Source organism: Ictidomys tridecemlineatus (genome assembly GCF_052094955.1).
Source record: "Ictidomys tridecemlineatus isolate mIctTri1 chromosome 12 unlocalized genomic scaffold, mIctTri1.hap1 SUPER_12_unloc_5, whole genome shotgun sequence".
Taxonomy (NCBI): domain Eukaryota; kingdom Metazoa; phylum Chordata; class Mammalia; order Rodentia; family Sciuridae; genus Ictidomys; species Ictidomys tridecemlineatus.
Window position 1 is genome coordinate 606,133 of NW_027520963.1, and position 144,179 is coordinate 750,311.

The 144,179-nt window shown below is 44.0% G+C and overlaps 3 protein-coding genes and 1 long non-coding RNA gene across 16 annotated transcripts in view; all 4 read right to left on the bottom strand.

Moving 5' to 3' along the window:
• Positions 1-12,019: 12,019 nt before the first annotated feature.
• LOC144372337 (uncharacterized) lies at positions 12,020-26,060 on the bottom strand. 3 transcript variants are annotated; one of them, XM_078035714.1, is made up of 11 exons: positions 24,430-26,060; positions 22,741-22,949; positions 22,299-22,504; positions 21,110-21,224; positions 19,650-19,765; positions 19,253-19,483; positions 18,056-18,170; positions 15,656-15,753; positions 15,373-15,489; positions 14,286-14,400; positions 12,020-12,391 (listed from the first exon to the last, which is right to left on the bottom strand). In XM_078035714.1, exons 1-11 carry the CDS (start codon positions 24,720-24,722, stop codon positions 12,186-12,188), a joined length of 1,821 nt encoding a protein of 606 aa, XP_077891840.1. In that variant the 5' UTR covers positions 24,723-26,060; the 3' UTR covers positions 12,020-12,185. The 3 variants fall into 3 exon arrangements, with proteins under 3 accessions (XP_077891840.1, XP_077891841.1, XP_077891842.1); XM_078035715.1 differs by lacking the exon at positions 19,253-19,483 and having other exon boundaries at positions 24,430-26,058; XM_078035716.1 differs by lacking the exons at positions 22,299-22,504; positions 24,430-26,060 and having other exon boundaries at positions 22,741-23,751.
• A 2,823-nt stretch (positions 26,061-28,883) lies between these two features.
• Positions 28,884-111,665, bottom strand: LOC144372339 (mitoregulin-like). Of its 11 annotated transcripts, XM_078035718.1 has the most exons (12): positions 55,101-55,258; positions 54,768-54,925; positions 54,498-54,672; positions 53,088-53,216; positions 47,835-47,908; positions 46,062-46,167; positions 44,755-44,837; positions 42,506-42,664; positions 41,286-41,385; positions 32,575-32,788; positions 30,482-30,650; positions 28,884-29,837 (listed from the first exon to the last, which is right to left on the bottom strand). In XM_078035718.1, the coding sequence occupies exons 3-10, from the start codon at positions 54,600-54,602 to the stop codon at positions 32,636-32,638; spliced, it is 909 nt and encodes a 302-aa protein (XP_077891844.1). In that variant the 5' UTR covers positions 54,603-54,672; positions 54,768-54,925; positions 55,101-55,258; the 3' UTR covers positions 28,884-29,837; positions 30,482-30,650; positions 32,575-32,635. The 11 variants fall into 11 exon arrangements, with proteins under 11 accessions (XP_077891844.1, XP_077891849.1, XP_077891855.1 ...); XM_078035723.1 differs by lacking the exon at positions 47,835-47,908; XM_078035720.1 differs by lacking the exons at positions 28,884-29,837; positions 30,482-30,650; positions 32,575-32,788; ... (7 more) ...; positions 54,768-54,925; positions 55,101-55,258 and adding exons at positions 86,973-87,117; positions 90,047-90,175; positions 91,943-92,037; ... (6 more) ...; positions 108,246-108,319; positions 111,444-111,458.
• On the bottom strand, positions 63,913-78,741 carry LOC144372338 (mitotic checkpoint serine/threonine-protein kinase BUB1-like). The gene is made up of 10 exons (XM_078035717.1): positions 77,287-78,741; positions 75,918-76,046; positions 75,714-75,824; positions 74,860-74,956; positions 73,874-73,955; positions 69,646-69,820; positions 68,474-68,561; positions 65,601-65,839; positions 64,514-64,657; positions 63,913-63,977 (listed from the first exon to the last, which is right to left on the bottom strand). The coding sequence occupies exons 1-10, from the start codon at positions 77,381-77,383 to the stop codon at positions 63,928-63,930; spliced, it is 1,212 nt and encodes a 403-aa protein (XP_077891843.1). The 5' UTR covers positions 77,384-78,741; the 3' UTR covers positions 63,913-63,927.
• A 30,120-nt stretch (positions 111,666-141,785) lies between the features above and the next one.
• Positions 141,786-144,179, bottom strand: part of LOC144372345 (uncharacterized) — a 3,338-nt gene continuing 944 nt past the window's right edge. Inside the window, exons 2-3 of the long non-coding RNA XR_013432362.1 lie at positions 143,814-143,928; positions 141,786-141,831 (exon numbers count right to left, since the gene is read on the bottom strand). This is a non-coding gene — a long non-coding RNA (uncharacterized LOC144372345). The remainder of the gene's footprint in view (positions 141,832-143,813; positions 143,929-144,179) is intronic.

The window sequence follows — 144,179 nt, forward strand, 5'->3', positions numbered from 1 at the left end:
CTGCTGCACAGTGATTGGTTCCCACCTATTGAGAGGAGAAGCTTGACCCAGTGGGCACAGCTCCACCTACTGGAAGAGAAGTTAATCAAACTCTAAGACTGCATTTATTAATTTTTTTAAATTTTTTTAAAATTTTTTTAAAAATTTTTTAAAAATTTTTTAATTTAATTTAATTTTTTTTAATTTTCATTTTCATTTTTTATTACTATTATTATTTAAAAATTTTTTTCTTCTTTATTTTCTATTTTTTCTTTTGTCTTTTCATTTCTTTTCAATTTTCTTATTTCCCCTTCCTTGAATTCTACCTGCTTACTCTCATTCTCTTTAGTGACTTCTTCCCTTCCCTTCTAATACCTTTTCTCCCAAGCATCAAATAAATTTATAGGAGTAAACAGTAACTCAGCAGTCAAACAGAACAAGAAGTAACATGTACAGCATGAAAAAGCAAGGAAGAAAAGGAGTACAAACAATGCAGGACAGCCTAAATATTCAGGAGGACCTAGAGTCATCTGAAAAATGGTCATATAAAGAACTCAAGGAATACCTTAGACAGATGGAATGGAACCTTAAAGAGGATACGAGACAGCAAATTCAAACAGTGAAAGAACACATTGAAAATGAATTACATAAACAGATAAAAGAAGAAGTTAAGCATCTTTATCAGGCTATAGAGATTATAAAAAAATCAAACATTAATTCTAGAAATGAAGGAAATTATAAACCAAATTAAAAACTCAAATGAGAGTATCAACAACAGATTGGAGCAAGTAGAAGCCAGAACGTCAGATAACGAAGACAAAATATATCATCTTGAAAAGAGTCTAGCCAACTCAGAAAGGCTGGTAAAAAAATCACGAGTAAAACATCCAAGAGATATGGGATAACATAAAAAAAAAACAAATTTAAGAGTCATCGGGATAGAGGAAGGTATAGAGATTCAAACCAAGGGAATGAGTAACCTACTGAATGAAATAATTACAGAAAACTTTCCAGAAATAAAAAAGAAAATGGATATACAAATTGTAGATGCATACAGGACACCGAGCATACAAAATTACAGTAGACCAACGCCAAGACACATTGTTATGAAGATATCCAATATACAGAACAAAGAGAAAATATTAAAAGCTACAAGAGAAAGGAGGCATATTACATTCAGGGGTAAACCAATAGGGTTAACAACGGATTTTTCATCATAGACACTGAAAGCGAGAAGATCCTGGAACAACGTATTTCAAACACGGAAAGAGAATGGATGCCAATGAAGAATTCTATATCCAGCAAAATTAAGCTTCAGGTATGACAACGAAATAAAAATCTTTCATGATAAACAAAAGCTAAAAGAATTTGCAGCCAGAAAACCAGCATTGCAAAGTGTCTTGAGCAAAACACTACACGAGGAAGAAATGAAAAACAATAACCAAAACCATCAGTGGGAAGTCCCTCTGTAAAGACAGAGGGTGGGGGGAAAAGCTAATCATGGAGAAACAAACTAAAATTAAAAAAAAAGATAAATAATCAAACATGGCTGCAAGTACAAACCATATATCAATAGTAACTATAAACGTTAATGGCTTAAACTCTCCAATAAAGCGACATAGGCTGGTAACATGGATTAAAAAAACAAATCCAACAATATGCTGCCTCCAGGAGAGACATCTGATTGGAAAAGACACACACAGGGTGAAGGTGAAAGGTTGGGAAAAAATATATCAAGCACACGGTCCTTGTAAGCAAACAGGGGTGGCCATCTTCATATCGAATAAAATCAACTTCAAGACTAAGTTAATCAAAAGGGATGAGGAAGGACATTATATACTGTTAAAAGGAACCATTCACCAACAAGACATAACAATTATCAATATTTATGCAACAAATAATGGTGCTTCGACAGTCCTAAAACAAATTCTCCTCAAGTTCAAGAATTAAATAGACCACAACACAATAATTATGGGTGACTTCACACACCTCTCTCACCATTGGACAGATCCTCCAAACAAAAGTTGAATAAAGAAAGAATAGAACTCAATATCACAATCAATAACCTAGACTTAATTGACATATATAGAATATATCAACCATCATCAAATGGATATACTTTTTTCTCAGCAGCACATGGATCCTTCTCAAAAATAGACCATATATTATGTCATAAGGCAACCCTCAGTAAATATAAAGGGGTGGAGATAATATTGTGGTGAGCCGTTCCTGCGGACTGTGGTCGACATTACATGATGGCGCTGGCTCCGCTGTGGTCTGTGAAGGACAACTCCGTATCAGAGAGAGTTGGCGTGTTGTCAACTCCTTATCAGAGAGAGTTGGCGTGTTGTTTTCTAGCACCCTGTGAGAAGGGTCCACGTGGCAGCTTCGCATAGGGGTTCGCGGTGCTTTCTTAAGGCTGGGAGGGGCATCCGAGAATTATTAGGAGAATTATTAGAAAAATATCAAGGGCCTGAATAAACTGCTGAAAGAAGATTCCTGAGTCACGTCTTTCTGGCTGGCAAGGGGGTCGTGACATAATATCATACATTTTATCTGATCATAATGGAATGAAACTGGAAATCAATGATAAAAGAAGGAAGGAAAAATCCTACATCACATGGAAAATGAACAATATGTTACTGAATGATCAATGGGTTACAGAAGACATAAAGGAGGAAATCAAAAAATTCTTAGAGTTAAATGAAAATACAGACACAACATATCGGAATCTATGGGACACAATGAAAGCAGTTTTAAGAGGGAAATTCATTTCCTGGAGGTCATTCCTCAAAAAAAGGAAAAACCAACAAATAAATGAGCTCACACTTCATCTCAAAGCCCTAGAAATGGAAGAGCAAAACAACAGCAAATGTAGCAGAAGGCAAGAAATAATTAAAATCAGAGTGGAAATCAACGAAATTGAAAAATGAAACTATTGAAAAAATTAACAAAACTAAAAGTTGGTTCTTTGAAAAAATGAATAAGATCGACAGACCCTTAGCCATGCTAACAAAGACAAGAAGAGAGAGAACTCAAATTACTAACATACAGGATGAAAAAGGCAATATCACAACAGATGCTTCAGAAATACAGAAGACTATTAGAAATTATTTTGAAAACCTATATTCCAATAAAATAGAAGATAGTGAAGACGTCGATAAATTTCTTAAGTCATATGATTTGCCCAGACTGAGTCAGGAGGATACACACAATTTGAACAGACCAATATCAATCGATGAAATAGAAGAAGCAATCAAAAGACTACCAACCAAGAAAATCTCAGGACCGGATGGGTATACAGTGGAGTTTTACAAAACCTTTAAAGAAGAATTAATACCAACACTTTTCAAGTTATTTCAGGAAATAGAAAAAGAGGGAGCTCTTCCAAATTCATTCTATGAGGCCAACATCACCCTGATTCTGAAACCAGACAAAGACACCTCAAAGAAAGAAAACTACAGACCAATATCTCTGATGAACCTAGATACAAAAATCCTCAATAAAATTCTGGCGAATCAGAAACAAAGGCACATCAAAAAAATTGTGCACCATGATCAAGTAGGATTCATCCCTGGGATGCAAGGATGGTTCAATATACGGAAATCAATAAATGCTATTCACCACATCAATAGACTTAAAGATAAGAACCATATGATTATCTCGATAGACGCAGAAAAAGCATTCAACAAAGTACAGCATCCATTTATGTTCAAAACATTACAAAAACTAGGGATAACAGAAACTTACCTCGACATTGTAAAAGCTATCTATGCTAAACCTCAGGCTAGCATCATTCTGAATGGAGAAAAATTGAAGGCATTCCCTCTAAAATCTGGAACAAGACAGAGATGCCCTCTATCACCACTTCTATTCAATATAGTTCTCGAAACACTGGCCAGAGCAATTAGACAGACAGAAGAAATTAAAGGCATAAAAATAGGATAAGAAGAACTTAAATTATCACTATTTGCAGATGACATGATTCTATACCTAGAAGACCCAAAAGGGTCTACAAAAAAACTACTAGAACTAATAAATGAATTCAGCAAAGTGGCAGGATATAAAATCAACACGCATAAATCAAAGGCATTTCTGTATATCAGCGAAAAAACTTCTGAAACAGAAATGAGGAAAAACACTCCATTCACAATATCCTCAAAGAAAATAAAATACTTGGGAATCAACCTAACAAAAGAGGTGAAAGATTTATACAATGAAAACTACAGAACCCTAAAGAGAGAAGTAGAAGAAGATCTTAGAAGATGGAAAAATATACCCTGTTCATGGATAGGAGAACTAACATCATCAAAATGGCGATATTACCAAAAGTTCTCTATAGGTTTAATGCAATGCCAATCAAAATCCCAATGGCATTTCTTGTAGAAATAGATAAAGCAATCAAGAAATTCATATAGAAAAATAAAAGACCCAGAATAGCAAAAGCAATTCTAAGCAGGAAGTGTGAATCAGGTGGTATAGCGATACCAGATTTCAAACTGTACTACAGAGCAATAGTAACAAAAACAGCATGGTACTGGTACCAAAACAGGCAGGTGGACCAATGGTACAGAATAGAGGACACAGAGACTAATCCACAAAGTTACAGCTATCTTATATTTGATAAAAGGGCTAAAAGCATGCAATGGAGGAAGGATAGCATCTTCAATAACTGATATTGGGAAAACTGGAAATCCATATGCAACAAAATGAAACTGAATCCCCTCCTCTCGCCATGCACAAAAGTTAACTCAAAATGGATCAAGGAGCTTGATATCAAATCAGAGACTCTGTGTCTGATAGAAGAAAAAGTTGGCTCCAATCTACATATTGTGGGGTCGGGCTCCAAATTCCTTAATAGGACACCCGTAGCACAAGAGTTAATAACAAGAATCAACAAATGGGACTTACTCAAACTAAAAAGTTTTTTCTCAGCAAGAGAAACAATAAGAGAGGTAAATAGGGAGCCTACATCCTGGGAACAAATCTTTCTTCCTCACACTTCAGATAGAGCCCTAATATCCAGAGTATACAAAGAACTCAAAAAGTTAAGCGATAAGAAAACAAATAACCCAATCAACAAATGGGCCAAGGACCTGAATAGACACTTCTCAGAGGAGGACATACAATCAATCAACAAGTACATGAAAAAATGCTCACCATCGCTACCAGTCAGAGAAATGCAAATCAAAACCACCCTAAGATACCATCTCACTCCAGTAAGATTGGCAGCCATTATGAAGTCAAACAACAACAAGTGCTGGCGAGGATGTGGGGAAAAATGTACTCTTGTACATTGCTGGTGAGACTGCAAATTGGTGCGGCCAATTTGGAAAGCAGTACAGAGATTCCTGGGAAAGCTAGGAATAAAACCACCATTTGACCCAGCTAATGCCCTTCTCAGACTATGCCCCGAAGACCTTAAAAGAGTGTACTACAGGGATACTGCCACATAGATGTTCATAGCAGCACAATTCACAATAGCTAGACTGTGGAACCAACTTAGATGCCCTTCAATAGATGAATGGATTTTAAAAATGTGGCATTTATACACCATGGAGTATTACTCAGCACTAAAAAATGACAAAATCATGGAATTTGCAGGGAAACGGATGGCACTAGAGCAGATTATGCTTAGTGAAGCTAGCCAATCACTAAGAAACAAATACCAAATGTCTTCTTTGATATAATGAGAGCAACTAAGAACAGAGCAGGGAGGAAGAGAAGGAAGAAAAGATTAACATTAAACAGAGACATGAGGTGGGAGGGAAAGGGAGAGAAAAGGGAAATTGCATGGAAATGGAGGGAGACCCTCATTGTTATACAAAATTACATGTAAGAGGTTGTGAGGGGAATGAGAAAATAAACAAGGAGAGAAATGAATTACAGTAAATGGGGTAGAGAGAGAAGATGGGAGAGGAGGGGAGGGGGATAGTGGAGGATAGGAAAGGTAACAGAATACAACAGTTACTAATAGGGCATTATGTAAAAATGTGGATGTGTAACCGATGTGATTCTGCAATCTGTATATGGGGTAAAAATGGGAGTTCATAACCCACTTGAATCTAATGTATGAAATATGATATGTCAAGAGCTTTGTAAGGTTTTGAACAACCAATAAAAAAAAAAAAACTAGGGAGAGAGGGAGAGCACGCCAGGGAGTGAGCTTTTATTGGTGAATAAACAATTCAAGGGAAAATCCCATCCAGTGAAGGTTAAGGGGGAGCAGAATCCCAAGGTCAAGGACAATGATTGGGTCTTCAGGTCAGTGGCCAGGAGGCATCTGCAGGGACAAGCCCTGGGACCTTGGAAAGGGTGGGGAATGGCTCTGACACATCTGTGTTTGAGCGTCTCTCACCCTGCCAGGGAGGTAAGTCAAATCACGTAGGAGGATGGCCTCTCACAATTGTCGGTGTTTTTTCTTTTTGTTGTTGTTGTTGTTAGAATGAAATTCATAAGTTGGCATTCCATTTTTTTCAGATGTGTAACTAGATGCCATTTAAATTACCCACTCTTAAATGGTAGACATTTTGTACATGAGCACTGACTGTCTGCACCTTTTTGAACAGCCAGTCTGGGCTCAGGAGCCCAAATACCAATGGTTAGCTGGAACATGTTCTTTATTTGGCCTATCCGTCAGTATCCCCTGAGGTCATCTGTTCAATGAGCTTCATTACTCCTGCTCCCTCACTGGCTTTCATAGAAACCACATACTGTCTATGAATCAGGGACACCAATCCCACAACATTGTGTTCTTTGAGCATCCAAAGTCCCACTTTTCACTTCACCATGCCTGACATAGGCAGTAATATTTATCAGCAAATGTGAGGTTTTCAAAGATCCAATTCTGTGTGCTCCTTTCTCAAGGAGCATTAGGCAAGGATATAGCATACATAAATATTAAAAGGCTGTAGTTTTTAAAATGTCATCCATTGAATAGTTGATACATGTCTGAGATACTTTTTATTTTGGAGGAGGTATTATTTAATTATCCAACAGTTACATAATAGTGAAATGAGACACAAAGAATAAAATGCATCCATTTTATTCTTTGTGCCTGATGAATTTTATGAGTAAGGATAAGATACTTCCTTGTTCCAATGAAGATGTTGCCCACTTCTGTGAATGGATGTGGGGTGTCACCTGCTACTTGCATGTCTGCATGTTGTGCTTGACACTAATATCATACTTGGCAGGTGGCAGAAAGTCAATACTGAAGTTAAGCTCTTGTGTTCTACCAGTTGTGCTGCAGATCCTTGGTGTGCCACCTTCTGCAATCCATGCTGCTCTGTTCATGTTCCTATTGACTTCCTGGTGGTGAGTATCATGGTCTCCTGGTCTTGAGAATGGCCAAGCATTGCTCTGTGAATGTGGAAGATGGGCATGTGGAAGGCTCCAGGGAGGAGGGATGATCATGTACTCTAATCCATGTGCCTGTTTAATGACCTGTTTTTCTTCTTTGGTTTTAAGGGAGACAAGGCCCTCAGACACTTCTGTGCAGCTGGGAATGCAGGCTTCTGCTTCACCCTGAAGGAAGCGAAAATGCTCTCTAAGTGTACATCATGCTTAATTTTATGGAAGAATTCTATATCTAGCCAAACCACACGAGATTTCAAAAGCCAGCCCAATAACATTTAGAAGATTCATTCTCCAAAGCAGAGTCCTCCCTGTTGAGAGACTTCAATGTGGAGAAAGGAGAGCCCCTCTCTCCTCAGACTCCCTGCTTTGACAACAAGTGCACTGGAGAAGTTTGAATCAAGTGGGAGGCACATGGGCAGGCTTCCTGGATGAGGCCCTATTTAAGGGAGGATGGGATCTGAGGAGTGGACCAGAGAGAGGAAAGATGGGAAAGGGAGGGAAGCTGGCGAGGGCAGGGTGGCAGCATCACTGGAAAAGAGGCCCCAGGAGGAAATGCTACAGACTTTCAGCTGAAGACACCCGTGAGGGCTTGAGATGTTTTCAAGCACAGCCTTCCTTGCCAATATGTGAGCTTCGTGTTCTGCTGGACTTGGATGAGTTTAGTGATAAATGACATGCAGGGACCCACATGCAACAAACACATTTACTGATGGCACAAGGGCTTCAAAGTGAAACTGTGTCTGCCAGTTATTACACATCATTCTGTGGCACTCTAGTTCAAACAGGGACAGCCACAAATTGCTCACTGGGAACCCTCTTTGCTGCCGCAAGTGGACGCTGCTTGTATGAACCGCTTCACTTCTGAACTTCTAAAGTTCTCCTGAGCAAGCACATTCAGAACCCACTTCAGGCCCAATAGGAAAAGTGTACCTAGAAGAGAGCCCTTGTAGCTCTCATCACCAACTTTAAAGAGGAAAGCTGCCCTCTGAAGAAAATCCATTTGCCAATGTTTCACTGAAAGCAATGGTTCCTCCTTACTCAGAAAACAAAATAGAAACGCAGGAGCCTTCATGAGGGGAACCTGCATTTCTAATGGAACAGATACTTCAGAGAGAAAGTGAGAGTGCCGGCTCTGAGAAGCAGTTCTGCTTCATGCAGCTTCAACCAGAAACAAAACCCAATTTGCTTACAGAGAACAAGACCGTTCCTTCAATTGGAAGCTGCCTGCACAAAATGCTTCCATTCTGCACTTCCAAGCTTTTCTCAGCCAGCACGTTCAGTCAACACTTTACACCCAAAGTGCAAATTGTGCTACCCAGAGAGCCCTTGGACCTAACATCATCACCAGTATTCACATGGAAAGTTGGACGGTTGACAAGATCAATGGCCCAGAGTTTCATTGAAATCTTTTTCTCAATTTTTTTTGAAAACGCACTGGAAATGAAAGGCCCACAAGCAACAAACTCTGCTTTATACAAGACACAGAAACTTCTAAGTAAAGCCCGGGACTGCTGGCTCTAAGAAGGGGTTCCAAATCCTACTAGTTCAACCAAGCCCAAATCCCAATGTGCTCTCTAGGAACACTTTTACATCTTGCAATTGAAGCTGTTTGCATACCCTGCTTCTCTTCTGCACTTCACACTCTAGAGCTGTTTGCACACCCTGGTTCTCTTCTGCACTTCACACTCTTCTCACTGAGCACATTCAGAGAACAGTGCAGGCTCAATATCCAAAGTGCACTAGCTGGAGAGCCCTTGTACCTTGGAGCAGTTGCTCAGATAGGTCTGATGGGTGGTTCAATTCCTCCATGATTCTTTGGAATCCATTCCTCAAACGGATTATAAAAACTATCTTGAAATTGCATGAGCCTGACTACAATGACCTCTGCTTTATTGAGTGCATAGATGGTTCCAAGTGAAATGGTACCATCATCTCTGACAAGAGGTTCTGCTTCCTGCATGTTCAACCAGGGAAAAATCGCCACGTGTTCACTGACAACAAAGCTACTTGTGCACAAAATTTTTCTGTTTGCCCCCTACATATGCATCTCAGGATGCACATTCAGAACACATTTCCTGCAAAAAACATGAGAAAATATCCTTGCAAAAGTCCACTCTGGTCTAGCATCACCAACATTGATTAGGAAATGAATTGCACAGGTTTCATTGTATTCCCTTGGTCTCCTTTTTCTAAAAACTCATTGAAACTGCAGGTGCCTGACAGCAACCAACTTACCATTGACCAAGAGCACAGTTGTTTCCAATGAAAACTGTGCCTGTTAGCTCTCAGAAGCCATTGGATTTAAGGCTACTTCAGCCAGGATCAAAGCTCAATGGGCACGATGAGAAAAATGTCATTTCCTAATGTGGAAGCTGCTTGCCAAAATTCTTCTGTGCTGCACTTCCAAAATATTTTCAGGAAGCACACTCAGAGCACAGTTTCAGCCCATATGCAAAGAGTGCTAGCAAGAGTGCCCTTGGACCTAGGTCAGCAACTTGGAGAACTGTGGGCCCACTGGGAAGAGCAATTCCCCAAGGTGGATTGAAATCCATTTCTCAATTGTTTGTCACAGAATTCACTTGAAATCCAAGTGCCTGCCTGCATTGAACTCGCACTGACCAATTGTACAAACACTTCAAAGGGAAACTGCCACCTCTGAGAAGCGGTGGTTCTTCATGCTAGTTTAAGTAGTGACAAACCCCAATGTGCTCACTGAGAATAAAATGAGCTCCTGAATGTTGAAGCTGCTGAGAGACTGCTTTACTTTTGCACTCCCAAACTACTCTCAGCAAGCACATTCAAAACCGAGGTCAGGCCCAAAATACAATGTTGGCTGACAAGAGAGGCCTTGCACCCAGGATCACCAATTTTGAGAAGGCAACGAGGACTGCTGAAAAGATGAACTCCACAAAATTCCATGGAAACCCACTCATCGGACCTTTCTGAGAACACTTGAAATGCAGGTTTCTGCATGCAAGGAACTGTGTGTGACAGATGGCAAAGTTTGCCAAATGCAAACATGCCTACCAGCTCTGAGAAGCCATTCTCATTCACACTTCTTCAACCTGGGAAAAATCCCCATGTGCTCACTGAGAACAAGTTAGCTTGTGCTACTTGAAGCTGCTTCCACAAACAGTTTTACTTCTGCACTTCTAAGCTGTTCTCATCAAGCACATTCAGAGCACAGTTCAGGCATGAAACACAAAGTGCACCAGAAAGAGATCACCAACTTGCAGGAGGAAAGAGGACCAGCTGAGAAGATCAGTTCTCCAAAGTCTCACTGACATCCACTTATCACATTTGTTTACAATATACACTTGAAGTGCAGGTACCCAAATGAGTGAACTGTTTTTGATCAATGGCACAGAGGCTTCAATGTGAAAGCATGCCTGTCACCTGTAAGAAGCAGTTTTGCTTTCTTCTAGCTCACACAGAAGAAAACACCATGTGCCTACTTACAACAAAGTTAGTCTTGCAAGTTGAAACTGCTTGCAGCAAATGGCTTCCATTCCCCACTTGCAGCCATCAGTGGTTGACAGATGGCACAGAGGCTTCAATGTGAAACCGTGAATGCCAATCATTACAAGTGCTTCTGATACACTCTAATTGAACCAGGGAAAGCCCAAAGTGGTCAATGAGAACACACTTTGTTCCTGCAAGTGGAAGCAGCTTGCATAAACTGCTTCAGATAGAAAATTCCAAGCTCTTCTCAGCAAGCACATTCAGAAAACAGTTCTGGCCCAATGGAAAAAGGTACCTAGCAAGAGGATCCCATACATATGATTACCTTCATAAGGTAGCTTCCCAACTTCTGTGTGGAACTGTGTTTCTCCTTGGCCCTTATGCTGTTTTGGAGACCACTAGCTCAGCTTTGTGCAGGATCATCAGACCTGGACTTTTGGCAAGACCTGTACAGCCCTCACACATGCTCAGATGCTACAGGACTTTGCAGACCAGTCCAGACAACAGTAGGCATCCATTCATTGTCTGCAGTCTACAGATTCCTAGATGCATGGCATTCATTATCATCAAATGCAGAATTTTCATCAAAAACCATATATATATATATATGTATGTATATATATATATTTCCAATCTGAATCAAGAAAATCAGAAATATCCCCAAATCCAAAGAGTGGATCTCCTTTGTGATGCTACCAGTGGAAAATTCCACAGCTGACCTCATGGGATGGTACACAGTGAAAACACAGCTGCATGAAAAATATTACATGACATGACCTTCTGGTTATGTAGAAAGTGGCATGTGAAGTACACATGCATGTCTTCTTCAGACATGGGATTCATTTGCAAGACACCTTATCAATGGAAAATACTCCAAAATGGGAGAAATCAGAACCACATCTCCAAAGTATTTCAGAAGAGACCAACTCCATCTGTGTATCTATCGCTCAGTCAGTGTGTGTGCTCTAGTGTGTGTGTGTGTGTGTGTGTGTGTGTGTGTGTGTGTGTGTGTGCGCTCTAGTGTGTCTTTGTTTGTATTTGTACCAAGATAGCCGATACTTCATTGCCCCCATTGGAAAACTGACTCAGATAATGCCATCTGCCAAACTCCTAAAAACCAAACTTCTTGCTAATACAAGGAAACATTCCTTCCTGTTGGTTTGGATGTGTCCTTTAGGAATCACTGCTACATTTAGTATACTCAAATCATCACAGTAGATCAGGAAACAAAAACATATATATTTTAAAATAATAATATATTAATGGAAACAACAAATACAGGATAGAGTAACAACTGTGTTACTAAACAAGGTCAAGGACAATGGCAAACTATAGATACAAACTTTGAAGAAAATAATTATCAATGTAAATATTCCTGGGCTGCCTCAGCCCTGCCCAGGCACGCAGCAGCAGAATAGTTTTGCAAGCATCCTCAGGAGGGCTGGAGCCTTCTTTGTAGGACGAGAGGGAGGTTGAGGCTGGATCCACTCATCATTATTTTGGGGGAGGCTCCTTTTCCTCAGCACGAAGATGGGTTTTCTGTGAGGGTTCTTTGCGTAAAATACGTTGGCCTGCGCTGGAATCCTCAGCTCTGGAAAGAGAGGGGTATACAAAATAAGGTGGCTCAGAAGGTGCTCTCTGGGACACCCCAACATCTGAGAGCCTGTGCCAGAAAAGGCCAGAGCCACACACCTGAGAGCTCTCCAATTCAGCACCAATACCAACAAGACAGCCTCCACAGTCCTCCCTGAGGAAGAACTAGGCAGAGCACTTCCACAGACCTAATGTCGGTTCCTACCAAAAGCTTTGGACTCCAGAACATCCCAGGTCCTCTTACATCTGCCAAAGTACACCACTAGGGTTTGCATCTGAAATCTCCCACAAAAGGCTCCTGTGCCGAAGATTCAGTCCACACATGAGCCATCTTCATGAGTGGGTTTGGAGGGAAGCATTGGATGGTGAGTGCTCTGGTGTCAACATAAAATTCTCATTCAAGATGAATACACTACTGGGAGGTGGGAGGGACTGGAAGAAAGGTTGAGCGTGGTTGGAGGAAGACCTAAACAGGGGTGCGCCCTGGGCAATAATACCTTGTTCCTGTAGGCTCCACTGAATCCTCATTCTCCAAGTAGAGGTCCTCCTTCTCCATCTTTCTCTCTCTCCCTCTCTCCCAGCCTTGTTCTCTCTCTCCCAGTCTATGCCTGTTTGGCAAGGGCTGAGAAGCTCTCCACTGCCACACACTAGAGCTTTATAGACAGCCTCAGTACACAACCAAAGAGAAAGTTGTGAAAGCCAGAGAAAAGGCCTAGGATTCCTCAAGTATGGCCACAGTGAGGACAGGCTGACCAGCACAAATACCACATTAGAGCCATGCTTCTGCATTGGTGGAGCCCACCTCCATGTGAACCAGGCTTCTGAGAATGGAGGCCACATTCCAAATGCTGCCCTATTGAGAACAATGGTTCCAAAGGCCAGCAAAGGGAATGCTTCCCTCCAACATGGTGTATGGTCCAGTGGTGCCATGACCCCAAGTGGGAGAATACAACAGCCCACTTCTCCTTCCTCTGAACACGTGTTTCCTGTCACCCTCCTCTAACCTAGAGCCTGTTCTCCATCCCTTCTGGGTTGGATGTGAAGATCTCTGCTATGAATTTCTAAGGCTACCAAGGCCCCAGACAGACTTCCACTTCCATTGATTCTACTAACCTAACAGTAGGTTAAGATAGGAGACAAGTGATTCTAGAACTCATAGGGATGGTGGTCTTCAGCATACATAGGCTGGGATAATGGCTGCTGTGGTGTTTGGCTCACAAAAACCAACCAACCAACCAACGAAAAAGTGCTGGCATTATTATCAGATGAGCTTTGTGGCTACGTGCTCAGGAAGCCCTCATCTGACTCTAGTTAGGGATCATAACCTGGCTATTGTGATCACTCCTTGGCAAGTGAACTCAGGTACAGAAGACCATGGAATTTATGCAAAGACAGATGATTCAAGCTGTCTCCCAGGCTGTGTTTTCTTCCCAATTTCATCCTGTTACTGCTTGCTAGAATCCTGGCAATGCTCTGCCAAGGCAGAGGTTTTCTGGTCACACAGAAGGCTTTCAATCCTACTGCTTCAGTCCACAAAATGCCAGTTCCCTCTTTAGCCCATGCATTCCATGTTCCTCTGAAACCACTCCTATCCCAGACCATGAAAGCATACTGCTCCTGGAAAGAGGCTTTCCTCCTCACTCCTCAAAGATGTCAGCTTTGGATGCCTGTTCATGTACAGGGGAGGCACCTGGTGGGGAGCCACAATATCCACTGGGGTATACCATTGGACCTCGAGACCTTCCACCAGCAGAAGTGCAGTTGGCTTTGTGCACGAACCCAACACACCTATTGGAGTGTTCTTGGGGGTCAGAGACTACACTTTGGTGCTAAGAGTTGACCTGAGTCCACATCCTGACCCTTGCTCTCTGCCATCTGATTGTCCCACTTACTCTGACGGTGAGAGATGATTTGGCCCAGCTCATAATCCTCCGGCTTCTCCTGAGTACGCAAGTGTAGGTCGAGGGCCCTGCGGATGACGACAGGAGCCCGATCGTGGCAGGTCACCTGGAGCAGCATGGAAGACAGGCCTTCAGGAAATGGGCCTTGAAGTGACTACTCAAGGACAGTGGGCAGGGGCATTCTGGAAGCACCTCCACTCTAAATACAAGGGCAACATCCATGACCCTACTACCTGAGGCTGACCTCCTGCTCATCGCGTGGGCTCTTCCCATAGGCTACTAGCCCAATCCTTGTACATAACTTCCTGGACCTGCCATTGCTCTTTGTGCAGCTGCACTTCTCTCCAAGTGAAAGGACCCCACTACCTGCATACAGATGCAATCTCATCCCACAAGTTGAGAGGAATTGGACAATAGCCTCCAAGATCCCAGGTCAGCCTGAGGATGTAGGCGGCATTGGGAATGGCCTAGGCACAAAACCTACAGGCTTTGGTCTGGATTGCCAGGGCCCAAATCAGACCCAGGAACATGACCACACACAGGAGTGCTGAAACATAGCCATGAGAGCTCCTGGCCTCCAGAGGCTCAGTGCTGGCTGGGGTGTAGGAGGGCACCTCATCCAGCAAGGGTGGTCATTGGGTTACCTGGACATTTAGTGTGCTTGTTCCACATCCATACTGACTCTGCAGAGAGACCCTCTCAGCTCCTTGTTCAAGGAACATGCAGAACCTCACACTGCTGTCCTCCTCCATAGACGTCAGCATCCCATAGAGTGGAACCTGCAATCTAGGTCCTGGCCTGTTCTCATCTGTCACCTATACCTGCCTCTGCCCTTCTGGACTGCATGCTGCCACCTGACACACAGACTCCCTCAGACATGGTGGTGGACAAGCTTCTGCTCTCCCTCATCTCAGCTCCAGCCCTTCACACTGACCTCTCCCTTCTTGATTCCCATCTATCCTCCTGATCATCCAGAAGCTCCAAATTCAAGAGGGCATGAGTAGTCCATGGTATTGGACCAGTGTCTGCTCCCCACCCAGGTGTAAGCACCAGGGGACACCCCTGCTCCCAGGCTTACCAGGACCTTCTTGGCCGACTTTGGACTTTGTATTTCTAAGTGGACACGAATTAAGCAGGTGTCTCCCACCTGCTTGTGGGAATGCGGCCTGGAGGACTTGCAGGTTGATTCTGAGAACTGTGGGGGATGGAACATCAGCAAACCCAGAAACAGAAAGCCACCCCAGCCTGTCAGTTGGCTCTATGGGCTTCTAGCACATATGTCCAGGTGCTGAGGCTTCTTATTTCCCCAGGTGGGAGTGGAATGGCAACACAAGTACAGCTTGAATAAGGTAGGTGTTTACCTCCTTTCTCTTGACCTCGCGGCGTTTCCTCACGATGAAATATTTTATCCGCGGGGTCCTAGACTGATACATGGGTGAGTGGTCAGGGGCCTTGATTTCTGCAGAGCAAAGTGGAGAGAATTGTTAGATGGCACTCAAGGATTTTACCACAAAACACACACAACCCCTGAGAGTCTCCGCCAGGGCGAGCCTGCACCAGAATTGAGAGCCCTCCTATCCAGCTACAGTGCCACCAAAGACTCCCTCAGTGATTCTTCCCTGGAGAAGATGATGTACAGGATTCTAAACCAAAAGAGCACCAGGCAATGGAAACAGCACCTTGGGCCCAGAACTTCTCAGTGCAGGTTGGATCTGCCAAAGGGACACTGCTAGGCTCTGCATCAGGATTGGCAAAGGCTCCTGTGCTTAGGCCTTTCTCCCCAGGGCAGCCATGCTCACACATGGGCATTCAGGGAAGCGTTGGATGGTGGGCGAATTCATCCCCTTGCCCTGGATGAATCCACTCATGGATGACTACGTGGAGGGGAGGTGGTATCCATCAGAGGTGTGTTGGGCATGGACATGGGAGGACTTCAGCAGGGTGGTGCCCTGGAGAACTCTATTGTTTTCTAGGTTCGCTCTCCTTCCCCTTGTTTCTCATCATGAGCTGTCTGCTTGGTACTTTTATTCTGGTTTTTGTTCTACTTCTGGCTCTTCTTTCTGTCCTGCATCTTCTTGTAGTTCTTTCTGGGTCTTTTTCTTGTTCTTACATGGTTCCTTCTTGTTCTTCTTCTTGTGTATCTCCCTCCACCCTTCCTTCTGTTCACTTCCTTCTTTTTCTTCTTCTTCCTCCTGCTCTTCATCGTGTGATCCTCTCCCCACTCAGTTGTGTCTTCTTTCTCCTCCTCCTTCTCCTTATATCTCTGGCAATGGTGGGGCGTCCTGAGGAGTTCAAATCTATCACACTCTTCTGCCCAGATGCAGCCTCTGTTCAGTAGTCCAAGATGAAATCAGTTCTCAATCAATGGCCAGGAGTGAAACCAAGACCAAAGACAAGTGACTTCCTTTCTTTGTCATTGTCACAGTCAGGAAAGACTTCCTAACAGACACCGTATTCTGGATAGGCTTCTACCTATGGAAGTCTGCACCTCATCTGGACCAGGATTGCTAAAATAGATTCCACCTCCATAAAGTTTCCCCAATGAAAACAAGGTTTCCAAAATCTAGGAGAGGGCCAGCATCACTGCCACCCTCCTGCCATAAGGCATAGATGCCATCACACCTAGTGGGTTCCAGGCCCCCCGTAGTCCTCCCTTTTGACGTCTGTTACACACAAACCTCCCCTGGTCTGGAGCCTGCTCTCAACTGATGCTTGGGTTGAAAGTCTGTTTCTGAAATCATCTTCGTAGATTCTCAGTTTGGTAATTCCTTATTGACTGGCTTATTTTTGTACTAGGGATAAAACCAGAGGCAATTAAGCACTGAGACCATTCCCAGGCCTTTTTACTTGGGTACAGGGTCTCCCTAAGTTTCTGAGGTTGTTTGGAAATCCCCATCCTCCTGCACTGCCTCCCAAGTCCCTGAGATTCGCAGACACTGCCCCTTGCCCAGCTCCTTGCACCTCAGTCTTCCTCATGTGTGAGACAGAGCCAACCCAAATGAGGTGGTGTGGGAAAATTGGAAAACTCACTTACGTGCCCTACAGATGGTGGGTTCTACTGTGGACAGGCTGGGATGGTGGAGGCTAGGAGTGTCTGGCTCACAAGAAAGGAAAGAGCACTGGCATTGTGGACAGCTCAGCATTGTGGCCTCTGTTCTTCAGATGCCCTTCTTTGTTGCTGGAAGGAATAATAACCTGGCCATTCTGATATCTTCAGGAGATGGGCACCCAGGCACAGAGGACTTGGAATTGTTCCCAAAAGAACCCAAACAGGCTGTCCCCTAGCCTTGACTTCCTCTTCACTGAGTCCTGTTCCCAGTTGCTGCAATCCTGACATTCCTGTGAGTAGGCAGGACTTCTCATATCCTGGCCATGGATTGGGACCTGTGCTGCTTCTGTCCATAGCAATGCTGATCCAATCAGGACCCATGTTCTCCTCCTCTTCATTTGAAGGCATCCTTATCAGTGAGCCATAAACCAAACTGATGATGGATTGAGCCTCTCTCTGCCTTGCCCTCATGGATATTAGCTTCACATTGCCAGACCAGGTCCAGGGGAGAACACATTTAGGGAGGTTCAACAGCCCCCTTGGGCCTCATTGAGCACCTCCACATTGGACACGCCCATCACTGCACTTGGTCTCCTGCACCAGGCCCACCACACTTTGGTATTTTGTGGCCAAGGCCCACTTTCTCTTGGCTGTGAGTTATCCTGAGCCCACTGTGGATCATGTCTCCCCACTGTCTGATTGTCCTACTTACTCTCATGCAGAGGAATCATTCTCAGCATCTCAAAGTTGTCCACATCCTCATGCTGCAACAAATTTTGGTCCAAGGCCCTGCGGATGAGGCTCTTCACTGTATCCACACTGGTCACCTGGATCAGGGTGGAATAAATGTCATCAGAGAATGGCTTTTAGAGGAGCTACCCAGAAGACTGTGGTCAAACATTCAGGAGAAATCTCAGCTACATATACAAGGGCACAATCTTGTTATCCTGCTACCTGAGTGTAGCCTCCATATAACCCCTGGGTTCTTGCAACGTGCTACTAGAACAATCTTGGTACAAATATCTGCCTGTACCTGCCATCTCCCCTCCCCCTGGGGAGCCACATTCCACTCAGGTCAAAGGACCAAACTGCCTATGCACAGACATACTCTCATCTCACTGAGACGAGAGCAATGGGCCAGGGATCTGTGCACCAAGTGTGCTCTGGGGTGCAGGCTGCCTTTGTGCGTGGAAGAGGCAGACGCACTGAAAATTTTGGTCCTGACTGCCACTACACAAAATAGACTCAGATACAAGAGTGTGTACTTGAGTGCTTCATGATAGCCTTGAGAGGCCCTGGCCTCTGGAAGCTCGGTGGGGGTCTGGTTGTAATGATGTACTTGACTCAGCACTGGCAGTCACTGAACGTGTCTTCTCTGCAGCTGGACACCTGCAGCATTAGCGTGTCTACTGCACATCCATAGAAATTCTGCCAAGAACCCCTTTAGCTCCGCATTTACATACATGCAAAGGCTAACATTCCGAAGCTTTGGCATGACCCCCCAGGTGATCCCGACCCCAAATTCCCACACCTAGTCATGCTAAGGAGGTTCTCTTCCCTGCTACAAGGAACACATCCCCTCCTACACATGTGACAAGTCACTGCCACCTCCTCTGCTCCAACCTCACTCATTGAGAATACCAAGTTCTAGGCACTGCAGCCTGCACCCTGGACATATCTCTGACTTCATCTGTCCACAGAACTTCCGTCTGCACTTCTGGCCTGCAAAACCCACACTACAACACCCACTCACCACTGGAGCTGGGCATGCTGATGCTCTCCCTCCTCAGGTCAAGCCCTTAAGATGGACCTCTCTCTTCTTTATTTCCCACCACAGCCCCGGGGTTGGCTGTGTCTCCTGCCTTCCACTGTGTGGACACCCAGGAGGCAGCCCTACTGTCGGGCTTACCAGGATGCGCTTTGCCTCTCTCTCGCTCTGTCCCTCTAGGAGGATATAAATAAAGCGGTTGTCTTCCACCTGCTCGCTGGAGTGAAGCAGTGAGGAGCTGCTACTTGTGACTTTTCTCATGCAGCACTCATTGCTTTGGGTGGCCTGGGGCAATGATCCTGCAGCCACTGCAGAGCTGCTGCTCACAGCTGCTGGGGTCCTGGATGCCACTGCCACAGAAGGCTCCAAGAACTGTGGGGGATGACAACATCAGCAAAGCCCAGCACCTGCACCCCACCCAGCCTGGCAGTTGGCTCTGTGGGCATTCTACAACATCCATCCAGAACCTGAGGTTCTTGTCCCCTTGGAGGATGTGGAGTGGCACCAGGAGTAAAGAGTGAAGAAGGTGACTGTTTACCTCTTTTGGCTTGACCTTCAACGACTTGCTGGCATCTGTTTCCCGAAGAAGAAAGTCATAATGCACTCCTCCAATCAGGCCGTAATATACTTTTGCATCAGCAGGGACCCTCAGCTCTGGAGAGGCAGGGGCAGAGGCGTGGTAGGTGACACTCAAAAAATACACTACCCAACATCCCCCACAACTGAGAGCCTCTGCCAGCTCAGGTCTCACACACAGACCTGAGAGCCCCCGAATCCAGCTACTGTTCCACCAAAGACTCCCCACTGATTCCTCCCTGAGGACCCTCTATGCACAGGAGGTCCAGTACAGGAACACCTTTCAAGGAAATAGCCCCTTGTACCCCAGACTCTCTTAGTTCACGTTGGACCCAACAAAGAGAAACAGCTAGACTTTGTATCTGGATTGGTCACCAAAGACTCATGTGTTGAAGGTTTTCTCCCCACTGCAGCAATGATCACAGGTGGGTTTGGGGAAAAGCATTTGATGGTGGGTGCCTCCACCTTGCCAGTGGATTCATACACTCATACAGGGCTACACTAATTGGAGGGGTATGGTTTGGAGGTGTGTTGAGCATGGGTGGAGGATGTCCACAGCAGGGCTGTGCCATCCAGAGCAATATATTTCTCTTGAATTCCCCACTACTGCATTTCCTGCTCATGAGTATAATTCTCATTCACATTTTTAATCAATGTATTGTTATACTTCTTGTTCACCTTGTGTTTCTCCTTCTTGTTCTTGTTCTTCTTCATCTTCTCCTCATGCTTCTTCTTATAGTCATCTTGAACTTCTTATTCATGGTCTTCTCCTTCAACTTATTTTCATTTTTCTACTCCTCCTTCTCCTCCTCCTCCTCCTCCTCCTCCTCCTCCTCCTTCTCCTTCTTCTTCTTCTTTCTCTCTCTCTCTCTCTCTCTCTCTCTCTCTCTCTCTCTCTCTCTCTCCCTCCCTCCCTCCCTCCCTCCCTCCCTCTCTCTCTCCAAGAATAGTCTACAAGCTGTGAAGGGTTCTATTCTACTACATACTTCTCTCTAGAAATGGCCTCTGGTCCTAAGTGGACTCAGTTTGCAATGAATAAAAAGATTGGAAGCCAGAAATGATTCTTCATTGAACTGCTTTTCTCATGTACTCATCTAGGTCAGGAAAGGCTGCCAAAGTAGGCACCCTGTGGTTGTCTGTCTTCTTTGACACAAGACAAAGAAGCCTCTCTTCTTGGCCCTTTGTGGATAATAGCTTTGCAATGCCTCCTCAGGCCAAGGAAAGAACACGATAGGCAGGTCCACAGCCCCTGGGGAACATGAAGAACCTGCAGATTTATGCCCCATCATTACACTTTGTTTTGTGCACAAGTCCCACCATACTCTTCCTGGGCATTGGGCCAACGCACACTGTGTTTTGTCTCCCAGTTATCGTGAGCCCACTGTGACTCACTGCTCCCTACCCTCTGATGGTTCCACTTACTCTGATGGTTCCAGACAATATGCAGAAGCTCATAGTTTTTTGGATCCTTCTGCTGGAGCAAGTGTACATCTAAGGCCTTGCGGATTACGACTGGAGTCCTGTCCTGGGAGGTCACCTGAGCAGGGTTGGAGAAAGCTCATCAGAGAGGGAATTTGGGAGTAGCTACCCAGAGGACAGTGCTCGAGGACAATCAGAGACAAGAGAGCTCTCAACACAAGGGCAGCATCTTGATACCCTGCTACCTGAGGCCTTCATGTGATCATGTGGGGTCTTCCTATGAGCCTCTAGTCCAATCTTGGTACAAGAGTTTGCTTCAACCTGCTATGCCCTACAGGGACAAGGGAATAAGGACCAAAAGGCACACTCTAGTCCCCACAGATGGGAGGAATGGTCCAGTGGACTTCCATATCCCTGCTCTGGTCTGGGATGCAGCTGCATTTTTGTGTGGACCAGGCACAAACCCTAGGTGCTTTGGTCTTGACAGCCAGGGCACAACACACACTAGGACTCTTTAATGATAGGCATGGAAGCTGCTGGGCTCGAGAGTGTCAGTGCTTGCTGGGGTGTCAGGAGGTTTGGACCCAGCAGGTGCAGTGGTTCAACATGGCTCCCCTGGAGGTGGTCACCAGAGTCTCATGATGGATACTCCACACCCAGGAAGATCCTGCAGAGAGAGCCGCTAAATCTCTATTCACATACATGCAAACTAGGACACTAATGGGCCCCTCCAAGGCCCCCAGTTGTCTGTGACCCACACCTACCCACCCTAATCATTCTACAATGGCTCCCTTCCCTTCAACCAACAACATATCCCCTCCCACACACAAGAAAATGACTGCCAACTCCTCTGCTTCAATATACTCCTCCTCAATACCACGGTTCAATATACTCCTCCTCAATACCAAGGTCAGTAGAGGATGGCCTGTACCCTCGATATTTCTCTGACCTCCTCTGAACCCAGCACTCACTCCTGCACTTCTGACCTGCACACCCCCAAACACGCAGGCCCACTCGCACCCAGACCTGGCATGCTGCTGCTCTCCCGCCTCTCTCTTCCTCACTTTCTGCTCTCCTTCCTGACCTTCCAGAAGCTCCAGTTCAAGAACACAGGCCTAGTCCAAAGAGTTTGCTGTGGACTCGGTCTTCCCCACTGTGGGCTCCCAGGAGACTCCCCTGCTCGAAGACTCACCAGGATGCTCCTATACTGTGTTGTCCTTTCATTTTCCAGGTAGATGCGAATGACGCACCTGCCTCTCATCGGATTGGTATATTTGGGCCGTGGGGAGTACTGAGTGGAGACCCCTGATGTCCTGGACTCCGGCTCTGCCCCTTCCCTGGGAGAAGGCTCTGGCTCTGGGGTTGGCTGAGGAGCCGTGACAGGAACTGAGCTTGTAGCTAGAGGAGAAAAGATGCCAACATGACTGCCTTGCCCTGACCTTCGCACAGACAGACAATACCCCTTCTGCCAGGAAGAACTCAGGCCCTTAGCCCACACAGGACCTCTTTGCAAACTAGGGTCACTTCCTGAATGGACAAAGGCTTATCCTAATTTCCAACCCAACACCAGGCATACAGACTCCCTGCAGTGGAACAACAGTCAGACCTTTCCTCATATACCCTTAGGTACTCACCACAGTCCACCTGGCTCTCAGGCTCTGCCTGGCTTGATATGCCATCTTCAATTGGGGCCAGGAGGTGGTGTGCTTGGTGCTCCAGGTTAAAGCCACTCAGGAGGAGCCACACGTATGGCAGCAGCTGCTGCAGACTCAGAGAGCCTGGAGGCTGATGGGAAGCCTCGGTGTGGAAGTTCACCCAGGTCCCCAGGAAAGAAGATGAGGCACTGTGGGGAGGCAGGTGTGGAGTCAGCAAAACCCTGGCCTTGCCTTCGCCATGGCCTCCAGAGCAAACCTCTGACCCTACCCTCCTGAACCGTCCCTGGTTCTGAACACACCAGTCCACCTCAGGAAAGACACAGTGGCTGTACAGGCAGGGACAGGACAGGTCGCTAGGCAAAGAACCTTCAATGAAGGAGCGTTAGATTCATGGTATGACCAGCTCTCCCCTCCTCTGGGCAGGCCCGACACTCTTCTTCCTCTTGGCTACCTGCTCTCCAACCTGGAGTGCACCTTCCAGGAGTGTCTGTCCTCCTGCCCACTCTTCTCAGGGCTCAAGAGACACCTCCTCCCCTGGCGAGGGCTGCAATGCTACCTCATTCTCTGTGAGCTCTCACTGAGTCCCCCTGAGTAGCGGTGGACCTCTCTTTTCCCATGAGTGCAGACCACATCTCTGTGGCCCTGAGGGAGAACAGGGAGGTGTAGAGTAGGGGATCCATTATCCCAGGGTCTTCCCCAGAGGACCATGACTACCTACAACTCCCTGCCTTACCCCTCCTACTGTTGAAGCCCCACACCTTACACTGCAGGCAGAAAACTGAATTGGGGAGAGCAGTCTTTCCTCAGCCTTCCCAAGTCAAATCACCTTGCAGGTCCCTACTCTAGAAACAGGAGCCCACCCTCTTGACCCCAAGCCCATTCCATGTTGAAGTTGGTTCAAGGGTCCACCATAGTCACTGAAGAGGACAACGTGCAGTTATGCCCCATGGAGTCAGGGATGCAGTCACATGTAGGATATGTACTCATGGCACCTGCGGTTTGAGGCTGACCCCCATGAAAAGGGACACAATGGCAGTCATTTGCACCCCATTTTTCACTGAATTATGAAACGTGACTGGAAATGTGTCTTCACACAGTGGGTGCTTTCTCCATGTTCATCAGTGAATGAGCCCAAACTGCTGATTCCCACATATCTCTGGGTGTGGGAGCTGCCATGTCCAAAGCCCCTGTCCAGCTATGTCCCAGCTAGGATGCTCTGTCCCACTATGGAAACTAACATGTCTTTATTAACCCAAAAGTGCTTTTCCAAGGCCCGAGTTTTGAGACGCCTCTGGCACAGATCTACGTTCTTCACAAAGCCAACATCACACCAGAAAGACCACCTGGCCTTGCTGAGTCCACCTGGGAATGAGCTCAGTGCACACCATTGAGCTGTGGTGCCCAGTGTGTGGGGACTGCTCCACGGACCTCTGTGGATCAGCTGGAGTCAGAATGGTTTCTCTGCCTGAGAGGGGAAGTTCACTCCCCTTGCAAGGCTGTGGCAGGCACCTCCAGGACTCGTCCCATTCGGGGCTGACATTCCACTATGAGTGTGGTCCTCTATCTCGCTAGGTATCACAAACCTTTGGGTCCCTGAGAGGTACATGGCAGCCCCAAGACCCAGGCATGAGGGGGCTACACACTTGGGCTTGGTGGTCTGGTGCTTACCTTGGGAACAAGAGATCCAGCACCTGCTGGGTGGGGATGAAATCCCAGGAGATTAACCCCATGTTGCTGCTGAAATGTAGGTTTCTCCCACAAATGACAGGCAGGAGCTCATTCCTAAGCTGGTCCTGCCTGTAAGGTTCAAGGCTCTGTACCCTGAAGGGCTCCTCCGTGTTCTCATCATTTTCACCCTGGGTTGGGACCAAGAATGGTGGGTTCAAAATGGAAATGGTGACAAACAGAAAAATGACTTGTGCCAATACACTAGAGTCAAAGCACAATGGGACAGTTCCCATCAGTACAAACACACACACACACACACACACACACACACACAGAGTCAGAATAGGAGTCCTGGGCCATTCATCAGGGATTAGACTAGAGGGCCTGCTGGGCTCACCTGCCCTGTGCTACTCACTGTTACTCTTGAGCTCCTCTGCGACAATCTCCAGAGGCTCTGGCGTCTAAGATGAAGCCTCACCCAGTGCATCCACAAAAGGGCTAGTTGGCCCCCCTGAGATTCCTGGGAGCCTGAGGCTCGGCATTGTTTGCAACCACAGGAGAACATCCTTCTCACTCCAGTTTCTCCAACCAAATGAGCTCGGATGGCTTGGTCAGTGAAGTGGGTGCCTGGATACCAGGGTTCCATGTTCTGTTTGATCCATTGTCAAGGCAATGATGTCATTTCCTGTGTCCATACCTGAGCCTCTTTTCACATAAGACCACTTTCAAAAGCCCTATGGGCTGCTGATTTCTCCTCCATGCCTACCCATCTCAGGTGCGCAGGTGTTCACCAACAACTACCCAAACATCCCCACCAGCATCTGCCCTGCTTGGTGCCACTAGAGTTCCAGCTTGGAGCCTTCAAAAATGCATTCACAACTAGTCCTTCCCTCTCAGCAGCTTTTGGACCCTGGTCCCATTAATGTGCAACTCATGCTGTGCCCAGTCTTTTCTGGAAAGTAGGGTAGCATCTAATCTCTAGGGTTTATTGTGTCTATTAGCCCATAACACCCTCTATTCTCTCTGAAACCAGAGATGGGACTCACAGGTGGCTAAAGCACAAATGTAGAGATGGGACAATCACAAGAAGGGCAGAGACAAAGAATGCACCCCAACTCAATCAGGCCTGTGTCCCACACAGGAATGTGGCCAATGTCCGTCCCATCGTGGCTGCAGTTCCCTCTCTACACCATGGCAAGTTGGAGGGGACTGAGATGCAGAGGCTGCTCCCCTCTGCCATACAACTTCCCAAGGCTTCTCCTAAGATTTCAAAAGGGCCAAGTGTGTCTAGTGTTGGGGTCTCACAGAGACTCCGAGTTACCACAGCATCCTGCTGCCCAGAACCGGTTCACCCCTCACCTCAAGGGGGCTCAGCCTCTGGATTCATGGGAATTGAAGTGGGTACAGGTGATGGGATATCACCTCCAAGACTGAGTTATGCCAAGTCCATGACCCCTGTCTGCATCCCTGTCTCCAGCACCACTCCCCTCTCTCTCTTTCCTCCTCAGAGCAAACAAATCCATTTAGCAAGTGTGTCCTGTGATAAAGACATGACGGTCACCCATCCTCTCATTACAAAAACACTGAGGCTCAGCCAACATGGATCCTACCAGGAACACAGGCATAAACTCAGAGTCCGATCCTCCCAACCGAGCCTCAGTGGAGCCTGGACTCCCAGCCTCCTGAGTCAAGGAAACAGAGGTGCCTAGCCAAGCCACCTTGGATGCAGCCGCACAAAAACTGAACTCATCAATGCCCCTTGCTCTCAGTTTTGAGTAAGAGGGGAGGTGGTGTTTCACAACCCTGGACATCAAGTGCAGTCTCCAGGCTTTGGGGTGTACCCTGACCTCTCTATCTGCCCAAGCCCTCCAACTCACACTGGCCTTTTACCCAACCTCCTCCTAGGGCCAAACTCAATCCTGCCTCTCAATTTCTGCTGCCTTCGCCAACACACTGCTCCCCAAAATGAGCAGGGCTGGCTCTCTGTTATCATGCTGGTGCCAGCAGCAATGCCACCCCACTGACATAATTCTGAGTCCCAACCTAGGCACTCCAGCTGTCTTTGCCACACCTGGCCTGTTTGGGCTCTGGCTCTTGCTCTTTTCTTTCATGTGCATGTGTTTTGAGGTTTTGAGTTTCTCCCACTGCAGAACTGCAGCTGTAGCAGGGTAGAGCTCATGAGGGTGACATTCTGAGACACATCCAATCCCATCAGGACTGTGAACTGGGGTGATGCTGGAACACAGTGATGAGTGAACACATGGGAGGTGGTTGGACCCACCTTGCCTCTGAGTGGCTTCCTTTCAGGACAGGAATGTAGGGATGGGAGCCCCTGGCGTGGGATGCTTTGCACAAGGCGTGACCATGGGCTCTCTTTCCTGGCAAAAATGGCTCCAATCAGCATGGAGAGCACTGTCATTCCTGGTGGCTAACAACAGCCCTGGACCCCAGAAAGGAACCCACACTCAAGATTAACGTCCGAGAGTGCGTGTCCTCGAAAAAATGAGGTCTCCTGATCCCAGGTGCAAAGGGGTAAGTCCTCTAACTCCAGGGGCCATGAAGGGACATCTGAGTTTCCCTTGTCCTTCTTTCCCTCTCTGAACCCATGGTGTCCTCACACTAACCACAGTTAGGACCCTGGCCTCATTCCCCAGTTGGGATCATTAGACTCCATAAAGGACAGTCTCTAAGATGCTCAGTAAACCACCACCCTCTGCACAACCCATAACCCTATTCACCCAAGAGGCAAGAGGATTTCTATTCAGGAAAACCAGGAAAGGGAGAGCCTTTCTCAAGGACACAAGGACATTAGTGAGTGAGGGAGTGATTAATGGATGGAGAACTATTTCCACCACCAACTTCCAGGAGCATATATGGCCCTTTGGGCACAGGTACGGACCCTTTTTTTCCAATCAAGTTTTTCAGAGAAGTGAGGCTGCCTTCTAGATGGCACCTCCACACTAAGGGGGTCTCCTACTTCTTCCACATGTATATATTGCAACGGGCCTCCCACTGTGCATCTGAGAACACTCTGTGGGCATCTGTAGCCTTTCAAGACCCCAGAAACCATGCGGGCACCCCAGCACCAGCAGAGCATTTGTGCACATCACAACAATCACCCCGGGTGAGAACTCTCCATTCCACTCTGTACTAGGCCCTGCCATCTGTACTGATCAGTCCAACCCCTCTCCTTCCTGTTTCTTGATTATACTACCATGGTTCCCACACATGGATGCCAGGGTGCTTGTGGACCCCCAACCATTTGGGTTCCAGGAACAAATGCCACAGTGGAATGTGTTTGGGAACTTCTGGATGACGGGAAGTCCCACCCTCCAGGTTTTCATCTTCAATGTAATGAGTGCAGAGGGAGCCAGGAGGGCTCTGTCAGGTAGAGAGGTGGGAGCTGATGGAGCCTCAACTAAGTGCCCAGGACTCTGGGTTCAGAGCTGGTGTTATGTGGAATTGTTGAGAGATGTGACGAAAACCCAGCTCACTATATGCAGAGACAGCAGATGCCCTCACGTGGTCAGGCTGCTGTGCTTCTCAGAGCCCCAAGATGTTCCACAGGTGTGGAGGTGGGGAACCCACGTGCCAGCCCAGGCTGCTCCTGAGCACCTCTACCTGGATTCGAAGCACGTGACTCTGCATCAGAGTCATCACATCAATGTATCCAGGCCCCCCACCCCAAAAGTTCTCTCAGAGACACTGAAGTTCAACTGGCTCTGGATTTGACCTTTTCTCTGGGATTCTGGGGGCCCATTAATTAGGAGGTCACAACAATTCTCAGCACACAGGCTGAGCCTACTGAGATCCCAGGAGTATCCAGGCATTGCCTCTATTTATAGTCCATCATGACCCACGACACTGTGGACACGTATTGCACTCACTAAAGAAACCACCAGGCCCAGGGCCTTCGTGCCACTGGCCTGCAGAGATCTGGAGGAGCAGGCAACCTATAGGCTGCGTGGAACCAAAGACCCTAGATCCTGAGATCTGAGCTGGACACACAGGTCATGTGCACACAGTCACCACTGTCACTGAGAGTGCAATTGAAACACCCGCAGAGTTAGCAGTGGACCTGGTATGCCCACGAGTGAGGGTGATCTGCATTTCTTGAAAATGATCGTGTCCAGAGAAAGGCAAATTTTGTAGGATTTCACTTATCTCAGATTCTCAATTATCAGGTTCATAAAAAGTAAATACCATGTTCTTTTCCTAGGCCTCAAGGGCACTAGAATTCAGCATTGATGGCAAGAGTATGTCCACGTGAGTTCTGGAGATGCATGGTGGTGACGCCTATACACCAACATGAACATGCTTAATGCCACTCAACTGTGTACTCCAAAATGGTTTAATTACAAAACGGATGTTTGGTGTCAATTACCAAAATGTAAACACTTGGGAGACTGCTGATTGACTTATCTTAGCATAGTTTGTGTTGTATTGGCACTGGGTAATTCATAGCACAGATTTTATTTCTCAAACTTGGGAGGCTGGAAGACCAAGACCGGGGGCCAACTTGTAAGAACGTTCTTGTTGTGTCCTCCTGGGCAAGCAGGTGAAAGAGGGACAAGGGCTGATTTGAGAAGCCCTTTCCCAGGGAAGGAGAATCCATGGCCTAAGCACGTCTTCAAGTTCCCACCCACTAACACTTTATAATGCAGAGACAGAATAGAATGACAGCCCATGCTCCCCAGAACATCCCAACTTTTGGCATGAGTCCATTTCTGCAACATTTCACAAGTCATGATTTTGGATAAGACAAGAGTTAAGCTGAACACATGGGGAGCGGGCTCCCTTCTCGTCTGCTGCTTGCAGTGTTGCAGGTGGCCTTACAAGCCATCACTGAGGTTCTGCACAACAGCTCCGACTGCCCCCCATCACATCCCCATGAGGCTGACTCACACACAAGTCCTGAACACTCCCAAGGCCAGAAACCAGAAATGTTACAAGAAATCCAAGGGAGATTTGTTCAAAGTCAGCCCAAAACACCAGTCCACACAGGCTCAAGTCTCTTACAAAAGTGCCCGAGTATTTGCATTTAAACCCTGCATATCTTCTTCCTGTAGCACTTCCATTATCTCCAGATGACTTCTGACACCTAATACAATGAAAGGGCAGTGTGATTCTCTGTAACACTGTAAGATCCAGGAAACAATGAGGAGAGAAGTATCTGTCCAGAGAGACACAACTCCTTTCCTAATAGTTTGGATTTCCAGCTGGTGGGGATCATGGATGCAGAAGAATGGGTGCAGGGCCAACTGCACTTTCTTGCTTTGCATTGAGGGGAGGAAACACTGCAGCCAGGATGAGGGCTTCTAGGAGCTGATATCCTTCAATTCAACATCTGGACACATCTGACCTTCAGGCTGGAAGACTTTCTAGCAGGGGATCCAAGGACTTGCCTACTGTGGAAGGAATCCAAAAGAATAACTTACTTTAAAGGACATCAAAGAGGTTCAGGAGGGAGGGAGCCAACCCAATTGTCTAGACCACTTTTAGAGGTCAGGGGGTGGGTTCCAATGCAAAACACCGCAGTCCCATAGAGAATTCTGCAGTGTGTTGGTGATTAAGGAGAATGTGTGAATCCAGGGGTCACTAGGTCCTCTCAGCCATAAGGAGGGAACCTGCCATAAAGGAACTAGGACAAGGGTGCGAGGAATGCTCACTGGGGGGAGATCTGAAGGAAGGAAAGTGTACTCATTAGAAAAGTGTCCCCTGAAAATTCTTAGCCAGCCAAAAGTCGTGCGAACTTGTGTGGAAAAAGAGTCTTTGCACAGTGATGAAGCTAAGAGCTCACATGATGGAACACGGCATCAACTGGGACCAAATCCAATTTCTGAGATTCTTGTAGGAAGAGGAGAGTCTGGACCCAGAGACCAGGGAGACTTGGGGATACAGCCTAAGTGAGGATGGAGTCAGGAGGGGATGCCCATATGGGAACCACAGATCGTGGGCAGCAGTAGGAGAGTGGGAAGGGCTGGGAGAGTTGGGGGGACAGTCCCCTTGAAACTTGGGAGGAGTTATGGAACTGGGACAGCCCAACACCTACTGTGATGAGCCTCTGGAGCTCAACGGAAGACACATCCTCTGTTGTCGGCCAACCAGTTGACAGAGTTTGGTTGCAGCAGCCTAGGACCCAGCTGAAGGTCTGAGTTGTTGGCCATGCAGGTTGGATCTGGACCACAGACACCCTCATCAGAGACTGTAGGGTCTCAGCCCTGAGGCAAGACAAGCACCAAGTCAGGCCAGGTGGGGAAACGGCGAGGCACACACTCTGGGGGCTGGTGCCTGTGTTACTGGGAGCACTTCTGATCCCAATTCCCTGATCTGCTGCCAACACAGGCTACAGAGGAGGGTACAGGGACACAGACCACGGATCTGCCCCACTCAGTGGGCCCAGGCCAACACCACACCCAGCAGCCTCGTGCCATACCCAGTGAGTCTCGAAGCGGCCCCCTCTTCCCATCCTGAGAGCTCTTCCCTTCCTCATGTGCCACTAGCTCCCTACTGTCTCTGGCAATATCTACTCTGTGAGATGACAACATCCATGGGTACTGCTCTCTCATCCCAGGACAGTGTGGTCCCACACACCCTGGTGAAATGGGCCGCCTGGAAGCTGGACCTGGAGGTTGTTGAGGCTGAATGGCAGGTATGGTCCTCTGGCACTTTATTATTTAAGTTAAAAACACAAAAACAAAAACAAAAAACGGGTCTTGGTGCTCAAAAATGTTTGATTTGCATATTCTCATCCCCTAACCCCAATATTTTCATTATTTCCTCACATATGAAATCTTACTAGGAGAAAGTTAATTTCGTATTATACAAAGTTGATTGAAATAACATTGGTATAAATAATCAATCACCATACTTTCAATTTTTGTTCCGCTTTCCTCTTAGAAACCACATGGATACAAGAGAACAGAGGACAGACTCATGGAAATGCTTGAAATGACAAGAAGCTCCCACTCAAGCTCAGCATTTAGTCCTGGACAGGGTAAGACCAGGCCACTTTGACATCTGTTCCAAAGAGTCTACCAGACAGAATCCTCTGACTGATCCCTGACTGAGCCATAGGAACTGGCTAGAAAAGCCTTGACATCCTCAATACATTCTTCACTTCAGAATACTTGACAACCATTGATATCCATCTCTCGTTACCTTGTTCCCCAGCCAACCATTCTTCAACAAATTCAAAGGAGCAACTCATGCAAGCACACAGAGAGAGGTGTTCACTACACACATCCGTGTGTGAAAAAGACAACTGGTATTTCTTGTTTGGGCTATTTCAAATGAAATCCCTTCTGCATGACCTCCACAAACAAAAGGAAAATATTTGTGAAATTCCCACATAGAAGAGAAGATACACTTGCCAAGGAGGCAGTGCCAAGAATTTTGACACTGCAAATGTAGAGTGTGTGTTTAGGAAGCAGTCACAGTTTCCATGAGAGAGTCCCATGAAATCAATTGGGAAGATCCATGCTCTAGCCCTACCATGCACGTGATGTGACTTGAAAGAGTCATTTAGTCTTAGTAACCATCATCACTAACCAATAAGTCAATGAATAAAGGTCCTCAGGTGTCAAGCGACAAAATGTGGGATGAGCATGGATGAGGATGGGTGGGAGAATCCTCCCCCTCTAACACAATTAGGGAAGGATGTGCTGCCCTCAAGTGGCTGGGGGACCTGGGATCCTGCCACAGAGGGGGATTCCAAACCTCACATCCCCTGACCCAGGCCAGAAGACCAGGTAGAGTCCAAGGACCCTGGGGTGGCCCAATGGCAATAAAGGTCAAAAGGAACTAGGGATCTGCCTGGACCCTCAATCCCCTACTCTGAGCAGGGCTGCATGACGAGGCCAGAGGCCATCCACAGCAATCTGCCTTTATAGGAAAACAGGGACTGCAGGCTGCCTCTGGCTCACTGAATCAGGGTGGTATTTTCATAAAGCAAGACCACTTCCTCACATTTGACCAGCAGCTCATGCGCTGACAGCACAATGGCTGGCTTGACTCAGGCCCTGAGAAATAAAATAGAAAATTCATAGCAAACACATCTTTAGCTCTTCCACATCATCAGGGGGTGCGATTCATTTCCGTCAACAAAGGGGTCTGAAATGGTGTCTAAACATGCTGGGGACTCACCTCTGTGTGAAACTCTTCAGGAAAAAGGGGATCAAATCTCATGAAGCAACTCTTCTCCCTTCTAGCCCATGGGCAATGCAAGGAACCTGCATGATACCAGAGGCTCACTTCTCTCTCCTGATGTCTTCTGGAAATGAATCATTAATGCTTCCTTCAAGGTGAAGCAGAAGCCTGCATTCCCAGCTGCACAGAAGTGTCTGAGGGCACTGTCTCCCTTAAAACCGAAGAAGAAAAACAGGTCATTAAAGAGGCATATGGATTAGAGTACATGTTCAATGATCCATCCTCCCTGGAGCCTTCCACACGCCCATCTTCCACATTCACAGAGCAATGCTTGGCCATTCTCAAAGACCAGGAGACCATGATGCTCATCACCAGGAAGTCATTAAAGGACTCGAACAGAGCAGCATGGGTTGCAGAAGGTGGCACACCAAGGATCTTCAGCTCTGCTGCTACAACACAAGACCTTAACTTCAGTATTGACTTTCTGCCACCTACCAAGTACGATATTAGTGTCAAGCACAACATGCAGACATGCAAGTAGCAGGTGACACCCCACATCCATTTACAGAAGTGGGCAACATCTGCATTGGAACAAGAAAGTATCTTATCCTTACTGATAAAAATCATAAGAAACAAAGAATAAAATGGATGCAAGATTTCTCATTTCACTATTACGTAGCTGTTGGAATTCCCTATTAAAAAATACCTCCTCCAAAATAAAAAGTATCTCAGACATGTGTCAACTATTCAATGGATGACATTTTAAAACTATGGCCTTTACTTAATATTTATGTATGCTATAGCCCTGCCTAATGCTCTTTGAGAAAGGAGCACATAGAATTGGATCTTTGAAAACCTCACATTTGCTGATAAATATTACTGCTTATGTCAGGCATGGTGAAGTGAAAAGTGGGACTTTGGATGCTCAAAGAACACAATGTTGTGGGATTGGTGTCCCTGATTCATAGACAGTATGTGGTTTCTATGAAAGCCAGTGAGGGAGCAGGAGTAAGGAAGCTCATTGAACAGATGACCTCAGGGGATACTGGCAAGTAGGCCAAATTGAAGAACATGTTCCAGCTAACAATGGTATTTGGGCTCCTGAGCCCAGACTGGTTGTTAAAAAAGGTGCAGACAGGCAGTGTTCATGTACAAAATGTCTACCATTTAAAGGTGGGTAATTTAAATGGCATCTAGTTACACATCTGAAAAAATGGTCTGCCAACTTATGAATTTCATTTTAACAACAACAAGAAAAAAAAAAAACCAGACAATTGTGGGAGGCCATCCTCGCACGTGATTTGACTTACTTCCCTGGCTGGGTGAGAGGCGCTCAAACATAGTTGTGTCAGAGCCATTCCCCACCCTTTCCCAGGTCCGAGGGCTTGTCCATGCAGAGGCGTGCCTGGCCACTGACCTGAAGACCCAATCGTTGCCCTTGACCTTGGGATGCTGCCCCCCCTTAACGTTCACTGGATGGGATTTTCCCTTGAATGTTTTATTCCCCAATAAAAGCTTACTCCCTGCATGCTCTCCCTCTCTCCCTAGTCTCTTGTGTAAACCTCGCCACCACATTAGGTGGCTAGAAGTGGGAGCTAGAAGAAGCCGTCTCAGAGCTGTGTGAAAGGTAATGAGAGTCTTGTGTCTTTAATTTAAAACTCACTAGCAATTTCTTATGAACTGAACCTTCTTTAATGAAGCTCGAGCTGGTCGCAAGGCAGAAACAATGAGACATATAAAGATAAAACCTTGTCTTCACCAGGACGCCTAGAAATAGGTTTTATTTGGCTCATGCAAATAGCTTTCAATAGAAATTCTGATTTCTGAATGAACCCATTTAATTTTATAATGCACAGATCACAAGGCTTTCTTTACAGAATATTCTCTTCTTCCTCTTAAAGCCTCACATAGAAAATGTCTCACAGGACATCTGAGGGGAATGACCCAAAGGATGAGAGAATGGCTGGAACCGTTCTCAAATGTGCCCATATAGCCTAAAGTGTAAAGGCATCTAATTGTTATCTAAAACAATTATGAACCTATTTGATCCATTATTAATAAATATCACCACTTTATCACTTGAAGCAAATCACAGAAAATTGGAAACAGATGATCATTGGCTTTGATACCTTTACTTCCATTTCATTACCCAGAGATGATCAACTCTATACTTCAAATGATGCAAATTTATTACAGAATGCCTAAGATCCTGAGGATTTATTTTGGCTCAGCCCATGGTATTGCTTCATTATTTTATTATTTTGTAAGTAATAAAATGTAACTTCATGTTGGATAATATATTCAAGTCATGAAAATATCATCCAACATCATTCTTCCCATTAGCCCAATTTCTCTGCATGCTCACTTACTCTTTAGGAATTTTACTAATTATTTGAAGGTTCTAGAGGACCTGTTAGACTCGTAATGGACAAACAATCCAACATACTCCAGGGTATGTAAGGGTGCCATAAGAAAATAAGGTCAGCCTACAGCAACGGGCAGCTGCCTGCCCCAGGGTGGGAGGAGCCCTGGCCATGGCACCAGGGCTGCTGGGCAGCAGAAGCCTCCACAGCCCTGCAGGGAGCCTGGAGCACAGCTCTGCAGAACCATGCCTAGCCCTGGACAGATGCACATGAGTTCCCATCACAGGCTAGAGTGACAGTCCCAGGTGCATGCCTGTCATGCCAGCCACCAGGGAGGCTGAGGAAGAGGAACCTTCGAGGTCAGCCTTGGCAACTTGACCCCGTGGCAGAGGGGAAAAAGTTTACAGGGGTCTCTGAGGGTGTAGCTCAGGTAGGTCACTTGCCTAACAGGCTCAAGGACCTGAGTTCAATCCCCAGAACCACACATACACCAAAAAGTGACCTTGGAACATGGTTTAAAATGATGGGTCAGGTACACAGAAGGAACAGGAGAGGGTTTTTAAAGCGAGGACTTAAAACAAAATCCACAGGTGCGACAGGAAAACAAAAGGACACAGAGCCAGTGAGACCTGAAATACCTGGGCGGGTCTGTCTTTTAACCTGCCTCCTGCCCCCAGGTCACACTGGGCTCCTCCATTGGCCCTCCCCTCTCCAGGCGGCCTGCGGATGGATCAGGCCACCTCTTCTCCTCTGAGGTCCAAGGCGCAGGCCACACTGCTGAGGCCACCGCATCCTGAACAGGACCCTGCAAATCAAAACCCACCAGCTGTGACCAGCAGCTCCTCTGAGGAAAGCCCTTAGGTGAGAACCAGGACAGCGGGGTCGGGCGGTGGGCGCTGTGGGGACCGCCCTGGGCTCCAGGGGACAGGCAACCCGGGGCCGAGGTTCCAGGGCGGCGTCAGAGTCCTCCTGGGGTCCCAACCTCCTGTGGGCGTCTAGACCTGGGCTGCTCCAGGCCAGCTCACCTTCTCCGCTCCTGGATCCCAGGAGCTGGACCCACCACACCTGGAGCTGCAGCCCCGCCTCCAGGGCACTACTTCCGGGCTCCTCCCACACTGAGCTGTGGGGGACCAGGCTCCATGTTCCCGCCCTGGCATAGGCCCCGCCCCCGTCTCCCTGGGGAAGGTGGGGCCCTTGGAGCCCTGCCAGAGGAGCTGTCACCTCAGGTGGTGAGCTAAGGCAGGACAGCAACTAACTAGAGTCCTAACCTGTCCCCAGCTTCCTAGGAGTTAGGCCTGTGGCTGCAAAAAACGAGATCCAACTATATGCTTTCCTATAAGAGACTCACTTTTACACTCAGAAGTTATAAAAGAAATCTTAATTTTATAAATTAATCCTCTATCTTAATTAACTCCAGAGTTTTAGAACAATTATCCTAGGGGCCACATTCAGGCTTCCAGCTGGCTGGAAGGAAACGGTGATCGTGACCCTGGGCTGGCCTGAGCGAGGGGATCCCCGTTCCTGAGCTTCCTGGGAACTGGAGCAGCACCTTGCCCACTGTCCAGAAGCATCAAGGCATGGTGCAGGCCAGTTTCCCCCACTTCCAGGCGGGAGCAGCCTCAGCCCTCTTTGAAGCCACTCAGGTTCCCATGTCTACTCCTGACCTAGGAGCCGAAGACTGGCAGCCTCAGTGCCCCATGTGCACCCAGCAGTCATGCTGCGACTCCAGAGGCTGTTCTGCCCCAGGCCCCCATGGCCTGTGTTCCAGCTGCTGCTGAGTAACAGTGGTCGCTGTGCTGCGCAGGGGAAGGCTGAGCCCTCCTTCCTTCCTTCCTTCTCACCCCCTCCTTTGCTGTTTGCTGCCCACCTCCCTGTTCATCTGTCTGGCAGGCTGGGCACTCCCACAGTGGGCACGCCTTTCCTTCTGGCACCTTCCCACTCCATGAGGCAATGCTGCTTACCTGTTTTTTTTTTTTTTTTTTTTTTTAAATTCCTTTAGAGAAACCTCCTGACTTTTCCAAACCTAAGATGGCCAGAAAGTTCTGTGTCACCAAAGGTTAGCTGAGTTGAAGTAGTAAGAACATATCCTCTTGACCTCACACGGGGACCAGCAGTCTCTGGTGGCAGAGGTGCTGTGATTGGGGTGAATGGGCCTCAGGTAGGCCATATCCTATTTATTTTTAGCAATAATATAACAGCATTAAAAGAGAGGAAAAGAATGCATCAAGGAGAGTAACTAAGAACAGAGTAGGGACAAAGAGCATGAGAAGAAGATTAACATTAAACAGGGATGAGAGGTGGGAGGGAAAGGGAGAGAGAAGGGAAATTGCATGGAAATGGAAGGAGACCCTCAGGGTTATACAAAATTACATACAAGAGGAAGTGAGGGGAAAGGGAAAAATAATACAAGGGAGAGAAATGAATTACAGTAGAGGGGGTAGAGAGAGAAGAGGGGAGGGGAGGGGAGGGGAGGGGGGATAGTAGAGGATAGGAAAGGCAGCAGAATACAACAGACACGAGTATGGCAATATGTAAATCAATGGAAGTGTAACTGATGTGATTCTGCAATCTGTATACGGGGTAAAAATGGGAGTTCATAACCCACTTGAATCAAAGTGTGAAATATGATATATCAAGAACTATGTAATGTTTTGAACAACCAACAATAAAAATAAAAAAAAGAAAAAAGAATGCATCAAAAAGGCAAAGGGAAGTCCATTTCTAGCACCGCCACACACACGTGCACGTAGCTTCCTTCTACAGGCCAGCGCTTCTTGGTGCTCAGAACTCAGAGTTAAAATTCGGAGCTTCCCCTCCCCTAAGGGGCTGAGAACCTGATCACTGCAAATTGAACCCTTTGTACAAGAGCTCCAGAACGAGAGAGGTAATTCCTATTTAACCCTGAGAGAAGGCTAAACAATATAGAGCACTAAGTTAGATCTGAAACAGCTCCAGAGTCAGAAAGCCAAGCCTTGGGGAGCCTGAGACACCTGTGTGCTCCCTGCCACGATGACAGCGCCCCCTAGCCTGTCCCAGCCCAGCCAGCTCGCTGAACAGTCTGCTGGGCCCCTGTGCAGGACCCTGGAGCTCTCTCCAGGGAGCAGGGGTCTGCCCAGCTTCATCCGCATTTTCAAGGTCTCTTGACACCCACAGGCTACACTCATGTAAGGCTGTGGGCTGGGGCAGCTAGGGCCCTAGGGGACAAAGGGCTCTGAGACAAATAGGGCTTCCTGCTCTTGGCGCTGCTGCTCCACTGTTCTGTGCTCGCTGGCGTCCTGGAAAGACCCCTCTTGTCTCCTGGGAGCAGAGACATGGCTGAGCCAAGGTGGAGCTGGTAGGCAGGGCAGGTGGGGCTGGAGGTGGATGCTCCTTGGAAAGAGAGGAGAGGGCTGCAGGTGCCACACTCGCTCCCTTCTCTCTGTAGGTAGCAGGATGGGTGGCGAGGATGCCCAGTTGGGTCAGTCCTGCCTTTGCCCCTCCAGGTGCTCAGGCAGGGCAGCAACATCCTAAAGTTCACATCTGGCCCCTGACCTTGACCTATGTACACCGCAGCCCATGGTCCACGCTTTGGAAAGGCCTAGGGCCTCTGGTTTCACTGCCATGGCCTGCTGTCGGTGAGCCAGCCTGTCCCTGGGTCACAACAGCAGGGTGCCCAAACCCACCCTTAGCATCACCAGGGACGCACACGGCAGGATCTCGCCATGTGCAGAGGCAATGCCAGGACAGCCCAAGTCTGGGTAAGGGGCAGGGGCGGCAGCAGCAGGGCGCCTGAGAGGCATGCTCTGATACCAAAGGTCTGGGTGCCCGTGTGCACTACACTCAAGCGAGAGCCTCAGTCCCTGAGGTTGGGGACAAGGACCCAGGGCCCTTCTTAGTAAGCCAACACACAGAAGAGTGCTCCTAGTTTCATCCACCCCCTGCACCACAGTCAAACCTGACCTTGAGATGGTGAAGGGACTTAAAAGCTAGTATCTGGAGCCACAGAAACTGCCGGAAGCGCTGTGCTGACAGGGCAGCGGGGGTGCCCTGGGCTCCCGGAGGAGCGGCTGGCAGCAGCAGCAAGAGGGAGAACTAGGCCCCATGGGTCCGGCTGGCCCCTGACAAAGACCGCTACTGTGCTGCTTCTCCTCACACTGGGAAAAAAACACAATTTTCTGAGAAAAGATTTGCCAAAAAAAGGGCCACGAATATCCAGGAAAAGAAAAAAGAGGCGGGGCAGGTAAGGAGAGATTAATCCCCAGGAGCACATTATTAACAGTTACTGAAAGACTCAACACCCGTGTGTGATGACAAGCACCTGTCAGCTCTGGAGAAGGAACAGGGGATATTTAAAGCAAGGCCCTGACCCAGGGGCGGAAGCCACCACTCAGTCTGCTTCCCCTGCTGCTCCCCAACCTGCATCAGGCTCACCGTCTCCTGTCCCCTGTGTGACCTGGAGGAAGGCCCTCTCATCCCTCCAATCGGTTAACATCTGTTTTAAATTCCTCAGTCCTCTTCATTTGAACAAATTTCAGGAAATGGCAGCATGTATCTACCTGGTGTGCACTGACATTTATTTGGATATAAAATAATTAGGATATAGATAATTATAGCCAACACCACTGTGTTTCTGTATAGCCAGGGACTATAAATATGGACTAAGTGTTTTATATACTTGCTTTCAATTAAACCTCATTACAGCTGGAGGGAATTGACATTGCTATTATCCCCATTTTAAAGAGGCAGCTACTGAAACCCCGAGAGAAGGTTACATGACTACAGGGGATCCAGTGAGAACTGGAAGCTCTGGGATCTCCCCAGGAAAAGGCAAATGAAACCATGGTGAGAAACTGCTGTTCACTTTTTAAACTGGTCTAAACAGAAAAATCATACCACATGCTGCCAAGAACACGGAATCACTGAAACCCGTGCACAGAGAGGGGGAGAGGGTCAATGGCACAGGCGTTCAGGGAAGCAGCCAGACCAACACCAGATGTAACAACAAACCCTCTGCTAGGCAGTCCTACTTGAGATGTAGGTAGCCTCACATCCACACACGCAGAAACGTGTATGCAAATATTTAGAGCAGGTTTATTTATAGTTACCCAAACCTAGAAAAACCCAAATGACCACCAACTAGAGGATGATAAACACATGGTGGCATGTCCATCAAATGCAGCAGTAACCATTTAGAATGAACAGGAACAAATCACTAACAAAGGCAACAGCGTGGACGAGCCTCAGATGTATGATGGTCCAAGACGCCAGACTCAGAGGCTGCAGGCCGCAGGCCACATGAGTCCACCTACGGCATCTGGGAAAGGCCAAAGTGCTGGGGAAAAAAACTGAAGAGTGCTTCCCCAAGTCCAGAGCTGGGAGCTGACAACAGAGGGACACAAAAGAACCTTTGAGAGCAAAGGGAATATTCTTTGGATTGTGGTGATTGTCACGTGATCGGTACATTTGTCAAAACTCCAGGAACTGCAACCCCCAAATCATAAATTTTACTGCATGCAAGTAAAACCTAAATAAACCTAAGATTAAAAAAAAAAAAAAGTTCATACTGTAGTAACTTGGCCACATCAGTGTTTATAGCAGCTCAATTCACAGTAGCCAAGCTACGGAACCAACCTAGGTGCCCTTCAACAGATGAATGGATGAGGAAAATGCGGTATCTATACACACAAGAGAGCATTACTTAGCCTAAAGAAGAAGGAAACTATAGCATTTGCCAATAAATGGATGGAACTGGAGATTTTCATGCTAAGTGAAATATGCTAGTCAGTCCCCAAAAACCAAAGGCCAAATGTTCTCTCTGATATGCAGATGCTAAAGCACAATAAGGGGAGGGGAGGGAAGAAGAAAAGTTCATTGGATTAGACAAAGAGTGTGAGGGGGAGGGAGAGGGGCTGGAAATAGGAAAGACAGCAGAATGAGTGGGACGTCACTTTCCTGTGTTCACATATGAACCCACGACCAGTGGAACTCCACACTATGTACAACCACAAGAATGGGAAGTCGCACACCATGTATGTAGGATATGTCAAAATACATTCTCCTGTCCTATAAAACCAAAAAGAACAAGTAAAAAAAGATTTCCCTGAAGATAGGCCCAGGCATTGGTAAGTCTCATTTGTTCAAAAGTAGCTGAAGGATTTATTACCAAGTCTGTCACTTGAGCTTAGTGTTAAAGAAGAGTAAATGATGCTAAGCTTTATTATTTTTCTATTTCTCTTCTGCTCTTTGGCAAAAATAATTAATTAGGTAAAAAGTAAATGACAAGAGACAGCCAAGCAGGGGGGACCCAAGGCAGATGCGACCTGGGGCCGAGTGCCCCGCGGTCACTGCCCGGGAAGCGGGACGCACCTGAGCATGCTCCATGACCTTTGGGTGAGAGACCTCAGTTTCACCAGGAGTTGAGGCTGCCTCCGCATGGTCATCATCTGCTGGAAAACACTGCCTTGCGCTGTCAAACAGAAACAGACCCACAGCTGTCAGCGCTCGGAACGGGTAAGACTATTTGTTAAGACTATTAAGTGACAGGTCAGCACAACTGGTGGTTATAGCAGGCAGGAGGCGCCCACATCCCTCCGGCTGTCAGAAGAGACCTGGTGGTGACAGACACCTGCGGCCTCCCTACAGCACCCCTGGCCACTAGGGCAGATGGCCGCAGCAGCACGCAGGGAAAGGGGGAAGGGCACATGCGGCCCCAGGAAGAAGCACCTACACCCCAAACCCCAACTCCTTCCTGTTCCAAGGAGGAGAGAGCCTGCCACTGGGGCAGCAGCCAGGGTTGGTGTCCTGGACCACACAAGGACGGGAGGGCTGAGGCGTGCGAGGGGGCTCCAGCCATCAGCCCACAGCTTCCCGGGGGAGGGCCCATCTGTGCTGCCCTCCACTCCCTTCCCTGGTGTCCCCTGGCCAACAGACATACTGACGGGTGCTCCATCTTCCTGGAGGGTGAGGTGGCATGCATGTCACGATTTCAATGCCTACACGCCCTGACCCTGAAATGGGCCATCTCTGAGGAAGCCGGCTTCACTCACTCTGTACCTGCCACAGCATCAGCTCAGCGTTCAGCGACAGAACTAACGCAGGGCCCCATTTCTCACGATTTTCAACATTATAGTCTTACATGTGCTACCAAAATAACAATCACTGAGATAAAAATGACTAAGATCACATCACCAAATGGCACATCTTAAAACATGGGAATCCAAGTAGAAACTGTCATGCTTACTGGAATATGGCTGCCTTCTCTGAAGCCTCTGCCATTTGTTTCATCTTTAAGGAAAAGGAGGTGCCACGGTTTGGATCTGAGGTGTTCCCCAAAGGCCCACAAATTAAAGGCCTGGTCACCAGCCTGTGGCACTGAGGGAGAAGGTGTGGGACCTTTAAGAGATGGGGCCTTATGGGAGGAGGCTAGGACACTGGTCAGTTGAAGATACTGGACCCCAACCCTTCCTCTGAGTCCTGGCAACCATGAGATGAACAGGCCTCCTCTGCCATGTGCTCCCACCTTGATGTCACAGGCTCAAAGAAACGGCCAAGCAATCATGGACGGAAACCCGTGAAGCAAAATAAACCTCTTTCTTCTGAAGTTGATTATCTCAGGTACGTTGTCACAGTGACGGAAAGCTGACAGAAGGCAGCGCACCACTGCAGTACCTCTTCTGGACACTGAAGGGTCCACTTCAACACCTTTTTCATAAGGAGTGCCACCATTCAAGAAGAGCTCGTAAGTCCTGTGAAGGAATAACATACTATGATGGCTGCGCATGGCGGGCATTCCGGAGACACCCGAACCAGAAGTGAAACATTTTTAGCACAAATGTATTCATTCTAATTATGTCTCATTGATGGATGAGAATGACAGTGTTGACCCTTCCATGGGGTGTCATCTCAGCAAAGAGACTCTGCCCCAAGCATCAACACAGAAAATGTACTTATATGAAAATGAGAAAGATTTTTGTTATTAAGATGGGCCTGAGGCTGTAGCTCAGTGGTAGAGCACCTGCCTTGCACACGTGAGGCACTGGGTTCGGTCCTCAGCACCAATAAAAATAAACAAATAAAAATAAAGATGTTTTGACTTGAATGACTTGTTAATAGCAAGTAATTACTGTTTTTAAATGTGTTGAATCAATATTTAAAATTAAGCCATTATATGATTTTTATATGATTTTTAAAATAAAACAGTAACATAGATCGTTGTAAAATGTTGGAATGGGGGCTGGGGTTGTGGCTTGGAGGTAGAACACTTGCCTAGCATGCGTGAGGCACTGGGTTCGATCCTCAGCACCACATAAAATAAAAAATAAAAATATTGTGTCTACCGATAACTAGAAAATAAATATTTAAGAAAAATGTTGGAATGGCATAGACAGGACACGTAAAAAGTGAAAAATTCCTCTGTCCTTCCCCCTACTTCAGTAAGTCTCCTGCCCTGTCTGTCACCCACCCTGTGACTCCCTGTGCCTCACAATACACATCAGAATGCTTCCCTATCGACTGAGCTCCACCTTCTAGGAAATAACTGGGACCTCACTTTGCCAAGGTGGAATTTTGGATGTTTCCTTATTTTTTTCTTCTAAGTATAAGTGAAAACCCTGAACATATTTTTTAAAGAATCATAAGAAACTTGAGTTTCTGTATTCACTCCTGATAATGGGGCGCCCCTCCTGCTCCGGCTAGGATGAAATTAGAAACTAGGGTTCAGTGGTAAGGAGGCTGTGCAGGGCATGTTATCCAAGTTAATCCTCACCAGGAGCTTGTGGGGTAGAAATTATTTCCCCAGATTAAAGGTGGGGGGAATTTGGACACTATGGCGCATACCTCCTGTTATACAGGCAGTGTGGGACCCAGCACCCTGAGTTTCCGTAATGACAAATTTAGAATCTTGATCACCATCCTCCCTACTGCTTGTCCATCTGTAGCCCTCTGTGAATGTCCTGTTTATATCCTAGACTTAGATCTTTATTTTCCCCATTTAAAAATTCAGATGAGCTGGGTGAGGAGGCACATGCCTATGATCCCAGTGACTTGGGAGGCTGAGGCAGATGGATCACAAGTCAAAGACAGCCTCAGTAACTTAGTGAGGTCCTAACTAACTCAGCGAGACTCTGTCTCAAAATAAAAAATAAAAAGGACTGGAGATGTGGCTCAGTGGTTAAGCACCCCTGGGTTCAATCACTGGAACCAATAAATAAATAAATACAAATTCAGATGATCTTTTACTTATTAGTTTTCAAGTGCTCTTTTTACGTTAGGGCTAACAACATTCCAACTTTGTGGTATGCATGAGGATATTTGCTTCTAGCTTGCACTGTGCTTTTAAAGTTTAAATTTGCTTACAGGAGGGCTGGGGCTGAGGTAGAGCACTTGCCTAGCAAGTGCGGGGCCCTGGGTTCAGTCCTCAATAACACATAAAAAAAATAAATAAAGGTATTGTGTCCAACTACAACTAAAAAATAAATATTAAAAAAACTGCTATAATTTCAATGTCCTACACAGATTCACAGAGGACCTGGGGACCCTGGACTTAGCTTTTGCACTGTTTTCAGCATGGTGGAATGTGCCAGTACTTCAGGGAACAGTCCCAGCAGGCAGACAGTGCAAGCATATTCTAGAACATGTCCTATGTGTCCTTCTCCCTCTCTGGGGGAGGGTGTGTGTGTTGCTTTCATACACTACTTTATACAACAATAAAATCAACATTAAAAGCCCTCGCCCCAAAAGCTGTTGACATGCCAACAGAACAAACCTGAGTTCCTTGATCCTAAAAAAAGAACTTCTACAAAATCACACAACTGCTAGGAATTCGCAGAGCACTTACTTTGCTGGTATTGGAACGCCACTGGCATCGAAGAGCCTGAGAAACACCCAGCCGCAACTCAACTCTCCTCTCTCACCCGTTGACTAGGAAATAAAACAAGTCTGAGAAACAACATCTGAACGAGTCAAAATTATAAGCACATGCAAGCCCCTGAAAGGAACAAGGCCAGTATCCCCGCTTAGGGCTAAGCAGTTCTGCCCCAGAAAATCAAATGAAACGTGGTGGGTCCCACGGTACAGCAGAGGTGGCACTTTAAGTGATGCTCACCTTTTGTCAAAATTTCCCTTGAAAATCCCTGAAACTGTTGATGTGCCAACAGGTGCCTCAGGAGCTGAGCACTTCCTGTGGCATCACCCAGAGGCACATGGGTGCTCCTGAATCAGCAAGCTCTGTCTCCCTGCAGTGGACTGTGGGGATTCAGCATGCAAAGGCCTTGACACCTGGAAGTCTGCCCCACTGTCCACTGCCAGAGGCCACTGGGCCTGGCTCCGGGCTGCTCCTCTCCTCGCTCTGACTCATCTGCGACTCCCCTGGGTTTACTTGTCCTAAAGAAACCCGGGATGATGCAGTACACAGGGTACCTGTGGTGGCTCTGGGCTACGAGGGGCCGGGTTCCTATACTGCATTCAGATGCTGCTAGGGGGTGGGAGATGGAGGGCTGCTAGCATGGCCACGCCTCGGCTCCAGCAGTTCACATGACACCATGCTTCTGGTGTTCCCTGCACAGAACCGCCACTTGGCCAGGTCTCTCAATAAGAATTGCTGACTGCAGGGCCAGGTGCACTGGGTCCTGGGGTTGAAGTGCCACGGTGCTTCTGATCACTTTCTGAAAACCCCTTCTGTTCTGAATTTCCATTCTTTAGGAGCTCTGGCGTTCACTGGTGCTACACATGTAAGCAGGTCCTGTTCATCTTAAATGCCACTGAGAAAGCAGCACTGCATAAGAATCATGAGCACTGCCAGCTCGTTCCACCAGAGATGAAAATCCCACCTAGGGAAACCCTCCAGGACTTCACTCACAGACACACACACTCCAGCACTCCTTTTTTTTTGGGGGGGGGAACTGATCCCAGGGGTGCTTCACCACTGAGCCACATCCCCATCCCTTTGAATTTTTTATTTAGAGACAGGGTCTCACTAAGTTGCTTAGGTCCTCTCAAAGTTGCTGAGGCTGGCTTTGAACTTGCCATCTTCCTGCTCAGCCTCCTGAGTCGCTGAAATCACAGGCCTGAACCATGGCACCCAGCCTGCCAATTCCCTTTTAACTGGTATATTATAAAGTGACATTTATCTTGCGTCTGACATACATTGCGAAGAAATTCCAAGTTCAAATAATATTCCCAGGTCTGGAGATGAAGAATTGGACCTGATAAAACAGTCGCCATGGAGCAAGCATGGCAAGAAGCCAGTGACCTGGAACGATAAAGAAACATGGGTTACTGACCACAGTGCACAGTGGGAAGGGGCGTTCTGCCCCGTCCAAGGCACAAGGCTTGTGCCTCTGCATTACCACAAAGGTCTCTTAAGGAAAGTTAAGAGCAGACGGACTGACCCATCCACACCACTGACTTGGTAAACACACTCAGCTCCCTTGTTGAGGGAAACACCTTTCTCTTCACTTACTTTTCTCCGAGCAGGGCTAACATACAACCTGTGCAGCAAACCACCCCAAGGTGCTCAAGGCCCACTTGGCATATGCTGTAAGGTTTTTATGCCAATCGCTGTTCATTTTAAACAGAATTGAGTGGCTGGGCACACATGTCTGCTGGGCTTTCCTGATGCCTGCCTGGAACAGGCCCCCTCCCCTTGGGCTCCTCCCACCCCTCTCCCTACACAGCATCCATCCCCCCCTTCTTGCCTATAAAACCCTACCCCGTCTTTGAGGTCTAGTTTTCTTTTACAAAACCTCCTGAGGCTCAAGGGCTAGAATTAACTTCCCTCTCCTCTGTGTTTCCCAAAGCGCTTGGAGACCCATATCCTCACAGCCTGCCTGATCAGAGTAATCCATAGCGCCCGCCCCACAGGGCCACTCTAAGGATTGAATAAACCAGGGACCCAAGGGCCTGTGCGTGGCTAGAGCATCCTAAGTAGAGAGCATTCTTATTATTTGCACCTGTGTTTCTTCCCCACTGACATACAAGTAAACCCTCATGCACTAGGAAGAAGTGGGCACGTAACGGATACCTCAGTTCATTCAGGAAGGTGACAAGCACTTTGTTATTCCTCCCAAAGCTCACCTTTATATCCTGAGAAAGCATGACACACAGCTGTGCATCACAGAACTGTGAAATGACAGACCCAAAGATATGTGGTGTGTCTCCCTGGAGGCAGGGAGGTCAGGAGGTCAGGAGGCCACGCTCACTTTCAGGCATTGTGCTGTAGTCAAGCAAGGATGCCTGCGGCACCCAGCAAGCTGCGGGCCTCACTCACAGCCAGTGCCCTCTCAAGGAACCCCCATTTGTGTTAAGATCTTTATTAGGAGAAGGGTAATTAGGGTGCAGTAACAAAGGGAGTTAGTTGAGGGAGGGAAGTAAACACTCAAGTAATGAAACCTGGGGGTGGAAGTAGGTGAACTACAGACAATTTGTATTATTAAAAGAACAGAGAGACATCTTGGATTCACTAGCATCCATCCCTGCGAGACTGACTCAGTGGTAGAAACCTTAACCTCATCCCAGTTCTGACAGTCCGGAGTGTACTGGTTCCCTAGGCGGCACCTTTCATTTCATCAGAGGAAAACACAACTGTCATTAGTGCAGTTGTAAGACTCCATTTCTGAAAAACACTTCACTTCCTAAATTTTATCTTCTTGTCTGCATTTTTCATCAAATGGGCATTTCCTAAAATTGAAATCCAATGAATAGGATGATTCATTGGAATTATAACCTTGGTGAGTCAGAAACACAAATAACTTTAATCAAAGTCCTCCTAGAACAGTAAAGAATCTAAGGGTTCACATGTGGCTCCATGTGCTCTGTGCTGAATGTGATGCTTCCACAGCCTCATCTTAGGTCTTAACCGCTGGTCAACTAGGAGGAAAGCAGGGTGTTTCCTGTTCTGCTACTCAGCACATTTCTTACCTGGGGAGAAAGGTCCAGGTTTTGGGCTTTTTGGGTTGCCACGTGGCCCTCACAGTGTGAATGTTGCTCAGGACCTGAAAGATTTTCCGATTTCAGATCAGGCTGTAGGAAGTTCTTTGAAACATCACCCTCTTAGTCCCAGATAATTACCAGTGGCTATATTGGTCAGGGCAGAGGGAGAGGAGGGGCTTCCATTTTTTATTTCATGCAGTTCTGTAAGATCTGGGTTTCTTTCTTCATCCAATATAGTATGCATCTAACTTTTCAAACAGTGAAAACAATGGTCCCAATACTTATTAATAAAACAATGAAGGAGCTGATAAAATAGATTCACATTTGTGCCCTTGTGACAGTAATAAACCACATCAAGTGAATACTCAATATCTGAGATATGCTTACTAGAAGAGGAAGTGACACTTTAGGTAGAAACCTCAGAAGCCTAGAGGATTAAAACAGAAGATCTAACACTTGTGTCATCAGAGTCCCAGAGGAGAGGAGTTTAAAAGGTACTGTAGGAAATAATGGCTGAAAAATCCCCAATTTCAGCCAAAGACAGAAACCGACAGATTTAAGAAGCTGAGCAAATTCCAAACAGGGGAGATCCAAAAGGATTTGTGCCAGGTACACCACACTTCTAAAGTAAACAGGAAAAAAAAAATACACTGAAGGTAGCAAGAGAGAAAAACAGCCAGGTTAAGCCAGGGGAATGACTCAGATGGCAGTGGGTGTCTCGGCAGAAACCAGAGGCCAGGAAGAGGTGGCACCACGGTGTTTAAGTGGTAGACGAAAAGAACTGTCAATCCAGAGTCCCACATCTAGTGGAAAGGTCCTTTAGGAAGGAAGGGAGACAGATACTCAGATAAAGCTAGTTTAAGAGAATCTGTCACCCTGAAGGGATGGTTAAAGGACACTCTCTGTACAGAAGAGACAAGCTAAAGAAGCAATCTTGGAACATCAGGAAGGAGATCAATGGGAACAGTAAAGATCTGATTAAATACTACTAATTTCTCAGTTGATGGTTAAAGCAAAAATTGTAAGACTAGATGATGTGGTTTCAGTGTATGTAGAGGAAATGTGCAAGTCAGTTGTGAGTGAATGAGGACAAAGAGAATTAGAGAGAGGGACAGTCTCTGCCTCTCTCCAACCAGAACGCTGCCTGTGGTCACTGTGATTAGCTGGGTGTATAAAATGACACCTACAGCAAGCACCCAGGAAGCCACCCAGAGAGACCACTCAACACCACGGATAATTCAGAATGGAGTTCTAAGAAACGAATAAGCCACACGCAAGAAGGAGGAAAGAGAACAGAGGACAACAGGGAGAGAGAACAAAGCCGGGCTCCCTCCCAGCCCTAGAAAATAAAACAAAAAAGAAAAGCAGGCAGCAGACCCAGAGGCTTGAGGCTCCCCCCGACGCTGAAGGTGTGGGTGCACCTGCCCTGCGAGGATGGTGGGTGCTGGGAGGGCGTCCTGGATTGGCACTGCCCAGGCTCGACAACAGAGCTTTCCTTTGTAATAGGCTAGATTTGTTAAAGAAGCCTTCAAAGAGCAAATAATGCAATTTTCTAACTATTAAATGTGATGCAAAACTTCTCGATTTCGAACTCTGATAAAAATTAATTTCATAAATGAACTTCTAGGATCTGGATAAAAAATGAATCCCATATTTTCTGTTATTAAAGTGAAATTCTAGTTTTTGTTTTCGGTTCTCACGTGAGAACAGGAGAGTACAGCAGGTCCTCTCTTCTTGGTCACTGCTGACACCTCCTGGCCCGTTTGCGGTGGTGCTTTTGTGCACAGTAGCCCTGTGGTCACCCTTACTCCAAGTTCAGGTGGAAGAAAACCACCAGGGCAGCGCCACACGCAGTCCTCCCCGAGGCCTCCCTACCTGTGTGCGTGTGACCATGGTCTATCCAGGGGTGGATGTCTGAGACCTACTGCCCGCTCCACACCTGCTCTCCCTCCACCCTCCACACTCAGCCCACCACCAATCCCGTTGATTCCCGCCTCCTGCATCTCCCCCGACCTGATCTCCACCCAAGCTGTAATCGTCATCACTCTTTTGGTTGCACTTATTATGCTCCATGTGTTGTTCTCCATGCTTTACTTATAATAACCCAGTTTGCTCACACTGATCCCAGGAGGTACAAGAGGAGGAGCCTGAGAGCAAGGTCAAGGTCCCATGTTGTGCAAATGCCAGCGCCAGGGGCAATCCTAAGCAAGCTGGATCCAGATTTTTGCTTCTTCAAGATGATGCCTATTGTCCTCTGCCTGCCATGCCAGGGCCCTGCCCCCAGTGGTCCACTTGAGTCCCCTCTGGCTGCCCTCTCCTCCCTTTAACTTACCTTTTCTATTTATTCTTCGGAGAGGAGCCAGAGATCTTTCTAGAACATGAATCTCATCATGTCACCTCCTTCAGTGCCCTCTGCTGTTTTTAGGACAGACGCGCACTGCTTCTCACACTGCCTGCCTTCCAGACACTCCCTGTCAGGATTCCACACTGGCGGCCACCCTGCTCCCCCTGGAGTCCCCTCCCCAGAGGGCCTCTGCCTGCACATCCCATGGAGGCCTGGGGCTCCTCAGCTCAGGGGGTGAGGCTGTGAGGAGCTCTTCTGCGGCTCCCACCCACTCTGGGAACCCCTCTAACTAGGCTTTAGCTGACATCTACCAGACTGTCTGTTTCACTTCCACTTTGTGATTAGTACAAAATATTTTCTAATTTCCCTTTGACTCATTGATTATTTAGAAATCTGTTAATTTCCAAGCATTTGAAGACTTTGCCCACGGATCTTTCTGTTACTGATATCTAGCTTAATCTCATGTGCTCAAAGGCCATACGATACCTGGCTCTCAACTCTATTTTAGACTTGTTGGGGTTTATTTTCTGACCCAGGTCCACCTGTGTAGACTGGTGGATATTCCACATGCACTTACAACATGCTTCTTACTGTTTAGAGGTGAAGTGCTGCTCAATACTGATCCTACCTAGTTTGTCAATAGGTTAATCAATTCCTAATATCCTTTCTCATCTTCTGTCTGCTTGTTCTATATTCCTAAGAGAACAGTAGTGAAGTTTCCAATTATAATGGTGGCTTTTCCCATTTCTTTTTTCAGTTCCATCAATTTTTAGGTCATGTGTTTTGAAGCTCTAACATGGGGTGACTGGGTATGTATCTACTTTGTTTGACATTTTTTTTTTTAATGCACTGGGAGTTGAACCCAGGGCCTTGCAGATGCCAGGCAAGCACTCAACAACAGAGCCACATTCCCAGCCGGACATTAATATCTTGAATAGTGAACCCTCCTCCCTTTAACTTACCTTTTCTATTTAAGGTGGGCTTCTTGTATGGAGCATCTAAGTGGGTCTCTCACTGTAACTCTTACATTCCCCTAATAATGTATTACATGTTAGGTATATTTTTATATGCCTATTGGTTTCTCATGTTTTCTTTTTTGAAGGGCCTGTTCAAGTTTTTGCTCATTTAAAAAACTGAGTTATCTTTTTATTTCTTAGCATCCTTGACTTGTTCTTAATCTTAGACTAAAAAAAAAAAATTCTACATTTCACTGTCAATGAGAGAAATTCAGGTTTTTCTTGTTCTTTATAAATTTGAGGAAGTTCCCACCTGTTCCTAGTTTGTAGGGGATTTCTTAAAACTCGTGAATGGGCACTGGAATTTGTCAATGTTTTTTCTTTGTTTATTGAGATGTTCACATGATTTTTTCTTGTCTACTAATATGATGAAATAACATTACAATTTCCCATGTCCAATGCTGGATGCACAGGTGTGTACATCTGAACATGGGGAGAAATTCCAGCTGGTCGTGACCTACTGTCCTTTCTATAAATTGCTAGATTCAACTTGAGAATGTTGTTTAGGATTTTAGTTTCTATATCCATGAAGGATACTGGTCTTGTAATGTCATCGTTTGGTGTCATGTTTTTCCTAGATTTAGGAAATACATTAGGGAATGTTTTCTCCTATTCTTTGGAAGAGTTTGCATAAGATGGGTATTATTTCTTCCTTAAATGTTTGCGGGAAGTCACTAGAGTGAAGCCATAAGGACTTGGATTTTTCATTGTAGGAATTTTTTTAATTGAAGTTGTAATTTCTTTAAAACAGAAATTCAAATTTTCTATTTCTTCTTATGTCAGTTTCAGTAAATTATGGTTTTTTATAAAATTATCTATTTCATCAATGTTGTCAGATTTACTGGCATACAATTCCTTATAATATCCCTTATTGTCCTCAGTGTCTGCAGGATCAGTAATGATATTTCTATTTCAATAGGAGATATTGATAATTTGTTTTCTTTTCTTTTTTTTTTTTTTTGTACCAGGGATTGAACTCAACCACTGAGCTACATCCCCAGCCCTATTTTTTTTTTTTTTTTTTTTTTTTTAGAGACAGGGTCTCACTGTATGGTTTAGCACCTCACTGTTGCTGAGGCTGGCTTTGAACTTGCGATTCTCCTATCTCAGCCTCCAGAGCTGCTGGGATTACAGGTGTGCATGTGCCACCTCGCCCGGCTTTCTTTCACTCTTTTTAGTCAGTCTTTCTGGGCATCTTTCAATTTTATTAATCTCTTCAAAGAATCAACCTTCATCTCCACTGATTTTCTCTTCTGTCCATCTGTTTTCTATTTCATTAATTTCTACTCTTTGTTATTTCCTTTTTTCTACATTCTTAGGTTTAACTCACTCTTCAATTTCTAGTCTCTTAAGTTCCCAGCTTAGATCACTGATTTTAAACCTTCCCTCTTTCTAGTATATGCAATTAAAGCTACGAATTTCTACCTAAGCACCACTTAAGCTACATCTCATAAAAGATACATTATTTTTTTAGAAGTCATTCAGACTATCATTTGGTATTAGGTAAAAAATGGTCTTTTAGGAATCAGGGAAGAGTTGAGCAGAAAAGGATTCCAGGAGACCTCACGGGAAATGGCGATGCTCCATATCTTGCCTGGGGAGCTGGATATACATTGCATTTTCAAAAATGCAATGCTCTATACTTAGACCTGAACTGTACACAACACTAGAAGACAGGTACCAGTCCCTCTCATAAGTGAAGAAATCTAAGGCCCAGATGGGTTAACTGTGTGTGTACCAACATCACACACTGAAGAGCCAGGGTTAACCCACTGCGGTACCACACACTCACACACACAGCGCACTCCACATTTAATGTGTGGTACCACACAAGGGCTTCTCCATCATCCTGTGTGAGATGGTTCAACTCAGTGAGCTTACCTTACTGCCATCAAACAGACAGAGGCAAACATGTCTGCTGAGCACCTGGATGCTCGTTCCTGGGAGAGGAATCATCTTACAGCTCCACAGGGTGAGGATCAAGGAAACACGACTTGGCCTTGACTTAATCTGAAAGAAAAACATAAAAACCTATTAATAGTGGTACAAATCCATTTCCAATGCATCATTTGTAAAATACAGCTTAAGAAGATATACATAGAATACAAAAAGGAAAACTTTTACATGGATATACATACACAGAGTTTCAATAGTCTGTTCAAAATCAAACCCAGTTATTTCAGGTAAATATATTTGAAATATTTACATTTTTTTCTTAACTACTTAAAAACTTCAATGAAAGACTACTAGTACTAGCAGGTAAAATATATGACCTGACCCTCGAATCACTGTATTCTAGTCTCCAGGTCCATTCCCATACGATGTGTGGAATTGAAGACAGTTACCCTAGCATGACAACCAAGATACCTGGCATTAATGTCACCCAGCTACCTCCTCTTTGGCTTTGACATAGAATGTCATGTTTGGTCTGACTGTTCAAATCTATTTCACAGATAAAGGTCAGATTGTAAATACATAAGCTGGCATTCTGTATTTTTATTTTTAAAGAACAGCTTCAATCAGCTAAACTTTACATTCTGCTTTATGATCACAAGCCTTTTCATTTAAATAATTTATATTGTTGCAAAAGATAAGATAATATCAATAATCTGTCACCTTTTTATTTAAGTAATGAGAGCTGGGTTTTTAGTTCCCGGGCACAAGTTCACAGCATTAACTGTGATCTGCTCAAGCACTGGTGCACCAAGCAGCCCCTCTGCCCAATCGCAATACAGCACCTCCTACTAAGGTGCCAGTTGATGCTCAGGGTGAGAGGATTAGGGGCACCAAGTTCTGCACCCCCCTTCCTACCACCCCGGCCAACACTGAGGGGTAAAGTCAAGGTAAATGGGAAGAGAGTGACATACTCTAATGCAGTTTATATCTGTTACAGGCACATATAAAGTGGAATTGGCAGACTTTCGTTCTGAAGGGTTCACAGATCATTAAATACCTTTCCTAGGGTCAAACTCAGAACATATCTGCTTTCCTTCTTGTGAATAATAAGAAAAGTGTACTCTTCAGGAACAGAATTTCATCCCTCCCTTCCCCTGAGCCTTAAGTCCCATCTCTCCTTTACTACCTTCTCTCTCTTTGAATGCTACAGAGTCAACCCAGGACCTCATGCTTACTGGGCAAGTGCCCTACTTCTAAGCCACGTTCCTGGCCCCCATCTCTTCTTCAACTGTGTCCAAGAGACCAGTTCAAACTAACAAGATTCCAAATTCATTTGGAAAATCTGGTAGGTTCAACAGAGGAAAATTTTCCAAACCTCTTACTTTAGGTCCGTACCTGGTAGTTCCATGGTTTGTTACTGAGCATCTCAGTATACTGGAAGCCAGATGTTTGACATTTTGCTGTAAAGGCAGTTCCTTTTGGAAAAAGTTTCGTATCCATACTCTAACCCAGGTCAATAAGTGCCAAACCAGTAGACAAATCGCCATCTTCATTGTTCTGTTCCAAAAACCTAGATTAAATACAATTCAGGACAGGAAATGAGCACAAATGACAAAGGGCTGCTAGATGTTCAGGAAAGAACCCTGTTCAGAGGTCCACACTTGCCTGTTTCCCAGTATGAAATTGTCTGGCTTAATGTCTCCGTGAATGATCTCACAGCTGTGGACGTGTTCAATCATGTAGAGCATCCTGATAGCGAAAGAGATGACGAGAGCCTGGGGCATCACTTTTTTGTGGGTATTTTTGTAGAGGTTAATGGCATTCTAGAAACAATGCAAATGGTATCCTGAGTTGGATGAGGATTAATGAAATTTCAAGTCAAGGACTTTGCCCCTGTTTAGCACCCCAACTAAAGCTCTAACCAGAAAATATATGGGTAAGGCACAAACCAGAAATGCACTTAAATTCATATCCATATTATAAAAACAGAACACTTACTAATAGTGTCCCATAGCTGTAGAGATCTCCTACCAAGATGCTCCCATTCTGGAATAAGTGGGCAGAATAGAATTTGATAAACATGTGGTGCACAGCTGGCTTTAGTCTCTCCATCAGCTGGGTACCAATGTAGAATTCCCAGAGGTTGGCAGACTTCTAGACCTACAAGCAAAACCAGGTATGTGTTATTTATATCCAGAGTCACATTCTGGAAAATAGTATCCTAATAAGGGACATGAGAAAGCAATGACATTATGATTTGTTCTGCAGAAAGCAATTCCAGATCCTCATAGTATTGTTTTATTTCTTAATTGCTCAATAAAAACATCACTGTCTTAAAGGAAAAAAAAAAGAGGCTGAAAATCATTTCTCTACAGTTCAAAAATGTATTTGCACCATTTACCTTTAGGACACATTTCTGTTTATTTTTGGTCTCATTCACATCTCCCTGGGTAGCTTCATAGACTTAGGCGAAGGCCCCTTCTCCAACAAGGTGATTGATGTAGACCAGTGAAGAACCTGGGAAGAGATAAATGTGTCAAAATGACAAATGGGCTCAAAATATTAAGGACTTTATCCAAATGAAGAATTTGTAAAATTTTCTTTGTACTTGAATTGCTTTCATAAATAAAAATGGCCACAGTTGCTTGGGAAATGTTTTACAGGCTTAGATGAAAGGAAGTAAATACCTGCAACAAGAGCCCCCTTACCAAGTTCAGGGCAGCCTGCGGGGGTCACTAAGGTGCGTGGGTTTGGGCACTCAGTGCCTCCCCATCAAGGTTCTCGCATTTGAAAATGAGCAGCACCTGTGCTGCCCATCTTGCAGGCAGATGACAGGAGAAATCCTCCCTGAAGTGATACATAAAGCTTTTTGAAATAAACACATTTTACAATAGGATAAAAATAAAAAAGACATCTTGACCAGGCTCCAATAGCTGGTGCTGCTCTCCAGGCTTTGCAACGCTGCTCAAGGGTGACAAGAAGAAGAGAGATGCCGGAAGGTCGGCCAAGAAAGGCAAGGGCCCAGTGAATAAATCTGGAGCAACGCTGAAAAGAAGAAGTGGTCCGAAGGCAAAGATCAGGGCAAGCTCAACATCTAGTCTTGTCTGACAAAGCTACTTATGACAAACTCTGTAAGGACGTTCCCAACTCCGAGCTTCTAAGCACAGCTGGGGTCTTCGAGGGATAAGGACTTGCGGTTCCTTGGCCAGGGCAGCCCTTCAGGAGCTCCTCAGTAAAGGACTTTTCAAACTGGTGTCAAAACACAGAGCTCAAGTAATTTACACCAGAAATACTGAGATGGAGATGCCCCTGTTGCTGTGCAGATGCACTAGCAGGTCCAAGCAACTGTGCATTTGGAAAAATAAAACTTTATTAAAACAAAACAAAAAAATTAAAATAAAAAGGGCAAAATAAAATGATAGCAACATTTGTAATAGACAATTTAAAATACTTAATTCAACTTTTAATTTTACATAGTTTTTGATTGATAGAAAAGTGGCCAAGAAAGCGGAGTTTCTGCATCCCACATGGCTCTTATGTCATAGACAAGGAACCAACCGAGGAGTGCTGCTGCTGCTGACTGAAATCCACACTTGCAGACTCACTAGTTTTTCTGTGTTTCAGGATACATTATATTTAGTCATTCTATCTCCATGGCTACTCCTAGCCTGTGACATGTCTCAGACTTTTCTTGTCTTTTTTTTTTTTAATTGACCTTGATAGTTCCAAAGAATACTAGTCAGATGTCCTTCAAATTGGGCTTGTTTATATTTTCCTTGTGGTTACACTGGGGTTATTGATTTTGGAGAAAAAGACCATGGTGATGTTGCATTTGATTCTTAAAAATTCTAAAAATAATCCTCCCATTCAAAATCAAATATATATTTAAAAAAAAAAAAATCTGTGACTTCCAGTCTAGCACATAAGCAGCTTGAAAGCTGTCACTCCACTTTTATGGCAAGAAAGTAACTGGACAACTGAAATTCAACAGCTCTTCTTGAACTATTAAAAAACTGAGATCAGAGGGAAAACTGCTGCACCCAAAGTGGGGAGACGGAGAGGAAGACACAGAGATTCACAGCAGACACCATGCTGGAATTAGCAATGGGAAGGACAGTACTCCTCAGATTATCTAAGAAGATGACTCTCGGTTGTTTGGTGCACGTCTGCAATCTCAGCGACTAAGGAAGCAACTTAGTGAGACCCTGTCTCAAAATAAAAAATTAAAAGGACTGGGATGTGCTCAGTGATAAAATGCCCCTGAGTTTAATCCCTAGTATAAAAAGAAAGTCTCTAGGGAACCTTAAAGGCAACAGGGAAGACAACACAGCTTAACTTCTAGCCAGATAAAGGTTACACCAAAGCCTAACTATCTCAGTTCCACTTACACAGTCCATCAGGTCTGGCCAGCAACAAAATTGACAAGGCATATTAAAAGACAAAACACAGCTTGAGGAGGCAGAGCAAGCACTGGAAATGGGCAGAGATTTCAGCATTATCAGACCAGGATAGTTTTTAAAATTGTTATGAATGTGCTAAGGATTCTAACAGAAAAAGGAGACAATTTTCAAGAACAAATAGGTCAAATAAGCAGAAAGAAGCAAAAAGAAATGCTAGAAATAAAAAACCCACTCTGTGCCAGAAACCAAGAATGTCTTTTAGTAGACTGTACACGGCCAGGGAAAGAATCAGTGAGCTCCAGGACACCCTAAGAGAAAAACTGAAATGTAAATTGAAAAGAAAAAAGTATGAGTTTTCAAAAATTCAAGACCAACACCAAACCACAGATCCTGGAATCTCAGAGAATACCAGGCAGGACAGATAGAAAAACCTACACCTAGGCACATCACAAAGAAAATGCAGAAAATCAAAGACAAAGAAAATTTTGAAAAATGCTACAAAACAGAAATAGCTATAAAAAGAGCTTACTTCCGGAAGAACAAGGATAAGTACATCAGATTTCTCCTTAGAAACCACACAAGCAAGAGTGTGCAGTACAACATTTAAAGGGCTGAAAGAGAAAAACCACCAGCTAGAATGCTCTACTTCATGAAACTATCCTTCAAAAGTGAAGGATAAAGACTTTCTTACACAAAAATGGAGGGAATCTGTCACTGGTAAACGTGCACTGTTCTTCAGAGAGAAGGAAGATAATATAGGACAGAAACTTAGACTCAAAGAGTGTTAAGTAAAATACTTAATGTTTCTTATTCTAAATTATCTAACAAAAACCCATTTGTTCAAAACAATAGTGTCCACCTAGTGGTGGCATACCAGTGGATAAGTGAAACCAACAGCAGCAATGACAGAAGAGGTGGGCAGGAGGGAGGGAATGACACCCCTGACGCATGGTGTGGGCCGTGCTGTGAGGGGGTGACGTGCTATCGGAAAGTGGACTTGGACTGGCTCTGAGTGTATATATACTGCACACTCTGCAGAATCCACTTGCAAATGTGACAAAGATAATATTATTGATATGCTGAGAGAGGAGACGCAACAGAATATGAAATAATTCAAAGCCAAAGAAGGCAGAGAGTGGGGGGAAAAAACCCACAAAGAACAAGTGTAATGACTAGAAAACTAACAAATGAAATATGAGTCCAGCTATATCAATAATCACTCAGAACACCAATGATCTTCACCCACCAATGAAAACACACACATTGAAAGTATAACGACAAATGCAGATTAACAGTTAATAAGATATAGGATGCTAACAGTTATCTCAAGAAAACAGAAATAGCTGTATTAATTCCATACAGCAGATTTCAGATCAAGGAAAATTAACAGGCATAAAAGGGGCATTACAGAATGAAAAAGGGGTTAATTCTCCAACAGGACATGCTGTGTATACATCTCATGAAAAGAATGTGAAAATATATGAGGCATGCATTGATAGAAATGCAAGCAAATCACTATTACACTTGGAGATTCCTATATCCTTCCATCAGAAATGGACCATTAAGGGGCTCAGGATGTGGCTCAACTGGTAGAGGGCTCGCCTGGCATGTGTGAGGCACTGGGTTCAATCCTCAGCACCACATAAAAATAAAAAAATAAATATATTGTGTAAAATATAAATATATTGTCCACCTAAAACTAAAAAATAAACATTAAAAAAAAAAAGAAATGGACCATTAAACAGAAAATTGGATCTGAATGACATTTACAGAATATATGACATTCTCACACTGACTTGGAACATTCACCAAGACAGACCACATTCTGTGCTGTAATATACACCCTCACAAATTTAAAAGAATAGAAATCATATAATGTCTGCTCTCAGACCACAGTGGAATTAAACTGGGGATCCATTAACGCAGACAGCTGGAAAGCCCCTACATCTTGGGAGATTAAACACACTTCTGAATAACACATGGATTGAAGAAGTCTCATGAAGGACTTAGAAAAGAAGAAAGAGTATATAACTAAAAATAACACATTTTAAAAAAGAATTGTTTACAAAAAAGTAAGAATAAAAATAACAAAAAAAAAGATACAAAATTAATGATTTAAGGTTCCACCTTAGGAACTTAAGAAAAAAGAACTAATTAAATGTAAACAAAAGAAAATATTATGAAAGAAATCAATAGAGAAAAATAAGAAAACCCCAAAAATTGTGTTTTTGAGAAGATTAATAAAATTGATAAACATCAAGTCAGGTAAGCTAAGAAAAAAAAAGACACAAATAATGAGAAATGAAAGGCTCATGGACGCTGAAGACATAATAAGAGAGTATTCAGAACATAGTGTTCACAAGTGAGAAAAACTTAGATGAAATGAACCAATTCCTTGAAAGACAAAATCTATCAAAGCTCATAAAGAGAATTAGATAACTGGAATAGTTCTGCATCTATTAAGGAAATTGCATTAATAACTAATAACCTTCTAAAGCCGAAAGCACCAGGTTCAGATGCACTCACTGACAGATTCTATCAAATCTGTAAGGAAGAAATTATAGAAATTCTCTATAATCTCTACCAGAAAATAGTGGTAGAGTATACTTCCTAATTCATTCTATGAGGTCAGCATTTCCAGGTTACCAAAACCAGATAGAGATATTATAGGAAACACTACAGACAAATACTTCTCATGAATGTAAAAATCTTAACAAAACATTAGCAAGTAAAATCCAACAATGTATACAGTAAGTTATATACCACGACTGTCTTAGTCTGATTTCTGCTGCTATAACAGAATATTATGAACTGGATAAATTATAAAGAAAAGAGATTTATTTGGCTCATAGTTCCAAAAGCTGACAAGTCCAAGATTGAGGGGCTAGAACTGGTGAGGATCTTCATCGTCCATCCTAAGATGGTAGGAGCATCACATGGTGAGGGTGAGGCGGGAGATGGCCTGCCAGAACCCCCATTACAACTAACCCACCCAGCAACAATGGCCTCAGTTCAATCGTAAGGGTATGCCTTCATGGCTTAATCAACTCTTAAAGATCCTACCTCTTAAACTGTGACAATAGCAATTAAATTTAAACATGACATCTGAAGGGGACATTCAAACCATAGCAATGATCCAAGAAACACAAGGATAGCTCAACATCTGAAAATCAGTTAACCTGACCCATCATACCAACAGACTAAGAATAATCACATAATATAATCACATGATCATATTAACATATGCAGGAAAAACATTTGATAAAATCCAACACCCGTTCATAACAATTCTGAGCAAACTAGCAACAGAGAAACTTCAACTTGATAAAGAACATGTACAAAACCTATAGCCAGCATTAGACCTGATGGTGATACACTACATAGATGCAGCCCCAAGGTCAGGAATGAGGTGAGGATGTCTCTTATCATTTCTATTCAGCATTGTACTAGAATTCCCACCTAGTGTAATAAGACATTTATTTATTTAATTTTTTTAAAAAGAAAGAGTGTGAGAGTGAGAGACAGAGAGAGAATTTTTAATATTTATTTATTTATTTTTTTTAGTTTTTCGGTGGTCACAACATCTTTGTATGTGGTGCTGAGGATTGAACCCGGGTCACACGCATGCCAGGTGAGCACGCTACCGCTTGAGCCACATCCCCAGACCAGCAATAAGACATTTTTAAAAAATAAGTATACAGATTGGAAAAGGAAGAAATAAAACTATCTTTCTTTATAAATGACAGGACTATCTAAAGAATCAACACTAACAAAATCTCCTGGAACTATTAGTGGATACAGAAAGCTTATAGGACACAAAGCAGATATATAAAATACAATTACTTCCCTATGTTCCTGAAATACACAATTAGAATGAGAAATTAAAAAACAAAGAATACTTAGGTAATAATATATATTATGTACCAGATCTATATGAGAAAACCTAAACTCTGATGAAAGATCAAGGAGATTTAATTGGAGAGATTTCCATGTACAGGGATAAGATTCAATTTTGTCAAGATGTCATCTCTTCCCAATTTGACTAAATGCAATCTCAATAAAAATCTAGAAGTTATTTTGTGAACACCAACAAACTGATTCTAAAGTTTATATGGAAAGGCAAAAGACCCAGAAAGTCAACACAATATTGAGATGGAAGAAGGAAGTAAAGGGCTGACTTCATCCCACTCTGAGACTGACCATAACCCTGTGGTGCTGGCAAGAGACAAGCAAACCCATGGAAAAGAGCTGAGTCCAGAACAGAACCACACAGACTTAGAACTGCTCTTGGGCAAAGGATCAAACATGAGAAACAGTGTCTTCAGTAAGTGGTGCCAAGCATTCAGACATGCACAAGTGACAATGAACCTAGACACACACCTTATACCTTGCACAAAGGTTAACTCAAAATGGAGCATAGACCGAAACGGAAAAAATAAAACTATAAAACTTCTAGAAAAGATTACAGAAGACTATTTAAGTTTCCACTGGTGCAATGAGTTTTTCGATGTAACACCAAAAGCATGACCTGTAGGGGAAAAAAAAACCTGATAAACTGGACTTCATTAATATTAAAACTTCTGTGCTTTAAAAGACACAATTTAAAAAAAAAAATAGAAAGACAAACCAGACTGGGAGAAAATCTTTGCAAAACAAGTATCTAATAAAGAACTGCTATCTAAACTATTTGAGAAATTCTTGATATTTAACAATATGACAATTAAAGAATGGGCAAAAGATCTGAACACATAGCTCATTAAAAGTATGCAGACAGCAAGTAAACACATGAAAACATGTTCACTCTCACTGGTGAACATCACTGTTGTCACCCTGAAATAGTGAGACACTATTGCACACCTACCAGAAGGGTAAAAACAACAGCAAAAGCTGCGAGGGTGTAGCAGGGAGTTCTTGCTCACTGCTGATAAAGACACAGATGGTATGGCCACACTAGCAGAGCTTGGCACTTTCTCATATAAGCAAACACTCAGCCCTCTGTATATGAGGATCTAAACTTTTTTTTTTTTTTAAAGAGAGAGAGAGAGAGAATTTTTTTTAATATTTATTTTTTTAGTTTTTGGCGGACACAACATCTTTGTTTATATGTGGTGCTGAGGATTGAACCCGGGCCGCATGCGTGCCAGGCGAGCGCACTACCGCTTGAGCCACATCCCCAGTCCCCAAATCTATAAACTTAACCAACTATAGATTGAATATGTACAAATATTTTTAAATCATTATTCCTTAAATAATAGAGCATATCAACTACTTACTCTGTACAAAGTATTGTAAGTAACCTCAAAATTATTTAAAGTATATGTTAAGTTATATGCACGGCTACCCATTTTATATGAGAAACTTGAGCATCATGGACTTTGGCACCCACTGGGTTCCTAGAGCTAGCCTGTGCAGACCTGAGGGATGAGTGTATATTCATGCCTCGAAATCCAACAATCACACTCCTTGGTATTTACTTCAATGGGTTAAAAATACGTCCATAGAAAAACCTACATACAATGTTTAAAGCAACTTTATTCATAATTGCCAAAAGTTGGAAGCAATGAGGTGGCCTTTAGTAGGTAAATGGGTAAATGAGCTGTGGGGTACAGGGCCATCCAGACGGTGGGGACTATTCAGTGATTCAAAAAAAGCTAGCAACCCATGAAAAGGCAAAGAGGAGCCTTAAATTCTGTTGCTAAGTGTCAGGAAATGGCCTGATGGGCTACAAACTGTAATTTCAAACACATGACATTCTAGAAAAGGCCAACTGTGGAATAAAGGGCCCAGTCAGTGTCTGCCAGGGCTTCTGGGGTGCAGAGGAAGGGGAGAAGGGGAAAGCACAGGAGACTCAAGGCAGGCCAATTATTCTGAAGTGCCCTGCAGCGAGGAGATCTGCCAAGCGTTCCAAACCCCAGAACGCACAGTACAGGGAACCTCGAAGGAAATCGTGGACTTTGGCCACATACCGGTACTGGCTTATCACTGTCACAATCAGCAGGCACACTTATTCAAGACGCTAACAGAGGATCTGGGAGGGGCAGGGAGGTAGGCATGGGGAACTCTGATGGCCCCTCAATTGTTCTGAAGGCCTATTGCGGCTCTATGTGTGAAAAGCCTTGGTCTCGCCTTATCCACAACCACCCACTTTCCCACTCCCAGTAAGCCAACTATTTTAGTTTTGAGTATTCTTCAAGAGTTTTCCAGAAATATTATCAAATGAGTATATAATACTATCCCTCTTCTTAAGAAACATGTAACACACACTGTCCATACAGAATTAGTTTCCATTCTGCCAAGTGTGGTGGTGCATATTGTAATCCCAGCTACTTAGGAGGCTGAGGCAGGGGGATCACAAGTTTGACACTGGATTGAGCAATGTAGGGATACGTGTCTCAAGATAAAATAAAAAAGGCCAAAGATGTAGCTTAGTAGTCCTTGCATAGCACGTGTGAGGTCCTGGGTTCAAGCACCAGTACTTAAAAAAAAAAAAAAAAAAAAAAAAAAAACCAAGTTTCCATTTGGATGATAAAAACTTATAATAAGATGGTGGTGACAGTTGCACATGTGCTTATTATCAACGTCCTTAGTGCCTCAGTATATTGAAAAGTGGTCAGAATGGAAAAAAAAAATCCGCATTTTGTTATCAATGCCTGTTTTTGACTATAAAATCTGTAAGAAATTCTTAAATAGTCTAACTGCATTTTTAAAATTTTGCAGTTCTGGAGATCAAACCCGCAGCCTCACACATGCCAGGTTATTGCTCTGCTGCTGAGCTTCCCCAGCCTAAGCACGTGCATTTTTACTTTGATAGAGATCTCCGACTTAAATGGGTTCCAGTCCAACAGCACTCATGGTTCTATAGCCATGGATTAACAAGATTTCTCAATACTGTAGCTGTAACTCTTTACTGGGGCTGGGGGACAGGAGGAGAATCTCACATACACATGAATCACCATCAACGTTCCATGGATGAACAAGAATTCAAAGCTATATCACCCATAAAGTTCTTACCCAATTGAAATTCAGTCTTGGGCTTGATGGACGGAAGTTTACACTGCCACTCAAAAGTATTTGGATAGGAACTCACTGGTTTAGGAAGCCCAGACAGAAGTTTGAGAATCAACTTATCATCCCACGGATTCTCAATAGTGAAGTCTTAAAGGAACAGGAATAAGAAAAGAAACATGAGTTCAGTATTCAAAGATTTTACTTAATAAATTTTAGATAAAGCAAGTGGAGACATTCATTCATTAATTAAGCTTTCAAAAGTCTCATCCTTTAGAGAGCATTGATTCAAGTAATAGAGAATTGTTTCCAAAAGTCAGAACTGGGAGTTGTGCAGTTGACCATCTGCCATTTTGGATTTGAAAGTTTAAATCAACATTCAGGGTGACAAAGGGATATCATCTGCATCTCACTCCGCTCACCTAAAATGCTAGGTCCTGCCTTTAGCAGTGATGGCTGCACATTTAAGGCACAGATGGGGTTGGTTAGTGACCTCAAATGTGCTCAGACAGATACACGGTCTTTAACTGCTTGCCCACTCATACCCACAAAACACAATTTGCACATGAGTTGTACTTTGGTCTAAGATAGAAAACAATTTCTAAAGGGAAGATGAAGGTTTCTCTCCAACTTAGAATAATAACGTATTCTTATTAGTGGCAATTATGAAAGGACTGCTAGGGTAGAACCTAGCCTTGTCCCCTAGCCACTCTCTCTCTGGTCCATATTCTCTACCAGTAGGTGAGACTGTCTGGGTGACAAGGGGTAGTAGGAGGGATCTCTTTAATCTTGACCCTCTGTTGACTTTTCTGTAAAGTGGGGAAAACAGCATTAGATTAAATGCCTGACACACAGTAGGCCCTTGAATTCCAATTCCCTCTTCCAACAGTACTTAACTTGAAATCTAAAATTAAAATGGATCGATTTGCCCTTCAAGTACATTCCTGCTGGACTGCACTTCAGTACAGTGAGAAGTGTCTGACTGTAGGTTCTACTCAATGGCACACGGGTCCCCCTCTGAGTTCTTCCACAGAACAGCTCTTCCTATGCTGTGGTCCTAATGGCATGACTAAGCCTGAGCCTCTGTGCACACCTGGAGCACTGACATCCCCATGGGGACCCATCTGCATCCGGTCTTCTTGGGGCCTGGCACTGGCATCGGACAGGTCCTCCACAACGGCACGGTCAGTGTCTGTGAGTTTACAAGCTTCAAGGCCCCGTACAGCTTCCTGGGTAAGTGCAGCACCCGGGGCAGGCTGGCTGAAATGGTGCAAGGATGCCAAAGAGAGGTCTCTGGGGCATGTGCCTTCTGGGCTCTTCTCTTGAATTGAACTGGATGTGAAGAAAATTATAGAGAAAATCAAAACACCCTATTATTAGAAGCCTAATGGACTTGATCACACAAAAGTTCTACAACAGAGTTTCCTTTTCATTCTAGGAATGTCACTTCAAATATGCTGCACAGCTTGAGTTGATTAAATCATTTTCTTACACAACTATAGGCAAATACAAAGCTAGTCCAATATTAATAGAAATAAAAATCAAAGACATGATGATATACTAGATAAATGGGGGTGGTGATATGCTTGGTATTATTTAGCAGGGAATGTCGAGAGAAAGGGTATCTCAGCAGCACTGCTATGATCAAGACTGGATATCTAACTTCTTTCTAAAAATGACTTCTTTTATAACATTCAGACAACAAAAAAATGTCAACCACAATCTAACAAAATCCTACACATTTCCATACATATGGGTGTGTGTATATACATGCATACACAGCTGATTCCCATTCATAGGTTTCAGATTTGTGAATGCACCTATGTGTTAAAATTTACGTAAACATCCAGATCAACATTCTATAATTTTCAGTCATTTGCAGACTTTAGAGAAATGAAAAATCTGGGTGCGTGTTCCCAGGCCAGGTGGAGCAAGGTGAAGCCTACAGCTTATGCTCCTCACTGCCCTGCTTGGAGTCTAATGCCATGGTTTTTGCATTTCTGTGCTTTTTGTTGGGATTTCAGGTGTTTTGCTGAAGTGTGTCTATTGTTCCTAAACATAGAAGGCTCTGAGATGCCTTACAGAGAAAACAGGTAAGCCTCATCCAGGCACAAGTGCAATGTAAGTCATGAGTAATATGTGTTAAATAAGGTGACTTTAAACAAACATGGCAACAGGATAAGCATGTATTTCCCCTGGACAAGTGTCCAGTATACACTACAAGGAACAATGAGAATCAATCATGTATATCTCTACACCCACATTTAACCCTTACATCTATACATATACATCACAAATAAATATGTCCCTTTCTCAACTGCAACAATTTCTTAGTATTCCCTAGTTTCCCAAGACCATGATAGTTCAAATAGTACTGGCCACTATTTGGCTTCTCAAATAGACACTAGGGGTACCTTACCTGTACATTGAAAAATTGTTTCCATACCTTATACTACCGATACTGGTAACATGGGTATCCAAATTACTGTCAATGCATAAATGATTAACAAAATCTTTCTCTCTTGTCCATAAGAATCTGAGTCTGTTAACTGTTAGCTCTTTTTCCCTAAAAACTTACTCTGTCACCATTGGTTATGGTTAAAAATAACCCTCACTGGTTAACTGTATCTGGAGTAGAATTACAAATATCTGCTAGGAACCCATAGTTTCAGTTATTCATTTTTCAGAAAAAAAAATGAATTAGCATAAGCATGTAGAAAATGGTTAACTCACCAATAATAAAATAATGCAAATTCAATAAATTTTGGTTTTTAATTGAAATTGTGCCCAGTGGGTTTTCTCATGGGCACCCTGGGACCTGATGGAGGTGTTGCATAAGGCTCTTAAGCGAGGATCCTGCACTTGGTTCATGTGAGCCTTGCTTCCTTGCAACTGAACTGTCACATGGGGCCAAAGACAACAGTTCCTTGGGTAGGATGCACCCAGCCAGCAACTGGGATTTCTGCCCTATGTACTTCTAAGTTAATCTTACATCAAGGATGGCTTATGGCATTCTTGTGAGTCAAAGGTCTGGCTGGGCTTAGCCACTCCTGATGGCTCTTGTTATCAAAAACCTCATTCAACTGTGACCCAAATAAACAAATGATTGGATAAAAGATGTGAACAGAAATTACTTAAGAAAAAAAAATAAATGAACCTAAACATATAGAAAGTGATTAACATCAATAATAAAATTAATGCAAATTCAATATATTTTTGCTTTTTAATTGAACTTGTGCCTTGTGGGTTTCTAATAGGAGGCAGTGAGAAGAAGGGGTCAGCACTCAGACAAATACAGGTTCACACTCCAATTCTGTAAATTTGCAGCCTTATGACTTTAAGTCAATAATTTATCTGAGACTCACTTATCTATAATGGAAAAAGAAAGAATAGTCCCCACAACTCAGTTATTATAAGGGCTAACTGAGAGACAGAGTCCAGGAAAAGCGTAAGTACTGTGTCTAGAATAAAATAGTTACCCAGAAGATGGCAGCCTTGGTTAGGATCTCTGAGGTTTACAGCCTGCGCAGACATGGTGGGGTTTACGGTGCCGAGTCTACCTTTACTGCTTATTCCTTAGGAGGCTTAAGTACCTTCTCTTCTCTTTAAAGGAAGTCATCAATTTTCTCAATTTTACTGGGTATGAAAAGCAATTCTGTGTTTGCCCAGTTCTGCAACAGTCTTCACATGGCAGGGTCTCTTTTTGGTAAAAGGCTTTCCAGTTCTAATCCCCAAATGAGTACAAGTCAGTTGCAGACTCTGTCACCCTAGCTGCTTCTCTCACTGTCCTGATACCAAGAGGGGGGCTCATTACTGGGCTTAGAGGACCTTCTGACTACAAGCTGCCAATTGTTAAGCACTTTATGAGTTGTTTAGGATGGGATTAGGCATTCTCTTACATCTGGAAAAGGAAAGCTCATGGAAAGCTCAAGTGGAAATGCAGAGAAGGGCACAACTGCAAGTTACCTGAACTTTCTGTCTCTCAAGGGCTCCACCACATTCTCAACACAAGAACTCAACGGCACATGGGTGCACTGCGTTGCTATCATGCTTTCTGAAATACACAAAAACGAGAGACACAAACATTTCATGCATGTATATGCACGCGCATACCATTTGACATGGTTACAATTCTAGAATTCCTTTATATGATGACTTTCATTATAATTTCAAAATAGTGTTCCATGGCAAAGTGCGATAAGATGCGGAAAATCAAGATCACTCAACCCTCTCGTACAGGGGAGCACTTCAGTTTTGACATCTGATCTATAATGATCCTTCAAGAACAAAGAGTCCAGAGAGCAGCAGGTCCACTCCAGACAGGATGACCACACAGGTGGTCACTGGCATGGGTGACAGGTCACAGCCAGGTTCAGGAGATTAGTGAAGTGAAATTCCTTGGCAGTTATTTCATTATTGCTTTTAAGAAGTACCAGCAGTGACAGAGTTTGGCTGGTAAACTGGTAGTCACTGAAATGGTACCAAAGTCCCAGATCTCATAATATTTATACTGTAGGTTGGTAATAAAAAACTAATAATTATCTGTGCTCAATGTAATGCCACATATCAGGGTTCAATTCAGAGATATATATCTCTTTTATATAGGGTGCTATATTTGGGATGCAGTAGAAATAAAAGACTATTTGTGAGTTTTGTCATTATTCCCTTGAAGCAAAACACTAAAAAACAAAATTATTTTATGTGTAATGTATCCTTGGCTGCATGTCTGAAATAATAAAAATTTATAGAAATGTATCAAGGACCAAAATTGGCTATTTTTTTATTCATTAAAAACCATGTTTAGTATTTTTAGCATTCAAATAATTATCTGTAGTGCTCCCCTCTTGACTTTTGAAAAACATAATCATACTCCTGTACAAATGGTTTGGACTTTGTATATTTGCCTTTATATGCTTCTATAAGTTTCCCCCATTTCTACCTATGATCTGTTATTAAATTTTCAAAATATGTGGACTTTATGAAGTTAGTATGCCAAAGAAAAAAACAATTAATGGATTCCAAGCCCCTTTATGGTTTTCGAACGTCCCCCTTAGAATTTTCAAGAACACTATAATAGTAATGAACCAACTAATACTAATGTTTGTAGAAGACAGACACTGAAAAAGTATGTCGCATACCTTTATCTTCCAGATTGTTCACTGCGTCTGCTGGAAGTTTGTGGAAGGGGGTAGATGCAAGCTGGGCAGCAGAGGTGAAGTCCCCTGTGCTCTTAGGACTGGGTGCCAGGGTTCTGTTGCAGCGAATACCCCAGACGGTTGAATCATCCAAAAACTCTTCAGAATGAGGCACTTCCTACAACAAAGGAGGAGCTGAAAAATAATCGCCATCTTCTTGTTTTGTCTGTGAAATTTAGACATTAAGACTTCAAGCTGGGTGCAGTGGTACAGAATGTATCCCTGCCATTCAGGAGCCTGAAGTGAGAGGATCACGTGAAGTTTGAGACCAGTCTGAGCACCACAGCGAGATTTTGTCCCCAAAAAACATTTTACCCCTCATCTTTAATACATCTCAGTGGAACTACAACACAAGGGTCACATTTTTTATTTTAATTCTACATTTTTCTTTAAATTTGAAAAAAAAATTCCAGGTTTATAGAAAGATTACAAAGGTGGCACAGTCTCATATAACCTTCATTAAGCTCCCACTAGTGTCAATTTCTTCTAGATCCTGGCACATTTCAAAAAGTTAAACACCACTTGTAGCTATCAGTCCTTATCTGGATTTCACAAGTCCCCTCCAATATCCCTTGGCTGTCCCGGATCCAGTCCAGGATGGCATGTGGACTGTCCTGTTGACTTTGTCTCCTCTAGTTTATGACCATCTATCAGTCCTTCCTACTCTTTCCTTGCACTGAAATTTGTGAACACTAGTCAGGAACTGTGCAGAATGTCCCCCTAATTTGGGCTCGTTTTCTCACATGTAGACTAGAATTATAGGTTTTGGGGAAAACTTGGGGTAAAGGACCTTCTCATTATACAGTGGGGATGCATGCTAGCTAGCCACAAGGCTTGTTCCTGGTGAGGTTAAACCCAATCACTGAGAAGGCATTTGTGAGGTTTCCTCACGGGAAACCATTTTTCCCATTCTCTATTTGTTAGAGAATGGGAAAAATGTCTTACCCAAACTCAAGGGAGGTAAATTAAACTCCACCTTCTAGGATGTCATTAAAGCATTTGTGGACAAATGTTAAACCACCGCAGAATCAACAGTGGTGAGATATTTGGAAGCTCCAGAAGTGCCTGTTTCTTCCTGAAGTTTTACTCACCAATGTCTGTTCCTTAGTGGATCTTGCCTATAGCATTTATTTTATTGGGACTCTAATGATGCCTTCCACATCACTTGGAATTCTTCTCTAAGGAAGAATCATCCTTTGCTCCCTTTTATTTATATCAATATCTGTTTTATTTCTTGGGTGATAATTCAATATTACTTTATTCTACTTATTGTTCAAATTTTTCTAGGTTTAGCCATTGGCTCATTCAGGTTGGCATCTATATTCTTTTGATATGCCACATCTTTCTTGGTTTTCTTATAGGAAAAAACAAAACCCAAAATCCTTCCTTAATTTTCTAGCACAATATGCTCCAGACTTATCTTGTATTTTTCTTGCCCCAGCCCCTAGAATCAGGCACTTCTCCAAGAACAGAATTACGGGTCAAGTTTTTTAGAGTCTGTAGGGAAAGACAAATTGCTGAGTCAGGTCCATAGCTCATGACCCCCTTTGGTTGCCCTTACAATGCCACCCATGGTTTTTATTTTTTTAATTTGTTTAGATACGCATGACAGTAGACCGTATTTTGACATATTATACATACATGGTGTATAACGTAGGATTCTATTCCTGTGGTTGTTCATGATGTGGAGTTATACTGGTTGTGTATTCATATATGAACACAGAAAAGTTATATCGGATTCATTCTGTTGTCTTCTCTACTTCCATCCCTTCCCTTCATTACATCCCTTTCCTTCAATCCAATGAACTTCTGTTTGCCTCCCACCTTTATTGTGTATTAGCATCCACATATTGTAAGGGTCCGGCGAAACGTCGGAGTAAGAGACCGCAAGAGACTGTCTTATGCAAAAGCAGAAGGGTGGGTTTATTTGGAGACCAGCATGCTAGGGCTCTCTCTATAGCAAAGAGAGATAGAGCCCTGAGAACAGCTTGAGCAGAGCTTATATACTTTCCTTGGAGAGGGCAGCAAGAGAAGTTACATTTTGTAGTTTGGCAGTTGGGGACAGCTCATTCTGGGAACAAGATTAGCAGACAGTCCACAGTTAGGGACAGCACATTCTGAGAACAAGATTAGCAAACAGTCCTTAAAATTTCAACACTGTTTTGTTAAGCATACAGAGAAACGGAATGACAAGTACCTTTTTTATTAACCTTTCAATATCAGAGAGAATATTTGGCCTTGTTTTTTTGGGATCGGCTTATTTCACTTAACATGATAGCTTCTAGTTCCATCCATTTACCAGCAAATGCCATAATTTCATTCTTCTTTATACCTGAGTAATGTTCCATTGTGTAAATATACCACATTTTCTTTATCCATTCACCCGTTGAAGGGCACTTAGGTTGGTTCCATAGCCTAGCTATTGTGAACTGATGTGGCTGTGTCACTGTAGTACTGTTTTTAAGTCCTTTGGGTATAAACTAAGGAATGGGATAACTGGGCCAAATGGTAGTTTAATTCAAAGTTTTCTAAGGGATCTCCACATTGCTTTCCAGAGTGGTTGCACCAATTTGCAGTCCCATAAGGAATGGATGTAGACCTTTTCCCTCACATCCTTGTCAACATTTATTGTTACTTGTATTCTTGATAATTGCTATTCTGACTAAAGTGAGATGGAATCTCAGTGTAGTTTTAATTTGCATTTCTCTAATTGCTGCAGATGTTGAGTGTTTTTCCATATATGATTTGACCTTTCGTATTTCTTCTTCAGTGAAGTGCCTGTTGTGTTCCTTTAACTATTTACTGTTGGGTTATTTCATTTTTTGGTGTTATGTTTTTTGGGTTTTCTTTGCATATGCTGGAGAAATGCTCTACCTGAGTGGCAGATGAAGAAGATTTTCTCTTATTCTGTAGGGGAGAGAATTCTCCCTCTCTCCATGTTTTCAATTGTTTACTTTGCTAAACTTCTTAGTTTGGCACCATCTCATTTATTGATTCTTGATTTTGCTTCATGCATTTTAGTTGGTTCCTAAGTGAACATGATGAAGAGTTGGGCCTACATTTTCTTCTAGTAGATATGAGTTCAATTTCATTCTGCTCTAGATGGATTTCCAGTTTTATTCTAGTAGATATGAGTTCAATTTCATTCTGCTCTAGATGGATTTCCAGTTTTCCCAGCACCATTTGTTAAGAGGCTATCTTTTCTTCAATGTATGCTTATGGTGCCTTTATCTAGTATGAGATAACTGTACTTATGTGGGTTTGGTTCTCACACATAATTTTTATATCTTCTGCATTGTCTTCATAAAATCCACCATCTCTTCCAATGGAGGCGAAACTGGCAGATTGCTTCTTCAGATGATATAAGATAAAGTACTGGCTTATGTTTAGCATCAGGATATATGGAAAATGCATTGTGGGTTTGGTAAAAGTAATAGTTCAACAAAATGTACCTTTAAAGTGATGGCACTATGTCTGCAATTCACTTCATTATTTGTGAAAATTTTAAGCTCAATAGATCATCAGAGGGATTAGGGAGCCAGGCAATAGTTCATCCAAACAACCCCCCAAGGGACTACAAATAGGAGCCAGGACTTGGTGTCCTAGTGAGGTGCTTGGTGAGCCAGTGGCTCTCAATGGTGCCTCACTGCCATGGGGTCAGGCAGGGGCTGGGGATCGAGCACACTGTGGGTATACTTAGGACCAGGGTGGAAGTCAATGAGGACGGACACAAAGGCCACCGTAGTGGAATGCAGTGGGCTACTGGGCAGTGAAGGGTGCCTGCTGAGCTGTGCTGAGGATGGTCCATCTCAGTTGGATTCAGATTTGTTGGGTTTCTCACTGATATTCCACTTAGGCCTCACTTCCTCCGTCTAGGAAAAACAAATATCCCCAGGTGGCTTGTTCTTACTAGAGGGAAGGCTCTTTGAGGGCAAGGATCATATCAAATACATTTTTATTTCCTATACATATTAGATATCTGGCACATCACAGGTATTCAAATAATTGTCAAACAATATTCTAGCAATATTAGAACAATAACAAGTATTCTAATAAGTAGAATAACGATTTTCTACTTCGCACAATATATTGTGGTTTTATACACATCACACCATTTGAGTGGCATAATCACTTGGCAGATCTGTGTCAGATGAAGTAGAGATTGGCTTACGTTTGGTTTTGAAGGAAGTCTGTTGCTAGAGCGTTCTCCAAAGGTCCTGGCTCCTGTGGGCTTGTTTTTAGGCTGTGGTAACCTAAAGAAAAGATTTATAAAATCAAAAACAGCAAAATATGGTGATGAAATAAATGCTACCACTTGATCTAATGTTAGAAAGATTCTCCCCTCATTTATTAAGGGGTTTCTTACTATTGCACTTCCAGAAAAAGTGAACTGACTATGTAAATATAAGTTGACTAACAGTTACCAAAGAGAGGGTAGAAAATGCAATTTTTGTTAGTTTTTAAATTGTTACAATTTTTTTTTTAGGAACAAAATAACAATTAGAAGCATGGCCAATAAAATACCTTGGATGCCTTGAAACACCTTAGCTCTTTTCCCAGTGCCTGGCTGAGATAGGGAACTTCTCTCTGCATGCTGGTCATGCTTTCTCCATTCTGCCTCGGTGTGAATTTCCTCCATACCAAGACACTTGTAATTCACCCAGATACCTCTTTTTCCATAGTTTAAACTATTAACCACTCTCTAGTATCATGTGCCTCTGCCTTAAAACATTCTCTCTGCAGCGTTACCCAGTGTAAGCTGCCTCCTTTCCCACTTATCAATCCTGCAAATGTAAACAGCACAGTACGGACAGCTGCACTGATTCCTCTACATTCTGAAACAATTTCAAACCAGAGAATCCTGTTCTTTGACAAATTCTAATGCTTTCCTTTTTCTACTGTGCTTTCACTTGGAGCTCTGCCCTCCTGGAACCCATGCACAGCACTGTGGCTCTGCAGAACACTGGCAACAAGCTCCCAGCTGTTGGTAGAAAGGCTTATCAGTGCAGAGCTGGGCCAGAACCAGACCACCCTGGCAGACAGTCCATATTCCTTCCCTGCTGCCTCACCATCTTGAGTCCTGCAGGCACCTCCAGGCATCCTGTGGCAGTATGACATGTGTCCCCCCAGTGATATATTAACTTGATGTTTCTTTACCCATAATTTTCTTTGTTTCCATCTTCAAAAATAGGAAAAGCAGATGTCAAAGTGACAACTTTATTGACTCCCCAAGCCCCAGAAGAATTTGCATTTTCTGCAAGAGAATAAAAAATGTATTTCATGACTGTTCTAGGAAAAACATGACCCTTTACACTAAAACTTCAACTACAAATGAAATGGGAGGTAGAGGGGAAAAGCTTATAGAAAAGAACTGGCAACAGTTTTTAAATACTAGGTGGTAAGGCAAATCACTTTGAAGTGGGATGAAGTGATTTAACTATAATCACTGGGCAGCCTCAGGTCCCAAATGACTGCCACACATCAAGAACACAGTTCATCATTCTCCTATGCCACTTCTATTATTACCTGACTCATTCAATAAAAGCTCTCAGTGGTTTTAGTTTTCATTTGCTTTAAGAAAAATCTCTTCTCCCAACTCCAAATGGATCCTACTGATCTTTATTACAATCTCTGGCTCCCAGCACATGAATCCCCTGGCCCTAGGTAAGAGGGCTAGTTGCTGGCCTCCAACCACCATCTGGCCACTTTTCTACCAAGAAGGCCTCAAATCACTCCTGGACTACTCAGCTCTTCCTGATGTACCTCCCCATGGGGATTTTATCCTCCTTTAGATATCACTGTTATAGCAACCCAACCCACCTAACCCAACCCAACATAATGCAAACCCCAACTCTACCACACGCATGAAAACCTTGTCCAACTCTGCCACACTTCTATTTCATGCACTTTCTGTGATGACCAAGGCAAGGCCACATCTTAGGTAATCCCTGACAATGCCTGGGCTCCACCCACAGTACAATGCATCAATTAGCTTTCAAATAAATTATTACTTTGAAACTGGGCTTCAAATGCATCTTCATTTTGGTCTAGAGATGGCCATTCATCTTTGTCATCAGAAACATCAGGAAGTGTAGGAGCCTGGAACATATTCATGATGAAACCTAAAAACCAGAAAGAATATCCATCAACAGATTGCAAAAGAGTTTAAATTTTTTATAGTTTAAGGTGCTACACATTCAAACAAAATGGTTTACCCAGTGCTTCCTTGGTGTGCACCGTGGGCGAGGGCTGGGCTCTGGAGGGTGTTGCCTGAACCATTCCCAGTGACGTGTTTGGAGTCGCATGGAAAGAACTTGCGCTGGCCACCTTGTGCGTTTCATACACTGGCAAAGGAACAGGACCAAGAGCAGGATCATCAGGTCATTTAAAACGTGTTAGAAGGCACACAATAACTTACTACAATTAGACCAGGTTACCGTGGTAACCGTAATTGTCAATAATCATCACTCCAGACCCACATACTTATCTTTGTAAGAATACATAAAGTAGGTGAGGCAAGAATCATAGTTTCACACAAAATAAAGCGAAGGCTCAAAGACACCGGGTGTTTGGCCTAAGATCAAACCAATTAGAGTTTTGTCACAGGTAGCATCCTGAGCTCCACCATGTCTCAAGTACTGTCTGCTTGTGGTCAGAGTGTAACCCCCACCCCCCCACTGTCAGTCCTAGACCACTTTCCATCCCACTCAGCTTGAGCCAGTGGTGTACAAGGCCCGCACAGCCTGGGCCCTGCTTGCCCAGGTTTCAGTGTATTCCTCTTTGCCCTGCTCGCCCTGAAGCTCTGGCCTCTTTACTGTGCTTAGAACACCAGGGATAGTCCTGCCTGGGGGCTCTGCATCTGCAGTTCCTCTGCTTGAAAACTGGTTCTCCGAGGTGGCTGCATGAGTAGCTCCCTCCCTATTCCTCTATGCAGGCATTACCCTCACCAGCATCTTCCCTGTTCACCTTCTCTGAAATCTAACCCCTTACTTCAATATTAGCCCTTTCATTCCTGGGGGGATTTTCATTGTTTTGTCAAGATTCCATCTCTAACGATGTAGAATGGTTGGTGCCCAGCATCCAGCAAGCAGGCACCAAGTCTCAGTTGAATAGAATGAGTCTCCAGCTGTTTCAGAGGGCCCACCCTCATTAATAGTCAATGGAAAGAATGCCACAGCCACCTGCAGGGGGAAGGGAACACCCACACTGTCCCAGGTAATTTAATAAACTATGCACACACTTCCAGTGTGGTGCCAGACAGGAGAACAGTATTCGTAGTTAAACTTTGAATCACCTTTCTTACTCGACCCAACTAACATGACTCATTTTAGATTAATGTACTGAGAAAGTTAATAGAAAAACTTGCATAAATTAATCTTTCAAAGAACTCTGAACTGATAAGATATTTACAATTAATACCATTGTTTTCAATAGTCTGGGGCTGAAATAACCCCTGGATTCTAAGAAGAGGATTCCTAACGCTTAGGTTTAGTAAGGTCAGAAGGCTTCCTGTCCCATAGCCCCAGTACAGCCCAAGGAGTGTGCCCCAGCAGGCCAGGATGAAGAGACCCCCATGAAGCTCACCTTCTTTGGTCTCTGCTCCACTCTGTGGCTGGAATCCATGAGCACTCTGACTCATACATCTGGAAGAGAAAACCCTGAGACACACAAGAATCAACATGTCTTACAAGAGAGTTTCTCATTAACTCTCAAGAAATAATAGTAAAAGAAGCTGGTCAACAATCACAGCCTGTTGCTGAAACACAGATGAAGCTGCTTAGATCCACGGTGTAAATAAATGAAATGTTTTTTCTCTTCAGTTCTTTTTGAGGAAAACACTCTTACAGATAAAGGCCAGGCATGGAACACTAGTATGTCGTGTCACTTCTGTGTCTCGGCACCACAACAACCAGCCCTCCTTGTGGCATGACAGGACAATGGCTTCCTAGTTCCAATGGGCTCATTTGCTGTACAGCATAAGGGGCTGACTGGGCACTGATGCCCAACAAGGTGGAGGCACCGATGTGCCTCAGCTGAGCGAATACCTTTCTGATGAGCCCACAGCCTCAGGCTAACATCCAGATTTTAAAACAATAGCTACCAACAAAGATAAGAAAGCTATGCAAACCACTTGCATTAAAGCTGTGGTTAGTACACTAGGGGCAGGGGCCTCACCTCATACTGCCCAGGATTCCCTTAAGGAATGTCATTAAAATGTGAAGTAAAAAGCACAAAGCACTTTTAATTAAACAATATCATATCAAATCACAAGTTGCAAGACAGTCACAGTGACTGAAGATAAAAACAAACAACAAGTGATGTGACATTAATTCTAATATCTGAAACCCAGAAAACTCTCAAAATTGGGGAAAAAAACTTTCACAATAGTGTGGACGTGGCTTGTGACATGGAGTCACAAACATGGATCCCATACTGCTCCGTGGGAGGACAAAAGGAGTACGAGGGCATGCCAGCCACTGCCTGGAGTAATGTCCCCTGCAGGCCTTGGCCACAGCCAGGAGGCAAAAGGCAATTCCAACTATAGGTGTTTATTCTTCAAATACAGAGCGACTTGCGTTTCAGGAAATTTTAATTTATAATTCAGAAGAAAAGTATGAAGACAAACAAATCTAAAATCTAGAAGAGGGATAGATCCCTCTAAAGAGGTATAAAATACACATGTTTGAAAGTTTTGGGCTCAATTTTTTTGATAATTTTTTTCAACAACATATTCATGTAAATCATTTTAGCTGGGTATGGTGGCACACACCTGTAATCCCAGCTACTCAAGAGGCTGAGCCAAGAGAAGCCCAAGTTTGAGGCCAGCCTCAGCAGCTTAGTACATACTCTCAGGAACAACAAAACCAAAAAAGAGATGAGGATGTTGCTCAGCGATAAAGCACCCTCAGGTTCAATTTCCAGTACTGCAAGAAAAACATTTTTTAATAGAGATACCCCATCTCTTACATAATGCTCTTGATACTGCAGGTCATAAAAAAGAACCTGACAGATGCCATTTACACCACTCTCATCTCCAGGACTGGCTTTGACTTACCTGGACTCTGTCACTGGCTGGGCTGTCAAAGGAGTAGGAGGAGCTATGCTCTGGCACACTGCTGGGGACACCAAAGCAGGAGGAACAGCATCTGCCGCAGGAGGAACAACAGGAGGCACCTCTCTGGGCTTCTCGCTCAAGTTCTTTGGGGTTTGCTGATTGAGTGACAGAAGACATCGAGCACCAAGTTCCCACTGAGCACCTGTGCCTAGCCCCACACATGCTGAATCCACCTTTCATGCCAGACAAACAAAGGAACAAAAATAAACCACAAAGACCAGAATGTTATTATCAGGTATTAGAGCTTTCAAAGCATGTGACCCTTATCCTTCCAGGTGCTTTAAAACACCTGGAAATTTTCAACAGTGACCAAAAAAGACCACTCCAAAACATAACAAATGCTTTGTTGCTTCCAACCCCGGCTGTGAATGCCACTCACACTTCTAACCATTGGAAAATAACCAGCCTCTGCAGTCATATCAGTATTTAAGAAGTGTCTTGTTTCTCTTTATTAAACTGAGGGAAAAAAAAACAATAAATCAATGTTACCAAACGCTCACAATGGTGTTCTCTTAAACTACCCTTGATAGGCAGTGTCGTCTTCCTAAATAGGACATGTGTATATGAACTGCCTCAGAAATAGGGTTCATGTTGGGAAGAATTAGACTAAAGGTCTTTGTTTTTCTACTCACAAGTACATAGATTAGAACTAATGTTACCAACTTAAAAGACAGAAGGGTTAATTCCTTGCCCAAAAAGTATCCTTACAAATTGTTAGGAAAAACATCAAATGTCTAGAATATTGTTTTAAACAATAACACTACTTATCAAAGAATATAACTTAAAACGACCTACATCATTTCCTTACCTACTAAATTAGTACAGATCAAAAATAATTGTACACCCCAACTGGAGGAGGAGCCCAGCCTCCCGCCTGCACGGTTGGCAGACCATGCGACCCGGAGAGGGGGCACAGCTGCCCGCCAGAGAGGTAGACAGACCACCCCAACTGGAGGAGCCGCCTGCCCATACGGTCACCTGACTGAGCTCTGGACAAACATAGGTCTCCCCAACACCCCCCACCTCATCAAACACCTTATGAGAAAAAATGATGAAACTCATCTTGGAAACTCCCACCAACCCTTAAAACTCAACAACCGGTGGGCGTGGCTACCAGTTTGGTTCTTCAGCGGATCAGGCACCTGGTTTACATCTCAGAGAATAAGAGTGGAGAGGCCACAGGTGGAAGTTCAAGTCCTCTCATACTGACTACCACCACCACCCTGAACCCAGAGACTCCAGCTAGGAATTGACAATGCCACCAACTGGAAGATATGAAAACAGAGTTCTGAGAGGCATTTTTTTTCTTTCTTTTTTTATCTTCTCTCTTTCTTTTCATCCATTCATCCAGTCTCCTCTACCCTTCCCCCTCTGGTCCTTGAAACCTCAACATATGTGAAACCAAGAATTGTGCATGAAAAAGGTCTTTAACAACTGAGTCACCAGAATAATGTAATATAGAGGAATTCCATATGCCCCACCTCTCTCCCCCCTTTTATTTCTTTTTTCTCTTATTTTCTTTTTCCCACCCTCTTTTTTCTCTTTCTATCCTTGTTATTTGTTTTTCTCCTTCTTACTCCCTCTATCCCAAAAGACACAACATAATCTATGGGACACAATGAAAGCAGTTCTAAGAGGAAAATTCATTGCTAGGAGTTCATTCCTTAAAAAAAGAAAAAAAAAAACATATAAATGATCTCGCACTTCATCTCAAAACCCTAGAAAAAGAAGAGCAAAACAACAGCAAAAGTAGTAGAAGGCAAGAAATAATTAAAATCAGAGCTGAAATCAATGAAACTGAAACAAAAGAATTGAAAAAATTGACAAAGCTAAAAGTTGGTTCTTTGAAAAAATAAATCAGATCGACAGACCCTTAGCCATGCTAATGAAGAGAAGAAGAGAGAGAACTCAGATTACTAGCATACGGGATGAAAAAGGCAATATCACAACAGACACTACAGAAATACAGAAGATAATTAGAAATTACTTTTAATCCTTATACTCCAATAAAATAGAAGATAGTGAAGGCATCGATAAATTTCTTAAGTTATCTGATCTGCCCAGATTGAGTTCGGGGGATATACACAACTTAAACAGACCAATATCAATTGAGGAAGACAGGGATGCCCTCTCTCTCCACTTCTGTTCAAGAAGCCATCAAAAGACTACCAACTAAGAAAAGCCCAGAACCGGATGGGTATACAGCAGAGTTTTACAAAACCTTTAAAGAAGAACTAATACCAATACTTTTCAAGCTATTTCAGGAAATAGAAAAAGAGGGAGAACTTCCAAATTCATTCTACGAGGCCAACATCGCCCTGATTCCTAAACCAGATAAAGACACTTCAAAGAAAGAAAACTACAGACCAATATCTCTAATGAACCTAGATGCAAAAATCCTCAATAAAATTATGGCAAATCGGATACAAAAACATATCAAAAATATTGTGCATCATGATCAAGTAAGATTCATCCCTGGGATGCAAGGATGGTTCAATATATGGAAATCAATAAACGTTTTTCACCACATCAACAGACTTAAAGATAAAAACCATATGATCATCTTGATAGATGCAGAAAAAGCATTCAATAAAGTACAGCATCCCTTTATGTTCAAAACATTAGAAAAACTAGGGATAACAGGAACATACTTCAATATTATAAAAGCTATCTATGCTAAGCCTCAGGCTAGCATCATTCTGATGGAAGAAAAATTGAAGGCATTCTCTCTAAAATCTGGAACAAGACAGGGATGCCCTCTCTCACCACTTCTGTTCAACATAGTTCTCAAAATACTGGCCAGAGCAATTAGACAAAAGAAATTAAAGGCATAAAAATAGGAAAAGAAGAACTTAAATTATCACTATTTGCGGTTGACATGATTCTATACCTAGCAGACCCAAAAGGGTCTACAAAGAAACTACTAGAGTTAATAAATGAATTCAGCAAAGTGGCAGGATATAAAATCAACACACATAAATCAAAAGTATTCCTGTATATCAGCGACAAATCTTCTGAAATGGAAATGAGGACAACCACCCCATTCACAATATCCTCAAAAAAAATAAAATACTTGGGAATCAACCTAACAAAAGAGGTGAAAGATTTATACAATGAAAACTACAGAACCCTAAAGAGAGAAATAGAAGAAGATCTTAGAAGATGGAAAAATATACCCTGTTCATGAATAAGCAGAACTAACATCATCAAATTGGCAATATCACCAAAAGTTCTCTATAGGTTTAATGCAATGCCAATCAAAATCCCAACAGCATTTCTTGTAGAAATAGATAAAGCAATCATGAAATTCATATGGAAAAATAAAAGACCCAGAACAGCAAAAGCAATTCTAAGCAGGAAGAGTGAATCAGGCGGTATAGCAACACCAGACTTCAAACTATACTACAGAGCAATAGTAACAAAAACAGCATGGTACTGGTACCAAAACAGGCGGGTGGACCAATGGTACAGAATAGAGGACACAGAGACCAATCCACAAAATTACAACTATCTTATATTTGACAAAGGGGCTAAAAGCATGCAATGGAGGAAGAATAGCATCTTCAACAAATGCTGGGAAAACTGGAAATCCATATGCAACAAAATGAAACTGAATCCCTTTCTCTCGCCATGCACAAAAGTTAACTCAAAAGGGATCAAGGAGCTTGATATCAAATCAGAGACTCTGTGTCTGATAGAAGAAAAAGTAAGCTCCAATCTACATATTCCCTAAAGACCTTAAAAGATCGCATTATAGGGATACTGCTACATCAATGTTCATAGCAGCACAATTCACAATAGCTAGGCTGTGGAACCAACCTAGATGTCCTTCAATAGATGAATGGATAAAAAAAAAATGTGGCATTTATACACAATGGAGTATTACTCTGCACTAAAAAATGATAAAAGCATGGCATTTGCAGGGAAATGGATGGCATTAGAGCAGATTATGCTAAGTGAAGCTAGCCAATCCCTAAAAAACAAATGCCAAATGTCTTCTTTGATATAAGGAGAGCAACTAAGAACAGAGCAGGGAGGAAGAGCATGAGAAGAAGATTAACATTAAACAGGGATGAGAGGTAGGAGGGAAAGGGACAGAGAAGGGAAATTGCATGGAAATGGAAGGAGACCCTCATTGTTATACAAAATTACATATAACAGGAAGTGAGGGGAAAGGGTAAAAAAAACAAGAGAGAGAAATGAATTACAGTAGATGGGATAGAGAGAGAAGACGGGAGGGGAGGGGGGATAGTAGAGGATAGGAAAGGCAACAGAATACAACAGACACTAGTATGGCAATATGTAAAAACGTAGATGTGTAACCAATGAGATTCTGCAATCTGTATACGGGGTAAAAATGGGAGTTCATAACCCACTTGAATCAAATGTATGAAATATGATATATCAAGAACTATGTAATGTTTTGAACAACTAATAAAAAAATAAAAATAAAAAATAAATAGAAGAACAGAAAAAAAAATAATTGTAATACAGGTTTACTTACATATTGTTTATATAAAATGCTTGGAATTAGAAATGTGTCAGGTTTCAAAATTTTTTCAGATTTTGGGAATATTTTCATAGACTAGTTAAGCATGCATCCCTTATTCAAAAATTTGCAATCTGAAATGCTCTCAGATCCACAACTTTCTGAGAATGGGACATGACACTAAAAAAGTTTCAGATTTGGGAGCTTTCCAGATTTCAGAGATGCTTGACCAATATTCAGTTCTGAAGAAAATATTTTAAAAAGAATAATCAGAGATTTTCTCTACCAGATAGCAAAATAGGAAAGCTATAGCATATATACAATATGGAAAGATCAAGAAGAGATATACTCTCACTCCTCTTCTCTATCCAGAATTCACCTAATCCTCCCATGCTCCCCCTCCCTACCCCACTATAAGTCAGCCTCCTCATTTGATTTTTTGGCAATTGGAGAAAGGGAGGGGGCAGGGGATTAGCAAGGGAGGTGGAATATAATGGACATCATTATCCAAAGTACATGTATGAAGACACGAATTGGGTGTCAACATACTTTATATATAAACAGATATGAAAAATTGTGGTATATATGTGTAATAAGAACTGTAATGCAAAAAAAGGTAAATAAAGGCATGAATTGGCGTGAACATACTCTATATACAAAGATAAGAAAAATTGTATCCTATATGTGTAATAAGAATTGTAATGCATTCCGCAGTCATGTATTTAAAAAAAATCAATAAAAGAGTAAATAAATAAATATATATATATATATATATATATATATGTATAAAGAAGAGAGATAGTGACTAAAACAAATATTAGAAATGAATTTTATAATATAAAAACTTAGTATGTGATAAACATATTTTGAATAAAGGGGCCAAGCTGGTCAATAAATGATTTATGGACAACTGGCAATTCATTTTGGAAAGTACATCTTCATGCCACCTCTACACAGGAAAATCCTATAAAGGGACCTGGAGGACCAGACCCTTAGGGTACTGAGTATGATGGAGGGACAGAGCTGTGCATCACATTTCTTTTGTTACAACACGCTTCCCAAGAACAAAAGGGATTACATTTGTAAAACCGAGAGTCAGAATGATCCAGGACTTTCCAATACCAATGGTAGAAGCCAAAAGGCAACGGGCAATGCCTTTGAAAACTCTAAGGGAGGCTGAGGCAAGAGGATTGCCAGGTCAAGGCCAGCCTGGACAACTTAACAGACTCTGTTCCAAGATCAAAAGCAAACCAACAGAAAATGCACTGAGAGTATAGCTCAGTGGTAAAGTAACCCTGGGTTCAATCTCTAGTACTGCATAAAATCCAAAATGACTTGAGGGAAAATGATTTCCTTCCTAGAACAGTTCTAGTCAAATCATCAACCAGTGTGAGGGTAGAACAAAGACACCATTAGACAAGCAAGAGATCTCAAAAACTTAACCCCTCATACATGCTTTTTAAAAAAGTTATGAGAGATTGTGTACCTTTAAAATGGGGACCTTAAGGAAAAGCAATGGCATGTGAATCAGGGATATACCACCAGAGAGAAGCAGGAAGAACCACTCCTCAGAGGCTCTGGAAGACATCTGGTCAAGAAAAGGGAATGGGAGTGCATCTGATGTATTGGATGTGATTGATGAATATTTTAAGTTTCTTCAGAATTTGGGGATAGATGACTGATAAGAAGCAAGAAAATACATAAAAACAAAACAATGAGACAATTATTTTAACAATTGCTTATATCTATCAAGGGAAAACACAAGTTATATAAAAATTGAAATAAACATTAAAAATGAAAAAACCCAATAGAAAAATAGACAAATCCATCAAAGTCAATTTATTTGATTGGTACCAGGGATTGAACCCATGGGTGCTTAACCACTGAGTCATACCCCCGGCCCTTTTTATTTTGAGACAGAGTCTCCCTAAGTTGCTGAGGTCAGCCTTGAACTTGTGAGCCTCCTGTCTCTGTCTCTGGAATCACTGGGATTTTAGATGTGTACCACCACACCTGGTTTTATGGTCAATTTAAAGAAAAAAGAAGACAAAAAGCCACTAAATCAATTAAAAATGTCCAGTACCACTTGTAATTAAAGAAACAGGTGGTTGAAAATACTTAGGATAACTAACATTATCAAAGTGTATGTGAGAAACAAGTAATTTTATATACTATTGATATGAGGTAAAATGAAATTTTTTAGAGGACAGTATTTTAGGTGCACAAACTTCAAAGGCAACAGTTGTACTTCCATCATTTCTAGAGAAACAATCTTGTATCATGTTTGTAACAGTCTCTGTATGATGTTGGTACCTGCCCTGCTGTAAGTATGACAGAAGACCATGCTGCAGCGGGTAAACTGGGTCTCTGTGCAGTGATATTGAAAGATATGTTTGTAGAAAAAGCAGAAAATAAGTCTTATTTATATGGAAAATTCAACTGTGTTCATTTTTATGTGTGTTCATGCACAGCATATATCTGGAAAAAAGATAAATTTCAGCAATTAGCACTGAATAAGAACATTCGTGGATATTCATGTATGTTTGAGTCTTCCCCCGACCCGTGTGGGCAGCTGAAATTAAGGTCACTTGTGTGAATTTCCAGGGACATCAAATAAAACACAGACACACGCTTTACCTTTAAGCAAGCTTCAGGACACGGCTTTTCTGCTCTCGGCCTCAGGCTCCCCAAATGGGGGAGCAAGAGAAAGTCACGAGAGGCTGGCGAGAGAGAGCAAGCACATTCGGAAGCGGGCTTTTATTGGGGGACCTTATTCTTAGAAAGTTCCATCCAAAAAAGGCCAGAAGGGGCAGGGTTACAAGGGATAGATGAGTGTAATTCAACCCAAGGGGCCATGGAGCAACACACCTACATCTGAAGGCACGCCCTCAACTTCCTGGACCGGGGCAATGTCCAGGTCACTATAAGATGTAGTGACTGGTCAAAGCCTCTCGGCTCCAGGATGGAAGGTGCAAATCATTCAGAGTGGCTCCCCATAATTGGGTATACATACTTATATCTAGTGAATGTTCTGGCATAGATTTTGCATAATATATATATATATGTATATATATATATATATATATATATATATATATATATATTACACACACACACCTTTCATTCAATATTAAAAAAAAAATCATTGCAGTCATGAATTTTCTATCATTTTAAAAACATGCATTTAAATAAGCTTTACCTTTAAAGTATCCTATGTCACAGACAGACATATACAATGTGGAAGATAAGCAAATGTAATATAGCTTAAATTATTCCCAATCTCTCCCATTCATAAATAATTTCAAGAAAATATGTGGCTGTAATATTCATCCCTATTTCTTCTTCCCACACAAGACAATGGCAAACAGAAATATATCTAGATGACACATTATTGGAAGTCTATAGTCATTGTATGAAAGCCAGAAAAAGGACGCTAAGTGCTAATGTGTGAATATATAAGCATGGTCACACACATACATGAAACCTCAGCCCTCTATTCTCTACATTCCTTTGTTCATTCTTCATTTGAATGTCTTTCTGAATCACACAATTTTAAATTTTGGAAAGTTACTAGCTAGAATTAACTCTAAAACAGGGCCTAGAGAGCCAACAATCCCCACCGCTGGGCACAGGACGCCCAGGTCAGAGCATGTCTGTACCTAAGGCTTTTCCTGGACACTCGGCAGGTCCTCCTGGGACAGCTCCACCACTTGATGCAAATTCTTATGAAGCTCATCCATTTTCTGCTTTAATAGCTGCTCTTCAAAAGCATTTGCTTCTTTCTTTTTCATATAATGTCTGTCTTCATTTACTTAAGGAAAAAAAAAAGGTTTATATGCAAAGCTTAAATTCAGTTCATCAGAGGAATACATAACAAATGGATAAAGTCCAATTTTAAGATGGCAAGTCCTATTTTAAGATGGCAACATTTTTTAGTTTTTTCCATATTTACAATCTTTATATGCCCTTAGCACAGTAACTATTAAATTCAGAGTATAAGTTACAAAAATTTATGAAGATCAAGTCTACCTGGTAATAGCACAGTATCTTATTAAATGCTTCTCATAAAACAATTGGGGTTGTGCTAATCATTTGAAAATAATTGATCATTTCAGTTTTTAAAAAAGATACGATTCTCTAGGAAGTAAAAGTAAAAGAGTTGGGGCATCAAGCATACTGTCAGTCACACAGCTCAAAACTGGCTCATGAGACAAAGTAGACTCTGGCTGGACACTTTCAGGCTGTGGTATGTGAATGAAAAAATTATCCAGGCATAATTCAAAATGGATCTCCAAGAATACTGACTTTTTGTTGTTGACCAAATATGAAAATGGGCTGGCCTGGCGTCAGTTTTGTTCTCCTCCTTCTCCTTTGCCTCCTGCCAGGAACTCGGTTTGCTCCTAGGTTCCGGGTGACGGTGACAACTCTGATCAGCACTGGCCCACGATGATCACATTTGGTGGACTTGCCTTCATGCCCTCCTTTGCTATTCGATGTGAAATCACTCTAAGCCTCAAGGCATGGGAGTATTAGACTCCAGTAGGGAGAATACGTCAATGAGTGGTATGGGTCTCCAGCGGCCAGTCTTAAGGAATACCAAGTTTCTAGAAGCACTGGGCGCACTTCCTGGCTGCCATGTGGAATGCTAGCCATCCATCGGGCTGACCCAGGCAGTGTCTTCCTCATCCCTGGCCCAGGGGATATTTTTAGGCCCAGGGGGATATTCTTGGCCAGCAGAGGGCTCACAGGGACATGGGGTCCTTCCAGCTCATGGCTCTGCCCCCGCCCCAAGCCTGAGACAACAGAGCCACATTCCCAGCCTGACATTAATATCTTGAATAGGGAACCCTCCTCCCTTTAACTTACGTTTTCTATTTAAGGTGGGCTTCTTGTATGGAGCATCTAAGTGGGTCTCTCACTGTAAACTCTTACATTCCCCTAATAATGTATTACATGTTAGGTATATTTTTATATGCCTATTGGTTTCTCATGTTTTCTTTTTGAAGGGCTTGTTCAAGTTTTTGCTCATTTAAAAAACTGAGTTATCTTTTTCTACATTTCACTGTCAATGATAGAAATTTAGGTTTTTCTTGTTCTTTATAAATTTGAGGAAGTTCCCACCTGTTCCTAGTTTGTAGGGAATTTCTTAAAACTCGTGAATGGGCACTGGAATTTGTCAATGTTTTTTCTTTGTTTATTGAGATGTTCACATGATTTTTTCTTGTCTACTAATATGATGAAATAACATTACAATTTCGCATATCCAATGCTGGATGCACAGGTGTGTACATCTGAACATGGGGAGAAATTCCAGCTGGTCGTGACCTACTGTCCTTTCTATAAATTGCTAGATCCAACTTGAGAATGTTGTTTAGGATTTTAGTTTCTATATCCATGAAGGATACTGGTCTTGTAATGTCATCGTTTGGTGTCATGTTTTTCCTAGATTTAGGAAATACGTTAGGGAATGTTTTCTCCTTTTCTATTCTTTGGAAGAGAGTGCATAAGATGGGTATTATTTCTTCCTTAAATGTTTGCGGGAAGTCACTAGAGTGAAGCCATAAGGACTTGGAGTTTTCATTGTAGGAAGTTTTTTAATTGAAGTTATAATTTCTTTAAAAGAGAAATTCAAATTTTCTATTTCTTCTTATGTCAGTTTCAGTAAATTATGGTTTTTTATAAAATTATCTATTTCATCAATGTTGTCAGATTTACTGGCATACAATTCCTTATAATATCCCTTATTGTCCTCAGTGTCTGCAGGATCAGTAATGATATTTCTATTTCAATAGGAGATATTGATAATTTGTTTTCTTTTCTTTTTTTTTGTACCAGGGATTGAGCTCAACCACTGAGCTACATCCCCAGCCCTATTTTTTTTTTTTTTTAATTTAGAGACAGGGTCTCACTGTGTTGTTTAGCACCTCACTGTTGCTGAGGCTGGCTTTGAACTTGCGATTCTCCTATCTCAGCTTCCAGAGCTGCTGGGATTACAGGTGTGCATGTGCCACCTCGCCCGGCTTTCTTTCACTCTTTTTAAAGTATCTTGGTCAGTCTTTCTGGGCATCTTTCAATTTTATTAATCTCTTCAAAGAATCAACCTTCATCTCCATTGATTTTCTCTTCTGTCCACCTGTTTTCTATTTCATTAATTTATACTCTTTGTTATTTCCTCTTTTCTACATTCTTAGGTTTAATTCACTCTTCAATTTCTAGTCTCTTAAGTTCCCAGCTTAGATCACTGATTTTAAACCTTCCCTCTTTCTAGTATATGCAATTAAAGCTACGGATTTCTACCTAAGCACCACTTAAGCTACATCTCATGAAAGATACATTATTTTTTTAGAAGTCATTCAGACTATCATTTGGTATTAGGTAAAAAATGGTCTTTTAGGAATCAGGGAAGAGCTGAGCAGAAAAGGATTCCAGAGATGGCGATGCTCCATATCTTGCCTGGGGAGCTGGATATACATTGCATTTTCAAAAATGCAATACTCTATACTTAGACCTGAACTGTACACAACACTAGAAGACAGGTACCAGTCCCTCTCATAAGTGAAGAAATCTAAGGCCCAGATGGGTTAACTGTGTGTGTACCAACATCACACACTGAAGAGCCAGGGTTAACCCACTGCGGTACCACACACTCACACACACAGCGCACTCCACATTTAATGTGTGGTACCACACAAGGGCTTCTCCATCATCCTGTGTGAGATGGTTCAACTCAGTGAGCTTACCTTACTGCCATCAAACAGACAGAGGCAAACATGTCTGCTGAGCACCTGGATGCTCTTTCCTGGGAGAGGAATCATCTTACAGCTCCACAGGGTGAGGATCAAGGAAACACGACTTGGCCTTGACTTAATCTGAAAGAAAAACATAAAAACCTATTAATAGTGGTACAAATTCATTTCCAAAGCATCATTTGTAAAATACAGCTTAAGAAGATATACATAGAATACAAAAAGGAAAACTTTTACATGGATATACATACACAGAGTTTCAATAGTCTGTTCAAAATCAAACCCAGTTATTTCAGGTAAATTTTGCATAAAGTTATATTTGAAATATTTGCATTTTTTTCTTAACTACTTAAAAACTTCAATGAAAGACTACTAGTACTAGCAGGTAAAATATATGACCTGACCCTCGAATCACTGTATTCTAGTCTCCAGGTCCATTCCCATACGATGTGAGGAATTGTAAAGAGTTACCCTAGCATGACAACCAAGATACCTGGCATTAATGTCACCCAGCTACCTCCTCTTTGGCTCTTAGATGCTTTGACATAGAATGTCATGTTTGGTCTGACTGTTCAAATCTATTTCACAGATAAAGGTCAGATTGTGAATACATAAACTGGCATTCTGTATTTTTATTTTTAAAGAACAGCTTCAATCAGCTAAACTTTACATTCTGCTTTATGATCACAAGCCTTTTCATTTAAATAATTTATATTGTTGCAAAAGATAAGATAATATCAATAATCTGTCACCTTTTTATTTAAGTAATGAGAGCTGGGTTTTTAGTTCCCGGGCACAAGTTCACGGCATTAACTGTGATCTGCTCAAGCACTGGTGCACCAAGCAGCCCCTCTGCCCAATCGCAATACAGCACCTCCTACTAAGGTGCCAGTTGATGCTCAGGGTGAGAGGATTAGGGGCACCAAGTTCTGCACCCCCCTTCCTACCACCCCGGCCAACACTGAGGGGTAAAGTCAAGGTAAATGGGAAGAGAGTGACATACTCTAATGCAGTTTATATCTGTTACAGGCACATATAAAGTAGAATTAAAGATCAAGAGCATATTCTACTTCAAATACTGGCATAGCAAGAATCTTTTTTTCTTGGTGGTACCCAAAAAGTGTGATCATGAGGTTCTGCCGACTTTTTCATTCCCACTCAACTAAGATCATGTCACTTCCACTCTTCCTGACGGAGCTGGCAGCTTCCCACTGCAAGAGATCTGAGATGAGCAGCTCGCAGAGAGCAAAGTCTGCTTAGTTCTTGGTCTCAGAGGTCTTAGTCCATGGTCGCTTGGCTCCACTGTTTTGGGGCCAGTGGCAAGGCAGAGAATCAGAGCGGGGAGCACATGGTGGCGTGATGTGTCACCTCGCAGCAGCCAGGAAGCAGATGGGAGAGAGGCAGGGGCTGGGGTCCTACAATCCCTTCATGGGTGTGGCTCAGCCATGTAACTTCCTCTCACTAGGCCCCAGCTCCAGGTCCTACCACTTCCCAATAGCCCCCAGGCTGGCAGCAAGCCTTGACCCATGGGCCGTGGGGCACCTATCCAAAGCACAGTGCTGGCCAACACTGACTGCGTTCTCATACTCTGCCAGGCACTGCCAAAGCCTTCATAAATTCTCACAACCGCTCGATGTTAGGAGGACTGTCATCCCTGTTCCCAGATGAAGACACTGAGGTAAAGCATGATGAACAGGGAGACTCAGTATTACATCCTTTGTGGCCATGGGAGAAGGGCACAACCGCTAAGAGAAACCAGAGTCAGGGGACCAAGTCTAGGTGCTGCCTTGGCTATGTGAACACCACTGCTTTAAAGCCACATGTCACTCATGTGCTGGCCCCAGGACAACGGCAGCCAGGCTGCAGCATCTCTGTTGTCGCTGTACTCACAGTGCCTGTTTTCGCGTCCCACATCAGATCTCTGAAGGCCAGCTGTGATGCCGTGAGGTCAGGTTGCAGAAAGTAACTTGCTCGAAACTGATTCCCTGAAAAAACAGCTTTCCTTTATTTTCTTATAAAAAGAAGAATGAAATTCAAAACCAAAAGTCTAAGACATTATGCTACAAATTTAGGAAACAGATATTTCCAAAATGCCAAGGGGCTTACTAGCAACTTGCTTTCCAAGACAGATGAACCAAGATAGAATCATGCTCAAAATTTTAAGATAAAAACTGATAAAAGACTACTTTAAGATAGTTTTAAGGAAGATCTTAAAGAGTTTAGACCAGCAACATGCTTCACAGTGAAGATGATTTATTCAAATATTTCTATAAAATGCAGAAATGTGTAACTTTTTTTATATATTTTAGAAAAAATACATAACCATTAGTTTTGCTTCTTTTTTAAATTTTTTTAGTTGATGTAACTTTATTTTTATTTATATGTGGGGCTGAGGATCGAACCTGGTACCTCACACATGCTAGGCAAGTGCTCTGCCATTGAGCCCCAGCCCCAGTCCCAGCCCTGCTTCTTTCTTCACATATATGTTTTTAGTTGTAGACGCACAAAATACCTTCATTTTATTTATTTACTCTTCCGTGGTGCTGAGGATGGACCCGGTGCCTCACATGTGCTAGTCAAGCGCTCTACATTGAGCCCGGCCCCAGAACCTAGTTTTACTTCTTAACACAAAAGTGCAGGAATCCATCCACAAAATGCACGAGGACCTTTTCAACACTTAAGCCAGCGAGGGGGTAGGTCTCGTATTTGGGAACTTATAGTGGCACTTCTGCTATTAAGACCACCCAATGCAAGTGAACTCCCCCTCCACTCTGCCAAAAGGTCCTGCGCAGCACCGGAGATGGGTATGACCTGTCAGGAATGAAGCAGCCTACCTGTCCCCACCTCTATCCTGCTTTGGTGAAGAATTTTCTACCAAAAGTCTTTGATGTGTTCCAATATAAATAAAGCAAGCGCGGGCTCCATTCTTTGTTAGGAGCTAGACCCATCTGGTCAGCTTTGCCCTTTGATGCCCCTGCTCTGAAACTGCTTTCCTGTGTTCTGAGGTCATCTCGTGGTACTTTTTTTAACTATTACTTCCCAGCCAGCCCATCCCTCCGAAGGGAAGCCATTCCCTTGCCCACGCAGGATATGGGAGATACATAAGCATTTTTATACTTCTCTTCCATAGTTTATCATGAAGAATATTTATTATAAAATCACTTTTTTGTTTAAGAAATCATTTAAGTCCCTGCCCTGTGCCATGGGCTGTGCTAGGAGCTGCAAATGGAGCCGAGAATCCTTGTTGACCACAGCTGAGTGAGGGAAACAGAGAAGTAGGCACATGAGACTAGTGCATGTGCTCACAGGGTGGGAGGGAAGCCGCGCTGCCAGAGCGGGCATCGCTGCCAAGGTAGAAGGGACCCTGAGACTACAGGATGGGAAGGGGCAGGAAGAACCTTCCCAGCAGAAGGAACCTTGAAGCAGCCCTTCCACCCACAGTTAATGGCTCAGGCACACAGGAGCCAGCCTGCCCCTCATGACTCCCCTTCAAAATGAGCTTCTAGACAAAAGTTGCCAAGTAGCGGGAAATCCAGGGTGAACAGGAATCAGAAAGCCCACGGAACGCTCCAGGAGAGCACTTGCTGTGAAGAGGAGCAGAGGAAGGGAGGCTTCCTCGCTGGGATGGGATGGGCTGGTGGCACTATGCTGGGACGGGATGGGCCGTTGGCACTGTGGTGCGCTGCTCACAGTGGTGGCAGGGGAAGGCAGGACAGGCAGGCTAGAGAGCAGGAAAGGGCTGGCAATTAAAGAGAATAGGGAAGGGCTGGAGCCCACAACACAGGTAAACAGATGGCCCTCTCATAGAACTGGAGTCCTTGCTTATGGTCACAAGAGGGACAAGGAAAGGACGTGCTCCAAAGAGAAGTGAGACTCGGCATCTTCCTCAACTTGTTTTAGCTACCAGAGAAAAATTAGCCTCCAAGCATGGCTGCAGAGGCCGAGCGCCACCGTACCTTCCTCCAGCAGCTGGGAGAGTGTGGAAGGCCTGAAGCCTGCGGGGATAGCCCCCATGCTGGTTAACACACCCACGGTGTTCATCTGCCGAGGAGAGGACAAACAAAAGTGGTCTGCTCGCTTCCATCCATGGTTCCTCACCTCCCCACTGTGTCCCTTCAGCACCACAGCAAGCCCAACCCAACGGGAAAACACCACGTGCACGTGTCGGGAAAGTGCTGCAACGTGACCCAATTCCTGAGTGGACGTGGCCATCACTGGATCTGCACTCTCACAAGGACTTGGGGCCCACATAGTGCTGGGCGCAGAGCTTTGTGTTTCTAGATCACTGCTTCAAGTACATTCTGACTGTAATGCTCCTGCTCCACCCCCACCCCAACTGCACTGCCTTTCAGCAGATGATACCACTAGCATCTCCTTGGGAGTTAGAAGAGCAGTAGAAGGTCAAGAAGATGCTAACTGAACCGTTCATGGTGATTACTCACGGGGTGGAGAATTTTCATTTTGTCGTGTCATTTTTTTTAAATGACAGTATTACAGATAGTGTCTTACCTTTCTGGGTTTTTCAGACTTTTCAAATAATAACTAAAATCTAATGCCAGCCTTTGCCAAAATGATAAATAATCTGGATAGGATCAATGAGAAAGATTCCGAGCTCTGAAATCACACCATGAATGAGATGATCTACTCTTCTTGTACAGAAGCCCTAATGAGAAATGCTGGTTGCAGCTCAGGCTTGCTAAGGCAGAAAGAGAAGCCTTCTGCCCTGCACCTTCCACACCTGAGCCTGGGTAGATCTAGGCAGTCTAGAAGAGTCTCCATCCTGGTTTGAATCTGAACTCAACCAGAACTAAAGGTAATAGAACACTTAGGACATCCCAAATGTCTTCATTGCCAAAAATATTATAAGACATCAAATATAAAGTATTATTAATAAGACAGCAGATACCAACCTCTGAGATAGCTTTTTGAACAGCACTGCGGCGAGTATCAGTTCTGGGGAAATGAAAGAGCAGGTAAGTGCAGGCGCAGCCTCTGCCCCTCACCACACGAATCAGAGAACAAGTACAAACACTCAGTAGATTCTGAAGACCAAACAATCTCTAGGCGAGGCCAAGCTAGAACTAAATGCACTAAAAATAATTGCAGAACTAAAGTAGCCACGACCTTTAGGTCAACAATAATATGAAAAGCTCTCTGGGTATAAGTTGACTCCATTTCAAGAAAATCTTGCATTATTTTAATAGTAAAAATAAATAAAAAGTCGGCAGAAGCTGCTCGCTCTCCCGCGCTCTGTACCTCTGATTAGCTTCGGATTCACCCTCCGTCCCCCTGGTGTCCTCCTCACTGCCCTCTTCACTTGTCGCCTGCTCCTCTTCTTTGTCACAGGGCTGGAAAAGTGTTGAAACAGGAAGTGCTTTCCAACTAACACAAAAATCAACCAATAAAAATGTTACGACTTTCAGAAACTTTCAGGCACAGAGGGGAATTTATATGCGACAGGGAAAAAATTTCAACCCATGACTGATAACTTCACTATGTGAAACAATGACAAAGACTAAAGTAAACAGCAAATTCACCAAAATAAATCCCAGGTAGAATTTATTCAAATGAAAAAAATTAAAAGAATTACCTTTGATAAGAGAAAATAAAGGTGGAGTAAAGCCCTTTGCAGTTACGATACCAAAATTTAAAAAATCATAAATGGAAATGCTAGCAGATTTCACTAATAAAAAATACACGCAGCTGAAGGTCAATAAAGAAACCATTAACACCAAGTTCTAAGGGTTAATTTCATAAAAAGCTCTTATAAATCAAGAAAAAGATTTTTTAAAAAAATTCATTTGAAAAATGGTCAAAGAAACTGAACTGGTTATCCACAAAGAAGAAGCGCAAATGGTCGTAAATCAAATGAAAGGATGCTCGGCCTCATTGGGAGTATCACAAGTACAAATAAAAACTATGAGGCTGTTTTGTTGACCACATTGGCAAAGGCTAAGACAGACTGGTACTGGCCAGCCTCGGCAGATGCATGGGGAAATAAGCCCTCTTGACATAGGAGGCCATAATTTTGCCAAGACAAAATTGGCAAAATAAATCAAGATATAAAGGTGTAAACCCTTTGAAGCACTGACAAGCATGTAGGATTTCACCCAAGAAGAACAACCAAGAGTCTACAAAGAGGTACATTCAGACTGATCCAAACAGGCTGCAGGTGGCCACCCTCCACCTCTTCCTCTCTAGCAGAACCACTGACTCATTGGGCCTGCTGAGACTCCATCTGGCCAGCCAGCCTCCCTTGCAGCTAGGTGTGGCCTGGGGACTAAATATGCTGGTCGTCGAGACGTGGCTGAAGTTTTCTAACTTCCAGAAAACTTTTTACCTCCTTAGATAGCAGCTCATATTTCTTGATTCTTTCCTCTTTTTCCTTTTGCTGCTCAGAATCATTAAAGGATTTGGCCACTGACTTAACTAAAGAGGTAACCCAGGAAGAGCTGCCTCACTTGGAGCTATGGAGTTGCAGGTGGGGCCTGAACCAGCACCAGAAAGCCATCTCCACACTCCTTCCATGTGTGGGAGAAGACGCAGCTACCTCAGGTGAGCTGCTTTGGGGAGATTTTTTGGTAACTCATAGAAGCTAATTTTAGGTTCTTTGTGGCATAATTGATGGTGATTATAGGTTGCAAACACCCTGAATAAATGTCACCACGAGCTGGAATGCTTGCTGCCTTCCAAAGGACCACCTAGACCTGTCCTGCATGGTGCATAGCCCTTCGCCACCCGTGGCTACTGAGCTCTTCACATTAGCACAGGTTGAGATGTGCTGTCCACGTAAACACACACTGGATTTTGAACCTAATATAAAACAAGTAACTCAATATCCAAATATAGATCATGTGTTGAAACGATATTTTTGATATATTAGACAATATAAAATATTAAAAATAATTCCCCCTATTTGTTTACTTCTTAATGAGTGTAATGAAAATATATATTTGTGTCTTTTGCTGGCAAAGAATTCCTAAAACTCTTGGAATCTCCTGAATTCTTATCCATAAGAAGTTTTCTTATTCCTAAGAAGTTCAACCATTCTAGTGTGCAGGCTAGTGAGGTGCCTCTAGAGGACCCCTAGACAGCTTCAGGAAGGGATTAGAGGTTGGAACCTTCAGCTCTTCCTTCCAAACTTTAGGGAGGATGGAGGAGCTAGAGATTAAATTCATCACCAATGGTCAGTGGTTTAGTTAATGAGAATAAACAAACTTCCATAGAAACCCCCGGGAGGCTGAGGCTTCGGTATCTTCCAGGTGGGTGAATACACAAAGGCTTTGGGGAACAGCACGCTTAGGTCCTGCATGCCCCACCTCAACATCTTGCCCTGTGCGTCTTCTTCACTGGTGTTCCTGAGTTGCATCCTTTATAATAAACTGGTACATCCAAGTATAGTTGTCCCGCAGTATCCTCAGGGGATTGGTCCCAGGAATCCCCATGGATACTAAACCTAAGGATGCTCTAGTTACTTATATAAAATGATACAGTATTTGCATATGACCTGTATACATCTTCCCACATACCTTAAATCATATACAAAATACTTATGATCTCTAACACAATGTAAATGCCAAATAAATGATTATTGTATTGTATAGTTTAGAAAATAATGACAAGAAAAAGAAATGTACATGTTCAATATAGACGCAACTGTTTTAAGATATTTTTGCTATGTATCCTCAGATACAGAGGACAGACAGGAAAGTGTTCTCCCAAGTTCTGTGAGTCACCCTAGGGAATCATGAGACCCCTGCAGAAGGAGATGAGACTTCTGAATTTTTGGCCAATCAGTCAGAAGTACAAGTGGCTGCTGGGACATGTGACTGGCATCTGAACATAGGGCAGTCTAGTGGAACTGTGCCCTTACTGTGTGACACCTGTGCTAAATCCAGGAGTTAAGGCCAGAATCCAACTGAGTTGCTGGACACTGGCTGGTGCTATGGAGCTGATATGGAAAATGACACCCGTGGTGTCAGAGAATAACCCCGCCCCTCCGTCAGGAACTCAATTACAAGAAGAATTTCTCCTTTCTTAACGCAAAACAAAGTACAAATTTAAAAATAAAAATAAAGCTCACTAGTCATGAGTAGCATTTCATTACTAATGCTTTAAAATATACACTGAAAAAAGGAAATATTTCCTTAATTCAATATTTATCCTAACTTTTATCAAATGCTTCCCTACTGCCATACCCCAATACCTTTGTGACTATAAATGAATCATTCCTTTGGGTTGCTCAACACACATTCAAATTCTACATGCAAATGGGGACCATTTCCACAAGCATTTATGAGGACCCGTACTTATTCTAGCAATTTGATTATTGCAGAAAATATTTTTGAATTTGTAAGTCTCTCTTTGGAAAATTTCTTCCAGGAGTATCATATAAATCCCTGAAGAAAAATGATTCTATTAAGTTAAGCCCTATTTTGAAACAAAAATAGTTTACCCAATGTTCCTACCTACCTAATCCATGTTTTCAACAATACTTGTCCATTGAAAACAATACTTGTTCATGTACGAAATATAATCCATCCTTGAAAAACAGTAATTTCCACTACTGAAGACATGTAAAAGCAAAGACTTTCTTAGAATATACATTATTATTTAGTATTGGTGGCATTTTTCCAGGAAAAGTTAAAAAAAAAACCTATGAATTAAAATGTATTAGCTGAGTGCAGTAGCACATGCCTGTAATTTCAGAGACTTGGGAGTCTGAGGCAGGAGGACTACAAGTTTGGGGCCAGCCTCAGCAACTTGGCAAGGTTCTAAGCAACTTAGCAAGGGGTCCTGTCTCAAAGTAAAAATAAAAAGGGGTGGGGACGTAGCTCAGTGGTAAAGCACTCCCAAATTCAATCCCTGGTACCAAACCAAACAAAAAACAATAAAGATATTACTTGTACAATATTCTTGCATATTTTACTATTAATGAGTGTCACACTTTGAAGTTAAACAAAAGATCAAGATTTATATATTCAATAAAAATTTCTGGGGCTGGGGATGTGGCTCAAGCGGTAGCGCGCTCGCCTGGCGTGCGTGCGGCCCGGGTTCGATCCTCAGCACCACATACCAACAAAGATGTTGTGTCCGCCGAGAACTAAAAAGAATAAATGTTAAAAATTCTATCTCTCTCTCTCTCTCTCTCTCCTCTCTCACTCTAAAATTTAAAAAATAAATAAATAAATAAATAAATAAATAAATATCAAAAAAAAAAAAAAATTTCTTTGAATCATTTCACTAGCAGAAAACTGTCTCAAATCCTTTACAAACCACACCTGCATGGCTGAGGCTGTAGGTCAGGGGTAGATCACCTGCCCGGCTAGGCCAGGTCTGATCCCTGCTCTGCATAAACAAACAAGACCCACAACTTCATTTTTCTATCCCACCTGCCACTTATGTATGCACAGGCCTAGAATGGACGTGCGCCCCTTCAAGTCTAAGCCAACAGGAAGAAGTGTGATAGTGCTCCCCCTACCTCAGCTAGAACACTGCCTAACTCACCTGAATAACTTGGTACATATGACATTCAGAAACTAATTATAAAATTTTACCCCTTGTTAAGATTTATCAACACTAAAGCCACATCTTTAGAACAGGTAACTTTAATAATAGACTCTCACATAACTACTGCTTGTAAATCATAATCCCTTATTTAAACAGACTGAGCCTTTAGAAACATTCTCCTTACACTAGGTCCCCGTCTTCTCTACTTACCTTAAATGTAAGGTCCCCAACTTGCTGAGCAGTAAAATCTCCAAGAGCAATATATTTTCTACTTGTTTGTTTAGGACATTCATTTTCTTGTTCCTCTTCCTCTTCTGATTCTTCTTCCTCTCCACCACTTTCTTCCATTTCGTCATCATTTTCACCTTCTTCATCTTCCTCAGAAGAATCCTCATCTTCCTCTTTGTCCGTAAGTACATCAGTTCTACAAAAAGCATTTGTATGAGGAGATCTCTTGGAAAAACATGCGAATACAAACCCAGTTGGAGCAGAACCTCTGTACCTTGAAGAACTGTTCCATTTTTGGAGCTGGCCAAAAAAAAAAAGCAATGAAAGGAAAGTACAACTAATGGTTCCCACAACCGTGCTGAGAACACGTGACCTGAAGGACTGAGGGTGGACAAGGAGCCGGTTCATATGAGCGAGGCCTGTGCTACAAGAGCACTCCACCCCCGGCCTGGGTCCCCCATTCAGGACACGCTGCTTGAGCGCTCTCACACAGTGCTTGAAACACAAGTGGGGGTTTTGATTCTGGCTCTCTCTCTTCCGTGGGTGACCTTCTTGTAAGCTCTCCCTTTCTCATAAATAAAGTTGAGATAACAACAGAACCTGACTCCTAAGGCTGTCATGAGGATGAGGTGAGTGACAATCCGTAAAGTGTTTAGAACAATGTCTGCCTGCAGTGAGCTTCCCATCAGAGCCAGTTAGGATGAGGGCTGAGGCAGTGGCTCAGTGGTAGAGCTCTTGAATGTATACTGGAGTATCTGGATATACCTAGAGCCATTTATCTTCATCACTATTGTATTTCTTTCCTCTTAATCAGTGTTGCTAAGAATTTATCAATTTGATTAATATTTACAGAAAAGTCAATGTTTGGCTTTGCTGAATGCACCACTGTTTATCTGTTGATGTCACTGTTTTCTGTTCCCATTGTATTTTTTCCTTTCCCTTGGGTTTACCTTGTTCTTTTTTCTGGCTTCTTAAGTTAACAGCTTCAATAATTGATTTTTGGTATCTTTTAAAATTATTCATTGAAGCCATGAATTCCTTTCTAAGCACTGCCTTGGCTGCAACCCATGAGTCATACATCCTTTTTAAAATATTTTTTTAGTTGTAGTTGGACATAATAAATAAAGGTATTATGTGGTGCTGAGGCTCAAACCCAGCGTCTCATATGTGCTAGGCAAGCACTCTATCGCTGAGCCACAACCCAGCCCCAGAGTCATACATTTTTATCATTTGAAATATTTTCCAATTTCCAGTGCAATACTTTCTTGAATTAATGCATCATACAGATAAAGTATGTAACATAATTTGCAGACTTTTAATGATATCTAGTTATTTTTCTGTCACTGAGCTTTAATAAAATTCTAAGAGATCAAAAAATATATACAATTTCAATTCTTTGAAATTTATTGAAAATTGCTCTCTGGTCCTATATGGCTCATTTTGACTAATGCTATATGTTCATTTGAAAAGAATGCATATTATTTATTTGCACAGATTTTTATAGTTGTTTGTGGTGGAAAAGTTAAGTAAAATATCAGCTATTCTGACATTCTTAATGCTAGAATTCAGTGAAAATTCTAGAATCTTCGAGTCAATATTCTTACCATTTTTCCCACAGTGTAAAAAGCTGGGGAAGAGCATTTGAAGGGTCTAAATACTTGATATTTTATTGCTCCCTACAAATTGGGTTTGTTTATACCTACAAGTCTTTTGTAATTTGTAAGAGAGATTATTAACATTTTCTCCAGCAGAAAAACAATTATGTGTCTACTTCAAATTTTTAAAAAACATTTATAAGAAAGGGGACCCTGTCAGTAGACACTGCAAGTCATTTTCCTTACCCATCAACACTGACACTCAGGGCGTCATCCTAGTTATTTAACACTTGTTTACGTAGCTTCTCGCACCTCTGATTTGCTTTCCCAACTACATCTTGAGTAATCTGAGGGCAAAGACTAGGACGTGCACATCTTTACATCTCTCTTGGGATTTGACGTGTCCTATCATGCACAATAACTACTCATTATTCAGACCATTGTGGTCATTTCCTCATATCTATGCTGTTATAGCATATATTTATTTCAGAATCAAATGTAAAAATGATAGCAATATAATATCTGAAAGAAAGGAATGAAGGCAAGAAGATAGCATACTCAGTTCTATGTTCTCTGCTTGTGGTCACAGCAAGCGCCTGCAGCTGTTGAGTGAGCTTGTCCAGAAAATTCTGCTCCTCCTCCTTTCTCTGATTATAGTTCCTGACGGGTGCAGACTCATCCGCCTAGGAGAGAATATTTCATTGAAAAATGATTTTTAGTTTCCTAATTACATTCATCTTAAAAAAATAACAATAAAAACCACAGTAAGTGCTGTAGGACAAAATAAAGACTAGTGTGAGATTATACTTACCTTAGGGAAATACATCAGAGTTACAAGAAATGTAGTGAAGTAATTGAGTTGGAATGCAAGCCAAATGAAAACACAAAACCACATGGTTTTGTTTTCGTTTTGTTTTTTGCTGAGCACTGCAGACACTCTAGAGTCAAGTAGGGGACAGGGTCTGACAGGATATTGGCTCCAGAGTCAGAAAGGAGAGGGCTGGTCCCAGGTTCTGCCGCTTACTGACAGAGACATTGTTTCTTCACCTTTGAAGGCTGTTTTCCCATCTGTGAAATGGGTTAACTAGGTTTTCAAACTCGGGGCGAGCCTGCCTCCTGCGTTGAAAAGTTCTGTGTCACTGCAGAAATGCAGAGGAGACACTCAGATGCAGTAACAAGGATTCAGACACAGGCAGGGGACACTTTCAGGTGACTTCCACTTGCTCCATGAGCCTCTAGCCCTAGACACGTAGATGAAACTCAGGCCCATAGGAAAAAAAAAAAAAAAAAACTCCTGAAGGGATGGCCAAGGGTAAAGCTGGCTCCTCCAATCTGGCAGTCATTGCTGTAAGAGCCACCACCGAGACGAGACTTCCTTCCACTCACCAAGGGCTAGACTCTACCCACAGTGGGATTAAAATCAAAATGGCTCCAAAATGCAACTCATCTAAATTATACAATGCACACATTTGAAAGGCAGTGTCTGGTTTCTGGGTCCTTAATGCTGAAGACCTCAGCAGGGCTGGAGGTTCTCTTCTGCTCTGAAGCACACCTGGGAGACCATGCCCCCACTCAGCACCTCTGGGTTGGGCTTTATTTCTAATGCAACCCAGGAACTTACCGACTCCAATTCATTCTTCTTCATGAAAATATTTATATAAAAAGTTTTTTTTCTAATATGATTCACATAATACTTACTTTTCTTAGCTTTTGAAGAACATTTTTATTCTCATCTATTGCCTATTTTAACTGGATACATCTAAATTTAAAAAAAAAAAGAAAATATAATGATTTTTCTGTTGTCACAATTAGAAAGCTATTTAAAAAAATCATTCAATCACTAAGCAGGCAAGGCCATTGGCTACTGTTAAAAATAATGTTTAAAAATCCACATGTAAAAACCTTTGTACCCATTGCTTTAGATGATCCAAGGGGCGCTCCAAGGCCCTGGGCAGGAAAACCAGGCTCAGAAATGTCAGGGACCCGGGGCCTCAGTCTCCTGAGTCTAAAATGAGGAGGGGCTCTGGGTTCTAAGACGCCTCCCCAGCTCTACAGTTGCCAAGGCCAAGGAACTGGACATGAGACACAACTGACCCCCACCACAGCTGTGTAAGTCTCCCAACAAGCCCGATTCCAGGCAGAGAAAATAAGGTTCTAAAAAGAACCACAGTGGGTCCCTGGGAGGGCAGCAGGGAGGGCAGGTGGGCACCCGGACTCCGAGTGGGCACTCGGACTAGTGGCAGTGGCAGTGGCTGCCTCTTCCTGCCACTGCCACTACACACCCCTTTTGAACAGGCTCTCGGGACAGGTGCAATGCTTTGGGCTACAGAGACAGCTCATATATCTCAGTTGAAGTCTCAGACACCCAGAGAAGAGATACAAAAAATGACCAAAAATGGGGTACAACTGATGATAGGGGAGTTTTCCTTCTTTTTCTTGATACTAAGGATTGAATCCAGGAACACTGAACCACAGAGCCACATCCCCAGCCCTTTTCTGCATTTTATTTAGAGACAGGGTGTCCCTGAGTTGCTTGGAGACTCACTAAGTTGCTCAGGCTGCCTCTGAACTCATGATCCTCCTGCCTCAGCCTCCTAAGCCACTGAGATCACAGGTGTGTGCCGTGGCACCCAGAGGAGTTTTCAAACATCAAATCTTTTTGTACTATTCGGAGCCCTGGCTTTTCTCTCACTCTCTGAAAAGTGACTTCTGTGTTACTGGAGCTGTTTTTCTCTTACAGATGTGAGTGAAATGACATAAAAGGGAAAAGGGGTAGGAGTCAAAAGTCCTTTGTGAAATGGGCAGAAAAAGAGAAATGGCAACATGAAACTGGTTGACCCTGCCAGGTGCCTGCCCCAAACCCTCCTCTGGCTTCCTCTATCCTGTGACCTGCCCTCTGTTCTCAGCCTCCACTGCAGGTGGTGGGGGGACACCTGGGCTGGCCAACAGAACATAAAAGAGCATGCTCAGGATGCCCCCTGCCCCCAGCCTCTACAGCAAGGCATTAAGAAACCCCCTCCCCTTCCTGCTCTTAAATACTGCCCCCTAAGGACTTTGCAATTCTGAGGACAGACATCATCAACAAGCTGAGGCTGGCAGAAGAGACAGAACGTCACCAACCGCTGGTCTTGGGACATCAGGAGCCACTGACCCACCTGGGAGAATCCAGCAGCAGAGTTTTGTCAGATGAGACTTAGTAAAGCTGCTTATTTTGACAGATGGCCTGTTGAATGAAAGAACTCAGAAATCTCACTTGAGAGTCAGAGTGCAAAATGATTTTTTTATAATACACAATCCAAGAAAATATCTGCTTCATATCTATAAAATTATCAAATCCTCAAACAGCCCAGATTCTTAAGATTCCTGGTTCAGGATAAAAACTAAGCACACACCCATCTTCGCTGCCTCCTGAAACCGAACAAAAAATGACTAAAGTGTTTTCGAAGGTAATAACCCCAAACAGCAAAGAATGGGAAAGGATCATGGGCCAGCAAGAGAGGGCAACAAATTTCTGCTTCATGGAAAAAACAGAAGCATGTTCGTTTATCAAGTGACACTCTTATCAAGTGTCACACAGGCACAAGGGACACCCGGCAGAACACTCCAGGATCATGAAGATCTGTCTAGGATGCACATGGGTGCACGTTTAGGGAAATCAATCTTAAAGCCATCAGGGGTCTTTGTATTACTTGGGGAAAGAGCAAAGATTCTCATTAAGTTTACATTTAGTTAAGGCTCTTTTGTAATAAAGGTAGCAACTTTTAAAGTTTATTTACAGAAATCCTCAGCCTGTTAGCTCTCTTCTCTTATCTCACCTTCTGTTTTCCCACTGAACCAGAAGATTCTTCTTAAAATATAATAATAATAATAATAATAATAATAATAATAATAATAATAATAATAATAAAATGATTTGGGGAGAATCATAATTACAAAAGAACTTTCCAGCACCCCTATTCCTGCACTGAAGGCTCCTCAGACTAAAGGCTGGTTCCTGACCCCATGATGAGCCCTGTCCACCTGCAAAGAACTTAATTTGCATTCAGGATATGGTGCTAACAGGAAAGACACCAAGATATGCCACAGTGGAAGAACCCGAGAAAGGGCTCTAGAATAATCAACCCAAGCTCACATTCTCAAATAAAAATGAATAGTAAAGGGCCACCAGACTAAATAAAGAAAACCAGCAACTTAAGGATAAAATGTAAAATTAATAAATAAATAAATAGGAATCCGAGCAACAAGGAAGCAAAGACAATTCAAAGAACAGAAGAAAACTTAAAAACAAACCTAAGCATGGAAGGAGAAAATCTGAAAGCAGGAATATGATAGTATAAAAAAAAAGACTGAAAACAAGAAAAAACACTAGTAAATGAACAACATGATCAGTAAAATAAAACATTCATAGAAGTTATAAAAATTTTTGTTAGTGTTATATTTGGAATGTCTGATGGACTTAATTGTGGCTGCTACACAAAATACTGTCAGTATTTGTTACCCAATCCTCAATTACAATTCCATTTAGGAGGGAAAAAAAAAAGTCAAGAGAAACTCCCAGGCATAAGAAAAAGACAAGCAACAAAAGTATTCATGAGAGGTTTAGAAACCTAGACAATCTATCCAAGATATTCAATACCCAACTCAAAGATGTTTCAGAAAAAATAAATAAATGGAAGTAAAGAAGTGATCTTTAGTAAAATAAAATTTCCCAGAGCTCATGAGAAATATATGAGTTTTCAAAGTGAAACTATCCACTTGGTGCTAAACAGATAAAAACAATGCCAAAATATATTCTGCTAAAATTTCAAAACACCAAGGCTGAAAAGTCAACAGGCTAATTATTAAGGAACGATAATTGGACTTACCAGCATCACTGCATGCAAAGAAAACTCAACAATGCCTTCAAAAGTTTTAGTAGCAATTATTTTAAATTCTATAACCAGCTAACTATTAATCAAACATAAGGGCAAAATGACATTTTCAGACTTGCAAACATCAGTGTGAATTTTTAAGGGACTGTGAAGGGATCATTTTATTCACAAGCTAACTATGGCTTAAAAATACTTATTATTGCCAGGCGGAGTGTCACACATCTACAATCCCAGCAACTCTAGAGGCTGAGGAGGAGGATTGAAAGTCTGAGGCCAGCCAGGGCAACTTAACAAGACCTTGTCACAGAAGAAAAAAATAAAAAGGACGAGGGATGTAACCATGTGGCAAAGGGGCCTGGGTTCAATCTCTTCTCCCCATAAACACTTAATATTTTTTATTTTGAGAGAGAGCGAGAGCGAGAGAGAGAGAGAGAGAGAGAGAGAGAGAGAGAAAGAATGAATTTTTAATATTTATTTTTTAGTTTTTGGTGGACACAACATCTTTATTTTATTTTTATGTGGTGTTGAGGATCCAACCCAGCGCACCAGGCATGCCAGGCGAGCATGCTACTGCTTGAGCCACATCCCCAGCCCCAACGCTTAATATTTTTTAAAAGAAAATTCAAAACTTAGCTTTCCCCAGGGCTTCAAATATAGTCTGTATATATTATTTTGTTTTTAAATCTAGCAAAGCAAGCACGATTACCTTTATTATTTTCTTCACTATTATTAATTAACTTAATTTGAAATAATTCCTTAAACAATCAATCCTGCCAATAATGGTAAATTAAATTCCATTTGACATTTTAAAAATTATTTATATTTTACTTTGCCTTTAGACACTTTGAATTGCTGGCTTAAGTAAAACTTTTCCAAATGCTTCTAATAAATAATTTAAGTTAATAGAATGAATCTCATGCTCTTTTCTTTTCTTCCCCATGGTCTTATTACTTAAGTATTTACTATTTATCTCCTGGTGCCCCTTCTCATGTTCTTCTGAATGCTATAAACTCTTTAAATACCCTCAAATATGCAGATTTACTTAATGATGTTCTGAACTTAATGCAAAAGTGTTAACAGTCTAGTTCAGTTTAGTTCGTTATGTCTATTTAATGTTAAAATTTCCCAGGGATTAAAACCAGAAACTACTTACTCATATAGAGAACACAGTATCTTTTCAAGAAAATTAAAGGTCATTATCCCAAGCAAAGACAAATTGCTTCTAGCAAGATTTCTGATCATTTCTGGGCTACATGAGCCAAGGGTCTAGGGTAATTCTGCGTGAGCCACCACAGTGCATTCTGAGCAGATTTTAGTTGCTGCACAATAGCAACAAGCCCACAACCACTAGGTGTAGCTAGTTCCTTCTAGACCTTCATGACATCACCCTGCAATCCTTCCATTTGGTTGTAATGGACTAAACCCTGCACCTCTGAGGTTCTCAAGTGCTCTCCCTTGCTTCAGGAATTCTGTATTTCTTAGCCACCTTAAAACATTTTCATAGGCTCCCAACTTTAGTGTCTTAAAGCCAAGTAATGCTAGATGCATTAACTAACTGCTGTGAGCCTTGATTTTCTTATTTATGTTAATAAGTACCTTATGGTATTATTGAAAAAATTTAAGAAAAAGTTTGAGGAGTACAGACTATAATGCCCGGCACATACAGGGTATAAAATAAATGAAGGGTACTTCTTTTTAATATTTACTATTCTTTATTTGATCTTATCATTTCAAATTAAGACCAGGTAGATTTAGATAATGATAGGAAATATTTAAAAGTACATTTTAGAAAATCTTATTCACTGTTACCTCAATATTATCTACCATTATTATTTTGTCTTTCGGGTGAAACAGAGATAAATAAAAAGAAAAAGCAAGAAAGGAAGGGAAAGAGGGCAAGAAAGTCTCAAACAACTTCTGTGCCTTAAATCCAACTCATTGAGATATAAGCTTAGTCCCAAGAAAACCCAATAATTGAGCATACTTTACCTTTGGTAAATATCTCGACTTTTATTAGGTTCTAGAGCTTCTTTCAATCAGCTCTCAGAAAGCAGACTATCAACCTACGGCAAACGGAGACAGTTTAAAACATCATATTAAGTTATGATTCTTACATTTCAGTTATGTCTATTTACTTTTCTCCCCTTATGAAATAAACATAATAAATAATACAATAAAGTCGAAAGAATTTTATAGCAATACCTATATGCCACTACCTCGATTCTACTGTTCACATTTTACCCTACTTATTTAGTCTATCTATCCATCAACCCACTTTATTTTTATGCATTTTGAAGTCAACCGCAGTCACCAATACACTGCCCCCTAAATAATGTGCTATAGGGACCACTAAGAGAGCTGAATATTTGATGTAAAACATACAAAGACATGCACAAACCTAAAAGGTATATCTGCTGCATTTTGACAAACATGTGTGTTTATAACTAAACCTCATAGAAGAACTCCAATGTCCTTTCTAGTAAATTCCATCCCATTCCTCCTGAGACAAACTTGTGTTGATTTTTGTCCACCCTAAATTTTGCCTGCTCTTGAACTTTTACATAAATGAACTTGTACAGTATGAACTCTTGTCTACATGAACCATGTAATGTTATGCTTCCACACTGTTGTATCATAAGTTTATTCCTTATTACCAAATAGTATTCATTGCATCGAATGTTACATGACTTTGTCCTGACTTCCTGTGTTACTAAAGACTACTTGCATCTTTGTCAATGTACCCCTCCAAAAAGGCACATCTTTCTTTGGTTTCTTTTCTGCAGATTATGTGCAAAAGATAAAGTAGATAAAAAAGTAAATTCCACTAGCTTCTTCTCTGTCCTTATTATTTGGCATCCACCTGAGTTATTTACAAAATTCATACACTCAGTGACCCAAATAGAAAGGTGATTCCTTGTCCCATGGATATCATGCTGGAAATTTATTCCACTTTTTTTTTTTTTTTTTTAAGAGAGAGAAAAAAAAATTTTTATATTTATTTTTTACTTTTCAGTGTACACAACATCTTTATTTTATTTTTATGTGGTGCTGAGGATCGAACCCAGCGCCCCCAGGGCATGCCAGGTGAGCACATTAGCGCTTGAGCCACATCCCCAGCCCCGTCCGTCCACTTTCTTTTCAGGTCTCTTTTGTGGATACAAGAAAGAATGAGCTAATACTATTAAAACGTCCTTTCCAGATATTCAAGGTATCAAGTGGTTCCTGAATCAATTTGTCCCCAAGTTGAATAATTTTGTAATCATCTTTTATTTTTGCTTTACTAACTGCTTTTATAGTTTACTTTTGAAAAATTTCCTGGTTCTCTAAATGTCCTACTAAATTTAAAATTAAGTGCAGAACCACAGTAAGTTACCGGTAAGTAAGTCAATACTCCATCAAGTTTTATTTTTCATTTCTACCAGGAGACAATTTTGCTTTTGCTGTACCACTGTGATTCCAATACAAAGTCACTTAAATATTTATGTGCCAAATTCTTTGGTACATTTTAAAATTTATTTTTTTAAATTCTTTTTAGGTACCAGGGATTGAACTCAGGGGCACATGACCCCAGCCCTATTTTGTATTTTATTTAGAGACAGTCTCACTGAGTTGTATAGCACCTCATTTTTGCTGAGGCTGGCTTTGAATTCACCATCCTCCTGCCTCAGCCTCCAGAGCTGCTGGGATTACAGGCCTGCATCACTGTGCCTGGCTTATTTTTAACTGATATAAAATAATTTTATTTAGAGTAAAAATCTTGGCAATAGATCCTTTTTACAAAATAAAATTAGCAAACTGATAAAGAATCTAAAAAAAAAATGAACCTATTAATTGCTATTTACTTTTTTTTTCTCGCAAGGTAATAGACCTGGGATGAAATGTCACACACCTATAATCCAAGCTACTATGGAGGCTAAGGCAGGAGGATCACAAGTTCAAGGCCAGCCTCGACAATTTAGCCAGACTCTGTGTCACAATAAAAAATAAAAAGGGCTAGGATGTGGCTCACTGGTGGAGCACTTACATGCCTAGCATGCACAAGGCCCCAGACTTATCCCCAGTGCCACAAAAACAAATAAATAATAAAAGAGCTGGGATGTGGCTCAGTGATAGGGCACACCTGGGTTCAATCTCAGTACTGGAAAAAAAAAAAGGCATAGGCATTCGGTGTACTTAAAAATGAGAAAAAACACTACTCCCAGCATTCCACCACAGAGATACCATTTCAGCATGTTTTCTTTTATATCTTTTTCATGTACTATATATAGAAAAACGTCATTAAGATACCTTTTATTCCGTTTTGTTTTTGTTAACTTGCCATTTGATCACAAATATTTTCCCTAACACATTAACATTTAACAAAAGTTTAGTAATAGTATTATTATATCCCATCAAAAGTTATTCATTCCCCTATTACTTCTCATTAAAGTGTATCATTTTTTCTATTAAGCAACAATGAGACCAGTACTTTTACTATCTATCAATCTCTGTCCCAACGTTTCATTATTACATAGGGCAGGTTTCTGGAACTCCACTACCCAGCCTGGGCGCATGCACATGGGCTACACCGCCTCACAGTGCTTTCCAGAAAGCTGAACCTGACACCCTGGAGCAGCGAGTCTAGGTGCCAGGCCGGCCACGCCTCCCCCAAGACTGAGAGTGGCCATTTTCACAGTCTTTGGGAGAGTTCATCTCCTTTGCCACTGGTTTATCTTTGAAGTTAACTTTCATGCTGACATCACTTGTGTGTCCTCTAGTTAACGTCCCTGCTCGCCCTCCAGGTCCTGCAGTCCTGACACAGTAGGACTCTTCCTGAGGCTTGGGCCCCAAGAGCGGTGGCTCCAGGGACAGGGACCCCGGAAAGCGCGGAGCGGGCGCGGGTAGGGCAGCTCCAGCGCAGCCCTGGGCTGCAGACCCTGCGGCTGGGGGCCGTCAGGGCGGGGGACACGGTCTCTCGTGGACGGTCGGGAGGTTCCGTGGCTGGCCCGGCCGGGCGCAGCGCGGGCTGGAGCGGAGTTTCGCGCGGGGTTTAGCGCGGGCTGGAGCGGGGTTTGGCGCGGGGAGGTCGCGGGGTGCGGAGCGTTTGGGTCGGACGCCGGCTCCCAGGGAGTGGGGTCGCTGGGAGGAAAGCCCCGCGGCGCCCCGCGCCCCCTCGCCCACCCCGCGGTGCGCCCGGCCCCACCGTACCTGCTGCTTCAGGCCAGGTCCAGCTTCTTCTGCGTCGTCGCCAGCTTGTCCTGAAGCCTCTGCTTCCTCCAGTCCAGGTTGCGCCTCCTTAGCCGGTTCGCCTGCCAGCCGAGGAGCACTCCGGAGGCGAAAGCCACCAGCACCGACACCTGCAGCGTCCTCTCCGACACGTCCGCCATCGCGGCCGCCCGGCGTGCACCGCGGCCTACGGCGCTGCGCGAGGGTCAAGCAACGCCGCGTTCACAGCGGGCACCGGGCGAAGAGCTGGCGGAGCAGCGGCTTGGGCGGGGCGTCCTGCTGGGTGTGTCAGCAACAGGTCAGCCTTCTCCAGAGACCTTCCCAGTGCTTGGAGAGCCCGTCCGCACCCCTCTGAGCCCTCCACAGTGTCCCATCTATCATTAATCAGATGTTTCCTTGCACTATTAGCTGACATTGGTGTCTTGCCAAGTGTAAGCTCAGCACCTCTTTATTTTTGCTCAGCAATAGAATTTGAACCACGTGTGCAACTTAAAATCCTCTGGTAACTCGTTTCTTTCAAAAATAAGTACAAGCAGATAAAATTGTTTTTAATAATATATCTTATCATTTCAACATCACTTTGGAAATTATTTAAGAGATTTCTGGTTTTTGTATTGTCTTTGAAACTTGATGTATATCTTTACAATTAGCATCAATCATACTTTTTAAACACTGAGTTTTCAGTGGAGATATGTGATCTGTATCTAATTTTATAAAATTTACAGTTGAAAAAGAAGTCTCATTTACTTACACAAAATTTTTTTTCCTGAAACTGAGTTTACTATGGGTTTTTAAATTAAATTGATCATTAGATTTCTTTAAATTGAAAATGAAGTTCTTAGGGCTGGGGCCCAGTGGAAGCACTCTTGCCCAGCATGTGTGAGGCACAGGGTTTGATTCTAAGCACTGCATAAAAAATAAATAAAATAAAGGTCTGTCAACAACCAAAAAAAAAAATTTAAAAAGAAAATGAAGTTCTTTTGTCACAATAGCCATGCTATGCCAGAGCTAACAGGAGACAGAATTATTGAGATGAGGGGCACACACACTTCTAATGATACAGGTCACTGTGATCCTGCGTGTCCCACTTCCTGGTGTTCAGGCACTTAAGTGTGCAGATCCAGAGACTTGCTTATAACTAATAGAATAAAGCAAAGGTGATACGGTGTCACCTATGATTGCTTTATGTTACATTGAAGGCTTTCCTTACAGCTTGATGAAGAGGGTGGAAGTGTTGAAGGAGTTGACATCAAAGAACTGTGAGTGACCCCTGGGAATGGCGGGGTGCTCCAAGCTAACAGCTAGATCCCTTATCCTACAACCACAAATAAACCAGCTGTCTGCAACCTGAATGAACTTGGAAGCACATTTTCCTCACTGGGGCCTCCAGATGAAAACACAGCCTGGCACCTTAGTTGCAGCCTTGTGAAACTTTTAACAGAGGACCTAGCTAAAGACTCCTGGCCCATGGAAAGTGTGAGAGAATAAGGGTGTATTGTTTAAAGTTGCAAAGTTTGCAGCAATATGTTACACAGTGTGGGAAAACACTTTCCCACTCTGGTTTTCAGTACCAACTACCTCTTATGCAGACGCTCAGTACTTCAGACATCAGATGTGGGAGAAGCCCCACACACCAACCAGTTCTGCAGTGAACATCAGCAGTTGAATGTCCTCCAATTCTATCTGGAAATAGTGTCAGATACTACAAGTTGAGAGCTCAGAATCACAAGACTCTGACCACACCCCGCCCCCTTCAAATTGCCAGTTTCAAGTGGTAGGTTGTCACTTATACTTCAGACAGGTATAAATCAGGAGTTCCCACAGCCCTGTCCTCGGGTTTGATTTGTTTGCTCACAAAACTCAAGGAAACACTTTACTCATGTTTCCCATTAGTGTCATCTCATCTCTTAGCTCACCCTGTTGTGTTTTCAGCACAGAGCCGACCTCCGCTACCGCCCTGGGTCCAAGCAGTCCTGGCCTCTTACCTGAGGGGCTGCAACAGCCCCCACCGGCTTTCAGAGTTTCTCTTCCTGTCCACCATGTTCTATTCCCCACACAGCAACCAGAGTAGGTGGGCCTGCAGGGAAGAAGTTGGATCATGTCACTGCTCTACTCAAACCCTGGAGTGTAGAAGCCTCTGTGGTGGCCCCAAGGGCTCTGTGTGACCAGCTTCCCTAGCCTTAGCTCTCAAGAGCCTGCTCACTGTGACCTGAACTGGTGGAGAATGTTCACAGGGTGGGACCCTGCCATTCTTCTTCTTCTAGATACTCCCTGGCTCGTTTCCCCATCTCCTATAAGTTTTTTTTTTTAATCAACTTTCACCTCTTTATGAAGCTATCAGACTAGGTAAAAATCTCAAACTCAAAACTAACTAACTAACTAAATAAGTCACTCACAAACTCAGCCATTCCCACTCTTGGTGTTCCTGATCCCCATGGTCCTTTTCTGTCTCCCTCTAGTCCTGGCTCCCTGCCACATACAGCAGGATTTACTTATTACATTTACAGTGCAGTGCCTCCGGCCCTCCCCCCACCTAGAATATAAGCCACTTGAGAGCAAGGATTTTCGTCTCCACTGTGCACCATGAATCCTAAGTGCTTAGAACAGGGACTGGCAGATAACTGACACACAGTGAATATTTGATGTTGATGACAGTAGGGAGTGGTCAGCTGTACCTTCCGGGTGAATGGCTAAATTAAATCAGTCTCTCCTCTCAGGTCCTCCCTCCCCCCCATCCTCCTCTTCCTTCCCTCTTCCTCTTCCTCTTCTTCCTCTCTGCAGTGCTGGGCATGGAACCCAGGACCTCCCACTGACTAGGCATGCATTCTGCCACTGAGCTGTGTACCTCCAGCTCAGAACTGAATTTTGAAAGATAAGTAGGTTAATCGGAAGAAAACATGAAATTTCTCCTTAATTAAGTTTTCTCACTTATAAAACAAAAAGTTTGGTATGATGTGTTAATTTTAAGTCATTTTGGAGTCTTTTTCTGAGACTGTGTACCTGGGCCACTAGTGGTGTTCAAATTTGAACCTCATTTGGAATTCTGGCCTCATCCCTAAGATGCCTTGGGCTAAAAATAGGCAGATCCTGGACACGGGAGCCTTAGACCTACAGAGCCAGCCAGACTATGCAATGCCCTTGTTTTAACATGAGGAAACTGGGGTCATATTCAGAGAGCTGCTGGGAAGAGACAAAGATCTACAATCTTAAAATCCCTCTTAAGAAGCCAACATGTCCCCAGCTTGAATCTTTGTATTTTTTTCACCTTGGAAAATTGTTTCATTGGGACATTTTAGTGGATTTGATAATGGCAAATTGGTTTTGAGGTGAATATTAAATTTGGATTAATAATAGGCTGAATAGTCAAATGTCATGAGTTAATTGATTACAGGGTGTCTTCTGAAGGATACATTAATTGCTGCTGTTGAGTTTGCTGTTTGAAGCACTTACCAAGGGAAAAGACATTATCAAGTACCATACTGAACCTTTGCTGCTTATGTAAATTCATTTAAAGTCTATAAATGACGTTACCTTCCTCTGCAACTCCCAGGCCCTGAACAGTAAAGTGGTCACTTTATACTTCAATGTGCCCCAAAACATGAATCTGTGATCTGATTAAAACAGAGCATTCGCCTTCTATTAATCCAGTCCCTGTCGCTAATAACACAGCACCAGAGTGGAGGAGTATAAAGAGGAGAGGTTTGTTTCCTAGGTCTACATCAGGGGCAAGGGCAGCAGCTGAGGATGGTCTTCTTGCTGCAGAGCCCGAGCCAGGGCAGAGCTTCACATGGCGAGAACCACAAGTGTAAGGATGGGTATCCTCCGAAATCTCCACTCCCCTCCCTTTATAAAGTCACCTGTATCCAATCATGGGGACTTCACTGGGGTGAATTTATTTAATCCTAATCACCTCCCAAATATTTCATTTCTAAACACCATAGGTTTTTTTTCATCTTTTAATTTTCATTTTGAATATATTTTTAATTTATTGGTTCTTTTTAGTCATACATGACAGCAGAATCCATTTTGATATAATTATATAAGCATTTATTGAGTACATTTTATTCACAGAAAAACAAACTTTAAGCTACAAATCCCAGATTATACAGCGGGAAGAAATTTTCTTCGTTTTCCACACTGATGGAAAGGTTCATGCTAAATGTAAAAAAGCCCTATAATTATATTCACAACATTTCATGTGATTGTTCATAATACTAATACAATTTTGTAAGAATCAATATGTTTGAGGTTAAGCATAATAATAATGAAAAATGCAAAATCTAAGAGAAATTACATCAAAGCCTTTGTTATATCAAATAAAAAATGCAAATTTGTTACTAAGCACATAGACAAATGGCAAAATATATTTATATAGTAAAATATATATGTCTTCAAGTTAGACAATGCTACAGTAATGTTGGAGTGGTCGGACTGTAGTTTGAAGTCTGAAGTTTGCAGCTCTGCACATGGATTTTTGGCATTCACCATAGTGTTTGATTGACCTGGTAAAGGCTCTCTTTCCCATTCCTGTCAGAGGAGAAGTCAAAAGCAATTTGCATTTCTATTGCAGGGACAGCCTTATATTTTCACTGTCTTGCTTCAGGGTTCTGTCCATTTGTTCAGAGGAACCTTGACAATCTTGAAATCCTGCAAATAGCATGCTGGTCCATTCATGGCAATGGGCTGGTAACAGGAAATAGTAGGAACTGTGGGTGCCTTTGTAGGACAGGTACAAGTCGGAAGGTCATAGAGACAACTAAGTACAGGGTCAAGCTGCATGGTGAGTGTCCAGGTGTCCAGTGGTCTGGGCAGGTCAGGATATCCCTTCTAAAGCGAAAACCACCATGGCTCTTTCAAAAACGGCCTACCTGGAGCAAGTCCGTTCACCTAGCTACAATCCTGGGTCTATGAAATACAATTACTCCTCATTCCTCCCGAGTCTGTGAATTTGACAACCTGCTAAAACGTATGTGCAACTCCAAAACCCATACCCGCAGTACTCAATTCTCATAGCGCTTTTGCAGGAATTTGCAGACATCTGCAGAACTGCCAAGCCTTGGGTCCTTTCACGTGCACACCCCCAGCTGAGGTCATTCAAAGTGGTACTCTGACTTTTTGCTTCAGTTCTCACTTGCTACAAACAAGTGTCCTTTTCTATTGAGTCCACGATTTTTTTTTTTTTGCATGTTTGCATTTTTTTTCTTGGAGATTTTGCTGTTTCAAGTGGCCCCAAGCAAGCACTGAAGTGCGGTGTCGTGTTCCTAAGAGCAAGATCTGGGACTTACCTGTGGGGAAAATATGCTAGGTAAGCTTCACTGAGGCAGGAGATACAGTGCTGTCAGCTGTGAGTTAAGTGAGGGAAACAGAGGTGCACATTGAACAGGGCTGCAGCCTGACCAGTGGGTGAAAATGTGATCATAGCCCATAGGAACCTACCCCGAGGGGCAGCAGTCAACGTGGCTAATTCAGTGGTCAGGGACTTTAGGACAAGAATACCAAGCATCAACAGTACTCCGACTGTTTGAGAATCAAAACTCTTCTTCAAATCTACCTTCTGGGGAGAATAATGGTTTCAAGTGCAGTTAGATCACAGTGGGGCGATCGTGGTTTACAACAGCGTATCACAAAATTATAAGGAACTAGAAGAGAGGAGATTAGAGCTTCCTGACACTAAGAAGTGGTGAACGTTTAAGAGGAGGGCGATGCTAATCACGTTGTATGTGCTGTGTGTATGATCACCACTCCACACACTTGCATGTAATAATAAAATCCATGCCTAGAGGAATTTTTCACGCCTTTTTTGTTTTATTACTGGGGATTGAACTCAGGGGCACTCGACCCTTGAGCCACATCCCCAGCCCTATTTTGTATTTTGTTTAGAGACAGGGTCTCACGGAGTTGCTTAGCGCCTTACTGTAGCTGAGGCTGGCTTTGAACTCGCCATCCTCCTGCCTCAGCCTCCCAAGCTGCTGAGGTTACAGGTCTGTGCCACTGCACCTGGCTTCCCTCTTCCTTTTCTTCTGTTTCCCTCCTTCCCACTTTTCCTTCCTTCTCTCACTCCATCTCCTTCCCTCCCTCCCTCACTTTCTTTTTTTCTTTCTCTCTTCTTCACAGTGATTTTTTAGGTGTAGAGACCTTGTCAAGTTCACTTTCGGCCTGGGTACATCATAGGTGCTACAGGGAGGCAGAAGCACGTGATTTTTTCTTCCCAATGATGTCAGGAGTCGCGGTGGCCCTGGCTCTCACCCCTGAGCTCAGCAGGAACTGCACGTGGTCATTTCTTCTTCACTTCTCACCTGGAATACAGCAGTAAGGAGAAACTTCCTGCCATCCACCCGGGGGTATCCTGAATACAGTTTGATTAAATGAGATTAAAGTTGGGGTAGATGTTGGGTCTTCTCCTCATTTACCAGTTCTCCAAATAATGAATTGGTTTTCAGGCCCCCTCTGGCTGAACTCTTTATGTCATTAGGAACTCACAGAGTTCAGCTTACTTCATGTTTCAGCCTGTGGCCATGATTGCCCTTGTTGGTGCTCCAACGATGTCATCTCTGGCCAGTGAAGCTGGTCCCTGAATCCTTCCATACATGACCAGTCCTCTCGGGTCAGTCCCTTTGCTCTCTGGCATGACAAGATGTCCCAGGCTCATTTGTGTACAGTGGTCCTTGACTTAATGATGCTGTGAATTTACAATTTTTTTTCTCAGCTTAACCACTGAGCAATACACCCAGCCCTTTTAAAAAACAATGTTTAATTTTGAGACAGGGTCTCATTAAGTTGCTTAGGGCCTCATTAAGTTGCTGAGTCTGGCTGGCCTTGACTTTGCAATCCTCCTGCCTCAGCCTTTGTAGCTGCTGGAATTACAGGCGTGTCACCACTCCAGGCTAACAATCTTTTGACTGTGGGATGATGTGAGTGTATACCCACACAGCCACTCTGCTTTTCATTTTCTGTACAGTATTCAATAAATTATGTGACATACCTGACACTTCATTATAAAACAGACTTTGCATTAGATTACTTTTCCCAGCGGTAGACTAATGTAAGTCCTCTGAACATGCTTAAGGTAGGCAAGGCTAGGCTATGATATTCCATAGGTGAGGTTATTAAATGCACTTTTGACTTAAAAATGTGTGAGTGAGTGTGTGTGTGTGTGTGTGTGCACGTGTGTGCACACACTGTGGAACAAACCCAGGGCCTCATGTATGCAGGGTTAGTGCTGCATCACTAGTCATACCCCACCCCCACATTTTCCACTTATGATGGATTTATTAGGCTGTGACCCCATTGCAAGTCAAGGAGTAGAGTATTTCCGTCTCTGGAATAAGCCATTTCTCCTTTTAGTAATACAAACTATTTAAAAACTGCATCTGCACATGGGAGATGCCTCATTCTCTTATTCCCCAAGATGACCTTATTTTTTTCTCCAGAGATGACCTTTAAAAAGGTTTCTAGTATCACCTTCCTTCGTGTCTTTATTATGAGTGACTGTTTACATATTCAAGCCCCCCCAGGTAAACGGAAATATGACATGTACAGGTCTTTTCCAACTTTCTCTTTTCTTTTTTTTAAAATTTTTTCTATTTTTTTTATTACTAGTTGTTCAAAACATTACAAAGCTCTTGACATATCATATTTCTTTCATTTGATTTAAGCAGATTATGAACTCCCATTTTTACCCCGTATACATATTGCACATTCACATTGGTTCCACATCCACATTTTTACATACTGCCATACTAGTGTCTGTTGTATTCTGCTGCCCTTCCTATCCTCTACTATTCCCCTCCCCTCCCCTCTCCTTCCCTCCCATCTTCTCTCTCCACCCCATCTACTGTAATTCATTTCTCTCTCTTGTTTTTTTTTTCCCTTTCCCCTCACTTCCTCTTATATATAATTTTGTATAACAATGAGGGTCTCCTTCCTTTACCATGCAATTTCCCTTCTCTGTCTTTCCCTCCCCCCTCTCGTCCCTGTTTAATGGTGATCTTCTTCTCATGCTCTTCCTCCCTATTCTGTTCTTAGTTGCTCTCCTTATATTGAAGATGACATTTGGCATTTGTTTTTTAGGGATTGGCTAGCTTCACTTAGCATAATCTGCTCTAGTGCCATCCATTTCCCTGCAAATTCCATGATTTTGTCATTTTTTTAGTGCAGAGTAATACTCCATTGTGTACAATTCCACATTTTTTTTTTATCCATTCATCTATTGAAGGGCATCTGGGTTGGTTCCACAGTCTGGCTATTGTGAATTGTGCTGCTATGAACATCATCTTTCTCTTTTCACTAAGTAGTTCCTTTCAGCAGTTTGGCTAAGTGTCCCAGGAACCTGTGTATTCAAGGTTTGGTTCTCAGGGTAGCACTATTGGGATGTGGTAGAGGATTTCAGAGGGAGAATTAATAGAGGTCTTTGGGCCTCTGGGGGCACACACTTAGAGGGGATTTGGGAACTGTGCCCCCTCATCTTCTCTTTTGCTTCTTGGACACGAGGTGAGCAGTTTTTCTCGGCCACGTGCTTCCCATCATTGCCACCCAGCAATCCCACTAAGAAGCCTAAATATACTGGGTCTTCCCAAACATGAACTAGATCCTCCAAAACTGAGCCCCAAATAACCATTTTCTCTTTATAAGTTAATTATCTCATGTCTTTTGTTATAGGGATGGACAGCTGAGTAACATACTGGCCATCGCCTCATGGTCTATAGGTATATCCCCCATTTTTTTTTTCTAGCTGGCGTATTCTACCAGTCCCCTCTTAGTGAATATTTAGATTGTTTTATCCTTTTGAGAATAAATAGTAAAAGAAGAGAATCTGCAAAAAGAAAACAAATGTAAGTACAAGTATGTAGTGAAGAACTAACCCTGGCCAAAGAGAGCTCTAGCCTCTGCCCTCAGTCACCGGGAGGTCCTCTGGACTGGGAACGTCCTGCTGGGCAGAAACATGGAGTTTGCCTGGGGGCTCTGGGCTATGGAGTATTAGTTCCAACCTCTAGAGAAACCAAACCAAAGGTATTAGCCCAGAGATAGGCGGCAGTCTACGGGTTAGCCACGCAGGCTGTGACCAAGTCCCAAGAAAACCTCTGGGCACTGAAGCCTTGGGTAAACCTCCTTGATGCAGGGTCTTGCTGAGTTGCTTAGGACTTTGCTAGACTGCTAAGGCTGGCCTTGACCCATGATCCTCCTGCCTCAGTCTCCCGAGCCACTGGGATTACAGGCGTGCACCACTGCACCCAGCCAGGAACACATGCTTTTAAAGTCTACTTTCATAGGCTCAAGAGAGGAAGAGAGAAGGACATCTCTCCCCTTCAACCCACTGCTTCTTTTTAGTCAGTTTGAGCAAACTTCAGTCCTGTACTTGCCTTATAGAAAGTTCCCTGTGAAGACTAACCAAGATCAAGGAGGAACCTCCTGTGGACAGAGGTGCCGGGTTTCTGTTCTCGTGACTAAAAGGCTCAGGGGTCACTCTAGTTAAACTGGGCTAACTGGGCTGCACGAAACAACCACACAAGAGACACAAATACCTATTTCTTTGGGGTTGCTGTGACAGCTCCTCTGACCTTAAAGGTCTGCAGAAAGAGAGAGAGAGAGAGAGAGAGAGAGAGAGAGAGAGAGAGAGAGAGAGAGAGAGCATGCGCTGACCCCTTTTATTGAGGAGAAGCTATTCAAGTGAGGCAAGGGGTCAGGTTTCAGGGGGCTGAGTATCTTCATGATGTCCACTGTCAGCAGGTTGACTGACACCTGGGTAGGCCATACCCAAGGGCACAGTAAGAGGAAGGGACACACACTAGGCACTTCCATGGAAGATTCTATCCTAAACAGGGCAAGGGTTTATATTACAAAGGAACAGGTGAGCATAGCTTCACCCATGGGGCTGTAGCAAGACACACCCATTTCTGTGACTAAGTGCCTCAGCACCCAGCTGGAGAGTGTAACTCAGTCACCTGTAAGGTTGGCCTCCCACACAGAGGGTGAAAGTCTGACCTGAGCCTGGGATGCAGGGTAGAAGGCCATCCACAGTGGGTGCAGGTAGGATATTTGTTTTACAGAAGCATGTGTGCCTGCTTGTGTACATGTAGATAAGGAGCTGTAGGGAAGGCTGTCCATCAAAATGTGCTCACAGTGGCCTCGATCTTTGATTAGTTGTTTTAACTCTTCACACTGAACACATTTACAAAAAAAAAAAAAAGTTATTTTAAAAGACACTACCATAAAACAACCATTCTATAAGTTGTCACTTAAGATAGAAATGGAATATTTGGCCTTTCTCAAGAGCAGGCAGGCAGTTTTATATAATCCATTCAATCAACAGTTGCGAAGGTGAGTCCTGGATACATCCTGTAGACAGCTCCGTGGCCAGAAGCCAGTGTGAATTTTCTTTACCATTCTAGGTCGGGTGCTGGGAATTCAAAGATAGAGCCTGCCTGTCTTCTTCCTCTGACAGATGCTGTGGCCTGAGGGGTGGGGGGACTACATCTGCAAAGTGCCACGTGGCTGTCTTCATGAAGAGTCAGGACCAGAGAGGACGTGATCCGCTGGCCTTGAGAAGTTGAGGAAGGGCTCAGAGGGGATGTGAGGTGGGGCCTGGGTGGGAACAATCAAAGGTGGGGCTGCAGATGTGGGATTTGGCCGCCCCCCAGGAGCTGAGGCCACACAGTGGGCACTGCAGGCCAGCCTTGTGACTGGAGCATGATGTGAGCTCTGAGGCGCAGGCCAGCGTTCTGCCAGGTTTCCACCTTAACACACTGAGGAGACTGAAGTGCTTTCTCACACAGCCTGTATTGCCAGAGGTCCATGAGGCCAGGCCGCATCCTCTGAGTGGGGTCTCACAGGCGCCCATAAATGCACGGGCTGAACCTTGCTCCTTCCTGGAGGCCTGGGGCTGCCCCTGCAGGTGGAGGTAACAGCTTTCCAACCTGCCCAGGGTCCTTGATGGGCTTGGAGCGGTTCACCTTCCCTTCCGTCCTCTGCTGACATTAAGAGCCCTTGGAATTCCATGGGGCCAACCCAGGTCATCTAGGGTGACCTCCCTATTTTTAAAGTCACTTGATTAGGAACCTGAATTACATTTGTAAACTCCTCATTTGTCTGAAAAGAAATAGATTATGCACTTCCAGGGATAAGGGATAGAATCCTTGGGGCTGTAATTCTGCCCATCTTTCTCTCTCTGACCTTGACCTTGCCAGCCATCAGGACCTAGCAGATTCCTGCTGAACCATCCAGAAGGACAGTAGGTGCCTACAGGTGACAGAGCCAGTCACAGCCTCTCCAGGCCTCGCCCTTCTGTTGGAGGTGACCAGGAATTTGGTTGGTACGGGTGTCCAGCAACACTTGCCCTTGCTGGCTCTTGGTGGCATGGAAGGATTTATCATTATTTTAAATTCATAGCCAACATTAAAAGAAAAAAACTCAGGAACAGGATCATGAAAAATCAGATTTCTGCTGGTCTTGGTGGCACATGCCTATAATCCCAGCAGCTCCAGAGGTAGAGGCAGGAGAATCGAAAGTTCAAAGCCAGCCTCAGCAAAAGTGAAGCTCTAAGCAACTTAGTGAGACCCTGTCTCTAAATAAAATACAAAACAGGGCTGGGGATATGGTCAGTGGCTGAGTGCCCCTGAGTTCAGTCCCTAGTACACAAAATAAATAAATTCACATTTACCAGCGCCCAGCAGCAGGCGCCCCTGCGCATATATTAGCTCATTTAATTCTCCAAAGAAGCTCTGGAGGAAGGTTCCCTTCCTATTCCGCTGATCCCGAAGCAGGGCATACACAGTGTCCTGCTGGGGCGCAGTCTGCACACTGGGCCAAGGACTGCTGACCAGGCCACCCGCGGGGGTCCTCGCAGCCCCGCATGCGGTCCACCCCGCCCCGTCCCGGCCAGCGCGTCCTGGAAGGGGCCTCCGGAGCTCTCGCCGTTGGCCAGAGCAGGTCCTTCGCCCCCGGGCCCACCCGCCTTGTCCCATTGACAGCCCAGCACAACCGGGGCCTTCCTCCAGCCTGCTGGGGGCAGAGTCCGCTGGCGCGGCCCTGATGCTGGAGCATCCCTTTCTGGTGCGCCGCAGCCGCGATGCCCTGGACCGGCCCAGCCGCGGGAGTGACTCGCTTATATCTGGAGCCCCGCGATTAGCCTCTCGCCCAAAAGGTAAGGGGCGCCATCCCCGGTGCCCGAGGGCGCCCGGATCGCAGCGCATCCAGTCGCCCTCCCCGCGCCAGATGCTTCCCCAGAGAAAAGCCCCGGGAGAAAACCAACCGGCTAAAAGCCAGCACCGGCTGCTGGGAACCCTGTGGGGACATGGGGCAGGGAGCCCCTCTGCTCGGGGCGCTTTCTCTGTCCTCTGCGCCCTGAGAGCCCGGCTGCTCTGGAGAGCTGCGAAGCCAAGAAGCGCACAGTGGGCTGGAGGGCAGCCCTGCGAGTTGGGGGTCACTTGGAGCTGTCAAGCCTGTGCCACAGGAGAGACCTCCGATCCGCGGGGACTGAGCCGGATTGCGTGGAGACCTGATTCCAGGTCTTGCTGGCCTGGCTCCGGAGCCACGCACTGCGCTGTGTACCCGCAGGAAAACAACCAAGGGTCCCATCGCAGGATGGGGTTTGCAGCCCTGGCTTTTCCTGGGCCTGTGGGATCCAGCTCCACAGTGGGCTCTGTGTGTTTGCTGTGACAGACAGGCTCCTCTGGATGACTTGGTGCTTCCAAGCAGCTGCTCCTGGGCTGTGTTCTTTGGCGGGATAAGAAACAGAGGGTGGAGAGAGAGGCAAGAAGCCCTGTTCTGATGGAGCAGTTTCCAGATCACCGGCTGGTCTCCTCCTTGAGCCTCTGTAAGGGGGGATTGGTAAATCGCAGTCACCTTGTGGGATGACCACGCAGGTTGGGTCCAGCCCAGTGTCTGGCACACAGTGATGCTGGTCATTTCCTTCAGGCCATGCAAGTGTGTAGGAGGTCAGAGTGTTTTAGTCCTGCTTCCCATCTTTCCTGGGCTGGCCCTGCCATTCAACTCTGGGCTGAATGGCATCCCCTGCTCCCTGGCTTCCCAGTGGGCTAGTAGCCTGCTGGAGAGAGTCCACAGGGCCCTTATGTGTGGGGTGGAACATTGGGCTTCCCATCTGGCCTGCTGTTCTCCCACAGAAGTCAGGCCCCTTCCAACAGGTGGATTCTACTAAGTCCTCTCTGTGAGTGAGTGGGTGAATGAATGAGTGAGAAGGCAAAGGACAGGAGGAGGAGATGGTTTCTTGGTTCCCAGTCTTGCCCTTGGTCCCAGCATCTACAAAATGACAGGCTTCCTTGTGATCATGAGAGACTTCAGTGGAGAGAAAATCATTTTAGCCAGAGATGCTCGATGCCCTCCCTCTGTGTGTTTCATATTTCTTTGTCTAAATAAGAGACGCATGCAGATGACTAATACTTTGAGAGATCAAGAAATACAGCTGGGCATGGTGGCACTGGCCTGAAATCGCAGTGGCTGGGGAGGCTGAGGCAGGAGGATCTCAAGTTCAAAGCCAGCCTCAGCAACTTAGCAAATAGAAGAAGAACAGAAAATAAGTCAGAGTCCTGGCTGACTCCAGTGTGAGCTGTTTTGTTTAATGCATATCTACAGAAGCCATAGATTTTGCGACTCCAGGTCTTTCAGAGACCTCCTCCAGGCAGCAGGCACTAAGGGTAATGCACCTGGTACCAACAGACAGTCCTCAGCAGAGCCCCATATTTTCTGAGGTGGCAGAACATCTAGATCTGGGGAGGTGGGTGGCCAGTTGACTGGGTTAATCTTTTGTAAGTTAGCTTTGGGTCACAGAACAGGAAACTGCATAGTCCCTGAAAAATGCATCAGCATCCCTCACTTTCAGAGTTGAAATAGAAATATCCCAATGCTAGGGATTCCCAACCTCACTGTTGGTCAGACTCATTGGGAAGTTTTTAGGAAGGTACTTTGTTCAGCTTTGCCCCTGAGATTCTGATTTTACTGGTCAGGATGTGGCTCATGCCACCAGTAACTTGAAGGCTGCTAGGGGATTCTGAGGTGCAGCCAGGGCTGAGAGCCTGTGCCCCAGCTGTTTCTTGTCAACTGTCCTCTGTGGTCACCTCTTGATATTTTGTGTGCTTCTATTTGAATGTTCTCACTCTTCAACTTTTTCATGCAGGTCTGTGATTACTCTGGCTTCAAGCTCTTGGGTCCCTGGTGTTACCTTATAGCCATTTGCAGAAAAGTTCGTGTCAGGGGAAGATGGCAGTTACCAGAAGCCTGCAGAGGGCTGGCCAGGGCTCCCTGGGCTCACCAGAGAGCAGTGTGGGTTTAATCTGCAGTGCCCTCAAGAGCAACATAAAACCAGCCAGCTAGGTGGGAATGATTCAGTGACAGAGGGGACAGGGCTTGTGATGACATGGAGGGCATGTCCCTTGCCCTAAGAAAAGCACAGTCACCCACCTCCAGCTGTGTCATGGGGTTGATCATAGATTGCAAAAATGCTCACCAAGTCTTCTGATCCTTGAATGCAGGCCCCTTTGCAAGGTGACTTTGCAATTCCTTTCCATACAGTTAGGGTCCATTTCTCCAGCCCTTGAACCTGCAGTTGGCCATGGGACTTGCTTTAGCCAATGGAACATTAGCAGATGTGCACAAGCAGAGGTGTGTGAAGCCCATGAGTGTTGGTGCTTGCTCTCTCAATGCTCTGGACGCACATGGCCAAGAGATGTGAGCAAGATCCTCCTAGAACACCCAATGCTCATGACTTTCAGGATCAGCTAAGTAGACTCCAAAAGGACTGCCCAGCTGACCTGCAGAACATGGGAAAATATGAAGTTTAGGTGATGAAGTATTGGGGCGAACAGCAATAACTAACCAGCCAGCCCCACCTTGCCAGATGTTATCCATCTTTTAAAGAGAAATCATAATTTCAAATTTTTGTGTAAGTTCCAGTTTTGAAAAAAATTGAATTAGTAGCCAACATCCTAAACACATTCTACAGGCCAAACAAAACATACCTTTAGACTGCACTTGGCCTGTGTGTTGTTGGTTTGCAAGTGGCTATGCTGAGGGACACGAGGTGTTTGTCCTAATGCCTGTTTGCAGTCACTCACTCACTCACCCTTCTTGCCAGAGTGGCCGGTGCCCTCCACCTGTGGCTGCTGTCTGTACGGGATGCGCACTGTACGGGCACTGCCCCAGTTTCTCCGGGTGGTCTTTCCATGTGGAAATGTGGGATCGCTCGTCCTCCTGGAGAGACTGCAGTGTGAGATGGAGTCCAAGGAAGGACAGTGCGAGGGTAGCACCTGAGCATGAGATCAGGTGTGGAGGGGGAGCCCGTGGAGGGCAGTGGACAAGGAATCCCATCTGTTTTTTCCAGAGAATGTTGTTCCTGGAGGGAAAGCCAGGGAGAGAACGTTGGAGAGAGGGGATTGTGGGGCCCCTAAAGGCCAAGCCAAGGATTTCCCACTTGGTTATCTGGGCAAAGGAGAGTAGCTCTAAGGGAAGAGAAGTCACTGGCAGCTTTCGCACAGGGGGCCCTGGGAAACAGGGGCCCCTGGGAAACAGGGGCCTGCTCTGTTTACCCACGTGCAGGATGAGTTTATGGCAGGACTGGAGTCAGGCAAGACGGGGGCAAGACTGTTTGTAGTGACAGACGGAGTGTTGGCATTGGGAGGAAAAACTCGAGTGGAAGAATGTAAGTTAAGACATGTGGGGACTTCTCTTGACCTTGAGATAAGGCTAGATTTGCTGATTTTCTTATCTATATCATCAAGACATGTTGGTGTGTTTTCAAAGCACTTCCATCAGCAGCTTCAGATTCCCGGCTCTGTCACCTGCCTGCCTGACGGAATCTGGGGCTCGAGGTGGTCACTCCTAAGGCAGGGGGACGGAAGAGGGTGTCTTCTGGGCATTTGGAAGGAACGTCCTTGCTCTCCCCTGAGAACCTCTGGAATCATCTGTGCCTCCTTTCTGTGCTCTCCCCTCCCTTCTAAGGCTTACAAAGTTGGGACAGGAGGGGAGGGAGGAAACACAACTGTTTAAAATCCAGTTTTCAATCTCGAGGAGAAGAGGAAACGTCACAGCTATGAGAAGAGGAGACAAGGGAGTCAGGGAGGTGCATCCCTCACGGTGCAGTGAGAACCGACCTCAGGAGGGAAGCTGCAGGGAAAGGCCAGTGTAGACCCTGCTTCCCACTGTCACTGGACCGTCAAGTCACATTTGAACTTTAAAAAGCGGATCTCAGGTCCCGCCTCCTGTGGGTTCTGACATGGCTGGTGTGGGGTGTTCTTGGCACCAGGGTCTTTGAAAGCTCCCCAGGGAGTGGACCCCTGCCGTGGAGACTGAGAACCCCTGTGTCCACCAGGGCCCTCTGTGGGCTGGTGCAGCCTGTAGGAGGTGCCTCCAGGGGAGCATCTGTATTTGGTGGTTGCCATTTTCATGGTAGAGACTGACAGTGGTTCCCAAAGGCTATCATTTGGATCTAGAATGTTCCCCAAAGTGCCATATATTAAAGGCTCCATCCTCAGCCTGTGACTCTCTTGGGAGGTAGTGGAATGTTTAAGAGGTGGGGTCCAGTGGGGGATCTTAGGTCATTAAGGGTGTGCCTCTGAAGGGCATGTTGGGACCCTGGTCCCTTCCTGGCTTTCTCTTTCTGCTTCCCAGCTGCCGTGAGGTGAGTGGGTAGCTCTGCCATGCACTGCCTGCCATACTGTGCTGCCTCACTACAGGTCTAAAGCAACAGGGTCAATCAAATGTGAACTGGATATGGAAACTGTGAGCCAAATAAACTTTTTCTCTTTATGAATGAGCAACCTCAGCTCTTACAGTGGCAGAAAGCCAACTCATACACCATATGAACTTGAAAAGTATAAAGTGTTGGAATGGGGTGTCTAAGATAGGTCACATTCTTGGGTTGGATGAAAAGAATTGGTTTTCTGGGAAGACACAAATGGCTTTAGTACAAGTAAGCGTGCTTACTACAGTTCATCTGCTGAGAACAACATCTCCCAAGTGAAATGGGCAGGAGAAAGAAGTTGCACAGTAACGGGAAGGAGGGAAGTAGGCCCAGAAGGCAGAGTAGAGGAGATTGCAAGTGGAGACAGATGTCAGAAATGTGCCTCCTCTTAAGGCAGGGAAAGCCTCGAGAGCACTTCTGTGGGCTGTCCTGGAGCAGGCTTGGTGTTACAGAGCCTGAGCAGATCTTGACAACCAGGGGTGTCCGCATGGCCAGGGGCACTGGAGGGAAACCTGTGCTGGTCTCATTGAGGTCTGTGTCTGGGTGATGTCTCAGGGAGATAACCCCCTGGCCTGGCTCCCAGGGATGAGGGGAGTGGTTTTCCCCATCCTCCCTCTGGAGGGCCTGTGAATGGTCTACCTCAAGCTTGTGAGTGTCAAAGGGCTCCTGTCTCAGGGTCCAGTCATAAGGATGTTAATAGCTTCATTTTTTAAATTTCTTTTCCTGGGTGTCAATCAAATCCAGGCTTTGTACACGTTGAGCACACACTCTACACCAAACCCTGCGTCATCTTCTCAAACCAGGAACAGCAGAACTTTAAAAAGATATTGCTGTAAATACTTTTTTAAAAAGTCAGAATTCTTTGCTGCCCCAGTATGACCTTTCTGAGGTTTAATAGGACTTTATTTTTTTAAACATATATTTATTTTTTTCTTTTTCTTCTTTAGGCATAAAAGACAGTAGAATCTATTTTAACATTTATATAAGGTAAAGAATTTTCTTAAAGTTGATGTGCATGCACTGAAAAAGCTAGAAACAAATCAACTCTTATTGATACAAGATGTTTTTACCTAAAACAGAATTCTAAGAGTATACTGGGAAACTCTTTATTGCTCAATATTAAAGATGCTTGATGGAAAAATAATTGATATTAATAGTTTTTCTATTAATATTTTATTAGATATGTTAAAGAAAAAGGTATAATGTGTCAAAAACATAGATAGTGCATCTTAGGTTTTGGGAATGTGCCCTGGTGAAGTGTCCTCCTGCCCTGGAATGCGTGAGACTCCCAAAGTGATCCATTCTTACAGCAGTGAAGCCATCTCTAAGGATATGGTTCTGCATCAACTTTTAATTCCAGCATTTCTTTTCTGTTTGGATAATTTTTAACAGCTTTATAGAACTATGATTGACCATCTGCATACAGTTGGCAATCTTTTGACCCTATGAATACGTGATGCATTTTTAAGATTAACTTGCCTGACCAGTAAGAGACACCCATTCAAAACAGGCAGGAAGATGGCTTCTGTTTACAGTGGATAGCTCAGGCAGTCAATTAGCTTATCAGACTATTTTTCTTTCTGAAGTCTATGGAAAGGGCAAAATAGCTGGTCAGTGTGTGTATGTTCTTATCTCATCGATGCAGAATCAGAATGTGAATCATCACACAGGGAGGCAGCAGTCCTGGTCCTAAGGAAAGGCAAACAAAGTCTCTAGAAGCCCCTTTGGCTGGTCGGTGTTAGACACTGTTTAAAATCACATCACCCTTAGTGACAAGCAGGAGAACGTGCACGCACGTGTGTATGTGTTTGGGCGCGCGCGCATACTTACCTGCACAAGTCTTCTTTCCCATACCATTTGGAAGCCTGTGGGATATCTATGTCTTCTTTCATCAAGAAGTAATGCACTTTTTTAATCCTACAAAAACACTCATAGGGCCCCAAGATATTTATGTGTGCATGTGTGATATTCTTGTGTGTGTGTGTGTGTGTGTGTGTATAATATACAAAAGAATGTTGAGCTGAGCACATTGGCACACGCCTGTAATCCCAGCACTTGGAGGCTGGGGTAGGAGGATTGCAAGTTCAAAGCCAGCCTCAGCAACTTAGCAAGCCCCTGTCTCAAGGCGGGGGGTGGGGGGGTGGGGGGAGGGGGGACTGGGGATGTTGCTGAGTGGTTAAGCTCCCTGAGTTCCGTCGTACCCACCTCCATAAGAATATGTAATGCAACTATGTTTGAATAGAAAAAAAAATGAGTACTATCAGAATGATAAGTTGCTTGTTAAGAAGAATGCAACTCTGTGTCCTGACAGGGGGATAAAGTCCAGAATATATTGGCTGAAATGTGTCCACCATGAGTTACATGAAAGCCTTGTGACTGGTTTTCAGTTCCATGTATGTATAGAGATCTACCTTAAGTAGATTTGGAAGACATGGATAATTCACTTGTCAGATTTCGCCTCAAAAATCCCTTCAATTGGGCTGGGGATGTGGCTCAGGCGGTAGCGCGCTCGCCTGGCATGCGTGCGGCCCGGGTTCGATCCTCAGCACCACATACCAACAAAGATGTTGTGTCCGCCGAGAACTAAAAAATAAATATTCAAAAAAAAAATTCCTTCAATCACCCACCAAGTGGCTTAAATATAATTTGGGGTTTCTATACTTGGGTTTGTGTGCATATACTCATATGTATACTTGGACAGACGGAACCTTTATTGATGTGTAAATATGCCACGTAAGCCATGTACATATTCTGTTCAGTGCTTTCTTATTTTCCTTCCTCAAATGAGAACCTGTATTTGAGTTCTAGAAAATGCAGTGTGCACGTGGCCAGCTCTGCTGCAGGATCCTTGGTCCCAGGGGACCCACCAGGAAAGGCACCTATGGCTCTGCTGATGGTGGCAACCTCTAGGGAGCCGGGCTGCAGGTGGAGGGGCAGGGCTCCCCTTTATGCCTGATGCATTCCAACAAGGAAAAAGCAGTTTAGTTCCTGTGCTGACGTTTTTTCCCTTCCAGAACCTTCTCTTGGAGCTGCCTATGTTTCTGATGCCCAGTACAACAGGAACGTTCTATTCCAAACTTCCCCTCAGGCTATCAGGTAATTTAATCATCTAGCTGTCCCACTTGTCCACCTTAAGTTCTAGAGGTTGAGACAAACCTGGAGGCATTCTTTCTACAGAAACTTTTCAGAGGGGTCTAGGTACGGCACATAATTTGGGTAAAACCCAAGAGTGTTTTGTTCTGAGGTGCTGGGAGCCGACCCAGAGACGAGCCTGTGCTAGGCAAGCGCTCCACCACGGAGCTGCAGCCCAGCCCCTGAGCCTGGTGGTTTGGGTTAAGTTCTAAGAGCACAGTGTCCCACGTGCAGGGAGCATCCGGTCAGTTAAGAGCAGATCAGGGGTAATGGACACCACCAGGGCCAGGAGATGGAGTGCCCAAGCTAGACGCACGTGGCCACCTTTCTTCCTAGCCAGCGTCACCTGGAGTGCAAGGGAGGGCTTCTCTTTTTCCCTTCTGTCACCTCCTAATGCTACCCACACATTCACTCCTTTCCTGGGAATCCAGCCTTTTCTATCTCCCCCTAAAGTTTCAACTAAGACCAAGCCCTTGGCTAGAGTAAGGAAAAACCCTCTCTTACATCAGCGCTCGGTGTCAGGGTCTCCAAAAGCAACAAACACCTCATGTGCCCAGACTGCCAAGCAGGAGTGGGGGACTGTCTCACCCTGCAGGGATCTGGCGTGTGGCAGCCACATCTGTCCTGAGTATACCGCGTTGAGACGGGCTGTGCACATTTTCACATTGGACTCAGCCACGCCCACATGGCATTAGGTCACTGTAACTGAGGGTTCACCTTGTCAGTCTCTGGTTCAGAGTGTTCTCTTATTACTGTCACAACAACTCTGTGAAGAAGGTGCTAAAGCTGGCTGGAGACTGTCCACCAAGTGTGCTTTGAGATATGATCATCGTCTTGATGTTTTCTTTAGTGTTTTATAGTTTGAGCTAAAGTAATATCACCCCTGCTCCTGAGAACCTAAAGGGCATGTGACCCATCACGAGTCTTATTTATTTATTTGTTTATTTACCCGTTTATTTGGCAGTGCTGGGGATGGAACCCAGGACCTGGTGCATGCTGGGTACTGCTCTATCACTGAGCTGCCGTCCCAGCCCCGGCCCCTGTTCATCTTAGCACAGAAGTTTGAGTGTTATATAACTCCTGCTCAGTGGTTAGAACCACCTTTACTGTTTTTCCTCTCCAGACTTTACCATTTTCATAATCACTGGGCCATGCGGATGGCCACGTACTTCTTCATCTGTGTCAACCTCTCTCTTGCCCTATTTGAGGAACCGGTGCTGTTTCTGCTACCATTCTTGGTAAGCATTAGATAAAAGATGTTCAACCAGACCTTGTCACCAGTGAGTGGGGCCCCTTGCTTCTCCCTTGTTTTCCTCAAATGTCAGCAAATAGGAATTTGACTTTATTTTTTTCTGGCTGGGGCTTCAGAGAATTCTGCTTGTTGGCTAATGTGCCAGTCATAAGGGATTTTGAGGGCAATGGGACTTCAGAATAAGCTGCTGAATTTGTAAAATGAATCAATTTTTAAAACCCATCAATATGATGTCTCTGGGTAAGGTACATCAAATATATGTTTATTCAGTGCAACGTGTTTGTTTCCTTCAAGAAAATGTTTCCTGATACATATAGGCCAGGAGCCAAAACCTGGAGACTTTCTCAGTTGAGAGAAGCCAGGAACTTTGTGTTTCATTGGAGAGTTTCTGCCTAAATCTCAGAAGCTAAACCTCAATGACACGATCTGATAGTGGGTTTATTGCAGAATGTCCCCCATTCCTAAAATGATAGGATGGACCATATCCCGCCAGGCCAAGGGTACTTTTGGCTTCTGCCTTCTATTTGATAATATTTTCCCCTCTCTGCTCCCCCCAGCTCACTCTTGAAAGGCCTTCTGTTCTGCCAGCCATAGTGACATCTGCTGGCGGACATGGGAAGTCACAAATCTGGGGGACCCTCTCAACCAAACCTTGTTAATGCTGCCATCTATCACAGGGGCAGGGGTGTGGGCTCTGGAGGGCTGGGCATCCTGTCATTTCTCCCACACCCTCTCCCAAGAGAGCAACCATATCTCAAGCAGCCAGTTCCCACCTTCTATTCGCAGAACTGAAAGTCAGGCAGATGCAAACCCCAATGCTAGCGTGGGCCCTGGAAAAGAAGCCACCACTCCAGGTGACAATAGACTTGACTGGATGCTTGGGGACTGAAGCAAGGCAGTTCTCACCCACCTCTTCTCCCTCCTCATTTTCAGCAGGCCTCTGCCTGCGGCTAAGAGAGGAGTGGAGCTCTGTCCCCCACCTGGCCCCGCTGTCTCAGCGCTGCTTTAAGGGCAAACTTGCAACTTGGTGAGTTGAAAGGGTTTATTCCAATTCAGAGTTTCTTTTCTTCTGATCTAATACAGGAGATGTCCACTTTGCGTTTCTGAGAAGTTCATGGTGTCCTAAGAACTCCACTTCACTCTGGCTACTCAAAGTGGGGTCGCTTGGCCAGTAGCACCAGCATCCCTGCTCAGAGCTTGTCAGAAACGCTGCCACTCAGAGGTGCTGGAGTTTTGCACTGACAGAAGCCACGTTTGAAACAAGCCCCAAGGCCATACCTTCACACACCCAAGTTCATGTGCTTGTACTCCACACTGGGTTCCTCACCTTGGTGCCCTTGGCCCATCAGGCCATATCCTTCTTAGTCTGTAGAGGTCTTCCTCATGCAGTGTAGACATTCAGCAGCACCCATGGCCTCTACCTGAGTTTTGCACCAGCACCCCTGACTTGTGATAACATAAAAGGTCTCCAGGCATTGTCAAATGACCCAAGTGGAGGGGGAAAGTCACCTGTGTTGAGACCCATCACCTTCAGGGTCACCTGAGACCTTGTTACAAACACACATTCTCAGACTCCGCACCAGATTGGCAAAACCAGGAACTCCAGTGGGGCCCAGGAAATTGGTTAACTCTCTGTGAGACACAGGCACTCTGAGATGGAAGAGGACTTGGGAAAGGCCCTGCAGTGAATCACTATTTGGTGACAGACCAGTCACAGGGGCCACACCATGACCAAGAGGTTGCAGGCCGTGGGTGATAAAGAGCCCAAAGCTGTAGCCACCTGGGAGGGTTTGCAGCCAACACTTCCCCCTGTGCTCTCTCCATGACCTTGGCCAAGTGACTTGATCTGTCAGTGCCTCAGTTGTCACCTATGGAAAATGGGGATAACCAAAGCACTGTTCCTCTTGCAACTATTCAGGGATGAGGAAGCTTTTATGATGAGGTGCTTAGAAGAGTGCTTGGCTCCAAGACCTTTGGACAAGTCAACTAACTGGTCTTGTCTTCACCATCACTGGCCTGTCTTGCCCCCGACTGTTCCCCTACAAGCCAGCCAGGCATGTGCTTCATTCTCTGCCACATCCTCAGCAGGGAGCCCTGGCCTGGCCTGGACCAGGCTCTCAATGTATATCGGTGGAGAAAGGCATTGCAGTGCCCATGAGGACATGAGGACACCAGCAGAAGCCCTCTGTCTCAGGGGCTTGAACTTTGCTGTGGATCCTGTATGTTCTGGAAAGGGACCCCAGCTTCCTAGATCTGATTCTATTAGAAGGTGTCCTTGCAAATGTGGCAACTGAGCAAAAGTGAGCTTCTCCATCCGTGTGGATTAGATGGTACCTCAGGTAGATCTACAGGCATGCTGTAACCAACAGCCAATCAACACATGCTTAGAGAATCATGGAAAGGCTAAAGATGGGGGCAGGGTGCTTCACAAATGCTGTGTGTTTTCTTCCTCTACTTCTAGGATTCTCTCTACCCACCTCCTGAAGTCAGTCATACAACTATCCCCATTTCAGATATGCAAACACTGAGGTCCCAAGAGGTTACAGAACAAGCCCAAGCTCATTGTCTAGTAAGCAGTGAAAGTGTTCTTCTCATGCTGGTCTCTGATTCCAAACCCACACCTGCCTTTCTTCCCAGGGCTCTTTCTGATCTGCACACAGGGATGACATGCCTTAAGATTGGGAGGACAATCCTAATTTCAAACTTTCTACCTCACATTATGCTGAAGACAATCCTAAGCAGCAGAGCACGTGTCTTATTTGGTTTAAAAACTCCATCTCTGGTAGTAATGAGATCTCTCTGCCACAGCCCCGCCAGACAGCCATTTGGGACCACAGGAGTGTGGAGAAAGAGTGACCACAGGAGTGTGGAAAAAGAGGACATAATTCAGGAAAGCGAAATACAAAGAAGCAAGAGCTGAATATACTAGAACAGACAGGACCAGCAGAGAGAGCCCAGCTGAGAGAGGCCTGGAGCAGGGCTGGGGCGAGCCAGCGCATTCCACGGGTATTGATGAAGTTCTGCTGTGTGCCTGGCACTATGTTGAGAAGTAGACACTGCATTGAGTACAGTCTCTGACCTTGCCCTGCTAAAGATCCCAGTCTGGGGATTTAAAGCTGGATGACATTGTCCAGCACTATGCCATTTCTTCACACCCCAGCTGACCTAGAGACCCCAGGACCATGGCCCATCTGCCTACAGTGAAGGCCAGCAGCAGAATCCTGCCATGGCTGGCAGGAGTGGGTGGAGAACCCCCAGCTCTCTAACCCTGTAGGAAGGGTTCTATTAATAACATGATTTACATGAACCCCCAGGACTCCTTATCAGAACTGTGTGACAACAACTGGCTGGTACACCCTGTCTTCTAGTTCCTAATCACTTCCTGTTCCCACCTGGAGTTTTCTAGCATCGCCTTCCAAGAAAACTACTTGCTAACAAATCTGGATCACAGAGTCCCCACACTCAGGGAAGCCAGAGCATGAAAGAAGGTTCTAGAAAGATGTACAGTGATCCAAGTATATCTGGCCATTTTATGCCTGAATTTATAGTACTCCTTGGCTGCTCTGACTGCCCTGATAAGTTTAGGAGAAAAGACAAGCCATATTTTGGCATGTAAAATGCATTCAGGCCGAGTCACTTTCACACAACCTACCAAGTAGGGGTAGAATGAATTTTAAGTACAACAGAATGCCGAATGCCTACTCATTCCAGTGAAGACATGCTGCAAATAAGACTTAGAAGATGTGCTGCAAACAAGACTTAGAAAAGTGTCCTCAGAGAAGATTCTATCATTCTGCATTTGCTTCTGAAAGTTGAAGCACACAGTTCTAATGAGCCCAGGAAGACAAGGTTGATACCCAGTTGAGTTGGCATATGATGTGCCAGAGCTCAGGACTTCAGGGCTGCTGTCTGGTGGTTCCCGGGCTCTTCTGGTCCTCACCTTCACTCAGTGTCTTTTTGTTGGTGATGTAGTTCAGCAATGGATTACTGGCCCAGAGACTTGTTCAGTATTGCTCAGCAGTAGCAAAACACTGTCACCAGTTGTAGGTAGCCAACTCCAGGTGAGAAACTTGATAGATGTTAATGCTCACGGCTTCAAACCGGCAAGCTGCCCCTCAGTGATCATGCTCTCTAAAATATACACCATGCTAAATTGTGTGGAAGAATTCTATGTCTAGCCAAACCACAGGAGCTCTCAAAAGCCATCCCAATAACATTTAGAGGATTCACTCTCCAAAGCAAGCTTGCCAATGCCTGAGCGCCCACACACTCTATTGGCGCCAACCTCACCTCCTTTTAGAATGCACACATCCACCAAGATATCACTGCCTGTGGTGGTTGAGCGGCCTTTCCAAAGGACAAGGTAGATGTGAATGTATCACATGAATAAATCAGCATTTACCAACAACTGGAAGAAAAAAATCCATTCTCTAAGATATGATGACGGAGCTGCTCTGTGATCTAGACCATCCCCCTCTCCTGCATCCTCTCTGTTTGCCTCTGCCTGGATGGACCTCCAACTCAGCCCAGAAGGATGTGTCCTTTCTAGTCAGAAGCCCTGTCATGGCTTCCAGTTCCAGGCCCTGATTCCTGGTTAACTGCAGCCAGAGCTCACTTTCAAGGTAGTCTCTTCAGATCCCTTCCCTACCCTAACCACAGTGTGGGCTCTGGCCCCACCCTTACTCTCTACACCACCATTCTACATTATTGTCTTCTTCTCCCTCATTGTGACCCAGGACTACCCATGACCATGACCAACTGTTGAACCAGTGCCTCAGAGGGTAGAAATGACCAGAGATTGCTAACTTGAAGATTTCACAGATAGTTAATGAGACATCCTGACTAGTCAAATGACATAAGAGGAAGTCAATGAATTCTAACCTCAAGGGCAAATCCTACAGTACACTGGCTCTCAAATTCAGCTACACACTGGAGCCACCTAGGAGCTGTGCATAGTAATGACCGCTGGACCACCCACTGGCCCTGGGCTGATGGAATGGCTCTGGGCTAAGATGGGACACTGGGGTTTGTAAATTACCAGTTGAGTATAATATAAAGCAAACTTTGAGAACACTGCTTTTTCCCCACATGAAGATCTATGTGCAAACAGATGCAGAATTACACAAATCTGCAGCATAAGTCTCCTTGAGATCCATAGATTAAATGCACTGCAGTGACCAGCACCCTGGCTAGGAACACCACCAGCCCCCTAGAAGCCTCCTATTTCCACCTTCCAGGTGATCACAGCCCTGCCATCCAAGCATGGAGGAGTCCTCCCTGCTGAGAGATTTCAGTGTGGAGAATGGAGAGCCCCTCTCCCCTCGGAGTCCCTGCTTTGACAACAAGTGCACTGGAGAAGTTTGAATCAAGTGGGAGGCACATGGGCAGACTCCCTAGATGAGGCCCTATTGAAGGGAATCTACATTTCCAATGGAACAGAAGCTTCAGAGAGAAACTGAGAGTGCCGGCTCTGAGAAGCGGTTCCACTTCATGCAGCTTCCACCAGAAACAAACTTCAATGTGCTTACAGAGAACAAGACCGTTCCTTCAATTGGAAGCTGCCTGCACAAAATGCTTCTGTTCTGCACTTCCAAGCTTTTCTCAGCCAGCACGTTCAGACGACGTGAAAGTGCAAATTGTGCTACCCAGAGATCCCTTGGGACATCACCAATATTCACGTGGAACATTGGACGGTTGACAAGATTAATGGCCCAGAGTTTCATTGAAATATTTTTCTCAAATTTTTTGAAAACTCACTGGAAACGAAGGTACCCATGAGCAACAAACTCTGCTTTATACAAGACGCAGAAACTACCCATGAGCAACAAACTCTGCTTTATACAAGACGCCGTAACTGCTGGCTCTAAGAAGGATTCCAATTCCTACTAGTTCAACCAAGCCCAAACCCCAATATGCTCTCTAGAAACACTTTTACATCCTGCAATTGAAGCTGTTTGTATACCCTGCTTCTCTTCTGCACTTCACACTCTTCTCATTGAGCACATTCAGAGAACAGTTCAGGCTCAATATCCAAAGTGTGCTAGCAGGAGAGCCCTTGTACCTTGGAGCACTTGCTCAGATAGGAAGTGATAGGACTGATGGGTGGGTCAATACCTCAAAGATTCTTTGGAATCCATTCCTCAAACGGATTCTGAAAACTATCTTGAAGTTGCATGAGCCTGTCTGCAATGACCTCTACTTTATTGAGTGCATAGATGGTTCCAAGTGAAATGGTGCCATCAGCTCTGACAAGAGGTTCTGCTTCCTGCATGTTCAACCAAGGAAAACCCGCCACGTGTTCACTGAGAACAAATCTACTTTGTGCACAAACTTTTTCTGTTTGCCCCCTACAAATGCATCTCAGGATGCACATTCAGAACACATTTCCTGCAAAAAACATGAGAAAGCATCATTGCAAAAGTCCACTCTGGTCTAGCATCACCAACATTGATTAGGAAATGAATTGCACAAGTTTCATCTTATCCCCTTGGTCTCCTTCTTCTAAAAACTCATTGAAACTGCAGGTACCTGACAGTAACCAACTTGCCATTGACCAAGAGCACAGTTGCTTCCAATGGAAACTGGGCCTGCCAGCTCTCAGAAGCCATTGGATTTAAGGCTACTCCAGCCAGGTACAAAGCTCAATGGGCATGATGAGAAAAAAGTCATTTCCTAATATGAAAGCTGCTTGCCAAAATTCTTCTGTTTTGCACTTCCAAATATTTTCAGGAAGCACACTCAGAGCAGTTTCAGCCCATATGCAAAGAGTGCTAGCAAGAGAGCCCTTAAACCTAGGTTCAGCAACTGGAGGAGAACTGTGGGCCCACTGGGAAGAGCAATTCCCCAAGGTTGATTGAAATCCATTGCTCAATTGTTTGTCACAGAATTCACTTGAAATCCAAGTGCCTGCCTGCATTGAACTCGCACTGACCAAATGTACAAATACTTCAAAGGGAAACTGCCACCTCTGAGAAGCGGTGGTTCTTCACGCTAGTTTAAGTAGTGACAAACCCCAATGTGCTCACTGAGAACAAAATGAGCTCCTGAATGTTGAAGCTGCTGAGAGACTGCTTTACTTTTGCACTCCCAAACTACTCTCAGCAAGCACATCCAGAGCCGAGGTCAGGCCCAAAATACAATGTTGGCTGGCAAGAGAGTCCTTGCACCCAGGATCACCAATTTTAAGAAGCCAATGAGGACTGCAGAAAAGATCAATTCCACGAAATTCCATGGAAATCCACTCATCAGACCTTTCTGAGAACACTTAAAAAGAAGGTTTCTGCATGCAAGGAACTCTTGGAGATAGATGGCAATGTTTGCCAAATGCAAACATGCCTACCAGCTCTGAGAAGCCATTCTCATTCACACTGCTTCAACCAGGGAAAAATCTCCATGTGCTCACTGAGAACAAGTTAGCTTGTGCTACTTGAAGCTGCTTCTGCAAACAGCTTCACTTCTGCACTTCTAAACTGTTCTCATCAAGCACATTCAGAGCACAGTTCAGGCATGAAACATAAAGTGTGACAGAAAGAGATCACCAACTTTCAGGAGGAAAGAGGACCAGCTGAGAAGGTCCGTTCTCCAAAGTCTCACTGACATCCATTTGTCACACTTGTTTACCACATACAGTTGAAGTGCAGGTGCCAACATGAGTGAACTCTTTTGGATCAACGGCACAAAAGCTTCAATGTGAAAGCATGCCTGTCACCTGTAAGAAGCAGTTTTGCTTTCTTCTAGCTCACACAGAAAAAACACCATGTGCCCACTTACAACAAAGTTAGTCCTGCAAGTTGAAACTGCTTGCAGCAAATGGCTTCCATTCCCCACTTGCAGCCATCAGTGGTTGACAGATGGCACAGAGGCTTCAATGTGAAACTGTGAATGCCAATCATTACAAGTGCTTCTGACACTCTAGTTGAACCAGGGAAAGCCCAAAGTGGTCAATGAGAACACACTTTGTTCCTGCAAGTGGAAGCAGCTTGCACGAACTGCTTCAGTTAGAAAATTCCAAGTTCTCAGCAACCACATCAGAGCACAGTTCTGGCCCAATAGAAAATTGGTCCTACCAAGAGGATCCTGTACCTATGATCACCTTCATAAGGTAGCTTCCCAACTTCTGTGTGGAAGTGTGTTTCTCCTTGGCCCTTACACTGTTGTGGAGACCACTAGGAGTTCAGCTTTTTGCAGGGTCATGTGACCTGGACTTTTTGCAAGACCTGTACAGCCCTCACACTTGCTCAGATGCTACAGGACTTTTCAGACCAGTCCAGGCAACAGTAGGCATCCATTCATTGTCTGCAGTCTACAGATTCCTAGATGCATGGCATTCATTACCATCAAATGCAGAATTTTCATCAAAAACTAATATATATATATCATTCCAATCTGAATCAAGAAAATCGGAAATATCCCCAAATCCAAAGAGTGGATCCCCATTGTGATGCTACCAGTGGAAAATTCCACAGCTGACCTCATGGGATGGTTCACAGTCAAAACACAGCTGCTTGAAAAATACTACATGACATGACCTTCCTGCTATGTGAAAAGTGGCATGTGAAGTACACATGCATGTCTTCCTCAGACATAGGTTCATTTGCAAGACACCTTGTGCAATTGAAAATACTCCAAAATGGGAGAAATCAGAACCACGTCTCCAAAGTATTTCAGCAGAGACCAACTCCAGCTGTCTATCTCTCAGTGAGTGTGTGTGCTCTTGTGTGTGTTTGTGTGTCTTTGTTTGTGTTTGTACCATGATAGCTGATACTTCATTGCCCCCATTGGAAAACTGACTCAGATAATGCCATCTGCCAAACTCCTAAAAACCAAAGTTCTTGCTGATAGAATGAAACATTCCTTCCTGTTGGTTTGGATGTGTCCCTTAGGAAACACTGCTACATTTAGTATACTCAAATCATCAGAGTAGATCAGGTAACAAAAACATATATATTTTAAAATAATAATATATTAATGGAAACAACAAATACAGGATAGAGTAACAACTGTGTTACTAAACAAGGTCAAAGACAATGGCAAACTATAGATTCAAACTTTGAAGCAAATAGTAATCAATGTAAATATTTCTGGGCTGCCTCAGCCCCGCCCAGACACACAGCAGCAGAATGGTTTTGCAAGCATCCTCAGGAGGGCTGGAGCCTTCTTTGCAGGATGAGAGGGAGGTTGAGGCTGGATCCATTCATCATTCTTTTGGGAGAGGCTCCTTTTCCTCAGCACAAAGCTGGATTTTTTGAGGGGATTCTTGGCATAAAATATGTTGGCCTGCGCTGGAATCCTCAGCTCTGGGGAGAGAGGGGTGTACAAAAAGAAGGTGGCACTCAGGAGGTGCTCCCTAGGACACCCCAACATCTGAGAGCCTGTGCCAGAAAAGGCCAGAGCCACACACCTGAGAGCTCTCCAATTCAGCACCAATACCAACAAAGACAGCCTCCACAGTCCTCCCTGAGGAAAAACTAGGCAGAGCACTTCCACACACCTAATGTCTGTTCCTACCAAAGGCTTTGGACTCCAGAACATCTCAGGTCCTCTTGCATCTGCCAAAGCACACCACTACATTTACATCTGAAATCTCCCACAAAAGGCTCCTGTGCCGAAGATTCAGTCCCCACATGAGCCATCTTCATGAGTGGGTTTGGAGGGAAGCATTGGATGGTGAGTGCTCTAATGTCAACATGAAATTCTCATTCAAGATGAATACACTACTGGGAGGTGGGAGGGACTGGAAGAAAGGTTGAGCATGGTTGGAGGAAGACCTAAACAGGGGTGCGCCCTGGGCAACAGTACCTTGTTCCTGTAGGCTCCACTGAATCCTCATTCTCCAAGTAGAGGTCCTCCTCCTCCTCTCCATCTTTCTGTCTCTCCCTCTCTGCCACCCTCGTTCTCTCTCTCCCAGTCTATGCCTGTGTGGCAAGGGCTGAGGAGCTCTCCACTGCCACACACTAGAGCTTTATGGACAGCCTCAGTGCACAACCAAAGAGAATGCTATGAAACCCAGAGAAAAGGCCTAGGATTCCTCCTCTGAGTTATTTTCCTCAAGTATGGCCACAGTGAGGACAGGCTGACCAGCACGGATACCACATTAGAGCCATGCTTCTGTGTTGGTGGAGCCTGCCTCCATGTGAACCAGGCTTCTGAGAACGGAGGCCACATTCCAAATGCTGCCCTACTGAGAACAATGGTTCAAAAGACCAGCAAAGGGACTGCTTCCCTCCGACATGGTGTATGGCCCAGTGGTACCATGACCCCAAGTGGGAAAATACAACAGCCTGCTTCTCCTTCCTCTGAACACGTGTTTCCTGTCACCCTCCTCTAACCTAGAGCCTGTTCTCCATCCCTTCTGGGTTGGATGTGGGGATCTCTGCTATGAATTTCTTAGGCTACCAAGGCCCCACACAGACTTCCTCTTCCATAGACTCTACTAACCTAACAGAAGGATAAGATAGGAGACAAGTGATCCTAGAACTCATAGGGATGGTGGTCTTCAGTGTACACAGGCTGGGATAATGGCTGCTGTGGTGTTTGGCTCACAAAAACCAATCAACCAACCAATGAAAAAGCACTGGCATTATTATCAGATGAGCTTTGTGGCTACGTGCTCAGGAAGCCCTCATCTGACTTTAGTTAGGGATCACAACCTGGCTATTGTGATCACTCCTTGGCAAGTGGACTCAGGTGCGGAAGACCATGGAATTTATGCAAAAACAAATGATTCAGGCTGTCTCCCAGGCTGTGTTTTCTTCCCAATTTCATCCTGTTACTGCTTGCTAGAATCCTGGCAATGCTCTGCCCAGGAAGTGGATTTCTGGTAACACAGAAGGATTTCATTAGTACTGCTTCATCTTTGGACTTTGCCCCTGCCCTTCTGGACTGCATGCTGCCACCTGACACACAGACTCCCTCAGACAAAATGCCAGTTCCATCTTTAGCCCATGCATTCCCATGTTCCTTTGAAACCACTCCTATCCCAGACCATGAGAACATACTGCTCCTGGAAAGAGACTTTCCTCCTCACTCCTCAATGATGTCAGCTTTGTATGCCTGTCCATGTCCAGGGGAGGGTACCTGGTGGGGAGCCGCAATATCCACTGGGGTACACTATTGGACCTCAAGAACTTCCACCAGCAGAAGTGCAGTTGTCTTTGTGCACAAACCCAACACACCTGTCGGAGTGTTCTTGGGGCTCAGAGACTACTCTTTGGTGCTAAGAGTTGACGTGAGTCCACATCCTGACCCTTGCTCTCTGCCATCTGATTGTCTCACTTACTCTGACGGTGAGAGATGATTTGGCCCAGCTCATAATCCTCCGGCTTCTCCTGAGTAAGCAAGTGTAGGTCGAGAGCACTGCGGATGACGACAGGAGCCCTATCCTGGCAGGTCACCTGGAGCAGCATGGGAGACAGGCCTTCAGGAAATGGGCCTTGAAGTGACTACTCAAGGACAGTGGGCAGGGGCATTCTGGAGGCACCTCCACTCTAAATACAAGGGCAACATCCATGACCCTACTACCTGAGGGTGACCTCCTGCTCATTGTGTAGGCTCTTCCCATAGGCTACTAGCCCAATCCTTGTACATAGGACTTCCTGGGCTTGCCATTGCTCTTTGTGGAGCTGCACTCCTCTCAAAGTGAAAG

What these genes read in the sequence shown, in the direction of transcription:
- LOC144372337 (XM_078035714.1), bottom strand. Translation starts at nt 24,722, where the DNA reads ATGGGAACTGTCCCATTGTGCTTTGACTCTAGTGTATTGGCACAAGTC. An exon ending in TGAAGGTCAAGCCAAAAGAG is followed by an intron (nt 19,484 to 19,649) that starts GTAAACAGTCAC and finishes CATCCCCCACAG; the next exon opens with TTCTTGGAGCCTTCTGTGGC. An exon ending in AGTCGGCCAAGAAGGTCCTG is followed by an intron (nt 14,401 to 15,372) that starts GTAAGCCTGGGA and finishes ATGCTGCTCCAG; the next exon opens with GTGACCTGCCACGATCGGGC.
- LOC144372339 (XM_078035718.1), bottom strand. Translation starts at nt 54,602, where the DNA reads ATGGATACGAAACTTTTTCCAAAAGGAACTGCCTTTACAGCAAAATGT. An exon ending in ACAAACCATGGAACTACCAG is followed by an intron (nt 53,217 to 54,497) that starts GTACGGACCTAA and finishes TTTTTCTTTCAG; the next exon opens with ATTAAGTCAAGGCCAAGTCG. An exon ending in ACTTGGAATTTCTTCGCAAT is followed by an intron (nt 44,838 to 46,061) that starts GTATGTCAGACG and finishes TTTATTTCCTAG; the next exon opens with TCAACGGGTGAGAGAGGAGA.
- LOC144372338 (XM_078035717.1), bottom strand. Translation starts at nt 77,383, where the DNA reads ATGTTGATTCTTGTGTGTCTCAGGGTTTTCTCTTCCAGATGTATGAGT. An exon ending in ATTTGAAGCCCAGTTTCAAA is followed by an intron (nt 74,957 to 75,713) that starts GTAATAATTTAT and finishes ATTCTCTTGCAG; the next exon opens with AAAATGCAAATTCTTCTGGG. An exon ending in TGGGGATGTCAGTGCTCCAG is followed by an intron (nt 64,658 to 65,600) that starts GTGTGCACAGAG and finishes TGTTCCTTTAAG; the next exon opens with ACTTCACTATTGAGAATCCG.